At 43.2% G+C, this 144179-nt stretch overlaps 2 protein-coding genes across 3 annotated transcripts; one reads left to right on the top strand and one right to left on the bottom strand.

Annotated features, from left to right (window-relative positions):
* The first annotated feature begins 24533 nt into the window (after positions 1 to 24533).
* Positions 24534 to 112710, top strand: FBXO11 (F-box protein 11). The gene is made up of 23 exons (XM_055122308.1): positions 24534 to 24915; positions 88126 to 88253; positions 88383 to 88464; positions 89293 to 89437; positions 91238 to 91367; positions 92143 to 92226; positions 92305 to 92437; positions 95582 to 95688; positions 95784 to 95895; positions 95982 to 96088; positions 96173 to 96310; positions 99520 to 99737; positions 101253 to 101338; positions 103240 to 103334; positions 105927 to 106049; positions 106140 to 106225; positions 107386 to 107462; positions 107553 to 107696; positions 110209 to 110319; positions 110815 to 110922; positions 111180 to 111288; positions 111755 to 111853; positions 111942 to 112710. Exons 1-23 carry the CDS (start codon positions 24651 to 24653, stop codon positions 112069 to 112071), a joined length of 2817 nt encoding a protein of 938 aa, XP_054978283.1. The 5' UTR covers positions 24534 to 24650; the 3' UTR covers positions 112072 to 112710.
* A 521-nt stretch (positions 112711 to 113231) lies between these two features.
* MSH6 (mutS homolog 6) lies at positions 113232 to 128533 on the bottom strand. 2 transcript variants are annotated; one of them, XM_055122306.1, is made up of 10 exons: positions 128228 to 128533; positions 121552 to 121760; positions 120052 to 120272; positions 116590 to 119125; positions 115434 to 115699; positions 114527 to 114644; positions 114310 to 114399; positions 113793 to 113947; positions 113501 to 113700; positions 113232 to 113395 (listed from the first exon to the last, which is right to left on the bottom strand). In XM_055122306.1, exons 1-10 carry the CDS (start codon positions 128434 to 128436, stop codon positions 113314 to 113316), a joined length of 4086 nt encoding a protein of 1361 aa, XP_054978281.1. In that variant the 5' UTR covers positions 128437 to 128533; the 3' UTR covers positions 113232 to 113313. The 2 variants fall into 2 exon arrangements, with proteins under 2 accessions (XP_054978281.1, XP_054978282.1); XM_055122307.1 differs by having other exon boundaries at positions 120106 to 120272; positions 128228 to 128532.
* Positions 128534 to 144179: the final 15646 nt, after the last annotated feature.

The following is a 144179-nucleotide window of genomic DNA, read 5'->3' as shown; positions in this document are numbered from 1 at the left end:
TACATCTCTTATATGTTATGATATACATATCACAGTGTATTCTTATCAAACTATACAAACATCTTCTGAGTAACCAGAGCAATAGTACGGCAGGTAAGGCACTTCCTTGCATGTGGCTGACCCAGGTTTGATCCCTATATCCCACATGGTCTCCCGAGGGACCTCTGAGTGCAAAGCTCGGAGTAAGCCCTGAGCTCCAACAGGTGTGGCCCCAAAACAAAACAAAATCTTCTGAGATAATCGCTGTTAGTATTTCCCTCGGTTCTGTTTCATCCAACATGCCACTGTCTGTGAGCTGCTACCTAAAACTAAGGGTGCTAAGCCCTGGGCAGAGAGAAAAGGATTTCACTAAATGCTTGAAGTCGGGGATCTCTATGAGTTGAGAACAGAGGCACTAAGTACTGAGAAACTAACTAAACAGAAGAACCAGCGAGAAATCTGGCATACATGATTAAAAGAGGATTATCTTAGTTTTCTTGCTAATGTTTGTTACTCTGGATGCTGTCTACGCACTAAGAAGTAAGCGTCCCCAAACTCCCTGACTTTTAAAGGATATTCCCAAAGTTGGTGCCGAAGTTGTACTTACTGTCTTCTGAGTGGGTTTAAGAATATAATCCTCACCTTTCAGAAGATTTATTCTGTATTACTCAACTCAACCTTTGCCTGGAAGGAGATAAATCTCTAGCTCCTGAAACATTGGTCAATAAATATATACTTGTCCCAGGTGGACTTAACAGATATGAACAGCATATGGCTTTTTTTTTCATTTATTGACCCATATTTATTTTATTTTTTTAATCCAAGGATTTAAAAGAATGAAAAATGTTGGGCTGTAACTTGTCCACCTGTCAAATCTCCTTAGTTCAGAAATGAAAGAGTCTGTATAGTGTACCTCATAATACAACAAGAAGCCCTGCGTAGGGAAACTGAGGTTCAACTTTTCACTGTACCACTAAGTGCATAATTTTAGGTAAGTCACTCAACCTCTCTAGACCGCCATTTCTCATCCCAAATAGTTCTATTGATTGCATAGGTTATTGTGACAACACAAAATAAGTCATAAATGTGGAAAGACTTCAAAAAAAAGTAACATACCAAAAAAACAAAAACAAAAAAAGGGTCTTTTTTCTCTATAGACTGTACTTTACTTATTGTTTCACATAATTATCTTGCCTAAATTAAATCTAACTGCTTTGAGAGCATTACATGACATCTTCATTGTGAAACCAGAGTGCCTTTGAGGTCAGATTTGATGTATTAATCAAGATGATTTTTTTTTGGGTCAGATCCAGGAAACATGATCCACAATCTTTTAATTACACCAGAGAATGTTATTGCTTTTGTCAGCATTGAGCCATGTCTTCAAGGAACAGGTTGATAGATATTTAACAAATTTGTATACATTTCTGTTTGTGTTTTACAGAATAGGGACACTTTGATGTACAAGACTCAGAGCAGGGAAGCTTCCTGCCTCAGTGTCACAGCAAACAAATCATAAACTACAGATCAATGTATTCAGGTAGAGTTTCTCCTCTCTGGAGAAGCCCCTGTTCTGTCTTGCACACATATATCCTCTTTCTCCCCCTTAAACCCCTAAGTAAATTTCTTTCAATAAAAAAATTTTCCCTCACTAAATAAAAAATGTTATTAAGGCATATGATAACAATACCTTAGAATAGGTATGTGTTACCCAGGGGAGGGTTTGGAGGCCATACTCAGCTGCGTGTGGGAACTATCCCCATCTCGGTGCTTGGAGGTCACTCCTGGCAGTTCAGGGAACACTGCACTGTCAGGCTTTCCACATGAAAAGCAGTGGCTTAGCCCTTGAGCTAACTCTTCAGTCCTGGGGAAAATATTTTGTTTTAAACTTTCATGCTAACCATGATTGTTTGGTCAATAGACTGTTGCTTGCTATTAATGATGGAGCAAATCCAGGTTACCTGTCTTCCTTTTTACTCCGAACTTTGATTGTTAATGTTATGATTTAGAGGCGAGCCCCAGTGGTATCAAGAGCTTACTCCTATCTCTGCACTCAGGGGTCACTCCTGGTAGAGGTTGGGGAACACATGGGGGGATAGGAGTCAAACCCAGCACGGTCAACCAGATGAAAAGCAAGCATTTTACCCACTGTACTATCTCTCAGCACCCCCCCTCTAAACTTTTTAGATGCTTTTTAAAGTTTTCAAGAAATTTTTGTAAATAAACATATTTTTTAAATACAAAGATACTTCCTGTAACAAAAATTATATTCAAATAAGATAAAAGAAAAATTGGAACAAGGAAACAAAATGTACATTTTGAAGACATTTAAATAAAAATATGTATGCAATACTTATTACTTTGCACAAGATACAGAGACATATTCTATTTTCTGAGCACCTATCTTAAAATATGGTTTCCTGTGAATGAAGATTTGAGCTAGTTGAACCATTGATTTTTCTTTATCTTTTCTCCATGATCCCATAGCTCATCGATATCTCTTTATTGAAAAAACTTTAAAAAAAACTAAACACTGCATGATCGATATATGTAGTGATTAATGACTGATTAAAAAAAAAGTGATGGACCAGAGTAATAGTACATCGAGTAGGGCACCTGCCTAGCACACCGCCAATCCAGGTTTGGTCCCCAACATCCCATATGGTCTCCCAAGCACTGCCAGGAGTAAGTCCTCAGAGCCAGGAGTAACCCCTGAGCACCACCAGGTGTGACCCAGGAACCAAAAATAAATAAATAAATGCTAGTGGTAAAATTTATGTGACAAAATAATTTTATAACATGTTTATGATGAGAATCATTACAATCTCATTAAAATGTTTGAAATTTATGTGTGAAATTAAAGGTTAATTTCTAAATATTATCGTTTTAGAAATTGTATTGATAATTCCAGTTGCTACTGAATCATTACAATAAAATTTTCCAATCTATTGAAACAAAATTTTTAAAACATCTAATATTAAGAAGTCACTTTTCTTTTTTTTTCTCTTTTCTACTTTTGGGTCACACCCAGCAATGCTCAGGGTTACTCCTGACTCTGCACTCAGGAATTACTCCTGGCAGTGCTTGGGGGACTGTATGGGATGCTGGGCATTGAACCCAGATCGGCTGCATGCAAGGCAAACACCCTACCCACTGTACTATCGTCCCAGCCCCCAGAAATTACTTTTTATGTGAAATAGTAATAAGGTTGATTTTTAAGGGATTCTTTTTTCTAGAGATGATTTTTGGTGTGTTAATGGATCAAATTAACAAGTCTCACAATGGAGATGTTACTGGTGCCTACTCGAGCAAATCGATGAGCAATGGGATGACAGTGACAGTGACAGTGACAGTGGATCAAATTATGTGATACCTAAGGTTTGCTTTTATGTGATTTAAAATAACTATAGAGAGGCTGGAGCAACAGCACAGTGGGTAGGGTGTTTGTCTTGCACGTGGCCAACCCGGGTTCGATTCCCAGCATCTCATATGGTCCCCTGAGCACTGCCAGGGGTGATTCCTGAGTGCAGAGCCAGGAGTAACACTTGTGCATCGCTGGGTGTGACCCAAAAAGCAAAAATAAATAAATAAATAAATAAAATAACTAGAGAATTGAGGTGCATAGATAAGCAATATTGACCAAAAGTCAATAACTAGTGTAAATGAATGAGAAGAACATGGTGTTCTTTAATCTTTATATCTAAAATGACAAAAAAAAATCAGAGGGCTGGAGAGATAGCTATCCCATGATTTCCTTGGAGTGTGGCCCCCTGAACCAAGAGCCAGGAGCACTCGGCAAGCAAGATCAGGTGTCAACCATCCAACCCCCACACCCAGAAAACACGTTGATTTAAGAAAAACTTATTGTTTTCTTAAAGTGTTATTGGGGGCCAGAGTGATAGTCCAGAGGGCAGGGCGTTTGCCTTGCACATGGTCCAGGTTCAGTCCCCGGCATCCCTTATGGTTCCTGGAGCACCACCGTAAGTAATTTCTGAGGGCAGTTCCAGAAGTAACCCCTGAGCATTGCTGGGTGTGGCCCAAACAAACAAAAGAACAAAAAGAGAAGCTATATTATGCTATTAGCGTCAATATGATCAAATTATATGGGTTATAACAATAAAATAAGTGATTTCCTGAAATAAGAACATGTATAGGGGCTGGAGCCATAGCACAGTGGGTAGGGCGTTTGCCTTGCACGCGGCCAACCTAGGTTCCAATCCCAGCATCCCATAGGGTCCCCTGAGCATCACCAGGAGTAATTCCTGAGTGCAGAGCCAGGAGTAACCCCTGTGCATCGCCGGGTGTGACCCAAAAAGCAAAAAAAAAAAAAGTATAAAATAAATAACATACAACTTTTTACTCTTTTCAAATATCAACCTCTCATCAACAGTATCCTCACAGGTACAATAATAATTAAGTCCCATCACTTTTGTTCTTCAGCTAACTTCCCATTAGAGAAATATGATTACTTTGTGTATCAAAATTTGCCAAAATAAAGGTATGTTTGTCAAGAAAGGTAGATAGTATGCACTTATTTAGTGATTAATAGTTTTATTTATAATCAGTAATGATTTAGATCTACTGTATTTAGCCCTGTACTTGTGCTTTTTGTTTTTTATCTGAAGCCCAAACCTCACAGTGCTCAGGGTCTCTCGAAGCTCAGTGCTCAGAGATCACTGCTGTGGTATATGAAGGCCGCATTGTGATAGAATGAAACCCAGATGCATGCATGTAAAGCAAGCACTCCTGTTAACTCACATGATTCTCCAGTCTCTATGTTTATACTTTATTAATTAATTAATTTATTTATTTATTTATTTGGCTTTTTAGATTATACCCAGAAGTGCTCAGGGCTTACTCTTGGCTCTGTAATCCGAGATTACTACAGGCGGGACTTGGGGGATCGTATGTGGTACCATGAATCAAACCTGCTGCATGCAAGGCAAACGCCCTACCAGTGTACCGTCTCTCCAGTCCCATCTCCTACTCTACCCTGGGGAAAACAAATGTTAGTTAGGAACAAGGGTGTTCTCAGGATTTCCATTTTATTCTTTTGTTTTGCCCTAACCTGAGATTCTCAGGGGTAGTTTCTGACTGTGCTTAGAGAGCTATGTTGCTGGGGATCAAACTTTGTATACCCACATGTGTACCACATGTACTCAAGCCTCTCACCTCTCTCCCTAGCCTCCATTTTATTCTTAATCGTGTTTATTTTCCCAACACCCAGTCTTTCTTAGAGGACCATATTCGTGACAGGGATCAAACCAAAGCTGGCCACATGCAAGGCAACTACCTTAACCCTTCTACTATCTCTCAAACACTTATTCTTAACTTTAACAACTAAGATTAAGTTTCAATGTGGACACCTAGAAAAATGTTTTGTTTAATCTATAATTATCTTTCCAAAATTTTTTTCTAAAATATTTTAGAGCTACTGTATAATTTTCTTGCTATCACAAATGAGGCTCAGCTGTCTCTGGATGTCTACCAGTGCAGGAGCTGCATACGGTCGTGGTCATGGTGCCTTTTGGCCCTCTCCAGAGTTCAGTGCCCAGTCTCTGCTCCTTAGCAAGTTACTATCCTTTAAGAAAAGAATTTAGGTGGTGGTTTGAAATCGCTGGTCTTCATCAATGTTTTTCTGTAGAGTTCTGTTTCTAATCTAGCCTCTTCACAAATATTACTTTTTGACAACAAATATAAAAAGTTTGAGATTCCCCCACTGATTATACTATAGACTTTTTTTTTTTGCTTTTTAGGTCACTATAGACATTTACCTTTATATTTTCTTTTTTTTTTCTTTTTGGCTCATGCCTGGCAATGCACAGGGATCACCCCTGGCTCTGCACTCAGGAATTACTCCTGGCAGTGCTCAGGGGACCACATGGGATGCTGGGAATTGAACCCAGGTTGGCACGTGCAAGGCAAATGCCCCACCCACTGTGCTATTGTTCCAGCCCTAGCTTTATATTTTCTTTGCATCAGTCCCCAAATTTAAAAAAAGGGGGGGGGGGAATGAAGCGCTAAGTTCATTGTGTGAGTAACAGTTCAGATAACCAAGTAATAATTATTTTGTCTATTGTCTATTTATATATTCCTATTCAAAAGTCTGCTTTTCTACTTGAATTAGCTCATATTAATTCAACTCTTTATATACGTTAACATTTTCTAACACTGGAAAAAGTAAAGTAATATATTAATACCACACATTTCCAATTTTAAAACACTCTTGAAGATAGGATTCACCAAAAAATATAGCAACTACATTTTTTAGGAGAAAAAAGTTGCAAAATTAATACCAATTTCAAAAACACTGATTATTTCAGTGGTTGTTGGGGGGGGCAGGGAAGGTATGTCTTAGAATTGATAAAATTGTAAGATAACCAAAAACAGTAACAAGTCTCACAATGGGGACGTTACTGGTGCCCACTTGAGCAAATTGATGAACGACGAGACCACAGTGACAGTGCAAACATATTTAAAAGACCCCTTTAGAATCAAGAAAGTCATAATTTTATGGCAGCTGTGGGGAGTGAGGGGGTCCGGCATGGGGGCTATTCTGCAGGAAAGAGCATGGCCCTCACCTTGAGTCTAGCAGCATGGCACAGAGCATAGGGACTTGGCAGGAAGGACACCAAGAATGAGGAGAAAAGTCCGTGAAAGAGCCATGGGCATGCAGAGATGTATCACATGACATCAGGGAACTAGCTCATAGCTAGCTATGTCTCTACAGATTTATTTATTTTGTTTTTTGTTTGGGGGCCACACCTGGTTATGCTCAAGGATCACTCCTGGCAGGTTCAGGGGACCATATGGGTGCCAAGAATCGAACCTTGATAATTTGTACGCAAGGCAAGTGCCTTACCCATTATACTGTATCTCTGGCCCCAAGCTATGTCTCCATATAATACTAATAACCAGAAACCTACAAGAAGTTATTAAAGTGAGCCCTCGCTTTTATAACACTTATTGTCAAAATTTACCCAACAGGCAAAGCACAAGACCTTTCATTTCGTTTGCTTGAGAAATTGGGCTGTGTATTCTACCTCATAGAACATTTAAAATTATATTTCATTTCATTCTAGGGCAATGCTAAAACATTTTTAATTCTGTGTGCTAAGAAAAGCAAAATGTTCTGCATAAATACCAGAGAAGTATAGTCATTAGGTGTTACTGTGTTTACCCAATAATTGGCTCCTTCCCTATAATGGATGAATTTGTTGCAGAATGGAAAACTACATTAAATAGAAAGCAAATTCCCTATATAAAGGTCATGTGAGCCTTTGTAACCAGGAATGAGGTATTGCAGTAAGTTTACTGAGCACCTGGTGTTTCGTTCAGACGGCTTATTCCACTCTGCAAATGCCAGTAACGAGCTTTTGTAAGTTGAATTATTAAAATGGTCACTTTCATGTAATATTCTCATCCCTATTCTCTGACTTGGAAAAGAAAAACAACAATAACATTAAAATTATGGGCATTAAATAAGAAAAGTAGCGATTATATAAGCAAATAAATATCCTTTAACAGTTTGGGAATAGAAATAGTGTTTGGAGAATAGAGAAGGCAAAAAGACATTTCTCGGTAGTTTAGATTCTGTCTTCACCAAGGTCAGAGTGTTTACAAAATATCATAAGCATATCTTTGAATTGCTAATTACCTGCTTCTTTTTAGGTAGAGAAGCACTGTAGCACTGCCACTATCACTGTCATCCTGTTGCTCATTGATTTGCTCAAGAGGGCACCAATAACATCTCCATTGTGAGACTTGTTCTTACTGTTTTTGGCATATCAAATATGCCATGGGGGGCTTGCCAGGCTCTGCCTTGAGGGCGGGATACTCTCAGTAGCTTGCCAGGCTCTCCAAGAGGGTAGAGAAAAAAACTTTAAATCTTTAAAATTTAATCTAATATATATAGGGCTTTAATCTAATCTAATCTATCTGGGGATTGATGGGGTGGCCAACACCAGCAGTGCCCAGAGGATTCTCCTGGCTGGGTGCTTGGGATTTCTCCTGGAGACACTCTGGGTACCATTCCGTACTGGGGATCAAACCCAGGTCTCCCTTGAAAAACATGTACCCGAACTATTAAGCTATGTCTCCAGGACTGTCGGTGTATTTCTTATATTTTCTTTCTTTGGCGAGGGTGGTCACACTCAGCTTTGCTCAGGGTTTATTCTGGGCTCTGCACTCAGGAATCACTCCTGGTTGGGCTCAGGTGACCATATGGAATGCCAGGGATCGAACTCTGGTCTGGTCAGCTGTGTGCAAGGCCAGCGCTCTACCCATTGTGCTATCTCTTAAGCCCTGTCAATGTATTTCTTAAGTCCTGGCAAGAGGGTATCATGTGGTAACTGAAATAACAGTCTCCCTCTTTCAAACTCTTAAAGCACTGTGCTGGCTCCTGAACTGAAGATAACTCCGTTAGTTACTGCCCCCAGAATCTGATGTGGTGCTAGAGATGGTGAGAGACCATCGAGGAGAACTGAGACCAGATAAGCAAGCAAATCTGAAGGCTGGGGAGTACCAATTACTGTCAGGCAGGACCAGAGTTATTTAAGTCGACCTGTGCTATGTTGTTGGGTGTGGAAGGTGGGATTGCAGTGGTGTATGAAGGCTTTCTTGGGGGAATAAAAGAGGTGAAAGTTTGTTTGCTTGTTTTTCAGAGCCTCATATTGCAAGGCAAGTCTCTAAGGTTGAGCTATATCTCAAGTCCAGAACATAACAAAATTTTTGGTGAAGTAAAATAGTTATATTTAGAGAAATTTACTTAGAGAAATACGAGCGGGCAGGGAGGGGGGATGGAGCCAAGCGCACACATCTCAGGTTGAGATGTGGGCCAATTTCCAGGGTGGAGAATGAGCCTAAATTTCTAACCAATATGTATCAAGTAGCCAGATGGTGTTCAGCAGAGGAATGTGGGGGAGCCCTCTCCGCAGAAAGGACAGAAAGAAAATTGGCAAGAAATTGGCAAGTCATTAGAAGGCCTTTGAATCAAAAAGAGAACCAGGAGTTGTGTGTCATGAAGCTGCAGTGAAGGCACAAGGGCAGAATGAGGGGCTGGAGCGATAGCATAGCGGGTAGGGCGTTTGCCTTGCATGCGACTGACCCAGGTTCAATTCCGAGCATCCCGTATGGTCCCCTGAGCACTGCCAGGGGTAATTCCTGAGTGCATGAACCAGGAGTAACCCCTGTGCATCGCCAGGTGTGACCCAAAAAGAAAAAAAAAAGAGCAGAATGAGGTTTGATCTTTTGTTTGTTGGGGCCACACCCAAGAATAACCCTCAGAGGGTTATTCTCAGCTTGTGGGCAGGGTCATTCCTGATGCTGCTGGACCATGGACTGAGTAACCCCAGGATCAAACCCAGATCTCAGATATGCAAGGCAAGTGCTCTGCCAGTGACACTGCCAGCCCTTCAAAATCAGGTTTCCATCCTGTCTTTCTCCCGCCAGCTCTGTCCAGCGAGTGTTCTCCCTGTAAGCCCTTGCCATCTGACCCAAGGCGCAGCTCCTAGCCCCGCTCCAGCAGAGAACAGGCCACAGCTAACCTCACCCTCTGGGGCTGGCACTTTGGCACGTCCGTGTCTTTCCTCTCCTCTTTAAAATCTTTGTCTTACCTTTATTTTTTCTGTTAATTTTGCAATCACACTCGGTGGAGCGCAGTAGCTTCTCTTCTCTGTGCTCGGGGGTCACTCTCGGCAGTGCTCAGGGGACCATGTAGTGCTGAGGACCAAAGCCCAGACAGCAACTTATTCCCATTACGTCCCTGCAAATGCAGTTCATCTGCAAGCTGTGCATGCTGGAGGCCCGGGTTTGGTCCTCAGCCCCATGCGGTTCCCAGAATAGTGGGGATAGCACTGAGCAATGAGGGTTGAGGGTTGTGGCCCCCCCACCCCATTTCTTTTTTAAAAATTCCAATTCAGTGTATCTTGTTGCTTGATTGGAAGGTGCTCCAAATATTTAACACTTAGTTTAACTTTATACTTTGTGATCTTTGCTAGAAAGAATATACTTGCTAAAAAAAAAAAAAAACTCTCTTGGTCTTTGGTTTTTTTTTTTAATGGTCTTCATAGAAACGACCAAGAGTCAAGGATTGAGGGTTAAAGAAGCCCATTATAATGAAAACAGCTATAAAAGCAGATTTTTGTTGGCTTCCTCCTCTGTGTATTAGACCTAGCTTCTCTCCTCCATGGTACTGTGACTTTCTTTTCATGTTTTTTTTTCTTTTTGGGTCACACCCAACGATGTTCAGAGATTACTCCTCGCTCTGCACTCAGAAATTACTCCTGGTGGTGCTCGGGGAACATATGGGATGCCAAGGATTGAATCTGGGTCATCCGGATGTAAGGCAAATGTCCTACCCACTGTACAATGGCTTAAATTGTACAAACAATCACTTGGTATGTTCAGGGTTTGTTTATTTGGGGATCACACCCGACCATGCTCAGGGGACCATGCAGGGGTGGGAACTGAACCCAGGGGTTCCACATGCAAAGAATGTACTCCAGTCCTTTGAGCTACTTCTCCAGTCCCTGCAGTATGTAAACACAAATATGCCTGATTTGGGGGCCAAGGAGATAAGATAGTGGGAGGGCACTTGCCTTGCACACTACTGACTTGGCTTCAATCCCTGGCATCCCTTATGGTCCCCCAAGCACCACCAAGGACAACTCCTGAGTGCAGAAACCCTTGAGCATCACCTTGTGTGACCCAAAAACAAACACCACCCCCCAAACCCAAATATGCCTGATTTAAAGCCTGCTTTCTTCTACCTTATTATAGTGCCAAGTTAAATTATCAGGCAAGGAAAAGAAGAAATGTTGGCCAAAGCAGCACCTTCAGATCTACACCACGGAGCTCAGGATCTTGGGAAGAGCAGACTCAGTACACGGGAAGCCAGGAGAAACAGAAAATGACGAATCTAAGATACTGATGGGGAGAGCCCTTAGATCCAGAGGCAGGATTGGCCAGGTGACTCATCAGTGGAGATTTCCAGATTCAGTTGCCTTTGTTCACCTAATCCTAGCTTGTAGGTGAACAATCCTTCCCTGCCCATTTCCCAAAGGATTCTGACCTGAAGACTATTAACAAAGTATATATTTAAAACAAAAATACCCTCATTTTTTGTTAAGCATTCATTAAAACTAGTCACATAATAAAGTAGATCTGTATCAAGAGGCAACCACATCTTGGGGTGGGGCTCAGTTCATTAAATGAGGTCTGTAATGATTGGGGGGTGCTGTTCTTGTTAGAACAAGATGGATTCCAAGTAGTGCTCCCTAAAAAAATCATTTTTTTAAAATTACAAGCTTCTATGTGAAAAGCTACTCTCCTTTGATGAGTATCTCTTAATTGTTTACCTTTTTAACTAAGTGTTTTTAACTAGAGCTATTAGAACTCTAGAGGGTGTTTAATCAGTCAATCTGTTTGTTTTCAAAAGTCTGACTCCTTTCATTTGTGATCCCAGCTAAGTAGGAACTTGGAGAGCTTTATTTATACAGAAGTTCTCTAATTTTCCATTTACACCTGTGCACATTTCTATAGCATCAGAGGCAGATTTGCAACAGAAGAATTGAGGAAGAATTGATCTGTTGTGGCCGGGAAGATGGTTCAAATGGCTGGAACATAGAGGCTTTCCTACAAGGTCCTTCTCTGGCTATGTAGTGCAAATAAGTACTCACCTCTGGGGCTGGAGAGAGAATACAGAGTGGCAGGCACTTGCCTGGCATGCATCTCCCTCTGCCGTGATTCTCCTTCGAATCCCCAGCTCCACATATGGTCCTCTGAGCACTGCCCAGGACCATTCCTCAGCACAGAGACAAGATTAGAACCTGAGCATCTCCAGGTGTGGCCCCAACAAACCAAATAATAAAAAGCCCTAATGCTTTCTTAATAATTATGTTACATGCAAATGTAAGAGCTGACCTTAATCCTTAATGATTCACTATACGCTGAAGGGAAATATCACAGGAGCAGGAGTCCTTTATAAAGACAAGAGGTCTGACATATGTGTTGTACATCTGAGACACACCACTCTTCTCTCTCTGGAGCTGCATCCAAAGAGTGTCTAGCAGAGGTGTGACCATCTGTTTTGCTATAGATACCTGGGAATGGGGTTCAATGCAAGGGACAAAGCATACAATGCTGCTTGAGCCCTGTGGTGCTGGGGACCACCAGATCATGTTTAGAGTTTCTCAGGGGGCTCCATCACCACACCCAGCAATGCTTGGGATCTTTCAGAGCTATACCTGGTGTGTGTAGTATTAGGGATAGGACCTGGGGGTTGGGAACATGCAAAACATGTTCCTCTGGATTAAAGGTCTTGCCTTGTATGTGACCAGTCCCAGTTTGATGCCTAGTATTGCCTATGCTCCCCTCTGGAGCACTGCTGGGAGAGATCTCCCTGTGCTCCCCCCCAAAAAAAAAATCTCCAACTAGCATCTGAATATCCAGATTTTCAAACAACAAGACCCAAATCAGGTTGGACTCTATTTTCTTTAATTTTTTTATTTTATAAGGTGGTTCACAATATTTGATTACAGTTAGTATTCAAACACCATTACACCTTCCCACCACCATATTTGGGATATTTCCATCCCAAGCCCCAAGCCCTGTCCCAAAGCACAACTGAAATAATATATTTTGTATTGTCTGTTTTGGAAACAGGTTAGATTCTTTTAAAAAATTAACTTAAAGAACCATGATTTACAAAGTTTTTTAAAAAGAAGAAAGAACAAACATAAGAACAAACATGTTCCTCTGTACTATTCCTTTGGCCCTGGCAATATCGTTTGTATGTGGGGGGTAGGGGTGCAGTTTAAAAGTCTATTTTTAAGTTTTAGTTTTTACTTTAACATAGAAAAAAAATTCTCCTTTAAAAATGGGTGTGGGAGTGCGAGAGATACCACAGGGATTAAGATGCTGCCTTGTATGTGGCCAACCCTAGTTCAACCCTTGGTGCCACTGGTTCTCTTGAGCACCATCAGGTGAGACCTAGAGGCCCCCAAATACCGGGGGGGGGGCAGATAATCTTTGGAACCATAGGGCCTGAGTAGCACCAAATCCTCAGGTCCTTGCATTGAACCTTTGGCGAGATTGGCTAAGATTTTCTATGAAGGGTCCCGGGGTCTCTTGAGCACTGTTTGGGACCCCTCCAAATATAGCCTTGGTGTAGTATGTGTTTAATAGAATCTGTGCTCCATCCCACAGAATCATAGTCTTCCCTCATGATGAATATCCCCCAGAAGAATGGTACGAATATTACAGTTAACACATCATTTTCATCCCAATTGATGGGCCAGAGTGATAGGATAGCAGCAAATTGACAATTTGGACTTTGCTTCTACTGTTGAACATTTTATAGGTTAAAACAAATATATTGTGATATCCCTACACTCACCTTTATAACAGGATAGTTTCATTGCCTTAAAAGTTTGTATTGTTTGTTCATTCCTCTCTGCTTCCTAATTTCTGATAACCAGTTATCCTATTTCCAAAGTTTTACAGAACACTATTCTAGAATGTTTTAGTTAGTATCACATGATTGATAGCCGTTTCTGATTATCTGCCTTAGAAATAAGTATTGAAGTTTCCTCCATGTCTTCCTACCACTTCAGACATTTATACTTTAGTGCTGAATAATATTCCATTTTCTGGTCATACCAGTTTATACATTCACCTACAAAAAACCATCTTTGTTGCTTCCAAGTTAAATCACATATCAAAGGAACTGTTATAAATCTGTGTGCAGGCTTTTATGTAGACATATATGTTTAACACTTCAGGGTAAATACCAAGAAATGCAACTACTAGATCACTTGGTGAGCATGTGTTTGCTTTTAAAACTTTCAAACTATTTTCAAAGTGCTTTTGGAATCTGCACTTCTACCAGCAATGAATATGTTTTGCTCCACCTCTTTGCTAGTATTCAGTGTTGTACTTTTCTCACATTTAGCCACACTAATGGTGTGTTACGGGTCTGCTTCTTCTTTTCAGTTTTTATCCTTCTCCCCCTCTATACCCTCATGGCCCTTTATTCCTTTCAGAATGAACCGTGAATTTGAGCGTTGTGCAGTAGGTGGCACAAACTAAGCAACAGTAGCAGACAGAAAAATAGAGAAGATTGAGAAAAAATTGGTTCAAGTCCTGTGGCGCCCTATGGTGATTCAATAAAGGAATTGAAGAAGCTGGCACTCCTTCAAACCAGTATTCTCAAGCAACTGAAGGCAGAGAAAAATATATAGCTTCCTATGGTTAAAATAATTGATTGTGTATATGAATATAACAATATTTATTTATATATTTTTTCTTTTTATTAAATAACTATGATTTACCAAGTTATTGATAGATGGGTTTTAGGCTTATTATATTTCAACGCCAATCCCACCACTAGTGTCAACTTCCCTTGACCAAAGTTCCCATATTCCCTCCCCACCCCCAACTCCCACACATCTCCACTTGTCAACTTCCCCACCTGCCAACTTGACAGGCACATTACAAAGTTTCAGTGGTTGTGGCTAAGATCTCATGTTTCCAGTGTTGCTGAGTCTGTGTGAACATAACAATATTTCTTTCCATTTTTGTTTGTTTGGGGGCCATACCCAGCAATGCTCAGGGATTATTTCTGGCTCTACTCAGGAATTATTCCTGGTGGTAGTTGGGGAACCACATGAGAGGCCAGAGCTTGAACCTGTGTTGGCAGCACGCAAGGCAAGTGCCCTCTGCACTGTACTATCTCTCCAGCTCTGACAACACTTCCATTATCTTTCATTGCAGCTAACATCACCTGTAACTTAAACAGCAAATTACTGACCAAACTTAAATTAGAGCTTAAAAATAAAATCTTTTTCAAAATATACTTAAGTTCTTTAGTTCTTTCTAGTCTATATGTCACAAACTGGCTCTATCTTTTCTGGTTCTTATTCTTTATTTCTTAGCAATTTCTGAGTAGACATGTTCATGACTTCAAACCATAGAAGACTGGGGTAGGGCACTTGCCTTGGGTTCAATCTCCCGCACTCCCTGTGATTCCAAGCCTGTCAGGAGTGATTCCTGAGTACAGAGCCAGCAGTTAGCCCTAAGCACTGCCAGGTGTGCCCAAAAACCAATAAAATAAAAGGAAATATAAAATGTTGGAGAGGGCCTTCCATGCTTAGTCTTCCAGGCACCACTAGGTATAGCTCGGGAACCTCCAGGCACCAACCAAGTAGGGCCCTGGGGGCACCCAGGACTATTTTTTGAGCACCCCCCCTCCATTACCCAATGCAGAAAACAACTGCGTGAGAATTTGGGATAGAATTCCAAAGTCAAGCCCTGCTCGTGCCTCTTCTGACTGGCCTCCCTAAGGAAGCATACATGCTCAAACATAGGTCCAGCGAGGGCCCAGAGGGAGGCCCTGTAACTCTGGGCTCTACAGGCAGCAAACACTCAAACTGAAAGTGAGGCCACGGGGTCTTAAGTGAGGCCCTTGCTTGTCCTATCTCAAACATATATCCTGTAATTCCTTAGGAGCATCAAGAGAAGGAACATTAAGGAGGACCCAATTCAGAAAGAGAGGAGTTTTGTTTGTTTGTTTATATTTTTATTGAATCACCATGAAATAGTTACAAGCTTTCATGTTTGGGTTACAATCACACAATGATCAAACACCCATCCCTCCACCAGTGCACATTCCCCACCACCAATATCTCCGGTATACCCCCCCTTTCCCACCCTCCCCCTGCCTCCATGGTGCTAGAAAGAGAGGTTTTAACAAAGCCCAATTCCATTTATCCGGCCAAGTGTCAGGACGGTGTTAGCCTGCCAGACCCATGGAGCTGGGAACAGAGAAGGAAGAAGATTAGATTTCCTACCAGATGGAGCCACACCCATTCCTAGCCCCTACCCCTAATTTAGAGCCTACCTCCTGAGACTATAAAACAGCCTGCTGCTTCCAGAGGTAGGAAGTGAGGTATTGGGTAATAAAGCCTAAAAGAAATAAGTATCTTTCAATACCATGGTCTCTCCCTCAATGTTCTCAGAGGCTCTGACCAGAACAATCACTTCCTACCATCTCTCTACTTATTAGATCTCATACAGAGAAATAAGTTAAGACAGGCAGATGCTCAGGTGGGAGGTTCCTTCTTCATAAACTCTGACAAAAAATCATGGTGATTCAATAAAAAATAAATTGAAAGAAAAAGTTATCAGGTCCCAGAGGGGGGAAATGCAGGAAAAAAGCCAGAGTGATAGTACAGTGTCAAGGTGCTTGACACCTGGCCAACCCAGGTTCAATTCCTGGCACTAAACGGCATCCCAGATGGTCCCCTGAGCACACCAGAAGTGACCCCTCGGCACGGATCCAGGAGTAAGTCCTAGACACCACTGGTGCGGCCCCAAAACAAAGCAAGGTGAATCCCAAAAGTATAAAGAACAGCTCAACATTATTTAGCTGTGTGTATGGATGTGAGTGAGAGTGTGACTGTGAGTGTGTGTGTATGTGTGTGTGTGTGTGTGTTTGTGTGTGTGTGGTGCTGGAGATCAAAACCAGACTGCACACATATAAGAAAAGTGCTCTACAGCTGAGTTACATCCCCACTCCCCACAGGGCCTATTATTTATTCTCTATTTAACAAGTAAACTTAATAGTTAAGCCTTTGTTCAGCTAGAATTGTCAAACTAGGAGATATTAACACTTCTCTTAATTATTACCACTGCTTCTTACTATCATTTCCAAAAACCAATGAAATGCACAGTTAGCTAATCTTCCTAAGAATTTTTATAATGGGTCATAACAGGTCATTAATCAATTTAACTTCAGCGCAGTATTATCCCCAGGCCAAATATGCACTCCCTAGTTTATTTCCCATCTGAAATCATGCCCAGTCATAGTGTCCAAAATTGGTCAAGAGCGATTACTTTTAGAAGTCCAAATAAAACAACAAAGAATGGCTGAAAATGGAATAATATGAAGTGTTTCCCATTATTGAGTTACCCAAGAAACTCCAGTCCAAGATAAATTACTCTTCCTCCTCTGAAAAGAACTACAAAGACCTTCAAGTCCAAATGACTCTTGTTCCCAATTTCCGATCTCCTTGGTCCCTAAAGGGATTCTCCCTCAAATGCCTTGAGGTTTGGATTCCTCAGAATCCAAAATCCTCAGAATCTGGGCCATAGAACCTCAAATCTTCTTTCATTTCAGAGTGGTATGGCACCTTTGGCACCCACAAAATTGAAGAAATCTACCCAATCTTTTGTGGCACATAAGTGTAGAAGCAGATATAGCTTCTGCAAACAGAAGTTAGCAGGTCTCCGTGGGATGAAGACATGTTTAGCATGCAGAACTCCCCAGGTTTGATCCTGGGCACCAAATGCTAACCCAGCACTGAGTGCTTCTGGGAGGAGCCTCCAAACACTGATCTAGGGTGAGTCATTGTCTGGGGGCCGGGTGTCACAGACAAACCCCCCAAATATTGCAAACGTAATACTGTGTCTAGAACTCAAGTGTCCGACCCTGATTGCTCTCAGCGACACAGCCAACTCAGTGTTACCTGAGGAGAGGGGAATGGTCTATGGTGAATGTGAGATTGAGAACATCTCCGGCTTTCACCTGGACAGGATGTCTGCCAGAACATGTCAGTTTTGCCTTGCTTTCTCGTTTTTTTTTTTTATTTGCTGCTCCTTCTTCCCATTCGTGTTGTTTTCACCAGGAGCTTCGCCTAGCTGGAGTGCTCCCAGGGGACTGCATGATGGAGTTGCTGTACTCCCACACTTGACCACAGTGCTCACTCAGGTCTGTGCTCCTTTAATTCTGTTGCTCCCACACTTGCTGGCACTTACACTCATAGTGAGGCACACGTGTTAGGATTGTGGGGTTCTTTTGGAGGGATTCTTCAGTGCTCACACAAGTGCTCACACATCTTTTTAGTTGTGGTGCTCACTGGGGGTGGGGGTGGCTCCTCACTCCTACTCCCTTCAGGGGTGCTTACACATACCTAGTAGTGCTATGGGTGAAAATCACTGTGTCAGCAAGGACCATGGATGGTCAGGCTCAAACAGCAGAGCAGCGGGCTTATGTACAGGGCATGTGAGATGGTGGGATCGAACACTGATGACCATGCACTTGTCAGGCAGCTGCTCCACGCATTCTTCAGTCCTCATATCTTAGTTTCCTAACTGCTTCATGTGAATATAAATTCAGTTGGGAGAAATTTCCCAGAGAGAGATTAAATGTAGGAGGACACGGTTGTTTTAAATAAGAATATAACTGATTTCCTATACATCTTCCTCCATTTTCACCCTCCCCCGCAAACCCAATTTTTCTAGGGACTCACATTTCTTCCATTCAGTTGGTCACATCTGAAGCCAGAGAAGTAAATCTTCCTGGCCTAAGAAAAAACTCCTGCCAGAGATGAACTCAGGAGTGAGTTTAGGGCCCAATTAGGCAGAAAGAGATTTATAGTGAGAGTTTACAGCAGTAGCATCTCCACACCTCCCAATTTTCCTTCCTTCTCTTGCAATCCTTCTCATGTCTTGAACACTTTATTTCCCTATTCAGTGTTTCTGGCTTGAAAGGTTTGTGCTAAATTGAACCTGGTCCCTGTTAAGATTTCCTTTACCAGTGGTGTTCACAGCACCCACATTTGTAATAGTCAAGCTTACAGTCTATGTACAGTCTTGAAGCTGTTCTCTGGGGTACATGTCCCTCTTCAGAAGAATCCCAAGGCTCTGAAATCTTCATGACACAGATGCTACCATCACTTCCTGCTTCAGAACTCCTTAGGTCTCTTAATCCAGCTCGCAGGACCCTCCTTCCTAGAATATATCTGAGCTGCATTATCTCACTCAACAGATTCCTGACTCGGAAACTTCTACTGATGTTGCCAAAGACCATAATCTCAAGCTCACAGAAAGGCCTACTATGTGCTCTCATGTGCATATCCCCTACAGCCTGGGTTCCAGATTCTACCATTCCTGCCCAGTTTTCAGATTCTGCCATTCCTGCATAACTTGTCTTGCTTCACATATTACTTCCTGCATTTCTTTTTCAACTTCTGCTGTGTTTCTTTCTAACTACTTCTCTCAAGAAGATCTTGATAAATTTTAGGGTTTTTTTTTTTTTAATCTGCTCCAGTCCTTAAATGGGACCAATTCTTCCATTAATACAGATAAGTCTCAAACTCATGGTGTTGCTGTTCTACTTCTCCTTTTGTCTCTCTTTCTCCTTTCTCTCTCCCACCCCTTGGGCACTTGTTCCCTGACATTCTTTCCAAGGTTCCCATAAGTGGAAAAATGCACGAGTGTTCAGAATGTGTCCTAAGGTTTTCAATTTAAATACTGGATGGAGATAAGTAATTTCATTTCGCTTTTTGGGCCATGCCCACTGGTGCACAGGGCTTACTACTGTCTCCACTCAGGATCATTCTTGGTGATACTTGGGGAACCAAACGGGGTGCTGGGGATTGAACCCAAATAGACCACGCACAAGGCAAGCACTTTAACGTTTTTCCAGCCCCCAAATGGGGAAATTTTGCACAGGGGAGATCCTATCAGTTTCAAGTTATATCTGATATCCCACTATTACTGTTCTGCTCTGGGGGTGCCCTTATCTTTAAACACATTTTCTAATACCATTCATTTTCTAGACCATTTTCCAATGTTCTTTCATATTTGTCTACTAGAAGGACCTGCATATAATGTCTGTGTAATCTGAAAAAATGAGGAAACCCAGAACTAACGCTTCTACCACTACCACCTGTAACGGTGAACCATGCCCTGCCAAGGACTAAGCACTGTTCTAAGCATAATGCAGCTATTACTTCACCAAATCTCTATAGTAATCCCATGAAATCAGAGGCCTTTTCACTCCCATTTGACATATTCAGAGACAGAAGAACAGAGATTATTCACCCAAGGTGAGATTCTTTCACATCTGCCCACACTGTCACCTGCCAGTCCTTCCACAAAAATAGCACTTTTATTGTTTTCCCTAATCTTCTCTCAATGCCTGGAAAGTGGATTCTGCTTGTATAAAACAAAAATAAAGATTTATGACAGTCTATCACAGCCCATCCTAAATCTTGAGCTTAATTAATTTCTCTTAATAGTGCTCTATCTCTATTATTCCACAGGGAAGATATTACATTTAGATTCTATAACTCTTTAAAGATAACCTCTGTTATGATTATCATTGGGTTGCCTGCTTACCAGGTCTTCCCACATGTACATTAAATTTAAATCCTTAGTTCCAAGTTAATTTTCACTGCCTGATACAAGATTATCTGAGCATGTTCTAAAGAATGAATTTTTGTAGCTTAGTAAGATAAGTCATTCATACTCTAACAAGGATATTTTAAACAGAGCTAGTTATTCCTTCAGGAAAACCATATTGAGATCAAACTAATTTCCTAAATGACATAAAAGGAATAGAGCAGCTTTGAGGTGTCTTATGTAACTGATGGTGTGCTGATGGCTTGGGACTAAAATGACTGAATGATAGAGAAAAAGAAAGCTGAATCTTTGAAATGGCACAAATAATCTTTTTAAAAATCACAATAAATATCGCTTGCCACAGACTACGATGATGAAAGAGCCTATTTTTTTTCAAAACTCCTATTGTGATAGGTTTTATAAACAAATAATTTTAAGTACACTAACCTGTTAGGCACCAGTAATTAGTTGAGAAAAACAAACACAAGCATACTGGCAGAGAGAGCACCCCCTAAGGGAATTCAGTCCTCTGAAATTATGCTAAATGTATACTGGAATTATTTAGGGAGACTCTTATTCCAACTAACCCCCCCACTACATTTTTATCTGCTTTTTACTCATACATAATTTCTATGATAGCAAATTGACGGGACTGTTTGCTAACACAGGGGGATCTGGGATAGATAAAACCATCTGGAATATTCTAGGCTTTCGATGGAAGAATTAAGAGCCTATAATAACCTATGAATAAAAAAGGCTTTGGACTGCCAGGCAAATAACTTCACGCTAAGCCCTTAGGAGATTTGGTTTAGTTCCTTCACCCCTCTGAACTTGTTTCCCAATCTGCCAGACTATAGAAATGAGAATTAAATGATTTCTAAGTTCCATTCTAACAACTCTCAAGTTCCACAATTTTTTTTGAACCCTTTTTTTTTCCACAAAGAAAACTCTAATTTAATCCCATAAGATAAACTGAAAATATGCAGGAACTAGTGATAATGAAGATAGAGTAACAATTTAAACCATCTCTTAATAGCTGTACTATTATTGTTAGTTTCTTTCATGCACTCCATCGCCTTCATGGTTAAGAAAGAGAACAGAACCCGAGCTTCTATCATAAGAACGAAAAAGGCAATAGTGCATAATACAAGGTCCTGACAAACAAAAAGTAAAAAGTCCAAGGGGTGGCTACTTAGCTTAGTAGTAGAGGACTTTCCTACTTTTCTTTCTCCAGGGTCTGTAAGGCCCTCATTTTGATCTCTGGAACTGCAAAAAACAAAACAAACCCTCCTGTGGTCCTGAGGGTTGATGGACCAAACGGGGATAAGGAACTGGATACTTCCTGTTGCTTCTCAGGGTGGAAATTGGAATGGGAGGTATGTCTTTCAAATAGACATAAGACAATGCAAGAAAATTGGAGATGGTGATTTTTTCCCCTGGGGTACATAAGTGAGAAGCTGAATCCTCTAGGAACTCTGCTCTGAAGCTTGACAGCATGTTGAATCTGATGTAAAGATACTGTAACACTGGTGGAGGAAGAGGATTAAACCAATGAACCTGAAGTAGGGTTCTCAGCTCATCAAGGCCTATGTGTAGTAATTAGGAAACCCAGGAGTTCCCATTTGTTTCAGTGAAAAGCCGCAAATGAACTTGCACACTTGGGGTCAGTATGAAGGGTGCAGAGCAGAAGGCAAAGGACCAGGTATTAACTTCAGCAAAGAATTACAGGACATCTCACAAGGCCAGCAATGACCACCTACTTTACTTCTAAAACTATTGGTTGCGCTTTCAGACCACTTGATGCTTGGGGCCCTTCCCTATTGCCACATAAGCTTCGCATTCCCGAGAGTGCAAAAATCCTACAAGTCCTGGTGTCAAATTGAAAACCCGCACCAAAATACCAGAATTCCAAAACCGTGCGGCTGCTATTGCGGCCATGCGACATCATATGCTCTTCATTATCAGCAATAGAAAACAAATTATCTAATAATGCCTTTTCAGTAGGTCTGACTGTTGGGGGAAATTTTCAAATAATAATAGTGGACTTTCTGTCGAAAATGGAATGTAATCAAAGTAAAGAGAAAGTAAAGTGAAAATCATCTGTCACACAGGCAGGGTGGGGGTGCGAGGGGGGTATACTGGGGTTCTTGGTGGTGGAACATGTGCACTGGTGGGTGGGTGTTTGATCATTATATGACTGAGACTTAATCCTGAAAGCTTTGTAACTGTTCTCATGGTGATTCAATTTTAAAAAAAAAGGGAGAGTGAAAAATAAAGCTTTACCTCCTCATAAAAAAGGAAACCGCACTTCTTTCTCAGGACAATTCAGTCTATCAGAGAATTGTCATCTATTGCCTTTGTTATAACAAAGCAATTCACTGTCATATGCCAGAAAATTGTAATAAACAGAAATCTGGAAGACTGGAAATGTATGTGGCAATCCTTGGGCCCCATATATACCTTGGAATGAAAAGGTAGGGAAACAAAATTTGAAAGATGCAGCAGTTACACATATGTGAGATAATGTAAGAACTTGAGGCTTAAAATGACAGAAAATGAAATCTTTGTCACCTAAATCTATGTAAGGAATTATCTGAAGTCTGCTACACAAAGACAAACTCTGGCCACGATTTTGCTTTTAAATTTTATTGGCATTCCCCTAGCACCTTACATAAGTAACGCTTACAGGAGGGAAACCAGTAAGTGCTGTTAGGCAATAAAGGAAACGTCTAGAAAAATCAAAATGATGGTCCCACTTCGAAAAATGTGTAGTGACTAGTTTCCCTCCCCCTTTGCATGGTCTCAAACCGAAGTCCATTCAAGAGGGGAGTGTATGCTGACACCTAGAGAGGTAATTTGCCTGCACTCCACAGGGGCCCCGGGCCCCGCACCACCCAGCCCTACTTCGCCCAGCTCTGCCGGAGCATCTTTCAAGCCTACAACAACCGACTAGATTCGAAGTTGAAACCAGCCAACGGCCTGAAAATCAAGTTTCCCCGAAAGAACCAGGTAAACTGCCCCGTTCTACACCGACCGGAGGGGCAAGCGGGCCGAGGATGGGAAGGTCCTTTCTTCCCGAGGCCCCCAGCAGCCTGCCGCCGAACCGTGCTTGCTGCCGGGCCCAGGCACAGACTCAAGAGTATTCCTCCGGGGGCTCTTTCTCTCCGAGTTTGTGACTTCTTTACAAAAAAAGGCATACGTATAGACAGCTATGATTGCGGTATGTCCTATCCGTAATCCACGAGCCAGCCCCACTCTTTATTCCCCGACCCCTGATCACTCCGTCTTCCTCTGCGAGAAAGCGGCCCGCCCCGCGCTGCCAGCGCCAACGGCCCGGTGGGCGGAACGGCGGCGGGTCGCGGGCGGCGACTCCGGCCCGGCCCGGCCTCTCGAGCGCGCCCTGCAGCCCGGACTCGGAACCGGCCGGCACCGAGAGCCCGGCGCCCTCGCTCCGCTCCCCTCCCGGTTAAAACGTCGGGGGAAGGCGGCGGCGGGGGTGGGAGCAACGGCGAGGCAGAGGCTGCATCACGTCTCCCCATTACATCAGCAGCCCCCGCCCTTCCCTCGCGCACCTCCCCTCCGAGGAGAGTCGCTACGCACCAGCACTCCCCGCGCCCACCCCCTCCCGCTCCATTATATGCCCCGATAGCTCCCCATTACCGCCCGCCCCGCCGCGGCGGGGGAGGGAGGGAGCCCGAGAGGAAGCGGGGCGCCGACGGCCGGGGCTTCGGGGGAGGGCCGCGCGCCCATTGGCCCGGGGGCCAAGCGGGCGCCTCCCATTGGCCGGCCGGCCGGAATCCCCGCCCCCCGCCGCCCCGCCCCTCCCCCTCCCCCGCAGCCCGCGGCCCTCCCCCGCGCCCCCGGCCAGCCCCGCGGCGGGGAGGGACCCACTGGGAGAGCGGAGGCTCCGGCGGTGTCAATGGCTCCTCCTGCCACGGAGCAGCAGCGGCGGCGGCGGCGGCGACAGCGCTGAGAGGCGGGGAGGAAAGGCTCCTTTAAGGAGGAGGCACGACGACGCCTCTTCCCCCTATCTCCTCCCTTCAGACTCATTTCCCCTGCGCGGAGGAGAGGAGGGGGGCGGCGAGAGGAGGCCGAAGAAAGAGAAAAAAATTCCTCTCCGAAGCCTCGCTCCGGGGGCGCGGGGGGGAGGCCGCGGGAAGAGAAAGAAGGGCCGGGCGCCCCCGCTCCCTCCCGCCCGCCGCCGCCCGCCGCCGCGCCGCGCCCGCCCGCGCCCTGCCCGCGCCGGAGCCGCCCGGGAGTCGGCGGGCCCGGGCTCGGCCTCGGCAGCGCCCGGCGGGCGGACGCCCTTTCTTTCTTCCTCCCGCCCGGCCCCGCGCGGCCGCCCCGCCCGGCGGCCTCGGCCTTGGCGGCGCGTCAGGCGCGCCCGGCCGGCCTCGCCCGGGCCCCGGCGCCCTCGGCGGCCCTCGCTCGCGGCGCGCGCGCGCGTGTGTCCCTCCGCCGCCGCCGCCGCCACCTCAGCCCGGCAAATGAACTCCGTCCGAGCCGCCAACCGGAGACCCAGGCGAGTGTCGCGGCCGCGCCCGGTGCAGCCCCCGCAGCAGCAGCAGCAGCCCCCGCAGCAGCCGCCGCAGCAGCCCCAGCAGCCCCCGCCGCAGCCGCCGCCGCCGCAGCCGCCCCAGCAGCCGCCGCCGCCGCCGCCGCAGCAGCAGCCGCCGCAGCAGCAGCAGCCGCCGCCGCCGCCACCGCCGCCTCCGCCGCCGCCCCAGGAGCGGAACAACGCCGGCGAGCGGGGTAAGCCGGGGGGCGCCGGGAAGGGCCGCGCCGCCCCCGCCGCCCAGGCCGCGCTTTGTTCGGAGCCGCGCCGGGCCCCGCGGCCGCCGGGGGAGGGCGCGACCCCCCCGGCCCGGGAACTTGTTTTCCGCCGCGCCCCGCGAGCCGCCCCCCGCCCGGGCCGGCGGGGCTGGGGGGGTCCGCGGGGCCCGCGGGCGGGGTGGGGGGCCGGGGGCCGCCGGCGCCCGCCCCCCGCCCCCCTGCGCGCGTCACGGGGTCCGGGGGCGCCGCGGCGTCGGCCGCGCACTCGGCCCGGAGTTGCCGAGCCCCCGGGAAGGGCCCGCTTCCCTCGGAATCGATCGCTCTAGAACCCATCGGCCATTTCCAGCCCCCCCTCGCCCGCGCGCGCCGGGTGCAGTTACCCGCGCGCCCCCCGAGCGAGCCCCGCGCCGCCGCTCCCGGGTGGGCCCGGACGCCCCTTCCGCGGAGCCGGCCGGGGGGAGGGGCCACGCGCGCGCGCGTGAGTGTGTGTGTGTGTGTGTGAATGTGTGTGTGTGTGTGTGTGTGTGTGTGTGAGCGTGTCAGCGGGGTGCAGTGTCCGGGCCTAGCAAGATGTGTCACTCGGACCCGCCGTGCGCACCCGGCCGCCACCATTGTCTGAGGCCCAGGCCCCGACAGAAATGAGGCTGCGGGGAGGGCGGCCGGCCAGGTGGGGCCGCGGGGGCATCTCGCCGGGGCTGTCAGCGGGTGTCCGCGGAGCCCGGTCGGTGCGTGCTCGGGTCGCACGGCTGTCCGTTCGGGGTCGCCTCGTGGTGCACCGGCCCCGCGCCTGGCCCGGGCAGGCGGAGAGCGCCTTTGGGGGGTCCCGCCGCCCCTCCCCCGGCCGGGGTGTCCCGGCCGCCCGCCCGCGCCCCCGGCCCGGCCCCGACGGTGTGACGCGCCGGCCCGGTCCTTTTGTACATCGCAATCGCGTCGTTTCATCATTTCCTTCCCATTTGCATACCGGGTGGCCGCGCGTCCCTGTGAAATGACACCCGAGTCCCCACCGCCGGCTCGGGCAGGGGAGCGGACGTTGCCGCTGGAGAAACGGCGCTGGAACGCCTTGAAACTGAAATTCGGGTTTATTAAGATTTCTGTTGCCAGGAGTAAGGATTTTCGAGTTGTTCTGGTTTGTCCCCGTTATCCTTTCAACCAGACTTCATTTTCAGCCAGATTCGCATATTTTAAATGTTTATTTTGGGCCTCCTTTTCACTATGTGCAATTTTCAAATTTGGCTGAGGTACTTTTCATCGTGGACATTTTTTCTTCTTTTGTTAAATTATAAGCTACTAAAGTCTTTCTTTTGAAGTCAGTGACTTCTTTGTTGGCAGTTTCATGCCAGTGTCATCTAACCTTGATGTCCCTACACTGAAAAAAGATGTTCATGAACCAAAATTCCACTATGCATGTACCTTAGCAAATGGTAAATCAGGTTCATTGTAGGATCGTTGCTTTGCTGCAGCTGGTAGAAACTGTCCTGGAGATCATGTGTTGGCACAGAGGGGAAAGAACTTGCTGATTAGCCTTCAGGGACAGTGCCATGGTTTTTCAAGAAGGCAAATAAATGAGTTCAAAATGAGTAAAACAGTAAGATAGTTAAAAGACTAAAATAATCTAGAATTTGTTAGCTTTCTGTGACTGTCATTTTTGAAACCAGATGTTTGACTATAACTTAAAATGTATATACAAGTTAGTCAAGAATAATTCTCTATTTTAAAAGTTTTGTGTAGCCTGCAGTGTCACAATTCTAGTTGGATAGAGACGTTTTGTTGTTTATGAATGTGCTAGATTTCATTAGACTTCATAATTTTGACAAGAAAATTGAGTGACGTATTTTGTGTGTATTTTACTTATTTTTTTAATGGGTGTGTAAGTTGTATTTGAGTCTTTGATAGAGTTATATAGTAACCAGTCAGACAGCTTTCCAAGTAGAGAATTGAAGTGAAAATCAACTTTTTTTTTAAGACAAGTGAGCTCCATCTATACTTGAAAATACATCTTTTAATATAAGAAATTGATTTTAGATTTTTAATGTTAATAAAATAGTTATAAGTTAGTACTTTCTGAAGCAGAAATTCTTCCAGAACTGGTTTTTATGTTGCTTCATCATCCAGAGGTTAATTGATCCAAAACTTATTTAACATATCCTTCTCTCTGACTGCACCTTCACACACCCCCCTTCATTACATTCCCTGACACCCCTCCCGCTCCCTCCAGCCCCCCCCCCCAGTGGAGAGGTCCCAGTTTGGAGGGAAAACTTCATGAGTTATAGAATGAAATCTTGTGTGTGTTTTGTTTTTGAACCACACCCAAGCAGTGCTGGGGGCGGCTCCTGGCTTTGTGTTGGGTGGGGGCTGGTTACTGGGTCTATCCAGGCTGTGGGCAGGCCAAGCATGGTCTAGATCCTTAGAATGAAACCCTAGGAGGAATTTTTAACGTTTTCCTTGAGGGTAATTTTCTTGTACCCCTACCCTGGGAAATAATTGGCCTAGGTATTTTTCTGAACTGTTGTCTTCATTTTGCTATCTGAAATGGTCCTCAGGCTTGGTCTTTTGAGTTTGAGATTTCATATACCCCTTTAAGCTAGTAGAAAATAATTTGTGTTTCACTTAGGAATACTCATAATATATATTTCAGGTTCCTTGAAACTGAAAGTAGTGCAGTTGAAATTTTTGTATGTTTTGTTTTAAACTGCTAAAAGTTTAGTGTTTGCAACTTGTTTTGCTAAATTTATCTTTATATTTGGTAGTTTTCTAAGGGAAGTATGAGAAGAGTTTATAAAAAGTCTAAGGAAGGGCTTTGTATTCTGAGCAGTTTGTTTTTAGTTGTTAAATTGATTTGAATAAGTAATAAATGCATAATTTAAAGTTCAAAAGTGCCTTCCCAACACGTTTCATAGACTAGATTCTTCTTTCTGAAATAATTCACTTAAGACTAGACCTTCACTTATGTTTTAATAAAAGATGAGAATTTGACTTCTGAAAAAATCTTGATGTGGAGGATTTTGAGAACAGGTATGTTTTTGTTCTAGTTATTGGAAAATTCTTGGGACCGTTTTGACTTGCTGAAATATCAACTAATCATGTATAGTTCAGTAAATTTAACAAATGCATTATATTAAGGCTTTTATGATTAATTTATAACTGAAATAATAGTTAAGAGTAAAAATGTAACCAAGCTCTTTAATCCTATATTTGTGGGGTAAAAATATCACCTGTGACCTTGTAATTACAGATTTGTAACTGAATTTCTTGAAGTACTACAATGCATTTAGTAGTTTATAAAATATAGCTGTTAGCCCTACATATATATATAGTACACAGCTATAGTGTTCTAGTTGTGTTTACAAATTATATTTTCTGTGACATTGTTTTAGTTTATGATATGTTACCTTAGGTTCCTAATATTGACAGAATAAGAAACATTAACAGCCTTCCTAAGGTTGTCTGGAGGAGTTCAGGACAAGGAACTCGGTTTTCCCTGTTTGAGGAATGAAGTACTCTGGGGCACTGCTCTCCCATCTGGTGGCCTAACCTTGACAGTATTCACATCCCACAAAAGGAGCGAAAATCTTGCACCCTAGTGTTTAGTTCCTGTTTTGCCAAAGTTTAAGGCATATTTGAGGGGTAGAAATTGCTTCAGTGACAATGCTGATATTAAAGTTCTATTTATAATATGTAAAGGTTGCCCCTATTGAATTCTGCCTTTGTTTTTATTTACTGGAAATTCTGGCCAGCTTGAGGATAGGACCCAGCTTGGAGATTTATCTAGAAAGACAAGAATCTTTAGTGAATCTGTTAGTGAGGACCCCTGGGCTTAGATTTGGCAGAATTCTAATGAGTATTTTCTCAGGTTCTTTGAAAATAAGAAAAATGAGTTATAGTCACTTAAGTTTTCTTGTTTCCAGACATTTATTTCTTACTAAAATGTTGCTTGGACTGGACTGATAGCATAGCAGGTAGGGCATTTGCCTTGCACTCGGTTGACCCAGGTTCGATTCCTCCATCCCTCTCAGAGAGCCCAGCAAGCTGCCGAGAGTATCCCGTCCGTACAGCAGAGCCTGGCAAGCTACCCATGGTATATTCGATATGCCAAAAACAGTAACAAGTTTCACAATGGAGACATTACTGGTGCCCACTCGAGCAAATCGGTGAACAACGGGACGACAGTGTGACAGTGAATACGTTACTATTTTATCTCGTCCCAGTGGTTTCTGAAGGAATATTCTGTGTAAACCTACTTTTTCATTTCTCAGTCCTTTGAATTGCATTTTGTCTTCCAAAGAAATCTGGTTAATGTGTGAAATTGGTAGCAAGAAAGCCTTATTTTGCAGTTTTCATCCTCTGAAAAAATAGGATTACAAACAAGAGTGTGTCAGGGATGAGGTCGTTTAATCATAAGATGAAGAGAGCTCAGAGTTAGAGGTACCCAGCCATTGGTTCTTTCTCCATTCCTCTCCCTCTCTTCTTTCTATGTTTTCTCTTTTTTTCTATGACTAATCAAGAAATGTGATTTAAAAAGGGTGGTCCGTGTGGAGGCCTTGGCAAGAAATGTCCCAGGAAAGACCACTGCTCTCTGCGTGTGTTCTCTTTGCTAATGTGTGTGTTGAGGGGGAGAGGCGGGAGTTTTGTAACCACTCAGAATCTTATTCATTATCTTTTATGTTTGTTTTACTCCTGGTTTTGTGCTATTATCTTTTATCTTTTTTTGTTTGTTTTACTCCTGGCCTGGCTTTGAACTCTCAGGGATTACTTACTCCTGGTAGGGCTCAGGGAACTATATGCGGTGCTAGGGATCAAATACAGGTCCACCATGTGCAAGGCAAGTGCCTTACTCCCCAGTGCTATAGATAGCTCAGGCCTCCCCATATGCATTATCTTTAAAATGTGAATAACATTATGATATAGTTGTCTGGAAAAGAGAGCATACCTCACACATGCTCTTTAACTGGTAGATTTTCTTTTAATGTTAAAAATGATACTAAGGAATGGAATCACCTGCATATAAAATGAAACACCAATGGGCTGAAGAGAGAGCTGAATGGGTTGAGTACATACTTTTGCATTTGTATGTACTCATGTTAGATCACTGGATCAGGATCTCAAGAACAGAGACAGTAGCCGTCCCTCACACCCCTTCCTCCAACAAACATACAAACAAACCCCAAAACTATTTAACACAAAAGATAAAATGTGCATATATCCTTAAACAATTTCTGGTATACTCCAGTGTGATCTAGTTGACATTGTTAGAACAGGGAATGGTTTGTAATTACAAATTAGTAATTCTGTATTTGATGATTTGAAATATTCTTCGAAGAAAGAAGGAAATAGGAGAAACTGGTATTTGGAATGATAATAAAATTGACAATTTCAGCTTTTGTAGTTCTAACTTAACCTTCTTAGCAGTTCTATAAGATGGCTGTTACATCTCGGTGAAAAATGCATAAGTAGCAAATAATTTTGAAATCCATATTGCCCAGGTCTTTCCATAAACAAAGAGAGAAACCATGATACATTAGTAGTGTTTGTCACTTCGAGAGAAGGGTATAACCTACTCACTGCCACGCAGTTATCTACTACCATTTTCCAATGAGAGTGATACCATAGTTTGATTCAGTTGATTGTCAAATCATCTGGTTTCATATTCTAAGTAACTTTCTGATCATTCATTTGCCTCTCCTGTACATTTGTCCTAGAAAGGATTGCACTGATTGGCCAGTCTTTTTTTTTTTTTTGTTTAGCTTGTTTATGAAGTCACTACAAACGCATTATACAAAGAAGGGTAGATTTTCTTTGAATTACTCATAAGTTAGGAATAAAAGGTGTTAAGTCATTTTAGCTCATGGCTAGAGACGATATGTCAGGAAGGAAAAAATGTGACTAAATGAGACTTCAATAGTAATTTGACTGGTTTATGTACTAAATAGTATTTCCTCACCATAGCTTGGTGTATTCATGCATAGCCTCAGTGTTTTAAATACACATTTCTTTGGTTAACGTAAGAAATGTGCTTAAACTTAGTCCTTAGAAAACAAATAAACCGTCATCCTTTACATAATTTAATTGAAGTCAAATATTGAAAATATTTACTTTAGAAACAATGCATTATGTTTTAAATTTAAAATAGCTTAAATGAGACAATATATTAAAAGCAAATGCAGGTTTTGTATAGTAGTTGCTCACTCTCCCAATTTCTAAAAATTATTGCCAAAAATTTTGCCCTTCTAAAAAGTGGTAAATTGACTTACTTTAAAAGAAAAACTTAACATCAAAAAAGAAAAAAAAATTACTACATGGTATTACCTGATTGCTTAGCCCTTAAAAACACAGGTGACTAACCTTAAAAAGTATTAATCTGAGGCCGGAGTGATAGCACAGCAGGTAGGGCATTTGCCTTGCACGAGACTAACTGGGGCTTGATCCCTGGCATCACATATGGTCCCGCAAGCACTGCCAGGAGTGGTTCCTGAGTACAGAGCCAGGCGCAACCCCTGAGCATCGCTGGGTGTGAGCCAAAAGGCAAAAAAAAAAAAAAATTAATCTCATAAAAAGAGATGTCATCTTTTGTGAAGAGGTCTTACTTTCCTCTTTTCTCAAACCTTAGGAATGGAACAAGGATCTGTTTTTTAAAATTATTTTTTGGTAACATTGATAATTTTTTTGTGATTACCCCCCCATGTACAATACTCATTCCCAGTGGTTTCATCAAATGGTGTCAAAATTTTTCAGCTGTCCCAAGTTTTTGTTTAGTGTGGAATATACTAGCTAATAATCTGGGTTCATCTTTTTTTTTGTTTGTGTGTTTGTTTTTGGGTCACATCCTGTGATGCTCAGGGGTTACTCCTGGCTCTGTATTCAAGAATTATTCCTGTCGGTGTTCCAGGGGACCTTATGGGATGCCGGGGAGAGAACCTGTGTTGGCGGCGTGCAAGGGAAACGCCCTCCCCACTGCGCCAGAGCTCCAGCCCGGGATTCAGCTTTCAAATTCTGTGCTGGTTTGCTTGGGCTTGAATTTTTATTTGTATGCTTTGGGGTTTTAGATAAGAGAATTCCTAAATTATTTGCATATTTATTTTTATCTCTCCCATTCCTTTCTGTGATGTTGCAGTGACCAAGGGTTGCACATACACCTGACTGTGGCGCTTTTGCATATTTTTAGCCTGATGCTCTCCAGAGGTCACACAGCTTAGGGTATTTGCCCCTTTGGCTACAATGTTACACATTTGCTGTGAAGGGTGCACCCTTAGTTGAAGTGTGCCAATTTGGGTTATAGTGCTAACTAACTAGGGTTGCTGTGGTATTCATTTAAGTCCTCACCAGGGATTGTACTTCTGGCAGTTGTAATAGTATGTCTTCAGTTGTGGTACGTGCTGAAAGTTGTGCCTCTTTTGTTATGGTGCTTTTACACAGTTGGCTGTGGTATAGTTGGAAATTGCTTGCAGTATTGGGATCACAGAACAGCAAAGTTGTCAGGCCTAAATGTAGTGCTTCCAGGATTGTGCAGGGTATGTGTGCAGTATCAAAGATTTGAGCTTGTGTCCATAAGCTTGAAAGACAGGTGCTTTAAACCCTAGTTTCTTGTTTTTGCTTTGATGCCTGAAGGGAACCACACAGTCTCAGGGATTGAATCTGGACCTCCTGCATGCAGAGATGCGCTCCAGCTCTTTCACTATCTACTCGGCTCAGCCCAGCCTTTTAATCTGTGGGCATGAACCCACTTGGGATCACCTAACTGAATGTGAGAGTCATGAAAAAATTGGCGATGGTAAAATTTTCTGGATGCACAATGACCAAAAGTTAATTCAAAATTGAATGCATAATGAATCCCAGGTGTTTCTAGCAGTGCTTGCCTATGTTGCTTTTTTTTTTTTTTTTTTTTGCTTTTTGGGTCACACCCGGTGATGCACAGGGGTTACTCATGGCTTTGCACTCAGGAATTACTCCTGGCGGTGCTCAGGGGATCATATGGGATGCTGGGATTCGAACCCAGGTCAGCCGTGTGCAAGGCAAACGCCCTACCCGCTATGCTATCGCTCCAGCCCCTATGTTGCATTTCTTAGGCAAAAGGGGATCATGTGTGAAAAAGTGTCTAGTAAGACCTCCCTAAGCTATTATGCTATTACTCTGGGCCAAGAATTCTTTTTTATAGTCGCAGAATCAAAGATTGGAAGAATTGAAGAAATGGTTGTTGGTGAAGGCATTAATTTGAAAATCCAGTATTTTTGGGATATTGGTCATGTGCTAGAAGAAATGGTGAATTATTTCAGTAGAAAGCTTGACTGTATTGAAAGTACTCACAGAACAAGTTGCATAATCCTAAGAAATGCTTAGCATTAAATTTTTTTAAGTCCTCTCTCCTCCTTCCCATCATTATTGTTGATGATAATGTTGCAGTGACAGGGGTTGCACATATACCTAACTGGTATTTGCACCTTTTTAGCTGTGGTGCTCATAAATGGCCATAGTGCTCCCTGGGGCTTGCACTTCATTAGTGCTGATGCTTGTATTTCCACTGGAGTTCACACTCTTAGTTACGCACACAGGTCATGGTTATGCTTGGCATGGGATGCTGCATTGCTTACACATTTGTCAGGAGTTGGGTTTACTGTCCATGGTACTCACATCTATTTAGTTGTAGTTCTCATTGGGGGTCTCAGACCCTTTTTGTGGTACTCAAGCACATCTGACTGCAGTGTGCCTGGAAATTGCTTGCAGTGTTGGGATCACAGCGGAGTTGCCAGTATTGTACTTTGTGAGTGTGGGGTGCCGGGGGGGGGGGCGGGGGGGGTGAAAGGATGACCACATTAGAAGGCAAATGGCCTGCTTTTGTGGGGCTTTGTTGTTGCTATTGTGGGACTCACTCCCTGCCATCAGAGTGTTCCTTTTGTGCTGGGGTTGTGTGAGGAGGTGGGATGTGGGAGTGGAGGGTGGGAGATTGTGCCATGCCAAACACAGTACATGTAAGGCATGTCCTCTATCACCAAGCCATATTTCCAGCCTGAAAATGTGTGTTTTTAATAAACTGACCTAGGGCTGGAGTGATAGCATAGCGGGTAGGGCGTTTGCCTTGCACGAGGCCGACCCGGGTTCAAATCCCAGCATCCCATATGGTCCCCTGAGCACCGCCAGGAGTAATTCCTGAGTGCAGAGCCAGGAGTAGCCCCTGTGCATCACCAGGTGTGACCCAAATAAATAAATAAATAAATAAATAAATAAATAAATAAATAAATAAATAAATAAACTGACCTAAAACTTTGCATTGTTAGCTGCAGTAAAAGAGGAGAAATACCAGTTTGGAAAAGGATTAAGGGTAGAGGGGAGGATGTGTTTAGAGACAAAAAGCGGAGGGTTGAGGTTGTGGTGGAAGGTATTTGCAAGGAATCACATGTTTTGGGTTTTGTTTTGGTGGGGTGTGTGTGGCAGGTGTACTCTAAGCAGTACTTGGAGGCCAGTCGCCTGGGGACAGCAGATTGGAGGATCTTGAATTTAAGGCCTTGCAGGTGCAAGTACTCTTCCATTGGAGCCACATTCCTGGTTGTGAGAGGGGGGTTTTCTGAAGGGAAGGGGAGTTTGTTTAGTTTTTAGATCGCACTGGCAGTGCTCAAGGTTCACACTTAGGGATGACTTATGGTGTTGCTTTGGAAACCCCAGGGGTGCTGGAGATTGACCCCTTGGTGGGCTGTCTGCAAGGTAAATGCCCAGATTCCGTTTGTTTTTCTTAATCTACTTTTGAGCCTAGCTTTTAAAAAAAAAGTTTACTCTTTTTTAATAGTTCATTTGTTTGAGGGCGATTGGGCAGGGAGGGCTGAGGGGGCGGGGATCATACTTAGCAGTGCTCAGGACTTAGTCCCAGCACTGCTGCATTATTCCTAGTGATGCTCAAGGTGCCCTATGTGGTGTCAGGGACAGAACCTGTCCAAGGCAAGCATACTACCCTCCCTGTACTCTTTCTCTCTAGAATTAAGGTTCTAATTAAAGTGTATACCAGTGTTGTAACCATTGATGTGCAGCATGGTGACTTCTCACAGAGGTAAACATATTGTATAACCAATAATACCTGCATCAAGAAGTAAAACTAGGGGCTGGAGCAATAGCACAACGGGTAGGGCATTTGCCTTGCACGCGGCCGACCCAGGTTCGATTCCCAGCATCCCATATGGTCCCCTGAGCACCGCCAGGAGTAATTCCTGAGTGCAGAGCCAGGAGTAACCCCTGTGCATTGCCAGGTGTGACCCAAAAAGCAAAAAAAAAAAAAAAAAAGTAAAACTATTATTCCTAAAGTGCCTTTCAATCACTCTTCTCAATTCTGTGTCTTTCTATGTGGATTAATTTTACCTGGTTTTGAATTTGCTGTAAAAACCCAGCATGTCTGGTTTCTTTCACTTAGTTCTTTTCCTCTTTGTGATTTAATTTGTTGTTCCTTGTAGCAATAGTTAATTTTTGTTGCTTTTTATTGCTACATTGTATGAATGTATTATCCATTTTACTGTTGCTCTTTTTAACCCTAGTTGGCTGTTAAGAATAGTGCTGCTTGTGGGCATTTTATTTTAGTGTGCCTGTGTGTGCGCATATGTGTATATGTATATACCTGCACTTTCTCATTTGTCAGCAAATAATAGTACTATTTTTTCCCAAAAGCAAATTTCCATTTACAAGCAATGGAAGAGGAAGCAACTCTTAAGCCATGTATGGATATGGTTTCTCACAACTGAGTTAAACAGTTTATTTAAAATACTAGTATTATTTATAATAGCCAGAATCTGTAAAAAACCTGAGTGCCCGAGAGCAGATGACTGGTTAAAGAAACTGTACATCTACACAGTGGAATACTATGCAGCTATTAGAAAAGGTGAAGTCATGAAATTTGCATATAAGTGCAAATATACTTAGAGAGTATCGTGTTAAGTGAAATGAGTCAGAAAGCGAGGGACAAACATAGAATGACTGCACTCATACTTAATACCTGTATTGCAAACCATAACCCCCAACCAAAAAGGAGGGGGGGGGGAGAGAGAGAGAGAGAGAGAGACTGCCACAGAGGTGGGGGATGGATACTGGGAGCAGGAGGAATGGGTACTCGACTATTATATGACTGAAATGTGATCACGAAACTAAGTCTGTATTATTCCTCACGGTATTTCATTTAAAAAATTAAAAAATAAAAATACAGAATTACAAGGTATACAAATACAAGATATACGGAAGGCAGAGTGCTAAGACAGAAAATCGAGTGTTTGATTAAAAAACCTCTTTCAATGATGGCCAGAGCTTTCAGCTCTTAGGTGCGCATAGGGTTGAGTGTAGACAAAGCTTTTAATCCTGAGACTAAAACACAAATCAGATAAAGTTGATTAGGATATGCCCAAGACTTCAAGTATGACAATTAATGAGAAATTTTCACATTACCCTTCCAGCCTATCAAAACTCTTAAGATAAAGGATTCAATTTCTTGCATATAAAGTTAAATTATTCTTATCTGAAGAGATTGAAAATGGGGGGGGAGCAATAAATACTAGTTTGTGGGGACAGAGATAGTATGTGGGCAGGGTATTTGCCCTGCATGTGGCTGCCTTACATTTGATCCCCCACATTCCATATGGCTCCCCAAGACCCATCATGAGTGACCCCGAAGTGAAGAGCCAGGAATGAGCCCTGAGCATCATGGCTGTGACCCAAAACAAAACAAAAAAATTAGTGTTTTGTGTTTGAATGGTACAGGGAATTAAACTAAGGGCTTTAGTATGTAAGGCATGCACATCACATCTTCTGCCCCCAAATACGAATTTTTTTCTTATATTTTTGTGGGAGGAGAGGCCTATGTGGGACTTACTTCTGGCCCTGCGGTCACAGATCAGTCCTGGTGAGGCTTGGACAAACATATGCGGTGCTGAGGGTTCCATCCCAAGTTGGCAAGTGTTTTACTCCCCATTATCTCTTTAGTTCCCTCAGTAAGTACTTTAAAATTATGAAACTTTTACAGAAAATTGGAGCACATTTTGCTTATATAGAGTTGTTTTTCTAGAAGCCAAGGAAATAGCTCAAAGGATTGACGTGCATGCTTTGCATTCTGGAGTCCCACATTGGCACTGCATGGTTCCCAGGCACCCTCCGGGAGTTCTTCCCTCCCCAAGTACTATGTGCAATGAGTAACTCCTGACCACTGCAGAGTTTGATCCCAAAACAAATATTTCCGATACTTTTTTTGAAGTCTGACCTTATTTTTCCATTCTTGATAAAGGAAGAAGGTGTAGAAATGTGCTTTTGCCAGCATCACGAATCCTTCAAGTAAAAGATTGTGCTAACGTGCTAGTGGTTATTAGCTGAGTGCTCTGTATGATACATATACCCCTGGAAATCACTTAAATAACAATTTGCATGAAATTGATGCAGCGGACTATATGGGATGCAGGTCCATCCATATATTTCATATAGTTTGGGCTTTTTTTGGGGGGTTGGGGGGCTCTTTGGGTCGCACCCGATGATGCTCAGAGCTTGCTCCTAACTCTGCTCTCAGGAATTACTCCTAGCAGTGCTCAGGGGACCATATAGGATGCTGGGGATCAAACCCAAGTCAGCCATGTGCAAGGCAAATACCCTCCCTGCTATGCTATCTCTCCAGCCTTAATTTTTTTTCCCATATAGTCTTAATTACCAAAGAAGTAAGATTTCATTCTTTGATGCCTGCTCTGTGAACAACAAGGTTCGTGGGGTTGTTCTTCCTTATCCACAACATGCATTTAGATTTTCACTTTTCCATTTTTCTTTGCTCCTTTTTTGTGGGGTGAGGGTAGGGGAGCAAGAAAGGGCTGGGTTCTGACACCCAAGGACAGTAGATACAAGGGCCAGGAGAATTGCCCCATAGCTGGAAGACTGCTTCATGAGCGGAGGGGAGAAGGCAGATGGAATAGAGAAGGATCACTAAGAAAATGATGGCTGGAGGAACCAGTGGGATGGGAGATGTGTGCCGAAAGTAGATAATGGAACAAACATGATGACCTCTCAGTGTCTGCGTTGCAAGCCATAATGCCCAAGAGTAGATAGAGAGTATGGGGAATATTGTCTGCCATGGAGGCAGGGGGAGGGTGGGAAAGGGGGGGTATACTGGTGATACTGGTAGTGGGGAATGTGCACTGGTGGAGGGATGGATGTTTGATCATTGTGAGATTGTAACCCAAACATGAAACCTTGTAACTATCTCATGGTGATTCAATAAAATATTTTTTTTTTTTTTTTTAAAGAAAAGGGCTGGATTCTACACCTAGTGGTGCTCAGGGACTTCACCTAGTGGTGATTGGGTCTTTTGTTTTAAACATGTAACCAACATTCAATTGATGTTGCTGTTAAGTTTGGGGATAAAGAAGCCTCAGTCTCAGTCTCAGCTAGAGGGTAGGCATACAGTGATTTTAAACTCTTTACCAGTATAAGTCAATGACGTATTAGTAAGAAGAGGTAAAGGTACTTCTTGCCTTTACGAAAATAAAGTTGAACTAGAGACTGAATTTAAGTAACATTTGAGGGTGTGTTGCAGGTAAGCATATCCGTATGATATTCCATTGTCTTCTGATCTGAAATATCTTTTTATGTAGCATTTCATTCAATGTTTTGTTATTTGCTGAGATGAAAAAGATTTCTGGCTGGGACCACTGCATAGAGTTTGTGGTCTTCTCATGTCTGCTTGTTTTTTTCTGGGTATTTCCATATCTCAAAGATGAGTTGAGTCGATGTGTCTGAGTTGTCCCAGTCTTTGTGAGTATGGATGTGTCTGTCTTTACATATAAAGCAAGCTTGATTTCCATCCGGTCTGGGTTTCTCCACGACAAGCAGAATTACCAGGTTAGGCTCTGGTCATTCATGCCCTAAAACTGGAAAATAAGGAAACACAAGTTACTCCCTAGTTTCAGGTGTTTGGGGGCTTTTTAAAAAAAACTTGATGTCAGTAGCATGTCAATAACACAATATGGGGCTGGAGAGATAGTACAGCAGCTAAGGCACTTCCTGTCCGTGCAGCTGACTCAGGTTCAATCCCTGGCACCCATATGGTCCAGAGCCCATCAGGAGTGATGTCCAAGCAGAGCCAGGAGTTACCCCTGAGCAGTGCTGGAAGCAGCCTCAAAACAAAAGCCCTGCAGTTTGGGGCTGGAGAGGTAGTACAGTTGGTAGGGTGTTTGCCTTTCATGCAGCTGACCTGGGTCAGTTCCTGGCACTCCAGATGGTCTCCTGAGCGCCCCCAGGAGTCAGCCCCCGAGCACTGCCAGGTTTGTTGCCTCGAAACAGAGCAACACAACAGAAAAACCCCGTGATGTTTTGTGCCCATTGGAACTAAGTACATTTTATCAAATTGCTTGTGGTCAACATTATTTTTAGGACTTACTGTACATTTTAATATTGCATACATGTATATCTATATAATTTACTTTTTCTTGTTTTGTTTTTGGCCCATACCCAGCTCAGGGATCCTGCAGTGCTATGGATCAAACCCAGGCCTTCTGTATGCAAAGTGTGTACTTCTCCTTTTGAGCACTCTCTCCACCAGTGGAATTTCATCTGTAACATCCTTAGGCTATTTGCAAGACAAGAGTCAAGTAGAGTATTTTCTAAGAGAAGCTACAAATGTGATAGTTGGTTATGAACTAACTACTAGCTCTGGTGTATGTTTTCTGCCTCTTAACCTTAACTTAAATTAAATCACACTTGTGCCACACTTAGAAAAGTTGTATTCCAAAAAGTTAGCTTACATTATATGGCGTGTTTAACTTAAGAGATGATGAATGAAACGTATGCCTACTGAAATAAATTACTACAGAGTTGGAATCACTCATCTTGTTTTCATGGTATTTTTCATTATATTGTTTTGCCCTTATATTCATAAGGCCTCCCCAAAGATCATAGTTAAATTTAGATTATATGATGCTACAATTTAAGCTCCTTAATTACAGAGATAAAACACTTTGTGGTTTTTGATGCCCTCTGTAATCTCACATGCTTCTCAGGGTGTCTTTGTGGATTTTTCTGATAGTCTCATAGTATCTCTAGTGCTACATCTCACACGGAACCTGTCCTTTATTTCTGAGTTACTTGATTTTTTTTTAACCTCTTAACTGAAATCTTTAGAGATGAAAAACTGAGCTGCGAAATCTTGATATAGTGAACTTGATTTTTGGAGGGCTAGAAAACGTCACATGCCATGCATTTATAGATAAATGTCTATACATGCCTTGAACACAGATATATAGTGAAAGTAGAATTTTAAACTCTTGGCTTTGAAAACATCGATGATAGTGTCTTGGCATGGTGTTACTAAAGTGAATTTTGTTATTCTCAAATATTTTTGTTTTTTAAAGTAAGGTTTTTTTCTTTATATTAAATCTAATTGTGATATAAACTCGTACTGATACAATGACATAGTCCCCACCATAGATCATTTTTAAAAAATAAGATAATTTAAAATTTGAGTAAAAATTAATTTTTGGTGCTATAAATTTAAGTTCTTAATTACAGCATTTTTGTGTCCATGGATCTTTACCTTCATCATTTATAGGCATGCAGTGATCCAGTTTTGATTCCTGGAACTACACATGGTCTCTGAGACAGGGCCCTGCCCCCTTCCTTCCTTCCACCGGGTGTGGGGAGGGGATCCCTGAGAGCAGAGCCAGGAATAAGCTGTGAAAAAAGATTTTTAGTTTTTGGTGTGGCCCCCCCAAAAAAAAAATAAATAAGAAAAGATACTTGGAACTTTGAGGTTTCTATCATTCTAGGGTATCTTCGTAACTGTAGATTATGGTAGCAAATAGATAAATTAATATTTAATTGTATGCTTGGCTAATGGTGGAAGATAGACATTCAGTGTGCGAATTAGAAAACCATGTATTATCAATTACAACAGGTGGCTATTCTCTATTCTGCATCCTGATGATATGAACACTTGTCTGTTGCATAATTTTATGTGGGGGATATTTTCATTTCAAAAATGGGAGTTAGGGGCTGGAATGATAGTACAGCAGGTAGGGCGTTTACCTTGCTCAAGGCCAACCTGGGTTCGATTCCCAGCATCCCATATGGTCCCCTGAGCACGGCCAGGGATAATTCCTGAGTGCAGAGCCAGGAAAAACCCCTGTGCGTCGCCGAGTGTGACCCAAAGAGAAAAAAAGGGGGGGGGGGAGTTAGCTCTGAAGAAATTAGTATCTAATCATTTTAATGGATTAAAGCATATTACAAGGGGAAGTTCTGTAAATCTTGTCAAAAATCCAACCCTCCTTTTCTAAGATAATATATTCTGAGAAGTTTTGTATTGTGGGGCACCTAATTGTATTTGGGAATAAACAGGAGCCTGACAACGGGTTTTTTAAAAAATACAGGCTTTTAAAACACAAATTTAGTTAATAAATTTGGAATTGACTCAAACCAATTTTTTGATCATTTAATACACTAAACCTGGAGACGTGAAGCATTTTCCTGTTAGGCAATATACGAAAAGCCTTCATTGAGAGAAGTGAACTAATGGGGTTTTTGTTTTTTTTATGGTTTGGGGGCCACGGTAGTGTTGCTTGGAGTTGTTCCTAGTGTTACTTTGGGGTGTTTGTGGGTGGGAGGACATTACTTGGTGTTGAGGATTGGACCCAGGTTACTGCATTCATAGCATGTGCCCCAGCCTGTTGGTGCTATATTCCAGTCATCCTTTTGTGTTTAAAGTAGGGGCTATTGATATGGTGTAGTCATTCTGTGTAGATTTCAGCTACTATGTAGCAATAGTTTATAAACAGCTTATAGATGTAACAAGTATTTCTGTAGGAGCTGGAGGAAGAGTATAGGGTTAAGATACATGCTTGTTTGTGGCCTATCCAGGCCTGTTTCCCTGCAGTACATGGTGTACTCTGGAGGGCCTGAGCACCACCAGTAACCGCTAACCTGACTGGCGGAGATTTGCTTGGAGGAGCCTCCAGGCTACCTGAGCACCATTTGGAATACCCAAACAAAATATTGAAGTATTTCTCCAAAACTTGGCATTGTTAGTTGAAGAGGGAACTAGATCAATGCAATCAGATTCAAATAAAGCTTCTTTCCATTTATGAAATGAACATGATATTTTATGTTTAGATGTGGGGGGTTGGGGGAGCTTTTGAGGGAGGGTGGGTGTGCTCAGGGCTTACTCCCGGCTCTTTGCTCAAATCCAGGTCAGCCACAAAACAAGACAAGTGCACTGCTTGCTGTACTATCACTCCGGCCCTCCATAGAGGATATTTTTATTTATTTGGTATTTTTGTACCACACCTTGGGGTGCTTAGGACTTAACTTCTGTTTGTGCTCAGGGATAACTCCTAGCATTGTTTGTGGGGGCCCTATGGAGTGCCGGAGATTGAACCTGGGTTGTTGCATGCAAGGCGAGGACCTAACCTGGTGTGCTATCTCTCTAACCTCTCTAGGGGATGTAAAAAATTTTTTTTCTAGTATATAAAAACTGTAAAATGTAAAAATAGTGTAGCTTGCAAGTAGACATTTAATAAGTTTCTTTCTTTTTGAACCCAGGTTGGTTCTTAAAAATTACTAATTTTGGTTACTCTGCATATTGTACATTTTTTTAAAAGATGAGGTTATATTCCTAAAAATTAATAAAAGTCATATTACATTGAATAGTCTTTTTTTTCTAATGTCTTTATAGAACTAAAAGCAAGTTCAGAGATGTTTAAGGCACTTGGCCTTTTGCGCACTTCTGATTCTGGTTTGATTCCCTTTACTGCATATGGTCCTCTGTACCACCAGAAGTGAACCCTTAGCACAGAGCCAGGGGTAAACTCTGAGCACCACGGGTTATAACTCCAAGACAAACAAAAGAAGTAATAACAGAAAGAAAATGAGTAGCTGCTTAGATACGTCCACCTAGAGGGTGCCTGAATGATAGTACAGTGGGTGGGGCTCTTTCTTGCCTGCATGCAGCTGACCAGGATTTCATCCCCACTATCCCTTGGGCCCCTGAGCCCTGTCAGGAATGATCCTCGTGTGCAGAGCCAGGAGTAAACCTTGAGCACCATTGGGTGTGGACCCAAAACAAAAAACAAATATACCCCCAAAACTGTCCAGGGGGCCTGAGCAATAGTATGCAAGTCTTTGCCTTGCAGGCAACAGACCCAGGTTCGATATCCCCCTTCTCCCCACCCCCTGCTCCCCATCCCAAATGGTCCCCAGAGTGCCAGATGTGGCTCCAAAGGGCAAGAAGAAAAGAAATCTTCAACTAGCACTAAGTGTAATGGAAAGTAATACGACCACGGTTGAATGAATCATTCTAATGTGCTTGCAAATAAAAGTGCATGATACTGTACGTGGCAGTTAAAACTTTGTATAAAAGTATATATTAAAAAAGAATTACAAGGCCAGGGAGGTGGTTCAGAGGGCTGAAACAGGACCAGAGCAATAGTACAGCATGTAGGGTGTTTGTCTTGCATGCAGCTGACCTGGGTTTGATTCCCAGCAACTGATATGGTCCCCCAAGCATTGTTGGGTATGACCCAAAAAGGGGCAAGGGTAGTGTAGCAAATGCTTTGCAAGTGGGACCCTTGGTTTGATGCTTGGTGCAAATGGTTCCCAGGACCACAGGGAGTGACCCCTGAGCACAGGAGTAGCCTCTGCACTGGAGATGTGGTCCAACAACTAGAAAATAAGGATGTTTCAATTGAGGAAAAGGAAAAGAAAGGGATTCTTGGTAAGAATTTACGGCCAGACAAAGGACAAGGAAGACTTACCAGGACAGATTTTTTTAGTATCATATCATCTTTCTGTTAATATCTCAGTTTACTTTGTATAGCCATTTTTTTTGTATTTTTTTTCTAAAATAGGAAATTGAAAGTTTGGCATGTTCTGTACTTTTAGACTTGATACCGAAGGAGTAATCAGAATTCTTTAACCCAGGATTTGAAGTCTTCTGTATTTTGACTGCCTGTTTTTTCTTTCAGTATTCTTTTTTGTTTGTGGTTTGAGCTTAATCCTGGCTTGTGCTCAGGGGTCATGCTTGGCATTGCTCAGGGGACTGTAGAAGGGGCCAGGGATCACCTGAGTCCATTACATGCAAGGCCAGCACTTAACTGCTAGCCTGTCTTTCTAGTTCCCCTTTCAGTATTTTCTTGGACACATTCATGTACAAATTCATAAAAGCTTCATATACTTTGTTCTTTCATGTTTTCATATGTTATACAAGTTTTAAAGTAAAATGGTTGGCTTTAGTACTTAGTCTCTTCGTTTTGTGCTCATATGATACCCTTGGCAGCTGTCCATATGCAGCATAGTTGCTGTCATTTGTAGCTGTTCAGGTTCAGTCTTTGGGCTCAGTGTCTGAACAATAATTAGTAGATCTCTTACAGCATTTTATATGGTAAGCTCATCTTGACTGATATCCTTGTCTATAATACTATTTGACACTTAAGTTTCTGAAAACTCAACAGAATGTATTTCCCTTAGTAAGTGATGCCTAAAGTCAGTGAGTGGGTCTTAATACACAAAAGTAATGTGTGATTTATATTAAGTATAACCAAAAAATGTTTTAAAGGTTAAGTGGTTATTAGCTATCTTAATGTCTATGGAAAAATGACTCAGTGAGGTTCTGGGGCTTTTTCAGTTTTTGGTTTTTGGACCACACCTGATAACTCAGGACTTATTCTGGCTCTGCCCTTGGGTAACTCCTGGCAGTGCTCAGGGAGCCATACGGAGTGCTGGGGATCAAACCTGGGTTGGGTTGGCTGCGTGGAAGGCAAACACCCTACCCACTGTACTACCCACTCTAGTGCCGCCCCCCCCCCCCATGAGTTTTAGTTACAGTCTCTTACTGCAGCCCCACAATATAGATAACTGACCCATTTTATAGACGATGAAACAAATTTGGGGAAATTAAAAAATGCACAAGAACTAGTAAACAACAACCGTAGTGTTAGAATCTGTCTTCTTGATTTAGTAGCCTGAATAAGGTTGAATAAACTATTAGTAACTGTTTACTTTGAGTAAATTTTTTTGTTCTGTGCTGTGTTTTGTTTTAACCCTGCTGGCGATGGAAGACTTAAGTTACACGAGGGAAAAGCCCTTAAGATGGATGCTCTGAATTTCAGCCTGTAGAATTCCTCACCTCTCAAAGTTCAATAATGATAGATCAAACATGCAGGGTTTGGGGATGAATGTAGCATCATAGTTCCTCAACTTTGCCTTCTAAAATTCATTGAAAAGGAAAGGAAGAAAAATAAGAAAATGTCTCTGCTTCTTCGATAAATTGAAAGATAGAATATGTAGGCTTCAAATTATATTTACAGTCCATCAAAAGCATCTGTTGGGACAGAAGCTTTAGCTCAGATACACAGGTTGCTGGCTGAAGAAATTGAAATGGCTGAGTGCGGTCGCTTTGTATGCAGGAGGCCGAAGTCCAGGCCCCTGATGTGCTTCTCCCTGAGCACGTGCAGGTATGGCACAGAAACACAAAAACATGTGTACATGTACGTGTATACTTACAGACAGAATTTAGGAAATACTATTTAATTGAGTCCTTAAAGAAACTACTTGAAGTATAAAACGTAGCCACCCAAGAGACACATCTGAGGTAAAGACTGGTGGTAAGATCATAGACACAGGGATGTATCCTATAAGACTAAGGTAAATGTGGAGACCAGACACTAGTAAACTGGTCAAGTTATTTAAAGCAATAGAAGTATAAACATTAACACTTCTAGGGATTCCCTAAAGACTGGGTGTGGGGAGAGAAAATAATTTTAGCATTTAATATTAAGGAGCTAAAATGATAGAAGTCTAGGAAAAGTCTGAATCAGATGACCACTAATACAAAAGAATACAAAACTTAAAAATAAAGAACTACAGGTCTATCAAAACTAAGACATCTATGGGCTGAAATGATAGTACAGTGGGTATGCTGCTTGCCTTGCACTTTACTAACCTGGGTTTGGTTTCCAGAACCCTGTATGGTCCCCCAAGTTGTGCCAGGAGTGATCCTTGAGCACTCCAGGATGTGTCCTCCTACCACCTCCATAAAAAAAAAAAATGATATCTAGTGAAAGAATATTCATTGGCACTCACAGTTGTATACTTTTTGTTGTAACAAGCAATGCGAGGTCAGTATGTCTGTAATTTACCTATACTAACACCAGGCTTTCTTGTCTGTTTTTGTTTTTAGGTGACACCCAGCAGTGCTCAGGTGTTACTCCTGACTCCGTGCTCAGAGATCATAGTGATCACTATCTGGGGTGCTGGGGACTAAACCTGGGTCAGCCCCGTTCAAGGCAAAGGCTTTACCCACTATACTATTGCTGTGGTTCTAATATCAGACTTCTAAAAAAATTATTTTTACTATAACATCATAATTTAAGGTTGTCCATAATACAGTTGTTCAGGCATTCAGTGTTCCAGCACTAACCCCACCACCAGTGTGATCTTCCCTCCACCAGTATCCCCAGTTGCCCACCCACCCCCTTAGCCCTGCCCCCATGGCAGGTACAGACATACCTCACATTGCTTGTTACAACAAAAAGGCAAATAGAATTGGCAAAATATAGATCAGTAAAAGGCAGTTGATCATTGTTATGTCCCACACGGTGTCATTGTCTGAATGTGTATTGAATGTATAATGAACTGGTTGGCGCTAGTTGAGCCTTTTGTCTTACTGTTTTCTTTCATGGAGCTTGGTGTAATACCAGACTGTGTGTGTGTGTGTGTGTGTGTGTGTGTGTGTGTGTGTGTGTGTGTGAGAGAGAGAGAGAGAGAGAGAGAGAGAGAGAGAGAGAGAGAATAATGTTTGTTGAATGAAATTGTCTTACAAAGACACAAGAGGAGAGAAAGAATTACCTGTTTAAGAGAGAACATAAGCGTCTCCAGAGTGAGAAAAAACAAGCAAGTGAATATGTGTTTGAGGGGAGAACACAGGCATGACAAACCAGTGCAAGACATTTTTAATACCAAATTTAATTCACCTATTAAAGCTTAGCATTCAGATTCTTTTCTTACAGTGTAAGGTTCTGTTTCTGATCCTTGCCAAACGCTTTCTCCCCTACAAAAGGATTTCCAATTACATTCACTGCAAAGCTAGTCTTTATAAATCCTAAAGAAGGTAAGCACTTAAAACAAAACGATTGTAAGAGGTTAACATTCTATTTAATTTCACTTTTTTTTCAGGGTGCTATACCCAGCAGTTCTCAGAAATTACTCCCAGTTCTGTGCTCTCTGATCAGTCCTGGTGGTGCTTAGGGCACCGTGCTGTGGTAGGGATTGAATGCAATCTCTTTTATGCAAACCATGTCTATTAAGCCTTTAATATATCTCTCTAGCTTGGAAGGTTAACATTTTAAAAGTTGCGTAAAGATTTAGAAATGAAGAGAATTTACATTGTCATAATTTTAACATAAAAAGTGGAGACATAGAAAGATTGCACTTTCCCAGACATAGAATTTACATTGCCATAATTTATGTTAAAATAATAATTTATGTTAAAATAATAATTTGTTAAAATAATTGTCATAATTTTAACATAAAAAGTGGAGACATAGAAAGATTGCCTCATTTGTGGAATATAAAGAAACAGAATGGGAGACTTACACCCAAGAATAGTAGAGATGAATACCAGGAGGATTGCTCTACGGCTTGGAAGCCAGCCTCCCATACAGGCGGAAAAGGCAGCTCAGATAGAGAAGGGAACACCAAGTATGGGGTGCTTGGAGGGCCTGCTCGGGAGGGGAGATGAGTGAGGAAAGTAGACTACAGACCGAATGATGGCAATTCAGTACCTCTGTTGCAAACCACAACACCCATAAGGAGAGACAGCAAAAGAGAATTCCCTGATACAGAGGTGGGGCTGGGGGGTGGTGGGAGAGACACCGGGACCATTGGTGGTGGAGAATTGGCACTGGTGGAGGGATGGATACTCGATCATTGCATGACTGAAACGTAAGCATGAAAGTTTGTAAGTCTGTAACTACCCCCACAGTGATTCATTAAAAAAAAATAAATTTTTTTTTTAAAAAAAGTGGAGTCTCCAATGAGACGGGAGAGATAGTACAGGAGTTAAAGCGTTTACACACAGCAGACGGTGGTGTGATCCCCAGCACCATTTATGGTCCCCTGAGTACTAAGGGTGAACCCTGAGCAGAGTCAGGAATAAGCCCTGAGCACCACAAGATGTAGCCAAACCGCCCTTCACCCTCCCCCAAAGGAAAAAAAGACAGATTAATTCCATGAACAGCTAGATAGCTATCTGAAAGAAGTTGGATCTATATTTCTCACATACCAAATCAATAGATGAAAAATAAAGCGACAAAAATAGAAGAAAATATTCAAAAGTTTTTCATGATCTTGTATGAGAAAACCTTTTAAACTGACTTCAGAATTCATAAAATAATAGATAAACTTTTATTTCATTAAGACAATCTGGATACAGTAACAACAAGTGTTAGGATGTGGAGGGAAAAGAATTGTTCTTATGCATTGTTGTTGGAAATGTAAATTAGTGTGCTAATTTTGGAAAACACTGGAGTTTTCTCAAGAAGTGATGGTAGTATTACCATGTGATGCTGCAGTTTCACTTTTGGATATTGAAAAATAGCGAAAATAATGAAAGTATATCCATCTTGTTTATTGTAGCATTACTTATAATATCTAGACTACAGAAGCCACTGGAGTGTGCCCACCCATAGGTGATTGGATAAATACATACTTTTGTATAACTAAGTACCATTCAGTTTTTAAAAAGTGGAACTTTTTTACACAGGCAGGGGGCGGGTAGGGGTGTGGAGGGACGGGGTGGAGCTATACTGTGATTCTTGGTGGTGGAATATGTGCACTGGTGAAGGGATGGGTGTTCGAGCATTGTATAACTGAGACTTAAACCTGAAAACTTTGTAACTTTCCACATGGTGACTCAATAAAAAAAATTTTAAAAAAAGAAAAAAAAGTGGAACTTTTGCCATTTGCAATAAAATGAAAGACTGAGGGAATTACATGAAGTGAAATAAGGCACATTCACCTGTGCAGAGTAGAGATTAAAATTGATGAGAGGTGTGGGTATGGAGAAAAGGGGGTATAAAAATAAACAGTCTGAATAAAGAAAATTGATTAATACTATATATAGACTACTATTTGATCTTAGGCATAAAGTCCTGTCATATGGTGAATCATGAATAAACTTTGAGAATTCAAACAATTCAATAAATAAACATTCAAACAATGAATGAAATGAGCTATCACGAGAAATGTAAATACTGCATTTTTTTTTCCTACGCTATCTCTGAAAATGTCAGTTTCTTAGAAACGGTGCTGGGGATGGAGGGTGGAGGAGGGGAACCGTGTGGTTCCAGGAATCTAACACAGGGCCTCCTACGTGTAAGGCAAGTGCTCTGCTACTGAGTCACATTCTGACCACCAAACCTGGTCAGTTATTTTTTATAATTTTAAAATTTTTATTGTTTTAGGTAACAGGTTACAATAATATAAACATTTACGGTTTTGATGTGCAAAGTTACTGCAACTTCACCATCAAAGTGCTCAAGATTCTTTACTGATTGTCCTTATGTAACCTCTAGTCCATCTGTTCCTTCTTCATTTCCCTCTCCCCAACTGTTTGGTGATCTCAGTTTTATAATCCAAAGCCAAGGGCTGGATCATTCCATATCTTGTTGTCAAATAGTATTTTTAAACTTCTCAAGGAGATTTTTTAAAGTAACAAAAGATATAAAAGAAAATCAGAATAAAATGTAAGTTAACACATGGATTTAATAGGAAAATGCTTAGTGGGAGACTAACACCCAAGAGTTGTAGAGAGAAGGACCAGGAGGTCTGCCCCACAGCTTGGAAACTGGCCTCACATGCTAGGGGAAAAGCCAGCTCAGATAGAGAAGGGAACACCAAGTAGAGGATGTCGGGAGGACCCAGTTGGGTTGGAAGATGCGAGCTGAAAGTAGACTATAGACCGAACATGATAGCCACTCAATACCTCTATTGCAAACTACAACACCCAGGAGTGGTGGGGGATGGGGTGGGGGTGGTGAGAGGGATACTGGGATCATTGGTGGAGGTAAATGGGCACCGGTGGAGGGATGGGTAAACGATCACTGTATGAGTATGAGTAAAATGCAAACACAAAAGTTCATAAGTTTGTAACTGTACATCACAGTCATTCTCTAATAAAAAATTTTTTAAAAAAAGAAAAATGCTAGGGCTGGAGAGATAGCACAGCGGGTAGGGCGTTTGCCTTGCACGCGGCCGACCCGGGTTCAAATCCCAGCATCCCATATGGTCCCCTGAGCACGGCCAGGGGTAATTCCTGAGTGCAGAGCCAGGAGTAACCCCTGTGCATCGCCAGGTGTGACCCAAAAAGCAAAAAAAAAAAAAAAAAAAAAAAAAAGAAAGAAAAATGCTAGAAATCTTCAAGCTCCAAATATAAAATGTAGTAAATTGAACAAAATCAGTAAAATAGTGCCTTGGAATGGAAGATTGAAAAAATTTATGTTGACAGTAGTAAGAGTACAATAAACATTTTAAGAGGCTAGTCTTAGGGATTTAAATTAACATTGGGTCAGGTATATAGTTCAGTGGTAGACCACTTGCTTTGCATGTGAGCTTTGGGTTAAAAAATAAAATATGTTCAAAGAAATTTTGGCATAGATTAAAATAGTAGAAAATAGTATTTCAGTCAGTTTTTTCAGAATTAAGTGGAACCCACATTCCGTACTGAAACTAAGTTCTATGCTGAAATGTCTCCTGTGACATTACTGAAAATTGTTTATTAGCAGGATGATAAAAACGACATTATGAGAGCTAATTAGTGAAATTTCAGAACAGTAAAAATAAAAAAGTTCTGAGGTTGGAGCAATAGTACATCGGGTAGGGTGATAGCTGACCTGGGTTCAATTGCTGGCATGCCATTTGATCTCCCAAGTCCACCAGGAGTAAGCTGTGAGCACTGTTGGGTGTGGCCCCAAAACACAATAAAACAAAAATGTTCTTTAAAATAGTGAAAAAGCCAAAGTCCCTATTCCAAAGTACTGGTTATATGAGGTCCAAAGTGCTAACATATATAAAGCTAAGAATGCATCACTTATAAAATCTTAATATAAGGCCAGTAGGGCCAGGGCCAAAGAATAGTATGGTGGGTAAGGTGCTTTCCTTGTACTTGGCTGCCCTGGATTCAGTCCCCAGCACCATATATGGGCCCCTGAGGACTGCCATCTGTGGCCTAAAGACTCAAACAAAAGTATAAGACAAGAGGCCAGATAGATGATTCACTGAGCTGGAGTACGTGCTCCACGTGCAGGAGACCAGTGTCCCCTCAGCACTGCGAGGGGCAACCCTTGAGTGCTGACCCAGAAGTAGCCCTCAGGCATTACCAGATGTGACCCCGAAAAAGAAAACTTGATTTAAGAACCAAAGAATGTATTTAGGTAAAAATAATAGTTGATATGAAAGGGATGAACATATACAAAATGTTTCATGGGATTCCTCCTATAATCCAGGAGCTTTCCTACCATTGCCCCCTTTTTTGCCTCCTTCTAGTCTCTTTTTTTTTTTCCTTCTAGTCTCTTAAATAGAAAAAAGTACATAAGTGAAGAATTTCACTTATGTACAAGAATTCAAGGTCCTATGATAAGTGTTTTATAAATTCAGTTTTGGGGTTTTTTGTTTGTTTTGTTTTTTGGGTTTTTCTTTTTTTTTTCTTTCTTCCTTTTTTTTTTCTTTTTGGGTCACAACCGGCAATGCTCAGGGGTTACTCCTAGCCCTGCACTCAGGAATTACTCCTGGCGGTCCTTGGGCGACCATATGGGATGCTGGGAATCAAACCCGAGTCAGCCTCGTGCAAAGGAACCGCCCTACCCACTGTGCTATCGCTCCAGCCCCCTAAATTCGGTTTTTATGTTTAGAAAGCTATGTTAAATGTTTTTTTTTGCTATTGAAAATTATTTGTAAAATTACTTTAGATTTATATACTTATTTATTTATTTAGCTTCTTGGGTAACACCCGGCGTTGCACAGGGGTTACTCCTGGCTCATGCACTCAGGAATTTCTCCTGGCAGTACTCAGGAAACCATATGGGATGCTGGGAATTCGAACCCAGGTTGGCCGTGTGCAAGTCGAACGTCCTACCGCTGTGCTATGAACTCAGGGTCTCAAATATACAAAACATGCACTCCATCCCTTTGAGCACTCTTTCTAAAATCACTGTATCACTGTACCACTGTCATCCCATTGATCGTTGATTTGCTCAAGCAGGCCCAGTAACGTCTCCATTCGTCCTAGTCCTGAGATTTTAGCAGCCTCTCTTTACTCGTCCTTCCCAATGGTGCCACACTAGAGGCTCTTTCAGGGTCAGGAGAATGAGAACCATCATTGTTACTGTATTTGGCATATGAATACTAGATGGGGGAACTTGCCAGGCTCTCCCATACGAGCAGGAAACTCTTGGGTAGCTTGCCAGGTTCTCCGAGAGGGAGAACTAGGCTATAAGATGTCCGGAAGCTTGGTTTTATAGTCTCTGGATGTTGGCCATTGATGAGATTACATGGCGTCAGGAGCAGTTTCTGGGTGTGACTGCCTCGCTACTGGAAAATGGGGAATATGGGCAGAAGAGGCCCAGTCCCGATCTGAGCAGGCTTGGAGATCTCAACCCCGGGTCCCACACACCTGGGTTTCTCTGCTGGTTCCTTCATGTGTGAGGCTCGTCTAAGCGTGTTGAGTGCCTTTGAGCGTGGCTGTGGCTGGGTTCCGGAGGTCTTCAGCTGCCGAGGCTCTGCTCGGAGCGGGGAGGGAGACTCAACTCTGGATTTGGTTGCTGCTAGAGACTTGACATAGTAAAGAAAATCCAAGTGGTGGTCTTAGTTGTCTCTTGAATGCAGGGGTCAAGGAAGTCAGAGGCTCATTGGGGAGGTCTTGAGCCCCAAGTGCAGAGGACAGGAGCAAAAAATATAAAGCCCAACAGACCCCAATGTTGAAACCGAATATGAAAGCATTAGGAATTTTCTTAGGAAAAGCAGCATGAAAGTAGATATAAGTGACTTCAAGAGCAGTTCAGAAAGGTGAGGAAAAGACACAAACAGACCATTTTCACCAAAAGCAAAGTGAAAGCTCAAATAAGGGAGAATTTTGATCATTCTGAATGGGCAGTGAATATTGGTAACTGAACCTGATGTTGGTGGGCCCCACGGGTGGCTTGGGTGAAGCCGGGGGGAGAAAGACGGTCATTTTCTCCCCGTCTGCCTCTGGCACCTGGGACCCAGGGTTTCTGGGTTCTTGTCTCGCCTCGCAGAAAGGAATTTCAGGAGCAGACAAGCAGTGAAGCAAATAGATTTTATTTGGAGGGTGTTTTGAGGGGGCGGGGAAGAGTAATGCGCTCAAGAGAGAATGCGGGCTTCTCCAAGAGAGCCCCCACACACATCCCAGCGTTAGATAGAAGAGCACGAAAGTCCACATCTCAAGAAGGGAGATGTGGGCGACACATGTGCTCAGGCACCACATGTCCCCGGCCTGCCAGTGCGAGCAGCACAAAGGCTCGGGCAGCATAATATATTTACTTTAATGGAGTCCATTAAATCCAAGTGGTAAATTGTTTATTGAGGTTTAAAGTATGAGTGGGAAAAAATAGAGGAGTTTGGGAAGAATGAAAAGTAAATGCAGGAGAAGGATTGGAGAGAAAGCTCAGTGGTCAAACTGGGACCCAGATATGAACCCTGGTACATCCCCCTGCACCACTGGGTATCTCCTAAGAAGCTCTTAAGCACTGCCAGGGTTTCCCGGGGGCCCCCAGCATTGCTAGCTGAACCATATTACTGTACCTCGAGAATTGACCCATCAGGCCCAGTTAGCCAATTCCCTGAGCATCACTAGTAGTAATTCTTAAGGCAGAGCCAGCATTAACCCCCCCCCCCCCCCCCCCAGCAACCCCGAGGTGTGGTCTCCAAACAAAACAAAACCAAAAAAAGGTGGACAACAGGGATGTGACTCACTGGTAAAGTTCCTCATGTGCTGCATGCATGAAACCTAGGTTCAGTCCTTGACAATGAAAAAACAAAAAAGAGGAAGGATGACAAACTCAAAACAAGTAGAAATTTTGACACAGTTATTTAATTAAAATGTACGCCAAATTAACTGCTAATAAGTGATAAACCTTAACACACAGAACACAAGAGAAGGAAGATGAAGGGATGAGAATGTGAATAGAATCTTTCTCTTTGTTTCATCTTACATGTTAACAGCAAAATAACTTAAAAGGCATAATCATCTACACTCCCTCTAAAAAGGAGGAAAAGAGATAAAATGTAGCAACACATTAGGAACAGAAATGAATAGGTGTTAACCAGCCAATATAACCACTAAAGTTTGATACTAAAGCTGCAGGTCTGGGAGAACTACAAGCTAAAAACCATGCCCTCTGTCTTCTCCCCCTAACCACAGCTACTAGAGGCACAGTCCTTGTGAAGCCTTAGGTTAGGGGCTGGTAAATCCCAGACCACTAATCTTAAGAATTTAAAAGGAGCTTTAGACTCCTTCCTGCATCTTGTGCAGTAGTTATTTTCTTCACAGTCAAGGCAAAAAGCTCTGACTTTTAATTGTGTGGAAAGAGAATGCATGAGATTCAGGTGAGGGTGATAATGTTTAAATTAAAAATACTGATTAAATGGAAAGTCTGTGTAATGTAATATTGAAACCTAGTGCCGTTACCGATTCCTTGATACATGTGGTATGTTCCTTCCAGGGAAAAGATTAAAAAACGACTCTGGTAAAACTAACCTGTCTAAAACTAAAACCATAGACTTAACCATTACTTACACTAAAACATTTTATGTTCCTGGGGCTGGAGCAATAGTACAGTGGATGGGGTGTTTGCCTTGCACGTGGGCAACCTGGGATGCATCTGGTCCCCCGAACACCGCTAGGAGTAACTCCTGAGTTCAGAGTCAGGAGAAACCCCTGAGCATTGCCGGGTGTGGCCCAAAAAGCAAAAAAAAAAAACCCTTTTATGTTCCTATTTTATTACTCTTCAGCAGAGGTTTTCAAACTCTTTGATTTGAGAACTCCCTAGCAACTCTTGAAATGTGAGATATAGGGCTAGAGAGATAGTATAAGGAAATTGCCTTTCATGAGATTCAGTTGCTAACAATGCATGTAGTCCCCTGAGTGCCACCAGGATTGATCGTCTAGCAGAGTCAAGAGTAAGCCCTGAGCACCACTGGGTGTGCTCCTACTCCCGAAAAAAAAGATGAAGGTGGGTTATATTCTTCATTATAAATTGAAATTCTAAATTTTAGTTAGACTTTTGAAAACAAACTCTTATTAACATAATATACTTGCATGGAAATAATGTTTGACATTTTCATAAGTCTCATGTCCAGCTTAATAAAAAAAAGTGGCTGGATTTTATATCTGCTTCTGCATGTGTTCTTTTATGTTATCTTAGATCATATGTATGACTTTTGGATAACACTGTGCTTGTTTAAAAAATGACTGAAACATATTATGTATTGATGTTAATAATGAAATGTCTTCACCTTAATGTCTCCTGAAAATGTGCTCTGTGTTGACTCCCAAGATTTCCCAGATCACACTTCAAGACAGCTACTTTCCACTAAAACCTACCAATTAACCCCAAACCGAATTTCTAAACAGCATTTGGTGCTTTATTCTGATATATCTAAATGAATAGCTGGCAATTACTAGATAATTAAGAAAAACAAGACTTGAAAGATGGAAATCAAAGCAGAATGATAGAAACAATTGACTTGGAAGAAGAAGCAGAAATGGTATAGGGAAGACAGCAGTAATAGCCACAGAAGAGAGTAGCTATCCTGTTTGTGAAATCAGAACTGAAGGTTAAATAAGGATTATTGAGGTGGGAAAGAGTACAGAAGGTGAAGTGTTTGCCTTGATGCAGCTGCAGCACCTGTAACCCAGGTTCATGCCTGAGTACAGAGCCAGAAATAGCCTCTAACCACTGCAAAGGGTAGCCTATCCCCCTCCCCCTCCTCACCCCCCAAAAAAAGTTTTGTCATAAAGCAAAAATAAAGTTTAAATTGTAAAATTATAGGAGATAGGAAATTTGAAAAATAGCTCCATAAAATAATAAGGTAATGTTGGTAGGGCCAGAGAGAATGCAGTGGTGAGGCACTTGTCTTGCACACAGCCAACCTGAGAGATCCCTGGCATCCCCGATGACCCAAGAGTAAGCCCTGAGTGTAGCCAGGTGTGGATTAAAACCTGAAAATAAAAATTAAAAAAAATAACGTCGATAGGTTGGTTTTATAACATGAGTTACAAACTCTTACATTAGAACATGAAAGAACTGAATTCAGAAGTTAAAAAACACAAAAGTGGAGTGAATTTGTTTAAATTAAAATTAAGTTGCTCTCTGAGGTACTGGGTTTTATGTGTCTCACACATGCATGGTCTCTGTGCACTGAAGAGACATCATAATAAAATGGAAGAAGACCTTTGTAAAATATAAATACCTACAAGGGTTTACTATCTTGAAAATTCAAAGAATCCATGAAAATCTAAAGAAACATAGCTATCCCCTTGTAAACTATAAATGTTCGAAACAGACAATTTTTACAGGAAATAACCTCAAAACTAATAACCCTGTTAAAAATGCTAGAAATCATTAGTTGTCAGGAAAATATAAATTCAAACAAATAATTTATATTCACTTGGACTAGTGGTTTTCAATCTCTGGTGCACAGAGTACTGCCAGTCCCTAAGTACAAAAAGGTCAAAAGCCACAATTTTAAACAAAACAAGAAACCATGACTATTAGTTATAGAATGTGTTAGTTCACAACAGATTGCCTGCAAAAAATTAAAACAGCAGACACTTACCGTCTCACAGATGTGCTGAGGATTAGTAATCTGGTGGCAGTTGGGGAGCCCAAGATCTCTCAGCTCAAGATCTTTTAGGAGGTTATAGTCAGTCAAACTCAAATTATTTTGTTGAACTAGGGCTTCAGTCAATCAAAGGTTTGACTGAGACTGGAGTATCTGCCCTTGTTACGGCTTTACTCACTCACATAGCTGTTGGCATGATGCCTTGCCTCATTGTTTGCACGTCTTACTCTCTACTGCATAACCCTATCCACAGGACCACTTGAGTGGGTCCTCACATTGTTCTTAATTATACAGTATTGTTGACTAAATGTTGTGTCCCCCACCCACCAAAGTTTGTAGCTTAAAATCTAATCTCTAGTAGGCTGTTTGGGGGAGGTAATTATATCAAGAGAATGAAGCCCTCATCATAAACAGGTTAAAGGGCCTATAAGTTGATAGCTTATTGTTAACTGAAGGGACACAAGAGTTCGGCCATCTCTATCCTGAAAGAGGCCCCTCACCAGAACCTACTAATGTTGGCATTCTGATCTTGGACTTGGAGCCAGCAAACTGAGAAATTTATCATTTTTAGAAGCCATTGAGTTGATAGTATTTTGTAAGAACAGCTTAAACTAAGACATACAGCATTTGGCTTCCCCCAGAATAAATGATCTAACTGGTAACAAATATGAAGCTATTATATGTTTCATGACACTCCCCCCAACCCCTCCCCCCCTTACATCTTACCACTTTATCCATTAGCAGCAAGTTGCTAAATCCAGCCAGCACTTAAAGATAAGGGAATTCATGAAGGAAGCTGTGTCGAAGAATTAGTGGACTTCCTAAAACTATAGACTGCACCAATTGTGAGGATTATTCTGGCAATATTTAAGTATACTAGTTATATGTGGCCCAGTAATTTTATCCCTCATATATTTATCTTGCTTTATTTTAAGAATTTTATAGGAATTATGTGTCCGGGGATATTATCACCTGTACAAGCAAGAAGTTGAAGGTGAGCTAGATATTTCACACATGAATATAGATATATAAAGTTCATGAATCCAGGATTTCCTTTAAAAAATCACAGACTGGCTTTGGGATAAATAACAAATTTATCTTCTCACAGTTCTGGAGGCTAGTGGGCTTAAAATCAGGGTGTCGGCAGACCTTACTCCAAGACTCAGGCCATGATGTGAGCTGTTATTCTTGGAATTGGCTCCTTCAGTGAGCCAAATAGCCAAACTATTACTGTAGAATAGTTTCCTGCTCATTCCCAAATTGAAAGTGACTTTCAATCCTTGGCTTAGATCTTTATCACTCCAATATTAGCTTTTATCAACATGGAAATTTTCTCTTATAAGATCAGTCATATTCTCAATCCTAAAAGCCCTGTAACTGTTCTCACAGTGACTTAATTAAAAAATAAATAAATTTTCTGGGGCTGGAGAGATAGCACAGCAGGTAGGGCGTTTGCCTTGCACGCGGCCGACCCAGGTTCAAATCCCAGCATCCCATATGGTCCCCTGAGCACGGCCAGGGGTAATTCCTGAGTGCAGAGCCAGGAGTAACCCCTGTGCATCGCCAGGTGTGACCCAAAAAGCAAAATAAATAAATAAATAAATAAATAAATAAATAAATAAATAAATGAATGAATTTTTAAAATAAATAAATAAAGGTAAAAAAAAGATCAGTCATATTGAGGAAGGCCCACCATAACCTTTTTTTTCCAACTTGAGATAACAGTGATTTACAAGAGTTTAAATGTTTAGAAGTTTTAGAGGTTTAATTTTACCACACCCACTGCAAAAGTACAAATATTCCTACACCATTGTCCGAAGAGTCCTTCCATGCCCAGTGCTTGGTAATCTGATCTCTTTTTTACTTTTTTGTTTTGTTTTGAGGCCACACCTTTGTTGTGCTTCTGAGTCATTCTTAGGATTGCTCCTGACCACATGCAGTACTGGGGTTTAATACTGAGAATTGAACCAGGATTGGCTGCATGCAAGTGCCTTAACCCTGTACTCTCCAGCCCCAGCCCCAAATAAACTCTTTTCTTAATGACCTCACCTTAACTTGATTACATCTGCAAAGCACTGTTTTCAAATAAAGTTCTATTGTTAGGTACTAGAGTGTACTGAGTGTATTCACCCCATGGGCACATGGAAGATTATGTAGTAGTTAGAACTGATGAGATGTACGCATGTACCTACCACACAGTGAAACAGAATGTGCTTGGATGGTAATATTTCCATAAATGCAAGTATAGAGTTCTCCAGAAAAATTAAAACAATAGGTTACAAATATCTATCTAGATGAATTTTTATTAATCTAATCAATGTATATGTAGTATATAGAAGATGTGAGATTTTCAGATTATGGATTCTGGGAAGTGAAAATTTGTGGTGTGGGCTGCTAGGCTGTTGATTAAATGAAGTGATTGTGTGGCTTAGTCAAGGCCTGCAGCTTAAACACCCTGGAGAGCCTGTGTGCATGTGAAGTTCAAAGACAGTTTTCTGGTAAGTTCCCTCTTGCTTTGGGAGACTATTGAGTGTCAAGTACAGGAATCGTGGGCATTTGGGGCCCATATTTTTTCAGATAATGAATATTAGGACTTACTCATGATCCATCATTTTCAGAGATTTGAGAAGTTATTCATTCTAATAGTCATACCATTACTTGACAAAATTAGGACCTTAACTACCTGAACTAATTCACCACCTTCCCACCTTCTTCTCTCTCTCTTCCCCCCCCCCCCCCACTCTCTGGGGAGGAGGGCTACAATTGGTGATGCTCAGGGCTTATCCTGACTCAGCAGTTACTCGGGAATTACTCCTGGCAGTCCTCAGGGACCGTGGGATGCCCAGGATAGGGCCCAGATGGGCCGAATGCAAGCAAACACCCTGTCCACTGTACTATTGCTGCAGCCCCAGTTCATCAGATTCTTACAGATACTATGACACCAAGGGAATCATATCAAATGCTTTCAGTAAGTAAGAAATTGATACACAAATCTATATCTGTATTATTGGGCAGAGTAAGTCCGAAGGTTGCTCAGACTCAAGGAATAGATAAATAGGCTTCTTTTGATGGCAGAGTTTGTAAATAGGTGATGATTTTGACCAACACAGGCTTTCTAGTGGGTTTGTACTTAGGCACCACTTTTTGGCAGGGCTCAAGAGACCGTATGTAGTGCCAGGGATAGATCCGGGTTCGAGTCTTACCTAAGGTACTTTCTTCCCAGTCCTATCAGTCTGTCAGTATATCTAATCTAGTCAGTCTATCAATAAAGGAGCAAGTCTGTTCTTCACAGCAGAGAATATAAAGGGTGTGGTTATTTTTGTGCCGCATTATTTTAATAAGAATCTTTTACTGCCTCTTAGTCTAATTTTATTTCTTATAATAGAATACACAGACTAGGAAACTTATAAATATTAAATTAGTACATAAGGTGTGAGATCAGGGCATTGGTAGATGTCCTGTGTGGCGCTGGCTACCTCTCAGTTACTACACGGCTAGGCAAGTCAGTTTACTATAGTAGGCAGCCCAGGGCAGTGAGTCATCAGTGACGCCGGTGAATAAAGTTCTGTATTTCCAGAGGGTTTGCCCAATTCTTCACTCCTTACCCCTTCTCCTCTTAGATGTGTCTTTGCTGTGAGCATGTCAGTGCTCCAGCCATAGTCATTTGTTCAGAATGGACATGTTACAAGTCAATTTGTGCCTTTCTGTGTACACTCTTCCAGTTGGAGCTAGAGAGAAAGACTCTTGGGGCCCCAAGTTAGGGTTTGTTAGGTTTTCTACCCTGAACTCTCTGGGTATGGGGCCCTGCCTCACAGAGGAAATTGACGGTAGGATGGAATAGACCTATATACAAGACGAAGATGGGGTAAGCACTGGGAAGGAATGTTCTGCAAATGGGAAATTTATGGGTACTAATGATCCTTGGGCTAGATCGATAGGACAGAGGTAGGGCGTTTGCCTTGATCGCGACCGACCCAGGTTCAATTCCTCTGTCCCTCTCGGAGAGCCCGGCAAGCTACTGAGAGTATCCCGTCTACATGGCAGAGCCTGGCAAGCTACCTGTGGTGTGTTTGATATGCCAAAAACGGTAACAAGTCTCACAGTGGAGGCGTTACTGGTGTCCGCTGGAGCAGATTGATGAACGGTGGGACAACAGTGCTACATAAACATATTTTACTAAAGACATAATACAGAACTAGAACAGACAGTGCTAGCCCAAATACAAAACTCGCCCTCACCTGCTTCCCCAATACCCAAACTAAGGGTAGGATCCACATTGATATATACCAAGAATGCCCTTCCCGGGGCTGGAGAGATAGCACAGTGGGTAGGGCGTTTGCCTTGCATGCAGCCGACCCGGGTTCAAATCCCAGCATCCCATATGGTCCCCTGAGCACGGCCAGGGGTGATTCCTGAGTGCAGAGCCAGGAGTAACCCCTGTGCATCGCCAGGTGTGACCCAAAAAGCAAAAAAAAAAAAAATAAATAAATAAAACATTCAAAATCTCTCAATATTTATTAAAAAAAAAAAAAAAAAAAAAGAATGCCCTTCCCACCCTCTTCTGTCTCCCCCTCTCCCCTTCTCCTGTCGCCTGCCAAACCTGACTGCGCTCAGAGAACAGTATGTGGTGTGGAGCTCAAACCTACTTCTGCTGCTTGCAAGACAAGATCCTTGTATTATTACATCTCCAGCTCCAAGAATGGACTTTATTTACTTTAATTTTGGTTTGGGGTTCACACCCAGGAGTGCTCAGGGCTTACTCTTGGTGGCTCTTGGCGGACTCCATGGGTGCTGGGAATCTAACCTGGATTGTGTGCAAGACAGGCACCCCACTTGCTATATTATCTCTCCCACCCCAAGAATGCACTTTAATACTGGTCACACCACTGACCTCAATTCAAAACTTTGAAAACAAACAACTTTCTTTTAAAAATGTAACCTTTTTTGTTTTGTTTTGGGCCACACCCATCTGCACTTAAGAAATCATTTTGGGAGAACCATAGATGGTGCTGAATATTGAACACAGGCCAGCTGCATGCAAGGCGAGCACCTTACCTGCTGTGTTGCCTCTCCAGCCCCACATACTTTAAATTCATCCTAGTGTTAGTTTCTCATGCCATAATCAGGAAACACTGTGCCTTTACTTTCTGTATTAAATTTTTTTAGTTCTCACATTTTCTGACTCCCTCTGTCATTGAACTGCCATGAGGTTTTGGCCAGAATTGTGAATGAAAGTGAGTGTGTTATTTTCATGCCGGTCATTTAATCACCAGTATGAGACCTTTCAGAACTTCTTCTCGCTGTTGCTAGTAGCAATGTTCCAAACTGACTGATCCATAAGTATCTGAATTGTAGAGGGAAACAATTATACCTATCGGGACTCTTTTACTAAATTGAAGCCTGTTTTGTGCTGGAGGTTTTTTGATTTGTTTGGTACAACATTAAGCTAACTTAAGCCTTATTGATACTGCTATGCTGTACCAATAAAGCTGGGGGAATTGGGTTGTTAATTAAAGGCAGCTATGCTAAACAAATCTGTAATTTGCAGCTATTTCGAGATTGGTTTTGTCTTCAGGTTATCTCTTAAAGTTCTGTGTCAAAGACCTTAATTCTTAGAAATTGCAACTCTGAGAGTACATAGAAGGTATTCTAGATGCCACACGGCACTGTGCAGAGTCATCTCAGTGTTATGTACATAAAAATACATGAAAGTGGGGCTGGAGCGATAGCACAGAGGGTAGGGCGTTTGCCTTGCACGTTGCTGACCCAGGTTCAATTCCCAGCATCCCATATGGTCTCCTGAGCACCTCTAGAAGTAATTCCTGAGTGCAGAGCCAGGAGTACACCCCTGGCATCTCTGGGTGTGACCCCCAAAAAAGCAAAAAAAACCACTTGAAAATAATTAAAACTTAATGTAGAGAATCCTGGTTAATATCAAAGGAGTGTAGGTGTATGTTTGTTTTTTTATGAGTGGCTTGGAAATATTGTAGGTATTTGTAACAATGCATGTTTGTATTGTTTGTTAAAATTTTTTTAAAAGTATTTGAATTACCTAATATATATTGTTTTTCCATCTTAAAATATTATTTTGACTGTCCTTCCACAAAAGCTTTTACTGACTCTTAGCTGACATTTTTGTTTTTGTTTTGCTTCTTCATTTTAAATAGTAGGGTGTTTGTTGTTGTTGCTTGTTCTGGCCATTTTATAATTCTGGAGACAAGACTAAGTGAGGCAAAAATAATTTGGTCAGTATGATAAAACCAAATAACAGCTGGGCTCTGAATAGATTCTGTTGACTCTTGGTAGTTCATGTTCTTAACTCTTATGTCTTAATTGTATTGAAGATCCTTAATACAGCATAGACTTTTAACTATTTGGTTATTAAAATTGTTTGTTAGAATGACAGGAAACACAAGCAGTACTTTCTTTGAAAGATTGAAGATTGGCTCAGAGAAGGTATTTCTGTTGCAGAGCACTCACCTTGCATGTGTCAGGCCCTGTGTTTGATCCCCAGCACCCCAGTTTCCCCCCCCCCTTTGGGGCCATCACCCAGTGGTACTTGGAGGACCATGCTGTGTTAGAGGATCAAACCAGGTCCAGCCCTTTGAGCTATCTATCATCCTCGCTCTAGAAGTTTATTCTTGTGGTTAAAAATAAGCATGAGATTGGTTTGAAGGGCTTACCATGACATTACACACTAGGCTTCAATTTTATTATTCCACTGTCCTTACATATATGCTGTTTATTTTGTGATTCACAGTAATTGCTTGGGGCCAGGGAGATACTCAACAGGCTAAAGCGCATACTCTGCATGCAAGAGTCCTGAATTCAGTTTATGAACACAATTGGGTTAGGACCTTCCTCCCGCAAACTAAAATATGTATCTTTTTATATTCCAGTACTCTACTTCACAGGAAGCAGAAAGAAAGAAGAAAAAGCCCATTCCTTCCCTTTAGAAAGTGTTCAGAACTTATATGTTACACATGTTCATATACATTTGACCAGAATTAGTGCAGTGTTCAGCTGAGCAGTAAGGCAGACTGAGAAATGTACGCTTTATTTAGGATAGTCATCTATTCAGCTACAAAAAATACATAGGGTCTTGGAGAAATCGTACATAAATTAAGCTGCTTGCCTTGCATGCAGCTGACCCAGGTTCAATTCCCGGCACCATGTGTGGTCCCGGGTCATTAGGAGTGAACCTTGGGTTCACAGACCCACGAGTCAGCCAGGAGCATCTCGGGCTCCAACACTCTCCCTCCCACGGTACCCCACCCCAATCTAAGGGTCTGTCATAAAAGAATTAATGGAAATTTTGTCACAGTGATACAAAAATAATCCCCCCTTTTTTTGAGCATTTTTTGTTATTTTTTGAGCGTTTAACAGGAAACCAGAGTTTATTGTTTTGGCTTTTTGGGTTATATCCAGTGATGCACAGGGGTTACTCCTGGCTCTGCAGTCAGAAATCACTCCTGGTGGTGCTCAGGGGACCATATGGGATGCTGGGGATTGAACCCGGGTCGTTCCTGTGCACAGCAAACGTCCTCTCTGTTATCTAGCTGTCTAACTAGATATCTATCATAACTCGAGTTTACGGTTTAGACTTTTATATGTAGTAATAAACTGTTTACAAAATTAAAAAATTTTTACTCCTTTATTTGTGTTTTGTTTGTATATGTACAGAAATACCTTAAAATGTCAGGTTAGTATTTTACTTTAGGGAGTGAAGAATAGTACAGTGGGTAAGCTGCTTGTCTTGCAGCTGGCCAACCCAGGTTTGATTTCCTTGCACCCCATATGATCCCCCAAGCCTATCTGATCCCTGAGCACCTTCAAGATTGACCCAAACACATAAGTGTGTGTGTGCATTCGAGTGTGTGTGTGTGTGTGTGTGTGTGTGTGTGTGTGTTTATGTTTGTATGGCACAGTCAACCTAGACTTATCCCCAGGATGACTAAAGGACCTTGCCAGAAGGACTGGACCCTGCACACAGTCAGGATTAAACTCTGAACACAGCCTGGTATGTTCCAAACACAAAATAACTAAACGGGCTGGAGTAATAGGTAGGGCATTTGCTTAAACTCTACCAACCTGTTTTTGATCCCTGGTACCCTACGTGGTGTCTCCCAAGCACTGCCAGAAATGATTCCTGAACACAGCCAGGAGTAAATCCTGAGAACCACCAGGTGTGGCCCAAAAACAAATAATAATTAAACATACGATATTGCTGGTAAAATAAATGAGGAAAGTGTACTTGTTATAGCAAATTTAAAAGTAGAATTAAATTTGTTTTGGTTTGGATTTGGCAGCACTTGGGCTATTCCTGACTGCTTACTAGCCCCAGAGTTAGATTTTAAAACTTTGCGTTTTCGCTTTCTATTTCCCCGCTTTTGGGTCAGAATTCCTGGTAGGCATGCCATTTGCCTGTGAATGTGAGCTAATGATTTAAACTGATCTGTATAATGTTTCTAAGTCTAGCTCTTACTCAGTACTTAAACTATTGTCTTTAGTGTTGGTTTGCTTAAAGTAGTTTGTTTCCCTGACTTTCTATGCTTTCTCACGAAGTAGTGTCTATACTTGAATACCTTTTTGTTAATTCAATAAATAGGAACTTCTACTTACTGTGAATTTTGTTTAAGTATGACTATGTTCTTGAAAACTTAGAAGATTCGCATAGTCCCATGCTTTTGTAAACATGATCAAGTAAGTAGCTTTGTAAATGAAATAGATTGGGGTTAGAGAGATAGTATAGCACATCGGTCGAATACCTTGCACATGGCCAACCCAGGTTCGATCACCAACATCCCATATGGTTCCTCAATCACTACTAGGATTCCTGAGTGCAGAGCCAGGAGTAATCCCTGAGCATCACCAGGTGTGGCCAAAAAATAATAGTAATAATAAAATGAAATAGATTACAGAAAATATACCAGTTTATAAATTGATCTCTGGTTTCTTGTTATTAAAAACAAGCAAAGCCAAAAATTCAGCTTTGTTTTGTCCGTACATTCTATTTGAGTGATACTGTATTTTTTTCAGTCATTTAGTATCTTTGGGATTTATTTTGTTCTACAGTTTAGAAATCTAATCAAAACTGTGAAACTTGAAATAAAACTATACTTTTTACTGTATCACTGTCATCCCATTGTTTGTTGAGTTACTCGAGCGGGCACCAGTAACGTCTCTGTTACACTCAGCCCTGAGATTTTAGCAGCCTCTCCTTACTCGTCTTTCCCAATGATTGGAGGCTTTTTCAGAGTCAGAGGAATGAGACCTTTTGTTACTGTTATTGGCATATCGAATACACCACGTGTACCTTGCCAGGCTCTGCCATGCGGGCGGGATACTCTCAGTAGCTTGCCGGGCTCTCCGAGAGGGATGAAGCAATCAAACCCGGGTTGGCCGCATGCAAGGCAAACGCTGTACCCTCTGTGCTATCGCTCCAGTTAATGATTTTAGTTTTCAGTTAATGATTTTAATTTTGGGTTCATGGAAGATATAAAACTCAACTGTCCTGAAATATCTATAAGAACACTTTTGTGGGGGGCTATATTACGATAAGAAAGATGGTAAATCTCAGGCAAATTTGTACTGAAAAGATTTGACCAGAACTTTGTTTGGACCAGAAAAGTTAGTTCAAATTTTTCATTTATATGTTAATATATGAAAGTGTACTATATTATGTAAGTATTCCAATCCTGTTTTTATTCTTGCCAGTTTTCTTTTTCTTTTTTTTGGGGGGTCACACCCGGCGATGCACAGGGGTTACTCTTGGCTCATGCACTCAGGAATTTCTCCTGGCGGAGCTCGGGGGGCCATATGGGATTCTGGGAATCGAACCTGGGTTGGCCGCATGCAAGGCAAATACCCTCCCCACCGTGCTATCTCTCCAGCCCTTCTTGCAGGTTTTTATTTCTCTCCACAGCCTGTTTTATTTCCTCTCCTTAGCCCATCAGCACAAAATATCAGTACAAATTAACTTTTCCTAATCCATACATCATATAAGTAAATTATGCCTGCACAGCAGAGCCTAGCAAGCTACCCGTGGCGTATTGGATATGCCAAAAACAGTAACAAGTCTCACAAAGATAGATGTTACTAGTGCCCGCTCGAACAAATCAATGAGCAACGGGATGACAGTGACAGTGATTGATATTTTACAGTTGTCTCCCAGACCTCAATTTATTTTCCTTTTTACATTTACAATAAAACATTATATAATAAATTCTGAGGAAAATAACTTTTAAATTATCTATAATTCTTACCGATTCCTTTAGTGCCGTTATATTATATGAATGTTTATGCGAATTCTCATAATTTTGTACATCCTAGTTCTTTTTATTTTTTTATTTTAAAATTTTTTAATCGAATCACAGTGAGATACACAATTACAAGGTTGTTCATAATTGGGTCTCAGTTACATAATGTTCCAATAAGTATTCCTTCACCAGAACACATTTCCCAACACCAGTGTCCCCAGTCTCCCTCCCCCTGTACTCCCTCACCTCTCTCCCTCTTCCTTTCCCTCCTCTTCCCCCTCGCTCTCTCCCTCCCTCCCCTCCCTTCCTCCCTCTCTCACTCCCCCTTCCTCTCCCTCTCTCTCTATTTTGTGTAAATGTATATATAATTTAAGTATTCAGTAAAAACAGGGCCTGGAGAGATAGTAAAGCAGGGTCAGGTGCTTGCCTTGCACATGGTCAACTGGGTTCAATCCCTGGCACCCCGTATGTCCCCTGAGCACCGCCAGAAGTGATTACTGAGTGTAGAGCAAGGAGTGATCCCTGAGAATTGCCAGGTGTGTCCCCAAAATAATATTTTTAAATAAAACCAAAATTATTTTCAGTTAGCTCAGGTTTCAGTTAATCACTTTATGTGATTCAAAATTATATTTTGGCGCCATCTGCTGTTCTGTAGTGTGCTATTTCATCTACTTCAATAAAACTTGTAGGTAAATTTGAATAGGTGTATATTTTTCTGTAATTTTCTGTAATATGAAGCACAAAAATATCGGGGAACTTTTAAAATCTGCTAGAGCTGCCTTACAATTCCTATACTTACAGCTGCCAAAGCTATTTCTAGTAATGGTGGTAAAAAAAATGAGCTTGCTTGAAAATTATTTATGTGCCCTTATGTCTTCTATATTTGCATTATCATTCAATACCTTTAAGCTTCTGAAGATTTCTTTCTCCAGCTTCTATTTTTCTGTGGAAATCCCCAAGTGATATAAGTAACTGAACTTATTTTGCTTCTATACTTCCTTTATGAACACCTAAATTTTCATCTTTTAGTCTGCCCACCCATAATTTACCTTTAAATGCCCCATTTTCTGTACATTCTATGAAATCTTTTCTAGTGATTCTGAAATGACAGTATTTTTGTTTTCATGGCTTTTAAATATTAAAGTTAATTTTTTACATTAGTCTCACATGATCTAATACTATGGAATGTTTTCTTTCAATCTATGTTCACAAATAGTTGAATAGAATTACCTTTTTGCTCATGTATGCCTTTTCTCTCCAAGCAAGTAGCATGTTCCTTGTTTCCTGGGGAAATTTTTATGTACTGATTTGTAATAGGTAATAAATCTGCATATAATATTAGATATGAAAACTTTGAAATCTAATGATTTCAAATAATTAAAAGAATTGTGTGCAGAGTAGAGGTAAATGGATACTGGTTTTCCAAGCCCTGCCAGGAGAGATCCCTGAGCATAAGCCAGGATAAGCCCTGAGCATTGCTGGTGTGACACCCTCCCCCATCCCTCAAAGAGCCAGCAACTGAGAAAAAAAAGATAAATAGGTTCTGAGGAATGAACTTTTGAGTAAAATGTATTAATTTCTGTGCATTAATACTCTTTTTTTGTCTGCTCAGAGCTTATCCTATCTTAGTCAACTTAAACTTTGTTGATTTCTGCTATAATGTTGTGCTTATGGGTATTCTGTTTACCTTTTTGGTTTGCTTTTGGGTTTTGAACCACACTTGCCTATGTGTAGGGCTTCGGTCAGGGCTTGGGGACCATCTGGGTGGTGTCAGTTTCCCCTAAAGTACTTTGTTGTTGTTTTGTTGAGGGGGCCACATACAGTATTGTACATCTACTGTACTCAGGTCCTCTTTCTGGCGATCACTTATGGTGGGGCTCTGGGAACCATAGGTGGTGCTGGGGATTGAGCCCAGGTTATCTGCAAGGTCAGTACCCTGTACTCTCGCCCCTATCCTAGTCCAATTTAAATTCATGCATTTTGATTTGTGGGTCACACCCAGCACACTCAGCTGTACACAGAGGGTGCTTCTTGGGAGTTGAGCCTGGTGAGGCTTGGGAGACTTGAACCCAGGCTTCCCTCATAAACTGTCCCTTTGAGCTGTCTCCTCAGCTCTAAATCACATATTTGAAGCTTAATTTTAAATTTTCTCATCTGAGCATAATATCTAGCCTTTCCTTTCTAGGGTTCCTTGACTGCTAGTTCTTTCAACTCTGAGTTTTATCAAGATTGTAAATTTATTATATTGTAAATGAAATATTCCCTCGGTGATTTTTATGTAAGTTGATTATAGAAGTTGAAAAACAGTGTTTATCTTCTGAGTATGTCAACCAAGTATATGATATATTCTGTTTCTCTACTACCCAATATCCCTAGAGCACTCAAAAGAGATTGTCCCTGGGACTTGGGACACCTGCTTGACTCTCAGACTAATAAAATACAATTGAGAGCCTAGAGATAAAACCTCGGAAGTATGGAAAGTTAATTGATGATAAATGAGCTAGGTGTGTGAAGTGGAGCAAGAGACACCTCTTCAGCAAATGGTGCTGGGAAAACTAGTTAGCCACATGCCAAAAAAAATCAGTCAGGACTCCTGTCTCACATCATGTAGCACTGTCGAAGTAGCACTGTCATCCCGTTGTTCATTGATTTGCTCGAGCAGGCACCAGTAACGTCTGCATTGTGAGACTTGTTACTGTTTTTGGCATATCGAATATGCCACGGGGAGCTTGCCAGCCTCTGCCATGCAGATAGAATACTCTCAGTAGCTTGCCGGGCTCTCCGAGAGGGACGGAGGAATCGAACCCGGGTCGGCCACATGCAAAGCAAATGCCCTACCCATTGTGCTGTTGCTCCAGTCCAAAGAAAACGGAAGTAAATATAAATGGGACTGCACCAAATGAAAAAGTTTCTGTCCTGTTAAAGAAGTATAGCTAATGGGGCTGGAGCAATAGCACAGCAGGTAGGGTATTTACCTTGCACGGGCCGACCGGCTTCAATTCCCGGCATCCCATCTGGACCCCTGAAAAGGCCAGGAGTAATTCCTGAGTGCAGAGCCAGGAGTAACCCCTGTGCATTACCGGGTGTGACCCAAAAAGCAAAAGACAAAAAATAGTACAGCTAAAATTAAGGACGACACCTTATGGAATAGGAGAAAATAATCACACATCATACGTTTAACAAAGGACTAATATCCAGGTTATATAAAACACAAAATTCAACACAAAAACAAACAGACCTGTCAGAATGGGGAGAGGACCTAAATGGACATTTCCCCAAAGAAGACAGACTGGTGGCCAACCAGGCATCTGAAAGTGTTCATCATCACTGAAAATGCAATTCCAAATGATAATGAGATATCACCTCACACTGGTGAGAATGAACTATCTTCTGGTTTCTCAGACTGGATCACAATTCCATATGGGGTTATGTAATTGACTAGGTAGAGGTCGTGAAAAATCTTAAAAATTGAAAAAAAATGTCTATGACTTACTAGTAATTGCTTTACACATCTGGAGCTGCATTTAGATTTCGTTTTTTTTTTTAAATAAAAATTTTCTTTTATTAAATCACCGTGTGGAAGATTACAATGCTTTCAGGCTTAGGTCTCAGTTATACAATGCTGAAACAACCATCCCTTCACCAGTGCCCATATACCACCACCCAAAAAAAAAAAAAACCCACACAGTACACCTCCCATCCCGCCCCCCCCCCCACCTTGTAACTGATAAGTTTCATTTTACATTCTGTTTACTTTGGTTACATTCAATATTTCAACACAAACCTCACTATTGTTGTTAGGAGTACCCCACTAGATTCAGACCTACTGTGAAGACAAATAAGGTCTTCACAGTTTTTGAATTTCTGTACTTTAACACTAAGTCCAGGGAGATTTCTTCCAGATATTGGATCGTTGCAGGCTTGAAAACCCAATCTGTGGTCGTCTTAATATGGCGGACACTGCGCCCTTCATCCCTGGAGAGAGAGAGAGAGAGAGAGAGAGAGAGAGAGAGAGAGAGAGAGAGAGAGAGAGAGAGAGAGAGAGAGAGAGAAATACCTTTCCCCTCCTGGGCGGGCAAGGGGCCAAGGCTTAGTTCTCAGGCTGGAGACATTCTGCGAGGAGTTGTCCATGCCGAAAGAGTTTTTGCTGGGTCTGGATTCACGCTTGTGCAGCTTCGGAGAGGCCACACACGCGTGCGGCCCCCGGGATCACATCTCGGCGGTGGGAGGGGCCGGTGCCTCCCAGCTTCCCAAGAGCACCCTCGTGTCCTTTTGCTGCAGTTTTTGTCGTAAATCCCATCTGTGGTCGTCTTAATATGACGGACACCGCGCCCTTCATCCCTGGAGAGAAAGAGGCGAGAGAGAGAAATACCTTTCCCTCCTGGGCGGGCAAGGGGCGAGGCTTAGTTCTCAGGCTGGAGACATTCTGCGAGGAGTTGCCCATGCCGAAAGAGGTTTTGCTGGGTCTGGATTCATGCTTGTGCAGCTTCGGAGAGGCCGCACACGCGTGCGGCCCCCGGGATCACATCTCGGCGGTGGCTGCATTTAGATTTCTTGGGTGGAAAGGGATTGCAGGTGGGAAAAGTTTAGGAAATTCGGGACTACAGCACAAAGTTTTCAACCAGCCAGTACAAATGAGATGGGGATGTGGTTTTAAAAATTTTTTTTAAAAAAGAACCCTCATTTACTGTTGGTGGGACTGTGGTCTTTTCAGCCAACCTCTGTGAGAAACAGTATGGAGACTTGTCAAAACTTTAAAGTTGAACTTCTATATGATCCAGTAATTCCACTACCCTAAGACTCAAAAACATTAATTTAAAAAGATACTGGGGCACCTGTGTTCATTACTGGGCTGTTTACAGTAGCCAAGATTAGGAACAATAGTCTGTTATTTTTCACTGTATCACTGTCATCCCGTTGCTCATGGATTTGTTCGAGCAGGCACCAGTAACGTCTCTCATTGAGAGACTTATTGTTACTGTTTTTGGCATATCCAATACTCCCGGGTAGCTTGCCAGGCTCTGCCGCTCTTGCCAGGCTCTCCGAGAGGGGCGGAGGAATCGAACTCGGGTGGCCTCGTGAAAGGCAAATGCCCAACCACTATGCTATCGCTCCAGCCCTCTGTTGTTTTTAAAAAGATGAAATCAGTTTTGTTGCAACTTGGATAGAACTGAAAAGTATTATGCTAGGTGAAATGAGTCAGGCTGACTGATTTCACATGTGGAATATAAAGAAAGAAAATAAGGGAATCCTATCAGTGTCTCTGGCACCTAATATGGTCTCCCACGTACCATGAGAAGTGATCACTGAACATAGAGGCAGGTGCAAGACCTGAACCAAATGTGGTTCAAGGAATAAAACAAAATTAAATTAAACTGTATAAAGGAATTGGAAATTTTAAACAATAAACTATAGCATACAGGGAAAAAAAAAGAAAAGAAGGAAATCCACAGTGATCAGTGAGGACAAGCCCTCTTGGACTGTGGGATGGCTCAAAGGGCTGGTGTACGCCTAGCCTGCACATCGCCCAGGCTCCATCCCAGAACTGCACAGTCTCCCAGCACCACCAGGTATAGCCAGGCTGGGCCCTAGCACTGCTGAAGGGGCAGGGGAGAAACATCCAGACAGAAGACAGTGAAAACAGACCCCGAGATGCTGGATTGGAGTTAGGGGAATGAGAAGGAGGGAAGGGACCTGGAGACAGTGGTGGAAGAATGTCAGGTGGGTGTGGTGCCAGTAACATTTTCAGCCTAAAACAGTAAAACTAGCATAAATCATCACAGCTCAATTAAAGGAAGAAGCAGAAATACCTGCCTTGGTACTAATGTGTGACACTAAGTTCAAGTCCCCGTGTTACCACCTGGGCAAACATGATCCTGGCAGCTCTGTAACCAGGAGTGAGCATTCAAAAAGGGCCTGACCTCTGAAACCAAACCAGCAAACAAACAAAAAAAAAAATACTGGGGCAATAGTACAGCATGGGGGCACTTGTCTTGCATGCCAGCCCAGGTTTGATCCCCAGCATCCCATATGATCGCTCATGCACCATCAGAGGTAATTCCTGAGCACAGAGCCAGGAGTAACCCCTGAGCATTGCCAAGAACCAAACCGAAACAAAACAGAAAAGGGTCTAATGCTTGACAAGCCGGACAAAGGAAATGCAAACCCACCCCCACCCCAAGCAGTGGTCACTACTATCATAAGTTGCATGCCACAGCTGAAGAGAATAACCTGTTAGGGAGTGTGTATAAAAACCACAGCTACAGTAGTGCTAACTTTGTTAACACTGCAGCAGGCTGAGCTCACAACCTGATATGCAACCTCAGGTCGTAATAGTGTCACTCAAAATCTCCAGGTTCTCACAGAGCCAGGAATGGGCAACCTCCCCCCATCCCTCTGTTCTTCCAGAAGCCTGGCAGTCACCATTAATTGCCTCTGGTGCCATATAAGCTCATTACCCGGCAATGATCCAGAGACACATAAATAAATCTCACAAGAGAGTAGCAAGCTGCAGAGATGTTCCCGGACCCCAACATCACCATTCAGTTAAAAATTTAACTCCAGTTGTATCACCCCTTCAAAATTCTAGAATTCCTGAAGCACATGTGGCTAAATGCAGCTGCACAACATCTCATATTCTACATCAGGAGTAGCACTCCACATTGGATGGGATGTAAAGTAGAAGGCAACCAATCTCAATAAGAAAATACTAGTGGGGGCTGGAGCTATAGTACAGCGGGCAGGGCGTTTGCCTTTCTCAAGGCCAACCTGGGTTCAGTCCCCAGCATCCCATACAGTCTCCCAGGAGTAATTCCTGAGCGCAGAGCCAGAAGTAATCTCTAAGCATTACTGGGTATGACCCAAAAAGCAAAAAAAAAAAAAAAAAAGGTAAGAAAATACTAGTACACAAGGCTTAACCTGTCCACATGTTAGTAATCTCTCATACAAGGACCTTAATAGCTCCAGGGTGAGATACGACAATCTTCAGACACTTTCTTCTAAGAAAATCTTTTTTGATCATTCTCTAGCAAATTAATCATAACAAGTAATACAAAATAAATCATTCGTAGTCTATTGGGACAGGCTTGGTGGTGTTGGGAAAATTGAAAATACCAAAAGGTGATATTGGAGATAAATTTTTAAGAGTCTCCATAGATCTGGAAATTTCTTTTTTCTGAAAAAATTCTGTCTTCACTGTTGTTTGATGATTTGATGACTCAGTTTTTTTGGGGGGGAGGTCACATCCAGTGAGTGATGCTGGGGGTTACTCCTGGCTCACGCGCTCAGAAATTGCTCCTGGTGTTGCTTGGGGACTATATGGATGCTGGGAATCGAACCCAAGTCGGCCGCGTGCAAGGCAAATGCCCTACCTGCTATACTATTGCTCCAGTCTTCGATGACTCAACTTTTGTTGATGTACTGTGAATGTCATTGTTTTCAGATTCATGTATTACTGTTATCATTTTTTTAATTGCATGTCCAGAAGTAGGAATATACTCAGTACTTTTTATTTATTCACGGGATGGGCAGACCATACCCGGCAGTGCTCTACTCTCAGCTCTCTTTTGGCAGTGCTCAAGGGAGATGTGCAGTGTCCGGATTCTAACCAGTGTCAGTTACATGCATGCAAGGCAAGCACTTTAACTTCAGTACTAGCTCTCTAGACCATGCTAAGTAATTTAAACATTAGATTGCTTACAATATAGTGACTTCTGATTTTGTTTTTTGTTTTACTTAGATTGAAAATTAGTATCTAGTGGGGAAAAAAGTAGTATGTATTAGTAAAAAATTAGTAGCTTAGCAGTGTATAGTGTGGAAACAGCAGGAAACAGTAATTGAGCCATAGTGTTTGGGGACTTTTTTGTCAGTTTTTACTGTCACCACCCTAATTTCTTTTCTTTTTTTTTTTTTTTTTTTTTTTTTTTTTTTGCTTTTTGGGTCACACCCAGCGATGCACAGGGGTTACTCCTGGTTCTACACTCAGGAATTACTCCTGGCGGTGCTCAGGGGACCATATGGGATGCTGGGATTCGAACCCGGGTCGGCCACGTGCAAGGCAAACGCCCTTCCCACTGTGCTATCGCTCCAGCCCCCCTAATTTCTTGTAGACACACTCCAGATTCCTTCAGCAAATGGTTTGATAAGTCAAACACTAATAGAAATTTTCTCCTTTTTAAAAAACAAAATAAAGACTAAGTCCTTTTCCTTGGCATTCAAGCACTTTGGTAGGGGGGTTGGCTACTGAGTTTTTCTCAGGGGCTAGGATGGAAGGAGTCGGACCATGTCCAGCTGTGCTAAGGGCTTACTCCTTCTTAATTTTCTTATTTTTTTTCGCTTTTGGGCACACACCTGACGATTATCAAGGGGTTGCTTCTGTCTCTGCGCTCAGGATTTACTCCTGGTGGTGCTCAGGGGATCGAACCCAGATAGGCTGCATGCAGGGCAAACACCCTCTCCACTGTACTATCGCTCCAGCCCCCATAAGGGTTCACTCCTGGCAGAGGCCCTCAAAAGTGCTGGGGATTGAACCCGGGCTGCCTGCACGTAAGGCAGGCCCCTTACATATTGTACTTAATCTCTGGACCATGGTCCTAGTGGTCCCTGGCCCAGCAGTAGTAGCATTTTGAAAGTTGTTACTATAAATGCTTAGTTCTTAAACTTCTTTTCTTACTTAGCACTACTAGTGATGGAGTCCAGCTTTGTTTTAACAAGATGTCCATGTGGTTATGACACTTGGTAATGATCGAGAATCACTGTTCTAGCCCATCACTCATTTAATAAGCAAAGCATTGAGATATAGAAAGTCTGACTTGTCCAGATCCATACAGCTGGGTAGACGTGATTAGACAAATTGCAACTAGAAAGCAATCTAAGATGGGGGCTGGAGCGATAGCACAGCAGGTAGGGTGTTTGCCTTGCACGCAGCCAAACTGGGTTCGATTCCCAGCATCCCATATAGTCCCCCGAGTACCTCCAGGAGTAATTCCTGAGTACATGAACCAGGAGTAACCCTGAGCAATGCCGGGTGTAACCCAAAAAGAAAAAAAACAAAAGAAAGCAATCTAAGATGGAAGGCTTTTAGAGAACATGGGACTTGACTAAACACTGACCTGCTATAACCATAAGTAAGTGGAGAAAAGAGAAATTTTAAGCAGAATGATCACAGCGAAAGCACAGGGATATAACTGTAAAGGTGACATGTGTTAATCACTGTATCACTGTTGTACCATTGCTCATCAATTTGCTCGAGCGGGTGCCTGTAATGTCTCATTCGACCCTGTCGCGTTCAGGGTCAGAGGAATGAGGCCCATTATTGTTACTGTTTTTGGCATATTGAATACGCCAGCCAGACTCTGCCTTTCGAGATTCTGCATCACACGCTTCCGGAAGCTTTGTTTTATAGTCTCTGGATCTTGGCTGTTGATGAGATTACATGGTGCCGGGGGCGGTCTGTGGGTGTGGCTGCCAAGCTACTGGAAAACGGGGGACCTGGGTGGAGGAGGCCCAGTCCCGATCTGAGCAGGCTTGGAGTTCTCTGCCAAGGGTCCCACATACCTGGGTTCTTCTGTCAGTTCCTTCATGCGTAAGGCTTGTCTGAGCATATGGAGAGTGGCCTTGAGCATGGCTGTGGCTGGGTTCTGGAGGTTTTCAGCTGCTAGGGTTCAGCTCGGGGCAGGGAGGGAAACTCAACCTGCCCCCCCCCCCCCCGGGGTCCCTGATGAAGACAGCCTGGTGCAGGGGCAGGAGGTGCCGTATATATACATAATACATATTAATGTATCCTGGAAGCAACAGATATGGTAGACCAATCAATGATCAGTATATTTTCTGTATAGAAACAGTATATATAAAATAATAATCATGATGCCTGACAACAGTGATAAAAATAGCTATCACTTGTCATCCCATTGCTCATCAGTTTGCTCAAGCGGGCACCAGTAATGTCTCCATTTGTCCCTGTCGTGTGCTAGTGTAGTCCAGTGGCATCTGCTCGCTTCAGGAACACGAAGAGCCCAAACTGTTCGTTCAGGGTCTTGATGAAGAAGTCTGACCATCTCGTAGGTGGGCGGCATGGAATCCAGTCAGTAATGGCTCTTGTCCAGTGGTCGTCTCCAAATCACATTACATGTCCAGCCCATCTGATTTTCAATGCCTTGGCAAACGAGGCAGAGTCCCTTATCCTCAATTGTCGATGGAGGTCAGAACTCCGGATTCCTTCTCTCACTTGAGTAAAACGAGATAGATACTCCAAGCATAGCTCTTTCAATTCCACTTTGGGAGGCCTGAATGGCGTTCTCATCCTGTTTTTGTAGGGCCCAGCTCTCTGAGGCGTATGTTAGTGCAAGAACGGTGGAGTCGAAAAGATGTGCCCAGAGCCGGAGGTTCTTCATCCTTTTAACAACTTCTTTGACACTCTTGAAGGCGTTCCACGCTGCTCTCTTCCTGGTGCCAGTTCATTCCTCATGTTGAGTTCTCGACTTAGGTACACATAGCTGTTGCATTCAGAGATGTTCTTTCTGTTGAGAGCAAATGGAACATGAGAGACTAGTTCGTTTTTCATGAACCTTGTCTTGGTGAGATTCAGCTGCACTCTGACCTTTCCACACTCAAGGTCGAAGTCGGCCAGCATTTTGCCACTTGGCTAATGTTTGTGTTATTAGAACAGTCTCATCAGCGAAGCGGTGGTGGTGTAGTTGCCAACTGTCTATCTTTACTCCCAGTCCTTCCCATTCAGGTCGTTACGTGTGACATTCTTGAGGGTGGCACTGAAGAGTTTCGGTGAAATGGTATCACCCTGCCGAACCCATCTCTTTACGTCAGTGATCACGTCCTGTAGAATGGTGAGATCCTGGTGGTGAATCCGTAATACAGCTCGCAGAGGATCTTGATGTACTGAGTTTGAACGCTCTGTTGGGCTAGGGCTTCGATGACCGCTTCAGTCTCAACAGAATCGAAGGCCTTCTTTAAGTCAAGACCAAGCAGCATCTTGAACTCTCGCGAAACCTCAATGAGTTTGGTCACTGTGTGGATATGGTCGATTGTGCTGAATCCTTTTCGGAACCTGGCTCGCTCGCATGGTTGTCCATCGTCTAGTGTTCTGGCAATCCTATTCAGGATGACTCAAGTGTCCGTGTCAAAGATGACAGACAACAGGCAGATCACGCAATAGTTGCTGATGTCGTGGATATCTCCCTTCTTGTACAACAGGACAGTCTTGCTGGTTTTTCATTGGGATGGAACCTTGCATTCAGACAGGTAGCGTGTAAAGAGCTAAGCCAGTATATTGACGAGTACTGGCAGCAGATTCTTCAGGTGTTCAGGTCTGTCTGACCTTGTCTGGACCGGGTGCTGTATGCTTCTTTACCGACTAAATGGCGTGTCAGATTTCGGTAGGGAGAAAGCTGGGAATGACATATCCATCCTTGCAGAATTTGGTATGTGGGCAAGTGGACATGGCTTTCAAAGAGATCCGAGTAGAAGTCGTGGATAACCTTCTCCACTGCCCTTCTGGAAGTTGTAATAGATCTATCAGGACGTCAGAGGTCTTGTAGTACATCCTGGTCTTGTAGTCGGCGAAGTACAGATGGGTGTTGTGAATATTTTTCCTGACTTCTGCTGTATCAGCCAACACTGCTGCTCTTGTCTCTTATTTATTGTTTTTAGGAGTCTATATGGGACAGAAATTAAGATTTGGCTCCTGCCTGGGGATATAGCTCAACAATAAACACTTGTCATATATGTGTGAGCCCCTGAGTTCGAGCCTTAGCACTGCAGATAAATAAATACAGGACTAGAGACATAGTACAGTAGATAAGGCATTTGCCTTGCATTTTGCCAGTCCTCAGCACCATCAACTGGAATTCTTTTTTTTTTGGGGGGGGGGGATCACACCCAGTGATGCTCAGGGGTTTCTCCTGACTCTGCACTCAGGAATTACTCCTGGCGGTGCTTGGGAGACCATAGGGGATGCCAGGGATTAAACTCAGTCCACCACGTGAAGGCAAACACTCTACCCGCTGTACTATTGCTTCAACCGCAGCAATAAATCTTAAGTGCAGAACCAGGATTAACCCCTGAGCATTGCTAGGTATGGTCCGAAAACAAACAAGACTTCTAAAAGAGTTCGTTAATCAAATACCAATCCAGTCTCCTTCAAGCTGTTTTACTTATATGAAGTTTTTGACTCTAAACATCAGTTCAGCATTGACAAAATAGGAACAATAGTATCAGCCTTATAGGATTGTGATAATGATTAAATATAATGTTGATTATACTCATTTTCATCCATGGTTAGCCCTAAGCATTGTGTATTTTACATTATTATTTGTTATTAAGGAACTATCCTAAAAACATATTGCGAGTACCATTTTTGCCACAGGAATCATTTCTACTTCATAGAGATTGGGGTTTGAGGATTTTGTTGTTTCCGATGCTCAGGGTTACTCCTGGCTCTGCACTCAGGAATTTCTCCTGGCGGTGCTCAGGGGACCAAATGGGATACCAGGGATGGAACCTGGGTCAGCCACATACAAAGCAAACACCCTACCCACTGTATTATCACTGTCCCCAATTTTTTTTTTTTTGAGTCACACGCAGCGATACTCAGGGGTTACTCCTGGCTCTGCACTCAGGAATTACTCCTGGCGGTGCTGGGGGGGACCATAAGGGATGCCAGGGCTCGAACTCATTGGCCACATGCAAGGCAAACAGCCCTACACTTTGTACTGTCGATCCATCCCCCAATTTTATTTTTTAAAAGCTTGAAAAACATTTAACATTTAAATCATTCCAAAGCATCTCAGATTTTAAAAACTTTCCCCAAAGTATGTATTCCATTTTTAGTACTCTTTTAGGGGTCAGGGGACGTGTTTGGGGCCACATTTGGCTATGCTGGGGATCAGGCCCTTCTTCCAGGGACCATGCTTTGTGGGAATGGAACCCCGGGCCTCCTGTGTGCGGAACACGTGCAGCCCATTGCACTGTCTTTCTGGCTCTCTTGCTCTTGGGATAGAGTTTCACTTACTAATGCACTCCTAGGAGTAAGTATATCCAGTAGTATTTCTGTTTAGCATGAATAATTGTTACATTGATAGACAGGGCTCAGATCCCTGTCAGTATTGTTCCAGTTCTGCTCTTGGTGCTTAAGACTGTGACTCTTCAGGCCTGAGCAGTAACCGTGTCTGGCCCCCTGAGCTCTTTGGAGTGAGCCCAGAGCCAGGAGTAAGTCCTGAGCATCATCAGGTGTGCCCTCCACCCCCCACCCCACCGCCTAAAAACAGGTAGTGTGACCTTGAGCAAGACGCTAAGGTCTTTGTCCTTGATTTCCTTGTCTCTATGATAGGAATAATATGTTTCTAAAAGATGGGGCTAGAGCAATAGCGCAGCGGGTAGAGAGTTTGCCTTGCACACAGCCGACCCAGGTTTTATTCCCAGCATCCCATATGGTCCCCCCGAGCACTGCCAGGAGTGATTCCTGAGTGCAGAGCCAGGAGTAACCCCTGTGCATTGCCAGGTGTGACCCCAAAAAGAAAAAAAAACAAAAACAAAAGCGTTAAAGCAGGGATTGTGAGCAAATAATATATAAGTAAATACGTATGGAAACCCTTGGTATAATAGTGCCTGCACATTTAAGTTTTTAGCATTAGGTACACCAGTAGTAGTATTGGTGGTGGTGGTGGTATCATCATTTGATTATAGAATACTTTTTTTTTGAGATATCCACATTACTGTTGGGGGGGAGGAAATATGTTGTTCTTTCAGTTCACCAGCCTAAAAATTATTTTTGCTACTACTTAACCAGCTTCCTAATCTTCAGCATTTTACGAAATCTTAGTAGGGCTCAGGTGTCCTGTAGGGTAAAATAGGCTGATAATCTTGTCAGTCTTCTCTCTCTCTCTCTCTCTCTCTCTCTCTCTCTCTCTCTCTCTCTCTCTCTCTCTCTCTCTCTCTCTCTCTCTCTCTCTCCCTCTCCCTCCCTCCCCCCCTCCCTCCCTCCCTCCCTCTCTCTCTCCCCCTCTCTCCCTCTCCCTCTCCCTCTCCCTCTCCCTCTCCCTCTCCCTCTCCCTTCCGAAATCCCTCCCTCCTCTCGCTTTTTGGATCACACCTCACAGTGCTTGAAATACCATATGGGATGTTGGGAATCAACCTGATTTGGCTGCCTGCGGGCAAACACCCTACCCGCTGTGCTATCACTCCAGCCCCTCAGGTAGTCTCTTAATCTGTGAAAACCCCACCAGAAATCATGAAGTCCCAGGCACTATATTCTAACTAAAAAACTAATAGTGTTCAATGATTCCACTTGCCCATTTTTTCAGTTATGTAGTTTTCTTGAATGAGATCACAGCCAAAGTTATGCAGTGGATGCATACAAGGATGGAATAGTTTTATTCGTTCTTTGAGCTTCATCTTTCGTTGTGCTAGTCTTGGCTCTTTCTCCCCCATGTAACTTATAAGGCATTTCTAAATTTCCTGTGAAAATAAGTTCATAAACATGTGGAGTTAATGAGTGCTATCTGTATATGATTTGTGTGTCCCTCTCCTATTTCCTGTAGTGCTGGGAGGTTGCAGTGTTACACATGCATTTTTCTGTGTTCTGCTTTTTTTTTTTCCCCGAATGCCTTGTGTGTGCCTTCAGTATAGCATATTACATTGCTTCAATTATTTTTTTACATGTCGAGTTCTCCTCCTAGATTCAGTTCTCTAAGTTAGTTCAGATCTTTGTAGACACAGATTGCTCAATAGATTTTAATTCACAACTTTTAGTTGATAACATGAATCTTAGATTTGTCTGTAATTTGTTTTCTTTGTCCATTTGGAGTCATGGCCATTCTGATGTTCAATGATTCATTTGATACTGTGGTCATACCAGCTTTTCCTTAAGAAGTTTTCTTGTTTCACAATCTCTGTAGTTCTTACTTTGATGAGAATTCAGAAGTATATATGTATTTGTCCGTTATGGAGAAACAGTAACCAGACACATTGATGAAAGTATATATATAATATCCTAAATAATCTGGAATTTTGTAACTACATAGAAAATACAAGTTCTGGGGAGAGCTCAAAGGACTGAAGAGCATACTTTTTGCTTGTGGCTTCTGTCCCTGACACCACATGGTTCCCTGAACACTGTTGGGTGTGGCCTCACACCCAGCAAAAAGGATAAAAAATATTAATAGAGGAAAGCCCTTTTTCACTCTTTTATGACTTTATTTCTTGAATTTCTGTGTTTAAAGTTATTTTAAATTTTAAGTAAAATAGTTGTTTCAAATTGAACATATTAAATTAAAACTTTTTTAAAAGCTTTTATCCTGAATTTCAGTTTATTTGTGGATTTTTAAAGTAATTGGGAAAGGCTGTGGTAGTTCCCAACTGTGTTAGAAACAGTTGTCAAGTGTGGTTCTTTACACTGTGAGTCTGGGAGCTGTTTCTAAACACACTGTTACTAGCAAGGTTTGCCTTAGTATCCAATCTGGTCTGTGCCTATGGGTGAGTAATGTGGAATGATAGGTTATTTGTTGGGGGAAATGTATAAATTAAATTCTATGAACTACCCTCTCTCTGATGTTAAGTTAATCTACTGTATAGACTTTAGACTCCAGCCAGTCAGTAACAGTTACTATAAATCTTAAGGGTGGCTATAAGGTGTGGAAAAAATAAGATTCTGCTAGCTTCAGAATTTAAGGTCTGTTGTTGAAATAAGTCATAATACAAATATCAGTAGCATTTAATTCATTTTTGTAGATTTTTCTTTCGTTCAGAAAATGAGCTGCTTACAAAAGGGAAGCTGCAAAATGAAGAGACCTCTTAAGCAATTACTTATTTTTTCTTAAAGTTGAGATGGGTAGGATCCAAGATATCAAAACATTAGATGGACAGATGAGGAATATTTCCAGGTTATTTCAAGTAATAAAGCCCATTAATGAATTATTCTAATTTTGTCTCATGAGCTATCTCCATCATCCTCCCTTAGTGGGAAAGCGTGACTTACTTGTACAAACCATGACTTCCTAATAGAAACATCTTAGAACATGATTTTGGAACAATTAATTTTCCAAAAAGAATGCTTATTCCCTAGAATCCTGCCATGATTTCTATTAATTGTGAGGTCTAATATATAAGGTTTGTAATTTTTAAATATTAAAATTAGAGAATTTTATATTATGTAATAGGTTTTCTTTAGTATGATGCTAACATTTTATTTTTTCAGAAAACTGTTAAGAGTTTAATGAAAAGGGGTGTGTCCAAGTAATGTAGCCACTAGCTCTATTTGACACTGTAAGCAATTGAAGTGAAGTTTATCTGATTGAGGCATGCTGTTAAAAATACATTTGTGTTTTTAAAATCATAATTTATATTCATTACATATGAAAAATGGTTAAGTTTTATATAACATAACTTTTAAGTATTTTAATTGTTTTTTAAATCTGTCTGAAAATTTTCAATCATATATGGATCACATTCTATTTCTAGTGGTAGTGGACATCTGGTTTAAAGTTTTCCTTTTTTTTTTTTTTTTAAATCCTATGGGCAAGAGAGATAGTAGGATGTTGCCTGGCATATGACCAACCTGGATTCGATCCCCAGTATCCCTTGGTCCCCCAAGTACCCGCAAGAGTAATTACTAGTGCAGAACCAGGAATAACCCCCAGTATCTCTGTATATGACCCCTTCCCTCCAAATAAAAGGTTAAAGTCCTAGTTTTAAAATATAAAGACTTGAAGTAAGCAGTTGAAAATATTGGGGTTGAAAAATTAACTAGACTCAAATGAAGTTAAATGAAGAACCAATAAAAAATATTATTAGGCTAAGTTAGATTTTTTAAAACAGGCATTATTAAGCATCAGGCAAGCCATTGCATAATGATGACTGGATTAGTTCCCTAGAAGGAAGCAGTATCTTTTTTTATTATTTATTTACACACCATGATTTAGAAACTCGTTCCTAATACAGTTGTTCCAGGCTCTTGAAGTACCAGCCCCAATCCCACCACCGAAGTGACCTTCCCCCCACCACTGTCCCCACTTTCCCAGCCATCCCCCAAGTCTGCCGCCTTAGCAGGCTGTTTCATATTGCTTGTTGGAACCAGTAGCTATAAAGGCATTATCAAGAGTACTTAAGTCAAAGAAAACGGGGTTGTTAAATCAGGATTTGCTAAACTGTTAAGTAAGTCTGAGGATTTACTAAGCTGTTAGCGCTAGTTGAGCCTTTTGTGTTACTGTTTGTTGTGTTTAGCTGGCTTCTCTGTTACCTTCCCATCTAATTTGGTGTGCTCCTGCTGGAATTTTCAGTACTGTGGAAGTTGGAAATGTCCAGAAATTTTGGGATCTGGAGAACTAGGAAGTATGTTCAGAGATTCTCAGCGGAGCTGTGGGTTTAGGCTGCAGGCAGTTGGCGTGGCAGAGCAGTGTGGCGTGGGTATGGCTACTGAAGAAGCTTTTAACGTATGTCAGATAAACACAGATGGAAAAGAATAATCTACAGATTGGGAGATTGTAGCACCTTTTCTTTGGCTATGAATGGATCAAACCTGTGTTCCCACCACCCTCAATAAAAGTGAAGGGCTGGGAAGGCAGCTTTAGAGAGTGGACTGCATGCTTAGATGCCCACACCACATAACCTCTGAGCACCATTCACCGACCACATGCTGCCAGACATGACCCAGAACCAAAGAAAAACTCGGATATTATTTGCAAACAATACACCTGATCTTTTAAAGATTTTTAAGTCTTTGCCCTAAAAACTACAAGGTAGCTAACTATTCCTTTCAAGCATATAGAAAGTGCTTTTAGAAATTAAACACATGTTAAACTGTAAAGAGATTGCTCCACAGATACCGAGGCATATCCCACTAATGATACTTCTGAACACAGAAAATGTAGTTTCATTTAAAAGTAGTTTTAAAAGTAACAGAACTTAGTTTAATTAAAAGTATGTTAGTGGGATTTTTGTTTGTTTTAATTTTTTAAGTAATTGTTGTTGTTTGTCATTGGTTTACAGTGTTAGGGAATTTCAAAGGTTTAGCTCCATACTTCATTATGTTTATATAATGCCACACCTGTCACCATAACCAAAAATTCCTCCCACTTAACTCTCTCCATCTAATTAACATCATGGTTTTGTTTTGGCTTAAACCACCTGTAGCACTATTTAAACCCCCAAGCACTATTCCTAACTTTGCTCGTAACTGACCCCGTGCAGTGCTCACGGGATTCAAACTGGGCTTGGGAGGAATCAAGGCAAGTGCCTTTACCTCTGTACTTTTTCTCCAGCCCCAACACCATAGTTTTTACTAAGCCTGGGAGTTCTGCTGTTTTGTGCCAGTTTGCTTTAATTTTAAATTGATATTTAAATGAAATAATAACTAATAAAATATTTATGGAGTATTTTATACTGCTGAGCATTTTGAATAGATCCCATTTAGATCCTTTCATCAGCCCTGTGAATTATAAGCCTAAACTTTCTCATCTATTAAAGATGAAAAAGTTTAAGCTTAAAGATATTGATTTAGGGGCTGGAGGATAAGTACGGCGGGTAGGGTATTTGCCTTGCATGCAGCCAACCTGGGTTCGATATCTGGCATCCTATATGGTTCCCCAAGCACCACCCAGAATAATTCCTGAGTGTGGAGCCAGAAGTAACCCCCTAAGAACAGCTGGGTGTGTGTGACCCAAAAAAGAAAAAAAAAAAAACAGGCTTGCTCTGGATAAGCCTGTGTTGTAACACGGGTGTCCGAACGCACTTCACCTTGCTCACAGACACCTGGCTTTGCACTCCCTTCAGAGAGACCACACACAGTTACAGTACCAGGCGTAACTGTGGAGGGACCACAGTATATGTGGGCAGCAACAGACATCAAACTTCTTGCTTTAAGCTTGCAAAATAGCTGCTTTTTTGCCCGTGGAATCTTCCCGAGGCTTTTTGTTTGGGTTTTGTTTTGTAAACTATAGTTGATGTTGTGTCATTTGGAAATAATGTCATGCTGTTTTTCTATTCCTGATATTAGGAATTAGTAATACTTAATAATTAAAACCATGAACTTTCTGGAAATCTATATATAAAGGAATCTATTTTTAGAAAAAGTATAATCTTCCCTTTTTCTAATACTTGGTTATCTTTTCTAATACTTGGTATCTTGTGGCTTAGTTTACATTAAAGTAAGAAGAAATGTTTTATTATTTCCCAGTTTTCAAAGTGGATTGTATTTTACTGGCATCCACCAAAGCAGCCTTTTCAGTTAGAAACTTGTTAAATACATTTCAGGGCCAGAGAGACTGTTCTGCAGGCTGTTAGTTTGGAATAACCACATCATAATCTATTGTACCCTAGTTTACTTACAAAGCCTTATTGATGAATGTCTTGTTACCCTGTAGTTTAATAAATAGTACTACAAGCAGTACATATTTACGCACATGTAAATATAACCACCATCAATTTCTAGAAATAAAATCTCTAATGGTTTATTTCCAAAATTTTTCCTTAGAATACGTTTTTTTCATGTTTTTTATGCTTCTAGTGTGTGATCAAACTTTTTATCTCTGATAACCTGCTACTTGCGAAGCATCTCATTGTCTTGGCATTTCATGTATATTTTCTTAATTCTGAGTTGTCTGTGTCCTTGTTTTAGTTGTCTATTAAATTGTTGGTTTTTTCCATAATGATTTAGGCCCTCAGGTAAAAAAGTGAGCCTTTGTGGGGTCAAGCGGGTAGGACAGTTTGACTTGCACGTGGCCGACCCGGGTTCGATTCCCAGCATCCCATAAGGTCCCCTGAGCAGCGCCAGGAGTAATTCCTGAGTGCAGAGCCAGGAGTAACCCCTGTGCATTGCCAGGTGTGACCCAAAAAGCAAAAAAACAAAAAGGGCGGGGGGAGCCTTCGTGCTTTACCTAACTGGGTTAAATTTTTGGACTTGTTTAATGGTGGTCATTTTCCAAGAAGAATTTAAAATGCCTCAAATTATTTCTGTAAAACAGTATTTAGTGTGCTTTCTTTTTTCTGGGGGGAGGGTTGTGGGAACCACACCTGACTCTGCTCGTGCTTTACTCCTGGGTCTTTGCTCAGAGATAACTCCGGGCATGCTGGGGTGATGGGATTGAAGCTGAGACAGTTGCATGGAGGGAGGCCTTGCCACTGTATTCTCTCTCTCTCTCTCTCTCTCTCTCTCTCTCTCTCTCTCTCTCTCTCTCTCTCTCTCCCTCTCTCCCTCTCCCTCTCTCCCTCTCTCCCTCTCTCTCTCTCTCCCTCTCTCCCTCTCTCCCTCTCTCCCTCCTCCATCTACTAATCAAATTCACGGCCTGCCGGTACCACTGTGGGTCATGAACTGCAAGTTGGACCTCAGTCAAATTCCTTTTTTTGGTCTGCGCAACAACAAACAGGATCCAATACACTGCATTCAAGTGTCTGCGATCCCCACTTTGTCACAGCAAAGAGAAGGGAAAATATCAGCCAATTTCTGTTAACCTTTTGTTGTTGTTGTTGATCTGTTGTCTAATCTTTAGATCCCCATTCCAATGTCACTCATTCCTAATAGCATTCTTATTTGGGGAGGAGAGTGGTTAAGGGAGCACTCCCAGAGGTATTCAGCTGCAGTATGGACTTGATGGTTCAGGGCTACCCGGGTCACACTTGGTTGTGCTGATGGCAGAGAGTATGCACTGCCAGGGAGCAAACAGTTGTTTCATCATCACATTTGCTTTCATGCTTAGGGCACTGAAGTTCATCTCAGGAACCAAGCACACTAGTATTCTAACCTTGACTTTCCATGTTTGAAGCATACACTTCAGCCCTTTGAGCAATATAGCATGACTGTACACATACCCCATATATATAGAAAGCGCACACACATACACACACACATGGTCTATTTTCAGGTTTACTTTGAAGTAAGAAATGAAGTAGAAGTCTAACAATTCTATTTTAGTTATCCAAGAAGTCAAGTTATTTGGGATTACTGTTCATACTTTTTTACAAGACTGTTGTATCTTATCTCATATTAACCCTCTAAAATTCATAGAAGTATATTAAAAGTTTAAAATTATATCTAGGGAGCATTCTTTTAAATGGCCACTATTTTTTATGCTGCTTTTGTTTGTAACAGATGATGAGGTACCTGCAGATATGGTTGCAGAAGAATCAGGTCCTGGTGCACAAAATAGTCCATATCAACTTCGTAGAAAGACTCTCTTGCCGAAAAGAACAGCGTGCCCTACAAAGAGCAGTATGGAGGTGAGTCAAAGCTAACAGCTTCTCTTTAGTGAGAGCATTTTTTAGAGAGGGAAAACGAATCAATTTTTTTTTATTTACAAATAATGTACGATAAAAATAGTTTCTTGACTTTTTTTTTCTTTTTTGAAGGGTGCTTCAACTTCAACTACAGAAAACTTTGGTCATCGTGCAAAACGTGCACGAGTATCTGGAAAATCACAGGATCTATCAGGTAATTTACAGTGGAAAGATAAAGGAAGAGCATCATGTAAATTCTTTAGTTGTGTGAAGTATCCAAAAGTTAGAATTGTCAGGGCTAGAGCGATAGCACAGCGGGTAGGGCATTTGCCATGCACGTGGCCGACCCGGGTTCGATTCCCAGCACCCCATATGGTCCCCTGAGTGCAGAGCCAGGAATAACCCTTGTGCATCGCCAGGTGTGAACCAAAAAGCAAAAAAAAAACAAAAACAAAAAAACCCCACAAGCGTTGGAATTGTTATATTTATAATTGAAAAATGATTATTAATAAACATGAGTCTTGACCACTCCCTCTTTGACTGTAGCACTGTCGTCCCATTGTTCATCAATTTGCTCGAGCGGGCACCAGTAACCTCTCCATTGTGAGACTTGTTACTGTTTTTGGCATATCGAATACGCCACGGGTAGCTTGCCAGGCTCTGCCATGCAGGAGAGATACTCTCAGTAAGCTTGCCGGGCTCTCCAAGAGGGATGGAGGAATCGAACCCCGGGTCAGCCGCGTGCAAGGCAGACACCTTACCCGCTGCGCTACTGCTCCAATCCTTTGACTATAAGTATTACATAAATAAACTTTTTATATATTAATTTTAACCATGTCTGAAATGGTACAGGAGAGCTGAAAGAGAAAGTATTACATTAAGATAAAAAGTGTCTTTTATGAAAGCGACATGCTAATAAAATGTTCGTTATTAAACAAAATTTATTCAGCAGGTTAAAAGTATATTATGCTCTTTAAATATTGAGAAAGTCCTTGCTGGGATGATAAAGAGTGTTTATATTTTATTATTAATCTCTTTATAGCAGCGCCTGCTGAACAATACCTTCAGGAGAAACTGCCAGATGAAGTGGTTCTAAAAATCTTTTCTTACTTGCTGGAACAGGATCTTTGTAGAGCAGCTTGTGTGTGTAAACGTTTCAGTGAACTTGCTAATGATCCAATTTTATGGTAAGTGAAAATATATTCCTTTTCTAGAGAGGTATTATTTGCTGCCCAAAATGCTAAAGGTGATAGGGAAATTGAAGTGTTATTTGATAATTACAATTAAATAGACATAACAGAATTAGAGTGTTGATAAATTCTAAGCTGTTTATCACAAATACGGATTTGTAAGTCCAGGCAATATTTAGTTATTAGTTCATATCAACTATATGATTATAGGAAATGCTTTTATTAAATTGCTTTGTAAAAGTTAAATTTGGTAATTTAGTGAAAATACAGATTTTGTACATTGTTTTTATTTATTTTGTTCGGTTTGGAGCCACACCCGTAAAAAATCCAGGTCTTCCCACTGGAAATCTGTGTGCACTGCAAACGCCCTACGTGCTATACTCTCTCTCCAGACCCTGTCACTATATCACTGTATCACTGTCATCCCGTTGTACATCGATTTACTCAAGCGGGCACCAGTAATATCTCTATTCCTCCCAGCCCTGAGAATTTAGCAGCCTCTCCTTGTCTTTACCAACGATTGGAGGCTCTTTCAGAGTCAGGGGAATGAGACCTATCGTTACTGTTTTTGGCATATCGAATACGCCCATGGGGAGCTTGCCAGGCTCTGCTGTGCAGGCGGGATACTCTCGGTAACTTGCCGGGCTCTCCAAGAGGTATGTACATAATATCTGTTACAAAAAAAAAAAAAAAAAAACACAGACATACGGATATCTCCAGACCCTAGAGAGAAAAATCTCTTATGTTGTTGTTTTAATCTTTCGTATTTTGGGGGGGTCACACCCTGTGATGCTCGTTACTCACAGGGGTCTCTTCTGGCTCTGCTCTCAGGAATTAACCCTGGTGGTGCTTGGGGGATTGTATGGGATGCCACGATTGGACCCGGGTCATGCATTACTTTTAGGAAAAGAATTTGATAGCTGTGTTCATGAACCTTAAAATTGCTGCTTGATTTCTGAAAAAAAGTTTTGACTTACATACATATCTTTCATAATAGCATGTTGGGTGCTGAGGAATGAGAAATAATTTTAAGTGTCCCACAATAAGGGGGTAGACTAAGCAGTGAAGTGTCTGCTTGGATGTTGTAATATATCATTAACAGTCTTTTTCCCCAGAGATTTTAATAAAGGAAATGCTCTATTTTTAAGATTTTAAGAACAGTGCTAAGGAGAGAACTCAGTGGGCCCAGTCCAGAATTTGTACACCTGGGTTGATTACTGCACATCGTGGTCTTCTGAGCTCTACTCAGATGACCCAAATCCCCCACAAAAAATGAAAAGAACATACGAAATTTTATATACTATGTAGTCACAACTGAAATAAACACAACTATCCAATAAGGATCGAAAGGAAATAAAATAATATTTTATGCTGTTCAAAATAATGAACAAAAGAGAAACGATTTTATTTTGTACAAGAAATACCAGTAGTTAATATCACTCACTCTGTTTCTAAGATTTGGTTATATTTCATAGGATTCGTATGAACTGAAGTTATGAGAAGAGTTAAGTTCTAAGTATTTCATCATTAGTCTTCTTATTAAATAATCCTTCTATGATTCCATGATAGTAAAAGTGGTGTTTCTCCTGACAAAAAATCTATATTTGAAGATTTGACATTTTTATTCTATTGGACCTACTGGACTATATGGACTATATGTCATATGTAGTTGAATTGTTTAAGCCCAAAATATTTGCATCTAATAGTCTTATTTTTTATATTCTTGAAAGTTTTTTGAAGACTATTTTTTTTATATTTTAAAGAAGATTTTATGAGGAAATCTTTATTTTTCTCCAGGAAACGATTATACATGGAAGTATTTGAATATACGCGCCCTATGATGCATCCTGAACCTGGAAAATTCTACCAGATTAATCCAGAAGAATATGAACATCCAAATCCTTGGAAAGAAAGTTTCCAACAATTGGTATGAAGTTTATAGAGAAAATTACTGGTCTACAGTTTTGTTTTTATAATTAAAAGTTCCTTTCAAGCTTGGTTAGATAGACAATAAGGCGTTTGCTTTGCACGTGGCTGACCCAGGTTTGATTCCCAACACCCATTTGGTCCTCTGAGCCCTACCAGGAGTAAGCCCCAAGCACTGCCTGGTGTGGCCTACAAAAGCAGAGTTCCATTAAGATACATCAAAATAGGGGCTGGAGCAATAGCACAGCGGGTAGGGCATTTGCCTTGCACTCGGCCAACCCAGGTTCGAATCCCAGCATCCCATATGGTTCCCTGAGCACCGCCAGGGATAATTCCTGAGTGCAGAGCCAGGAGTAACCCCTGTGAATTGCCAGGTGTGACCCAAAAAGCAGAAAAAAAGATACATCAAAATAGAGTTTAAGATACAGATGTGCCTTGGTGGAGGAGGCTTGCCTTGGCATCTGTGAATCTCAGCACTGCAAAAGTAAACCAGTGACATTTTACCAGCCAACAAAGTCATCCATTTGCTACACTACAATTATTTTATAAATACGCCCCAAAATAATGGTAATGACAAGAATGAAAACTTGGCCTTTCTCATTGAATATTAATGAGTCATAACTCTCCCACATTTTACATTGCAGTTTGCAAGTATGCAACAGTATGTTGGAATAATTAATAGTTTTGATATTAAGGAAAAATATTCATACTGTACTAAACTTGAGAATGTTTATATCACTAATCAGTGGTTTGATTTTTGGTTTTTGATATTTTAGTATAAAGGTGCACATGTAAAACCAGGATTTGCTGAACATTTCTACAGTAACCCTGCAAGATATAAAGGAAGAGAAAATATGCTGGTACGTTTGATTTGTAATTTTTACTGGACTTAAAATAGGAGTCTTTCAATTCTATACTGACTTGTTTTTTCTCTCTAGTATTATGATACAATTGAAGATGCCCTTGGTGGAGTACAAGAAGCTCATTTTGATGGTCTTATCTTTGTTCATTCTGGAATATATACTGATGAATGGATATATATTGAATCTCCAATCACCATGATTGGTGCAGGTATTTTTAAAAGTATTGTCATTGGAATTTTATGATCTTATTCTTATTTACGTGTGTTTTTTTAAATGCTAGTGATTTAAAAATCTAATCAATATCTTGATTCTGTCTCGGAAGGAAAGTAGTCAAATGTTATACATATTTAATATGGTGAAAATTGAAGCATGGCAGTTCTAAAATTATAGATAAATTTTCATATCATTTTCTGAGTTTTTTTTTCTTTTAGTGCCAAGGAATCAAACCCAGGGCCCGACATAGATGAGACATAGGTTCTTACTGTCAAGCCACCTCCCCAGCTCCTGTGTTTCTTTTTTTTTTATTGTATTGTATTGTATTTTGGGGGGGGGGCTGATTTATTTGTATTTTTAGGACCACACCAGGCAGTGCTCAGCTTAGTCCTGGCTCTGTGCTTAGGAATAATCCTGCCAGGACTGAGGGACACCCAGCTTGGCAATGTGCACGGCTGGCACCCTGCCCTCTGTGCTGTCTCTGACTCTGTGCCCTTGTACTTCTTAGTATCGGTACATGGTCCAGCTTCTTTAAGCTATTTGTTTTGTCTTTCGTTAGAAATAAGATTCTAATGTTTTTGCCAGGGATGTAGCAAACTCTGTGGTAGATCTCTTGCCTTGCACATGTGAAGCCCTAGGTTTGATACCAGCAGGAAAATCAAACAAAAAAGATTTGATTTTTTTTTTTTTGCAGGATTATTGTTTATTGGGGTTGAGGGTTCCCCCAAGCAGTGTTCTTGACACTATCTGAATGAAAGAAATGAAGGAATATCGTCAGCCACCCCTGTGATACTCATCCAGCCGGGCCAGACAGCTCAGTGCTAGGGTCTGAGAATCCAGGAGTGCTTCGGGCCATGCTGTCCAAGATCACCAGGGCTTCCCTCAGTACTCGGGGAGCCACGTGGTTCCAGGGCTCAAACAAAATAGGCATCTCTGTCCAGGCAGAGCCATCTCCCTGGCTCCTATGTCTGTGGTTTCTTTGTTTTGTTTTGTTTTTTTGAATTTTGTGTTTTGTTTTGTTTTGTTTTTGGCGGGAATGCAGTGCCCAGTGCTGCTCAGGACTTATTCCTAGGTCCTAACTCAGGAATCACTCCTGGCAGTGCTCAGGGGACCATGTCTGATGCTGGTATTCAAACCGGGGCCGGCCACATGCAGAGCAAGCACCCTACCTGCTATCCTGTCACTCCAGCCTCTGTCGTGTTGCTATGTTTTTAATAAAGCAGGTATATTTTTAAAATATTCTTTGTGCAAGTTAGAGATATGGCTTCATGTGGTGGGCCTGTGTTTGACCCCCGGCACCACAGGATCCCACCAGACAGCTTTTGGTGGTTCTGATGTCCTCAGGCGGAGTACGGAACTGTCAGGCCTTCACCTTGTGACCAAACATTAGTCTGCATTCGCCCACACGGCCCTCATAGCTGTCTCTGGCTGTGGCCCTGATGAACAAAAATTAAATAATAAATTTAGGGTGTAATTTTAAATTTCTTTTTATAGTCAGGTTTTTAAAATAATGAATTATTTGTTGAGCATGAGCTCGTTTTTTGAAAGTTTGTCCTCTTAATGTGGAGTTAGAGTACAGCAGGTGGGGCATTTGCCTTGCATGTTGTTGATCCAGGTTCTGTCCCTGGCATACAGCGTGATCCCTGAGCCCCACCAGGAGTAATTCTTGAGTACAGAGCTAGAAGTAACCCCTGGGGATCACAAAGTGGGCCTCCCTCCCCACCAAAAAAAAAAAGAGAAGAATTGTCCTTCTGGTATTAGACATTGATAATGCTGGGGCCAGGGAGGTAAGTAGTACATGCAGATAAGACACTTGCCTTGCATGCAGCTGTACTGGGTTCGATCCCCGGCACCCCATATGCCTGGCCAGAAGTAATCCCCAAGCCCTGCCAGGTATGGCCAAAAAATATATAATAATAGCTACTTATTAACAGTTTATATGTGAACATATAAATTCTTGCCTCTCTTTTTATTTATTGCCTTTCTTTCTCACCCTAAAGAAAGAGGTGGGCAAGATACGAAAATTTGTCTAGTAATTCTCATTACTTTCCAGATCAAAAAAATAAGAGTTTTCTCTTTCCTCATCCTCACCATCTTCTTTACCAGAGCCCCTTTTGCTGCTGGACCCTCAGTTTACAAAAGAAACCATTTTTAATATGCCTTTGAATTTGATACTGATATTGAATACTATTTGTAGTTGAGTATTCTCAAATAAGATCCACAGTAAATGTAGGTAGTTAAATATACCATTAAATGTGACTTAACATTCATTGTGCCATTGAAACGGTTTTTTGAATAATTAGTTCTTATCTACTCAAAACTTGTTTTTCATGTTCCCTCCTCTAAATACCCAACTTGAAAAAAAAGACAAGGGGCTCTGCTGGACCAGAAAGATGCCTCAAGGGACTGGAGCACAGCTTTACATTCTGGAGCCTTAGGGTTGTTCCTGTCACACTGCATTTCCCCATGGTTCCCAGGGAAGTTCAGGGAGTGATCCCCAAGCTTCACTGGATGTGATCCACCCAAAAGCATTGATGGGAGCATTCTATTACTAGTTCTATAGTACAGTATTATCATTTTTTTCTTTTTTTTTTTTGCTTTTTGGGTCACACCAGCAATGCACCAGGGTCACTACTGGCTCTGCACTCAGGAATTATCCCTGGCAGTGCTCAGGAGACCATATGGGATGCTGGGAATCAAACCCGGGTCAGCCTCGTGCAAGGCAAATGCCCTACCTGCTGTGCTATCACTCCAGCCCCCAGAACAGTATTTTTTGATGATTAAACCTTTTTTTTTTTTTTTAAATGCTGGGGTTGTAACTTAGTGGAAGAATAACAGATTCCTGGCATGTGTGAGATCTGGAAACTTTCACCATCCCAAGTAAAAATTCTTAATTTCTATCCATATTTTTTTTTTCTTTTTGGGTCACACCCAGCGATGCTCAGGGGTTACTTCTGGCTCTGCACTCAGGAATTACTCCTGGCGGTGCTTGGGGGACCATATGGGATGCCGGGGATCGAACCCGGGTCAGCTGCGTGCAAGGCAAACACCCTACCTGCTGTGCTATCGCTCCGGCCCCTCTATCCATCTTTCTAATGAAGGTAATATACTTACTATGTTCTCAAATGTTCGTCTACAGCACCTGGAAAAGTAGCAGACAAAGTTATAATTGAAAACACTAGAGATTCAACCTTCGTTTTTATGGAAGGTTCTGAGGATGCTTATGTTGGATATATGACAATAAGGGTAAGAAATTTTGATATTGAAGATGTATATGTTAAAATCATTACGATCGTAAGGGAAAGGTTGTTTCTTTCAAAAAAAAATTTTCTACTTTCCAGTTTAACCCTGATGACAAATCTGCCCAGCACCATAATGCACACCACTGCTTAGAGATTACAGTGAATTGTAGCCCTATTATTGATCACTGTATCATCCGGAGTACATGTACAGGTTAGTATTCCCTAAACGTCTGAGTACCAAATAGCTCCCTGTGCTTTTGCCCAGTAGGCCTCTAAGATGCGCTGTTTGTCTTCCAGTCGGCTCTGCCGTGTGCGTCAGTGGCCAAGGAGCGTGCCCCACCATCAAGCACTGTAACATCAGCGACTGTGAGAACGTTGGACTCTACATAACAGATCATGCACAGGTACTTGACATTTTTGTGTTGCATGGTTTTTTTTTAGAAAATATTTTTTGAATTTCTACTAATATTTGTTTCTGTTAATTATAGGGAATATATGAGGATAATGAAATTTCCAATAATGCTTTAGCTGGGATTTGGGTTAAAAATCATGGAAATCCAATTATTAGACGGAATCATATTCATCATGGTCGTGACGTCGGTGTGTTCACATTTGATCATGGCATGGTAAGAATATTTTCAACAACAAAAAAATTTAATTCATATGAGTTTAATTTCAGATAGTTTCAGCATTATATTATCATCATATTACCTCAATAGGCGCTGCTGGGCGGGTAAGCCGAGCGCCGTCCCCCATCCCCTTGGTGAGGGAGGTGGCCTTAAGTGGTGCAGGAGGCAAAAAAATATATATGTATATATATTTTTTTCTCTCAATAACAAATTACAGAGTACACTTTGAGAAACGTAGTTTTATTTATTAATTTGGTATCACTTTATTCCTGTTACATTAATGTTGACAGGCAACACTTATTAATAAGAGAAATAGAGGGGTTGGAGGCATAGTACAGTAGATAAGGAATTTGCCTTGCCTGCAATCCACCCAGGTTTGATCTCTAGCACTGCCTGTGATTCCCCTCCCCCCCGGGAGTAAGCCCTGAGAAATAGGAAAAAACGATGTAGATACAACTTTTAAAGTGCTTTTATATCTCCGATTCTTTGGGTAGAGGGGAGGTTGAGTCTGACATTCTACTTGATTACCATAAGTTATCTAGTACATTCTACATTTTACTAAGGCCTTGTATTGCCTTTTTGGGTTTTCAAGAGTACTCCCGATTTATAAGCAAGATAGTTGCATAAGGAATGTGAAAGAGCAGTAAGGGGCCTGAGCAGAAGAAATGAACTTGATTCTCTGGTGTTTTGTAAGTTTTATGGCTTGGGCCCTTGCACTTGCTCCTGAGACTGAAGTGAGACAGACTCATGCCAACTCAAGGAACAAATCTGTCTTAAATACTGTGAGGTGAACAAACTTCAGACTGAAATTAGATCATGTCATTTATTTTTAGTTTAGAATTTTATTTATTTTTTTATTTCCAAATTTTTCTCCTTAGGATTTAGGGTGTCTTTTTTGGGGGGATGGTGGGGGTTAGTTCATTCCATTATATTACTGTAAGCCTGATTTGAAATCACTTCAAATGCTAGTGAACTGCTTTCCAAATAGACCGCTAGTCCAAAAGCTAAGTGTCATCAGTGGTGAATTTTTCTCCCTTGAACATATGTGGACTCTGGGCAATTGAGTTTCATCAATTAAATAACTCTAGTTATTAAGATCTTGCCTCGAAGGTAAGGCCTGATGAAAGGTCCTGTTGATTTTCTCAGTGTCGCAGTAATTTCTCCCTTCTACTTACATTGCTGTTGTTGCTAGATTATTAGCAAGACAGGATCCAAAGCATTGCCCCTATGTCTCCATATTTCAGATCTAAGGTGATTGGAATTATGTGACGGGAGTGGGGTTAGTTCCTTACCAATGGGACTATACTCCTTACCTTCAGACTTTTGTCTCCTACCAATGCATACAGACATATAGATTGTAATTGACATTATTATTATTCTAATCCCTGCTTTAAAAATGGTAATGACGCTGTAGGAGTGCAGTTGCATTGCAGATATAAAACAGCTATGTAGAGCCTTGCAGTTAGTGTTATCTCAATAAAAGAATAATCTGACTCACTATCCATACCTTGCATAGAAAGCAAGGGATTCCAATTTCTAGCTGCTTCAGAAAACAGTCTCTCAACATGGAATTTCTGTTATGTATTGAATGATTTTTCGTCAATATTCAGATGTTGAATCCTAACTTCTAATCTTTGGATGAGTAGTCTAATTTTCTATGACTGCTATCTTATGAAATAGGAGATTTGGGCAGTGGCTATCCACAGGGGAAGATAAAGGCAACCATCTGTAGCCAATAAATTAGGTCACTGTTTCAAAATGTTATTGAACATCTATTCAAATTATCTTTTCATTTAATACCTAATTTTTATTAAGGTAACTTTCAGATCCTCTTATATACTGGCAGGGGTCGGCTGCAAGCAAAGCAAGAGCCTTAGCTCCTATACTATTATTCTTCCCTCCTATACTTACCTCCTATCCTATCTAGCCTCTTAAGTTTGCTTCTTTGGTACTTAGTTTTGTCATAGTAATTTATATGTATATAATTGTACAGGCATTTATTTCATACAAAATCAAAGGAGAAAAAACTGTTCTATTTAAAGATTTGTGGGTTTTTGGTTTGTTCTTACATAATCTAACCATTTTAGGAAAAACAAGAGTAAACTTCAGGTGAAAGAGTTTACACTATAGTTTTTTTGCATTTTCTGAAAATGAAACCTAAAAACTACTTTGAATTTAACTCTCCACGTTCCCGACGTCCCCCTCCCCACCCTCCCACTTGTCCTTCTCTTTGTTTTTTTTTGTTGTTGTTGTGATGACTTGGGACACACACTTGACTGTGATGCGCCAGAGATTGTACACACTGGGTTGTAGGTCTGGACAGTCCATGTCAGTGCAGTGCATGGATCAGACTCCAGCCTTCTAAATGCCACCCAGAGGAGGCTGGTCACAGGGCCTTGTCCCCGGGCTCTCAGAGGTCCATTTTACCTGCCTGTCCATGTTCTGGAGCAGGCACCATCAACCTTTTCATACCGGCAGTTCAGAGCCAGCCTTGCCTACCAGTCCACAGACCAGCACTTACAGCCATGGCAGTAGACCAGTGGTTTCAGTCTTTTTACACTTGGGGTTGAGCTCTGGTCTGCAGGCCAGTGGTTGAAGAACACTGTTTAGATTATCGTTTTTATCTACACTCAATTTGGCGAAAAGCTCAGGAAAGCCTGCTGTGATCTGCTTGTCTGTGTATACTGATCCTGAGCTCACTCCAGGCCTTTCTCTGCAGGAACTTGATCAGGGTGAAGTAGGTGTACAGACATACAGATAGAACACAGTTCTAGTAGGTATACAGACATACAGATAGAACACAGTTCATGGAAAATACTGAAAGAAAATACTTAGTACCAAGGGAAATTGAGTGAAAGAGCACATTTAATTTTTTGAAAAGAGATAGACAAGGGATGGGGTGAAATAACTTTTTTTTAACTTTTTCTATTGAATCACTGTGAGATAGACCCTTACAAAGCTGTTCATGATTGGAATTAAGTCTTACAGTGTTCCAACACCCATCCCTCCACCAGTGTACATTTCCCAGCACCAGTGTCCCCAGGTTCCCTCCCATCACCTCCTAGACTGATTTAGAGGATTTGTATTTCTTTTGTCTCATTAAAACATGTTTCCTTCTGTGTTTGTTAATTGAAATTAAAGCATCTTTTCAAATGTCAGTTTTGGAAAGTTGCCTTACCTTTAGGCTTAATTTCTGTTTCTCTTAGGGTTACTTTGAAAGTTGCAACATACACAGAAACAGGATAGCAGGCTTTGAAGTAAAAGCCTATGCTAACCCCACAGTGGTCCGCTGTGAAATTCATCATGGACAAACTGGAGGAATATATGTCCATGAAAAAGGAAGAGGACAATTCATAGAGAATAAAATCTATGCAAACAACTTTGCAGGTGTATGGATTACCTCAAATAGTGACCCAACAATAAGGTATTTATAATATTAGATGGAAATTACCTTGTTTTATAAGTCAAGTTATAAGCCACATAGCTTTAACTCTTAATTTTTTTTTTCTAAACATCTGACTGCTTTGAAGTGTGTGTATTTTTACTTATAAGCAAAAGTCTAATGGTTGTAGTTATACAGCAGTGTCTGATTGTCAGATAAATGATTCTATTAAGAAATGCTTATTTGGGGGCCGGAGCTATAGCACACAGCAGGTAGGGTATTTGCCTTGCACACGGCTCACCAGGCTTTATTCCCAGCATCCCATATGGTCCCCCAAGCACGACCAAGAGTGATGCCTGAACGCGGAGCCAGGAGTTGGCTCTAAGCATCACTGTGGGGCAAGGCAGTGCTGCACAGGGTATGCAGTCTGGGTGTCAACCTGGGCTCCTGCATAACAAAGGACTTTGGCCCTTAACATGAAATATAAAAGTTTTGCGTTGAATAAACACTGCTGTGGTGTTTACTTTTTATTTATTTTTTGACCACACTTGTCTATCCTCAGGGATTACTCCTGACTCTGCAGTCAGGAATCACTCCTGGTGGTGATCAGGGCCCATGTGGGATACCACAGAGATCGAACCCAGGTCAGCCACACACAAAGCAAATGCCTTACTATGCTATCACTCCGGCCCCTGTGGTGTTCATTTTCGGATGTCCTTTTTAAATTTTTAATGATCTAGACCAGCTGTTTTCGACCTTCTTACATCTCAGGACTGGCACAGTCCTTGGACTGGTGATTGGAGTAGGGTATGGAATAGTGCACAGTTACTTATCCTGTGTTGATTAAATTACATAGGGATATGGCTTTTGGAATTGGAATGTCCTTGTCTTTCTTTTGGAGGGCAGGGGTGGGGGGAAGAATAGCAATAATTCAGTAAACTTAATTATCTCAGATTCTTGGACAGGAAAACCCAAACATCCAAACCTGAAACTGCCCTTTTTCTTCAGTGGTTCCTGTTGCCTCCTCTGGCGACAGTGAAAGAGCAGGCAGATCCCATCTAAGGGTATCAAGATGGAGCTGTTACGTTTATTTGGGGAGGGGCTACCCTGTCTGCTCTGCTATTATGCTAGCCCAGAGCTATTACAGTTCAATCAAATCAGACTTTGCAATTTTGTTTGCTCTCTCTGGCTTCATGAAAGTAGCGTGATAGTAGGAGTGATAGTACAGTAGGTAGGGGACTTGCCTTTCACACAGCCAACCTGGGTTCTATTTCTGGCATCCTGTATGATCCCCTGAGCAGTGTCGGGTGTGGCCCAAAAGCAGGGTGGGGTTGTTGAAGAAGTAGATTCTGGAATATACAGCTTGCCACCAGTGTTCAATAGATGTTTCTAGAATCAACTAAAAAAATGTTTTCAATGTTTTTGTTATTTCTAAGGTAATACATTTAAGAGGGCTGTTTTGTTTCGAATACTTGTGGGTGTTCCAGAGCTTGGTGTATTATAAATTAGAAATAATCTAATTTGATTCCTCATTTTAATCATTTTACATATTTATAGGGGAAATTCTATATTTAATGGAAATCAAGGGGGAGTTTACATCTTTGGTGATGGACGAGGCCTTATTGAAGGAAATGACATTTATGGTAAGCACATCATTTTGTTCTATAAAACTTTTGAGTGTGTGGGGGCTGGAGCGATAGCACAGCGGGTAAGACATTTGCTTTGAATGCGGCCAACCTGGGTTCAATTCCCAGCATCCCATATGGTCTCCTGAGCACCGCCAGGAGTAATTCCTGAGTGCAGAGCCAGGAATGACCCCTGAGCATCGCCGGGTGTGACCCAAAAAAGCTAAAAACAAAAACAGCCAAAAAAATTTTTGAGTGTGACCTGTCTTTGAAAGATTATTCCAGGGACTGGAGCAATAGTACAACAGATACGGTGCTTGGCTTGCTTTATGGTCAACCTGGGTTCAATCCCCAGTGTCCCAAATGGTCCCCTGAGCACCGCCAGGAGTAATTCCTGAATGCAGAGCCAGAAGTATCCCTTGAGCACTGCCAGAGGTGGCCAAAACCACAGCCCTCCCCACCCCCCAAAAAAAGACTATTGCGTATTGATTCATCTAACATATATCTATTATATATCAAGCACTATGACAAATGCCAGGGATGTTAAGACCATACTTGTATGAAGAAGTATTTGCAAATATTTCTTATATTCATTTTATTGTTTAATAATTATTATTTCTGTGTTTAAATTCTTTGTGATAGTTCATTGTACCTTGGTAAAACTAAAAAGGGAAAATGCTCCTCATTAAAATATTTGAGGGACCGGACCAATAGTACAGCAGGTGGTGTGCTTGCCTTGCATGCCGCTGACTGGGGTTTGATTCCCCCAAATACCACGAGAAGTGATTCTTGAGTGCCCACCCAAGGGGAACCCCTGACCACTTGCCAGGTGTGGCCCAAAAACAAAACAAAACTTTTTGAGATATTGAATCAGTGAATAGTGACTGAGATGTCTGTGTGCCAAACTAAGATACTGATGTTTTCTAGGGTAGCACGTGGGATAATAGGTAGCAAAGCATGCTCCATGCCCCTGCTGAGCACTTTACCTCAATTAAGTCATACAATATTCACATCAACTTTTTGAATTACACACTTCTGCGTATCCCCATTTATGGTCAGGAGATAGCAAGAATTTCTGGAATTCAAAACTCACCAAGTGGGGCTGGAGCAATAGCACAGCGGGTAGGGCGTTTGCCTTGCACGCGGCCGACCCAGGTTCAAATCCCAGCATCCCATATGGTTCCCTGAACACCGCCAGGGGTGATTCCTGAGTGCAGAGCCAGGAATAACCCCTGTGCATCGCCGGGTGTGACCTAAAAAAAAGCAAAAAAAAAAAAAACTCACCAAGTGGTCTGCTCCTAGCTAGTATATATTGCCTGTTACCCTTCCTTATCTTTTCATGCCTTAGTTCTGTTTATATCACTGTATTACTGTCATCCCGTTGCTCACCGATTTGCTCGAGCGGGCACCAATAATTCTCCATTGTGAGACTTGTTACTATTTTTGGCATATCCGGTATGCCACGGGGAGCTTGCCAGGCTGTGCCATGTGGGCCGGATAATCTCGGTAGCTTGCCGGGCTCTCCGAGAGGGACAGAGGAATCAAACCCAAGTTGGCCGCGTGTAAGACAAACACCCTACCTGCTGTGCTATGACTCCAGCCCCTGTTTTATATGTAGTACACAATTACACCTCTATTAAATCTCTAAAGAATTTTACTATATTGGGCTGGAGTGATAGCACAGTGGGTAGGGCGCTTGCCTTGCACGCGGCCGACCCGGGTTCGATTCCCAGCATCCCATATGGTCCCCTGAGTACCGCCAGGGGTAATTCCTAAGTGCAGAGCCAGGAGTGACCCCTGTGCATCGCTGGGTATGACCCAAAATGCAAAAGAAAAAAAAAGAATTTTACTGTATAATGTAAATTTCTGTGTTTCACTAAACTCCATATGTTGACTTTGTTATTTTCATTTTCAAATAGGCAATGCATTAGCAGGAATTCAGATTAGGACAAACAGTTGTCCAATCGTTCGACATAACAAAATTCACGATGGCCAGCATGGTGGAATTTATGTGGTAAGTTAATGAATACAATTTTAAAATCTCATTTATCAAAACCAGAGGAGAAAAGAGTGGAGACAGTCATGTTTAGCTTTAGGTAGGCCATGTTCAGTTTTTAGAGGAGTATGAATTTGCGATTACCTTTAATATTTAGAAATTAAAAAGAATCTTGTTCCGGGGCTGGAGAGATAGCACAGCGGGTAGGGCGTTTGCCTTGCACGCGGCCGACCCGGGTTCAAATCCCAGCATCCCATATGGTCCCCTGAGCACGGCCAGGGGTGATTCCTGAGTGCATAGCCAGGAGTAACCCCTGTGCATCGCCAGGTGTGACCCAAAAAGCAAAAAAAAAAAAAAAGAATCTTGTTCCCTCTGCTGGTGTGTGAATGGCTTTTTGTTGTTTTGTGTTTTTTTTGGGGGGCCCACATCTGCCATACATGGGACTTATTCCTGGCTCCACGTTTCAGGATCACTCCTCAGGGAACATGTATGGTGCCAGGAGAAGCTGGATCAGCCGCATGAAAGGCAAACACCCTACCCACTGACTGTCACTCTAGTCCATAATTTTCTATAGTGTGTATGTTGTAAATAAAATTTAATCAGCAGCTGACTAAATTCAGGCATAGTACCTTTTTATTAAAATCTTCAATTGGGGGGCTGGAGCGATAGCACAGCGGGTAGGGCATTTGCCTTGCACGTGGCCAACCCAGGTTCGAATTCTAGCATCCCATATGGTCCCCTGAGCACCACCAGGGGTGATTCCTGAGTGCATGAGCCAGGAGTGACCCCTGTGCATCGCCAGGTGTGACCCAAAAAGCAAAAAAAAAAAAATCTTCAATTGGTAGTATGAGCTAAATTTCAGCAACTATCATTCTCAGCAACTGTCAATCTGTTGTATTTGTTACACTGGAATCTTGCCATTATGACTACTTGTATGGGTCTTTGAAATCCTCTAGCTGTGTTAACTGAAGTATCACTGACAGTAACACTAAACTTGAAAAGGTAAAATTTATTTATTTATTTGCTTTTTGGATCACACCGGCGATGCTTAGGAGTTACTCCTGGCTCTGCACTCGGGAATTACTCCTGGCAGTATTTCGGAAAAGGCCAGTTTTCAATTTGAATTTCTATAGAAATATAATTAAACTGTAAGCCTATATATTGATCCTATGTTTGTATATTAAAACCACCATAACTAACTATAGTGAGAAAACATTGAAATGGGGCCAGGACAGTAGTACAGTGGGTTGGGCGTTTGCCTTGCACACGCTGACCAATATGGTTCCCAGCATGCCATCAAGTCCCCTGATTACCGACAGGAGTAATTCCTGAGCACACAGCCAGGAGTAAACATTGAGCGTCGCTGGGTGTGACCCAAAAAGCCAAAACAAAGAAAATGTTGAGTTTCAGAAAGGTCCTTGTTTAATGCAAATGGTTAGCTGATTTTTATTTACATGTCTGAAATTTCCATGTTTTCAACCTGCTAAAAATAAAAATATTTAGCAACTTAAACAACCTTACACTTTAAAGGGTTTGATCAGTAATACATTTTAGATAACTTACTAAATAAGGGATCTTCAATAAGTTATTTTGCTAAAGAAAATAGATTGCTGCAACTCTTACTGTAATAGATTTGAAAGGACAAAATCAGGAGTTGGGTTAGTTTAGTGAAGTATTTGCCTTCACGTTACCAACTGGGGTTTGACCCCCAGCATCCATAAGGTCCCCCGAGCCCCACCAGGAGTAATTTCTGTGCAGAGCCAGGAGAGTTATCTCTGAACATGGCCAGGCGTGGCCCCAAAACACATAGAGAACAGTATAAAAATTTGGGGGCTGGAGTGATAGCATAACGGGTAGGACATTTGCCTTGCACGCAGCCGACCCGGGTTCAATTCCTAGCATCTCATTTGGTCCCCTGAGCACCGCCAGGAGTTAATTCCTGAGTGCAAAGCCAGGAGTAACCCCTGCGCATCATCGGGTGTGACCCAAAAAGCCAAAAAAAAAAAAAAATGAGCAACACTAACAAAGAAAAATTTTGTTTAATTTTTTGGGTAGTGGGTAGCTTGGAGCAGAGGCAGCTCGACAGATGGTGTGCATCTTTTGGGGGAGGGGGGGTTTGATCCCCAGTACCACGTTTCCCAGTGCAGAGCCAGTAGTCGCCCCTGGTATCACTGGCTATGGCCCAAAAACCAAATAAAACAACAACCCCAGAAGCTTTGGAAGATTAATACATTATGTAGATGCTACTAGGAAAATGGCATTACTTTACGCAGGGGAGACTCCCACCCTGCGATGCTCAGGGCTTACTCCTGGCTCTGCCCTGAGGAATCACTCCTGGCAGTACTCAGGGACCATATGGGATGCCAGGGATCGAACACTGGTCAGCCACATGCAAGGCAAGCACTCTACCCCATGTACAGTCTCTCCAGCCCCAATCATCACTGTTTAAATCTAGATTTGAAAATTGAGGTTTTGTCTCTGGGGTGGTCCTCCACAGTGGAGCCCAGGGGTCAGACCAGGGCCCAGCATGGCAGCTCCTTAGACTCTCTTCCCGTGGATGGGTGTGGGTGTGTACAGGAGACAAATGTAATCAATGTAACTTTCATTTAGCATGAGAAAGGACAAGGCGTGATAGAAGAGAATGAAGTCTATAGTAACACTCTGGCTGGGGTCTGGGTGACAACTGGCAGCACTCCAGTCCTGAGAAGAAATAGGATACACAGTGGCAAGCAGGTAAGATGAACTCAGACTGTTGCACAAAAAATAAATAGATTGTTTTGTAAGCACTTGTTTATCTTGAAAAAAACTGTTTTTTAATTTTAGGTTGGAGTTTATTTTTATGACAATGGACATGGAGTGCTAGAGGACAATGATATCTATAATCATATGTATTCAGGGGTTCAAATAAGGTAAGTGTTTCCACTCTTGAGTTTTGGGGAGTTATTCAGAGTACATGGAAGATATAGAAGAAATCTTGTTATTTAGTAGTCTTTCTGATTCTGTGGATGTGTGTGTGAGAGAGAACTTTGCAGCATGTGCAGCTCATTGTTCTGTCAGTACATTGTGACTGGCGTGCTCCATCATAATTGGAAATTAAAAGATTATACATTTTTTAATTGTGAGGGGCCTTCCTGGCATCCCATATGGTCCCCCAAGCACGCCCAGGAGTAATTACTGAGCCCCTGCAGGGTATGGCCCAAACCCCCACACCTCAAAAAAAAAAAAAAATATGAAGGAGCCAGAAATACAGCTCAGCGGTTTAGCACATCCTCTGGTACCAAGATAGAAAAAAAAAAACTAAAAAAAAGTATAGTTGTCAATGCTATTCTGCTTGCCATGGGTATCTGCTGTGCAGGCAAGATACTCTCGGTAGCTTGCCAGGCTCTTCTCTGAGAGGGGTGGAGGAATCAAACTCGGGTCAGCTGTGTGCAAGGCAAACGCCCTACCTACTGTGCTATCACTTCAGCCCCTTAGAACTGTAACCTTATTTAATTTCCTCAGTTTAGCTATTAGATTGGATAGCAATAATGATAATCAGTAGCTAACTATGCCCTGTTAGAGAATTTAGCAAAATTAAACTAGTGCAAGGGTTTTTGTTTTGTTTTGTTTTGGGGGGTGTTGGTTTTGGTTTTGGAGTTGTTTGTTGGTTTTTTGTTTTTTTTTTGGCGGGGGTGGGGGGGGGAGCAGGGTTCTGGTTTCATTCTGGTCTTTGGGCCATTCCCAGCAGTGCTCTAGGATTCATGCAGTGCCATAGGAACTGTAACCTTTGGAACCATCTCTCTGGCCCTTAAACAAGCTGTGTTTTTGTGTTGTTTTGGGGGGTAGGGCTTGAACCCAGGACTTCACATGTGCATGATAGGTACTCTGCCAGAGCTACACCTCCAAACCTAAACCAGTTTCTTTATTGACGAAGTTCTTTGAACATCTTGAAGTATATCATTAATTTTTGCTAATATTGAGGTGGAGTTTCCCGTGAAGGGGTGGTTAATAGGGATATCGGAGTCAAATAGCCCTCATCTAATGCCGTGAGAGAGAGCATTTGAAATGGTATTCTCTGTTTTATCTATAGGACTGGAAGCAACCCCAAAATTAGACGCAATAAAATCTGGGGAGGACAGAATGGTGGAATTCTAGTTTATAATTCTGGTATGTTGATTGTCATTCAGCTTTTTCTTAACACTAATGGTGTTTAGAAATATACTTTCTAAATAACAGCCTAAATGTTTGCATTTATAGGTCTAGGCTGTATAGAAGACAATGAAATATTTGACAATGCAATGGCTGGAGTGTGGATTAAGACAGACAGTAATCCTACACTAAGAAGAAATAAAATCCATGATGGAAGAGATGGTGGCATCTGTATATTTAATGGGGGTCGAGGTATTGTTGTTAAATTTGCACTAGTGAAAACCCCAGTTTTACACTATTCTATATCTTTAATGATCAAGAGTATTTCCAGTTAATATGTTACAAGTGCACAAATCTTAGTCTTTTCTCATATCAGGTCCTGAGATGCTTAGAAGATTGGTGTCTAGAATTAGTGGAGACGTGTTTTCAGAAATTTTCCTTTTGTAGTCATCTTGAGTGTCTCACTTGTTAAGGTTTTTTAAGGTAGCATAATTTGTTTACATTCTCTCTGAACCTTTTATTACTCAGAACAGTGATATGAGTATAATAAACTTCAAAGTCAATTTGTAGAAGTAGGTGTGAGAAGTTAATCTGTAAATATGTGAAAAATGTCTGTAGTAAACAAGTATTGCTTTGTACCTGTTTACAACTGTGTTTGTTGGCCAATGGAACTAATGAAACCAAGTGTGCCTGGTTTGGTATCCATCGAGGTCCACTGACTTTGCACTGAGGCAAAAGTTCCAATCACTGCCCCTTGCAGCTACATGTTGTTCATAGAGAGTAGGGGGAGTATAGTGAAGGAAAATTCATCACCATTCCTAAAAAATCAGTAACCCAACGTTGTACGTATCTTCATGGAAGAATAGCTAGCTTACTCAGACATACCAAGATTTCACAGAAAATTACTCCAACCAAATCGTGATTGTATTGGTAGGCTCAAAAAGTTTATAATTGCATACGAAAGTGGCATCTGCTTGTTTTTACAAGGTAAAATAAACACTACAGAATGGTTGGTTTATTTGTAAGGTCTAGAGAGAAGGTTCATGGGTAAAATCACTTTTTTTTTTCTTTTTGGGTCACACCCGGCATTGTACAGGGGTTACTCGTGGCTCATGCACTCAGGAATTACTCTTGGAAGTGCTCGGGGGACCATATGGGATGCTGGGAATCGAACCCGGGTTGGCCGCGTGCAAGGCAAATGCCCTACCCGCTGTGCTGTCACTCCAGCCACAGTAAAATAACTCTTAAAAGTCGAGAATGCACTGGTAAATCGTGGGTGGCCGTTGAGGGAACTGGCCATTTTTGGTATTAAAAGCACAAATACTCCATTTTTTTAATTTTGTGTATTAGTTGGGCACCCTTTTACCAACCATGTGATAGATACCAAGCATAAAATGAATAACATAGTATTATGTCCAGAAAGTTTTTAGATTTTTAGTACAGTGGAGTGGCATATTATAAACAAAGGTTAAACGAAACAGAGTGGCTTTGTAAGGCAAGAATTACTGAAAGTTGAGTATAGAGAAGAAACAGAATTTTGTATATGCAGTAGGGAGTTTGGACTGGATCTTATCAGCACTGGGAAGTTATAGTGGACATACAAAAAATTGGAGTCAGTGACTTGGAATAGTTTGTCCAAGGAGATAGCGAATTTAAAGCCTGTTAAATACCACAGATAGGACAAGTGTGTACAGAAAACATCCTCAGGGAGCAAAGAAACTCTAGTTCTGAACTAGTTCTAGTTTGCTGTACGTGAGTAGGTTTTGTTGAAGGAATATTAGCTAATGCTTAGTGTTTCATACTTTTACATGTGATCCATGCTGTTATGCCCATTTTTCAGACTAGTAAACTAATATGCTTCTCAAAATTAGAATCAGTATTTGAAGACATCAAGTACTCAGCTCACTCTTATTCAGTGTTACACTGCCAGAAGAAAGAAAATTTGATAAAGGGAAATTAAAAACCTACCAAAGAAAGAGTGCAAAATGTTGCTGGAAAGAAAATGATAGAAACTGAAGGCATCCAAGATAGTACAGGAGAATAAGCAGTATGTGAGGGAGGAGGGGAGTATTTCAGATTATGTGCACTGGGGGTCAAACTTAGGGCCTGGTGTATGAAATGCATATGCTCTACCATTTACTTGCATCCTCAGCTCAGAACAAGTTAATTTTGTACTGAACTGTTTTGGGGGATTAACAGTTAATTCTGAAAGCAGCTTTTGTTTGGGGGCCCAGGGGGCATACAACGACACAGTGCTATGTTTTGAACCCAGGTCTCCCTCCCACATGCAGAGCATGTGTCCCAGCCCCCTGAAAGGAACATGATAGGGTTTTGTGGGTATCTTTGGAGGTGGGAGTGGGATGTAGCAGAAGACTGGATAAAGGAATGTTAGTGATCAGAAATTTCAGAGCTTGAACTGAAACATTGCTGGGTTAAAGATTTATTTCAAAAGAATTACATTTTAATTCAGTACTGTCCACTGAGGATCAGGTAGTGTTGATTGCACTGGGGATGCAGTGATGAGTACTGGATCCCAGTTTTCCTTTAGAATGGTTATCTGCCATTTGGAGCAATTTTTGGTTAAATTCTACTCTTAAGCACTTCAGGGTAACTAATAAAGTTTCTTTTTGGCTAAAAAAAGTAATCCTGTGGATTTGACAATGTAGTTAATACGAAAAATAAAAGAAAAACTAAATACCACCCAAAAGGCTACTAAACTTCATTATATGCATTAGCTTTAATCTTAGGAAATATTTTATTATAGGTCTTCTTGAAGAAAATGATATTTTCAGGAATGCTCAAGCAGGTGTTCTCATCAGTACTAATAGTCATCCAGTCTTAAGGAAAAACAGAATATTTGATGGATTTGCTGCAGGTTTGTATTTTCTTGTTACCTGTAGTTTGTTGTCTGTACATTAAGTGTTGATTTGTAGTATATTTTCTTTTGCAATTCGTGCTGCAGAAGTGACAAGTTAAAATACTGCTTTGCTATTCATAATTATAAACACTGGGATAGGCTTGTAGTTCATTGGGAGTTCAAATAATTGTAACTTTTTGCCAGTTCAAAGCATTAATTCCAAGTAACAATCTCCTGATTTCAACATGCACACAAGCTGCTACCTACACATACTTTGGGCAATTATTTAAATGTTATTAATGGACTTACAAGCCGTATTATGGCATTTACAAGTATATTGAACTTACTGTCAACAATATAAAGTTTTAGGCCAGTGATTGAAAATTTGTATTCTAATTTTTGTTAAGAGAATTACTGTACTTTATAAGTAATTTACTATACTTGCTATAGTTCAGGCTTCTCTGAAGGAATTATATAAAGTGATGCATCTGCTTTTTGTACATTTTACTTCAGGTATTGAAATTACAAATCATGCAACTGCAACACTAGAAGGCAATCAGATTTTTAACAACCGGTTTGGAGGCTTATTTTTAGCATCTGGTGTTAATGTGACAATGAAAGGTATGTTGGCATTTGTGTTGCCTGTGTATGAAATATGGCATGAAGATTATCAGAAGCCACTGTTGATAACTTGATGCACTCTTGTCATTTCAAGTCAACAACTCGAGGACTCTTGTAGGGAGCATCTTACGAAGAAGCATCATCTCAATTTTGGCATTTTGGGCATTTTTTAAAAACATTACAGATAAAGCCCTCTGTCACAGTGAACCTGCTTTTTACTGTGTCCTCTAGAATTTTACTTATTTCTTCTATTACAGATAACAAAATAATGAACAATCAAGATGCCATAGAAAAGGCTGTTAGTAGAGGCCAATGTTTATATAAAATATCAAGTTATACCAGCTATCCCATGCATGATTTCTACAGGTATACTTCTAAATTATTTGACTTTTGGAAGGGGGAAATTATTTGCTTACTTTTTCTAAAGTGGCTAAAAATTAAAACCCAGCATTTTTATCTTATATCCTTATAAGTTGTTTCTTTCTGAAAAAGATATAATTGCCACAGTAAATATTGGTATCAAGTGGAAATGTAGGGTGTTCTCATTGTTTTCCTAGATTTTTTTTTGCACTACCTTTTCCAATTTTGATAAATTTTTCAGCTGCCTTTCTGTAACTTATAGATCAGTCATTTTCCTTAGAAGGCACAACAAATTTATTCCACTGAGACTCCTCTTCAGAATTAACCAAGGCTACAGCCATCAATTTTGCTTTGGGTCCTTTTTTTTTTTTCCCTCTGTAAGCCTAAGGTTATAGGGTAAAAACATAGCAAAATATAGTATGTTGAATCAATAGCATGTTCTAGAAAAATAATACAAGCTTTTGCTTTTTAGATGTCACACTTGTAACACCACAGATCGAAATGCCATATGTGTGAACTGCATTAAGAAGTGCCATCAGGGACATGATGTAGAGTTTATTAGACATGATAGGTATGTAGCACACTTGCTTGCTGTACTACCCTATTCCACCCCATCCCACCCTCACTTTCCTAATTTTTGGGTTTTCATTTTGCTTTAGGTTTTTCTGTGACTGTGGTGCTGGAACATTGTCTAACCCTTGTACATTAGCTGGTGAGCCTACACATGATACAGATACACTATATGACTCTGCTCCACCTATAGAATCTAATACATTGCAGCACAACTGAATTCCTTCCCTAAAGAAAAAGTCCTGCCATTCTAACATCATAACTTAAAACATTTTTTTGGAAGAAGATTTAAAATTTGCCCATGCTACAGGAAGAGACTGTATTAAAAATGGATATACAAGGTCAGTTGACACTATGAAGCTCAAGCTACCAAAAAGAAAGTGGCAATATATTGACTCAGGATCTCAAAGCTGGGTGTTTTAGCATTACTGTGTAAAGACTTTTGAAGGGACAGAAGTGAAGAAAATAAGCTGCAATTTTGTACAGATACCAACTTCTGAAAAAAAAAAGCTGGTGTTTTTACAACTAGCATTGAATGCAGTCCAGTTTGCAGTAGTACTCTTCAATAGACAAGCAGCTTTGTTGCTGCCTTACGGACATGGGTACCAATTGCTTTTGTAATATGGTAAAAATGTGAGCTAGCACTTCTGCTTTTTTTTATTTTTTAACATGTATTCAGATTGAGAAATATGATTTTAATGCTTTAATCTCATGTAGTTTGTTTTTAATTTCAAGCAAATCTTATTGTACTTGAATGTGCCCTGTTTTGTTAGCACACCTAGACTTGCTGTAAACTGTACTCATGTCCCAGTATGTACGTTCTTTCTATGAAAGAGAAAACACTAATCTTAAATTATATCCAGCAATGTTTCTGGTATCCTTTAAGAAAAAGTTAAGACTATTATTTCCTTCCCTTCCCTGTGCAGCATTCAAAATCACCCCTAGAGAAAGTGAGTGTTTTAATGAGACTTCCTAGGAAGGGATACACTGTAAAACAAAAAGTATTCTTGTAACTCAGTTTTTGTGAAAGGTAAAAACTACTATGTTTTAAAGTACACTTTAGAAAGTCTCTTCAAAACAGTCCTGTATTTGAACTCTGTTCATAGTTTTTTTTTGAACAGTTTAGACAAACTGCTGGAAATTAAAAGTTTCCTGCATTAAGCTGAGACAAGTATATATACAGCCCTATACAGTTTCATAGCTCCCCACCCCACCCCCATTTATGTGTATTGGTGACAGTGGGTATAAACAGCCTGAAAGTGTATGCATGTACCATAACATCTAGACTTAATATATTGTGGAGTATTCAATAACCATTATGTAGAAGGTAGATAAGAATTAAAAGGGTTTAATTTCCTAGAAAGAAAATGGAAAAATGGTCATTTTTAAAAAATAAAGTTTATTAGATCATAATGTTGTCTGAATTTACCACCTTTGTCAAGTCAAAGCTTCCAATGTAGATTATAACTCCTCAATCAAAGTCAGCAACTTATGAATAGCTTCAGCATCTACAGTCGACCTTTCACTAACCAGGCAGACTTCCCTTAAAATTTAAAAAAGAAAAGAAAAAATATTTTTAATTTACTTTCTTTACAGTGCATGTCCCCTTCCCCTTAAAATTTCAGCTACATGGTAAAATTAAAATTACCGAAATAATCGCAGTGACTGAGTCATCTTCTCAAATTCTCTTGCTTTTCTATGTCCCTTTTGAATAACCTCCTCTGGAAGATTAGCCAGTCTTGCTGCATTAAAGCCATAGCTTTTAGGACAGGCTCCTTTAATGAATTTATATAGGAAGGTAATCGTCTCCTGGCTGGGATCTTCACATTCATTCTCTACCATGCATGCCTTAAAGAAAAGACATTAAAAAATACCTTTGATACATTTATTTTAGCAGTGTACACCTGACTTGATTCTTTAAAAAAAAAAACCGCATTTACCATGTGTCCTAGGCGCACCGCAACATTCTGAGAATAATCTCCAACTAATGAATGGTAGTGGGTAGAAAACAATGTGCGACACTTTATATTCTCAGCAAGTTCTTTAACAACTGCGTTTGCTATTGCTGTACCATCAAACGTTGCAGTGCCTCTTCCTAGAAGTAAAATATGCATAAATTATACAGTGTGCCTTATAACACTAAAGAGTATGAACTTCACAAAGAAATCTCCTTCCTCCCTCACGCCCAAAAAAACAAAGGCTAGGACATCAATAATTTTTTAAATAGGCCATGCTTATTTAGAAAGCAATCCCTCTGGTTCTCAGAAATTCTCTTCAAATATTTAAGGCCCAAGAGTAACAGACTAGTGTGTTTCGTGAGCACTACAGGGTGAGGCCCCAAAAGGGGTGGGGAGTCTATGGATAACAGTACAACATTGTCTAATCTTAGCTCAGAAATAGTCAGTGAGGCTGGAGAGAGTACAAGTGGGTAGAGCGCCTTTTACTTGAATGCCTTACCTAATTCATCCACAAGCACCAAAGAATGTGATGTTGCATGTCTAAGTATACTGGCTGTTTCACTCAATTCAACAAAGAACGTACTTTCACCTGAAACAAAGATATGAATGGGTGGCTTTATCTTTTGATCATTATTTGATTATCTCACCAACTGATTATTAGCATAGATTTTAAATGGTTGTGTGCAAAAGAAGCAGTTAGGTAGGGAAAGTCTCACCTGACATTATTCTGTCTGAGGCACCAAGTCTGGTGAAAATTCTGTCAATAGGTGTCAGCCTGCATACTTCAGCAGGCACGTAACAACCCAGCTGGGCCATCACGGCTAACAGGCCAGCCTGTGAAGGAGAAGAGAAAGGTCTTTTATGGTATTGAAGGAAATAGAAAAATATTTAACATGTCTTTGACATTTTTTTTAATCCTAAATAGAAAAGTGAGGCAAGATTCTAGGATCTAAATGAACCTAAAACTATAGTAATTCTCAATCCTAGACAACAAACTTGACCAAAATTGTGTATCTAGGATTGAGAATGACTATACTATAGTAGTATATCATGCTGCTTGCTCTAAGTATGTATCTGGTTGACCAAAATATGCCTTTGGCAAAGAATCTGTCAAGTTTGGCAACCTAAAAGGTTCATATTAGCATAGTGACTGACCAACCAACCTCTGGTAAGACTAATACACTTACTGTCTCTGCCATAAAGCAGCTCTGGCTATTTCATTTGTTTCCAGAGTTCTTTTGTAAGAAGAATTCTACATGAGAAGCTAGTTAAACACATGCAACTTTTGTGAAATTTCAATTATGGTAAATCTGCTTTCAGAAGAAATGAAACCTCAGTTGAGTAAAAAGATGCCACAGGAGTTAAGGCACTTTGCCTTCGTGTATCTGAATCTGGTTCATATCTCTGGCATCACATACAGTCCCAGAGAACCATAGGGATGTCCAAAACATAAGGAAATTCCCTATCAGGCACACATCTGTCCCATAAGGTAAACATGTTCAGCTTTAATTAGAAGCTTCTTACATGATATTTAAGTTAATGCGCTAACTGAAATAGCTAGCCAAGTAAACACAGTCACTCTTGAGGTGTTGGGATTAAACAAAACCTTAAAGTTGAGTTTACCTGTCTCATAAGTGTAGATTTGCCTCCCATGTTCGGTCCAGTAACAAGCACACAAAAAGCTTTGCCACTTCCATCCTCTTCCTCACAACCTATTAGAATGTCATTAGGAATGAAATCATCTCCAAAAAATGTCTTTGTAATGCAGGGATGGCGCGCTCCTCTGAGTTCTAAGAAGGGGGATGCGTGTTCTTCTGGCAATAGAATCACCGGGCGAGACATAGGACCATCAGCCCCATGGCTGTGGTTAGCTAGGCACAGTAAAACATCTGTTAAGAAAAAAAAAGTAAAAGGCTGTATGAGTTTTGAGGTACACACAGACCTAGATGCTTTAAAAGTCCCCCCCCCCGCCCAAAAAAAAAAGTCTCCCAAAAATGTTTTGGTGAAGGTGACACACTCAGCTTGGTTTTTGGAGATGACAGTTAAGATGGCACGAGTTAGTGGCAATATTATCTCTACATTATACATGTTCTGTGTTACTGCACTTGTAGTGAAATTGAGAAATAATTTCAATCTTAGCCCAACAGTCTCTCCTACCACCCTAACTACATTGTATATACATGTGGACAGAGAAATACTTAAGGGGAAGCTAAAAAATATTAGTCCTTATGAGAAGCCAAATATACGGATGACAGAGACACTGACTGGGGGGAGGGGATTTGGAAAGAAAACATTCAGTTTGAACACCTGTGCTTAGGGAAAAATTAAAACTGCTCAAATAACTTGTAAGTTGGCTTAAGGCATGAGTGGACTAAACACAGCTGGGTGGGTGTGGCCCAAAAATTAACTAAACTGCCAAAAGCCACCTTCAAGCACCAGGCTAGGGGTAGCCCCAAAGTTGCCAGTGGGATGTGAGATCAATTCAGCAGACAGGGTGCTTGTCTATCCACAGCTTGCCCATAGCACCGTATGTGGCCCCCCAACCACTACCAGAGGGAGTGATCACAGAGCCAGGTGTACCCCAAAAACAAGTTTCCAGTAAATAACCTTATACAAGCAACCTAGTCATCCTGCAGTTATATGGAAAGTCACATACACTTACCAAAATATATTACTTGTGTTTATGGCTATGCAGCAGTGGGCCTCCCCCAGAGGATTTATATCCTAACGTACAACTGGAACACAGGTCAAACCAACCAAAGTTTATTGAAATTCTTACCCAGTACAGCAATGCACTCCACAGCCGACTGCCAATCCTTATAATTTTTGTCAAAGTTGTAGAATAGTCTCCGCATGCAGTCCTTCAGTGACACATCCCTGCGTTCTTCAGCATTTATCAGATTAGCCAATTTCTTCTCAATGGTTTTTGTCCAGTATCGTTTACAGCCCTTCTTGGTAGACTTCAACTCATACTCTTCTGGCAAATTACGGTTGGCAAAATTCTCTGGAATTTCTAACTGGTAGCGATTCCTACCAATCCCCCAGTAGACTATAGACCGACAGCCAATTCGACTACGTTGTTTCTCCAAGTATTCCAGGAGACTCTGTTCATTTTCTCTAATATCAGCAAGGGCTTGATCATAATCAGCATCAAACCCTGCTTTGGGAGTAATGAGCCCGGTCCTTCGAGCCTTTTCATGGTCAAAAGCTGTATCCCATCGATTCAGTTCTCTAGTCAAATCAGGAAATCGGCCTTTGGGGTTTTTGGTCTGCAGAGTGATGATTTGTTTAAGAATTTTAGACTTAAAGTCATCAACAGTATCCTCCATGATCCCTACAATTTTACATACTATTTTGAATCCTTCCAGAGCAGAAAGAAAATCAATAATCTTTTTTTTGCTGTATGTTGTTTCCTCGTACATTACAGCCCTGCTATCAGGGTGATTCTGGCTCTTTAGGGGAGACCCAACATTATGAATTTTACTCAGGAGCCTTTCAAGGTCTGGAAGCTTCTTGAGAAGGTCGACAATCTCAGAGACTTTGTCAGGCACATCCATGAGATCCTCTATTGCATCCAGACGATCATTGATTGCATAAGGGCTACAAAGTGGGGCACACAGCCACTGCTTTAAGAGACGCTTCCCAAAAGGAGTATGGCAAGTATCAATCTTTTCTAACAGAGTCCCTTCAGTAGAACCATTTGTTCCATTCAGGAAAATCTCTAAGTTACTTAATGTCACAGCATCTAGCACCATTCGTTGATTGGTTTTAGCAAAGAGAGCACCAGGTTTGGTAGCACTAATCACGTCAGAATCCAGGGGAATATATTCTTCAAAATTAGCCATTGATAAAAGTTCCTGATCAATAAGGCATTTTTTGAGGTAGAACACACAACCACCTAGAGCAGAAAGGGCCAATTCACTCTTCTCTCCTGGTGTCAGCCCAATAACATCAGATTCTGAAGTCATACCTTTAAGCACCTCAGGTAACATCACCCCACTATCCTTGTCTAGCTTTTCTGTAAAATACCCTTCTTCAAGTAGAGTTCTGAGTGTTTTGGCTGCATCCCAAAACTGGGAGCCTGGTAGCAGACCTTCCTGAAGAGAAGAGGACAGCAGAACCTTGAGAAGCGTCTTGGTGTCCGCGGAGAGGTTTCCTTTCTCAAACAAGACCTGGACTGGAGGATAGTGTGCAACCAGAGTCCTAAGCCGGGAGCAGTGGCGATCGTCTGAAAACTGACCTACGAAGAACTTTCCCAGGGAGGCATCAACAAAACACACGCCATACACTCGACTGTGACCAGAAGAATCTTCCTCTTTTTCTTTGATACTGAGAAGATACTTACTGTAGTTCTCAGACGGATCCCCTTCTAGGACACTGTATGTCTGTGTCCCCTTGGTAATAATCCTGCAGATCTCTCTCCTCACCACTCTATCATGCTTAGATATGTGTGCCATCTTTCGGCATCGGGCCTCCATCATTTCTGGGGTTTCAGTCTGTTCCACTCGTGCAACTTTATAGCCCTTCTGCACTAAGGAATCTGAATACCGACCAAATGCAATTTCAGGAAAGCCAGAATGGGCCCAGTTGCCTTTCATGAACACCAGCCCCAGTTCATTGACTCCAATGAGAGCATCCATATGGTAGAGCTCATAGAACTTTCCCACCTTATAAAATATGACGAGATCAAAATTCTGAGACTTTATCTGCCACCACTTTCTCATCCCAGGAGTACAAGAATTGAGGAAATCCTCAGGCACATACAGAGTGGACGCATCAAAATCGGGGTGGTCAGGTCGCCTCCTGTGCACGTCTCTTCTCTTGTCCCCCTTAAGCCATTCCAAAGTTTCATGATACCAGAGAGAGCGACTGTCATCACATACTCCACCAGCAGGGGCTTGGGATTCAGAATTATGAGGGGCAGAGAAACCACTCAAAGTACTCTTTGTTTCAGGTGAAAGACCAGGGGCTCGCTTGGCAGCTAAGGGAATTTCCTTCTTTGAGCTCTTCCTTTTGATAGAGCCATTTCCAGTCCCTGTTCTCTTCCGCTTTGGAGCAGCTTTGATTGGGCTGCCCAGGCCTTCACTGTCACTGTCCCCTGCCCCACTGCTCACTTCATCACTGCTGCCTTCCTCCTTAGCATCTGGCTTGAATTCCACATCAGAACCCCCGATGTCACTCTCTGAGTCGGATAGAACCCTTAGCTTTTTCACTTGGCGGCTACTTCTCCTAGATCCTCGCACCTTGGGCAGTACTTCCTCATCACTCTCAATTCCATTATCTTCACTTTTATCTGATGCATAGGCTGCACCTACCTGGCAGGCAAAGAAGGAGCATTTTTTAAAAAAGCAAAATTTGGGAAAATTTAATCTGTGCAATATCTCAGTATATAGAGAAAAAAATCCACCTCCAGAGGAAACGTTCTCTCATATGTAAATTTTCATTTCATATAGTATGGAAACTTGAGGGTTCTATTCTTGCATGCATGACTCATGAGTTTGATCCCTGGAACCGCCACCACCCCAACCCCACTCTCCAAAAATGTCTGCTACCTTCCCCCCAGGGTCACGTTACTGCCATTTCATAAATCCTTTAGTTGAAGAGAGCAAATGTATCCATACTTAACCATATCCATACAGCTGGCTCTCCCACAACCAGCTGGACCCTCCTGGGAAAAGCACATTCACTTGTGGTTCTCTGTCATCTATCCAGTCTCTAACCCTAATTAAGCTGACGTTTCTATCAGATACAAGCTAAATCTCAAAAATGAGATTAAAAACTTAATCTTAAAATACCTACCAACTTCCTCGATTACTAAATTGAGAATAATGATCACCTTAAATGAAATTATTTGTTCATGTAACAGAATGACCTTATCTGAAACCAAGACTGTACTTCAAGGTTACTTAACCTCAGATTATTTAGGATTATTATCAATGCAAAATTCAACAAAAAGAATTAAAACCATTAATATGGAAAATTTTCAAGACTCAGTGATCACACCCTTCCTCATTTAGATGCCTACTACAGTAGTATTACCAATGTATTAGTTGTTATTACTACCTAGTTCTCGACTTGTCAACAACCATTATCTATAGCAGGCTGGAAGATTTAAATCCAAGGTAGAAGAGCATGTTTAAAGCCCTAGATTTAAGGGGGGCCGGGGGTGTTAAGAAGCTGTCAAGATTGAATTATAAGTACATATGTTAAAATAAGAATCAGTTTGATTAATAAACCTCACCCCCTCCCTTGCGTTTTCATCTCTCAAAAAAGAAGTGTTTGCAACAGGCCACACCTCCATCTCTTCTTCCTCTGGTTCAGAGGGCTCATCACATATTGCCAGTTCAAGCCTCTTAGTCTTGTCTTTAGCCAAAGCTTCATCTGCACGTTGCATTGCTCTGAGTATTTCAGGCTTTGCACTATAAAAATGCCCTCCTTTCTGGGCTTCCTTCGAGTTTGAACCTAAAAAAAAAAATTACATATTACATATATGCGCATATATATGTATGTATGTATGGGGGGAAGAGTTCATCCTTCAACACTTGCTCCAATACACAATAAAGTATATATAATATTATGTAACAATGAAAGCCTTGATGTGGGAAGGAATTGCAAGGAAAACGTAGTGAAACTGAAATTACCTACTTTATGTCATTGGAGTTGCCGTAAATGTTAATCAGAACTACTTAGTGTCTCTTACTGACCTAAGACTGGGCAGGGGCATACGTATTGTACCAGGGATCTAACTAGGGCCAGCTGCAAGCAATTCAAGCTCCTTAACCCCTGTATTATCTCTCTGGTACCTCACTTTTAAGTAGGAATAAAAAAGCTACTTTGGGGGCTGGAGCAATAGCACAGCGGGTAGGGCGGTTCCCTTGCACTCGGCCAACCTGGGTTCAATTCCCAGCATCCGATATGGTCCCCTGAGCACCACCTGGAGTAATTGAGTGCATGAGCCAGGAGTAACCCCTGTGCATCCCCAGGTGTGACCCAAAAAGAAAAAAAAGTTACTTTGGTTGACCAACATAACACAGCAAACTAATGAAGGTAGAAGCAAATTTCCTCATTCTCTTTCCATCCACTAAAGCTGCACATCAGATTTCCAGACTTTGTCCAGCGGGTCCTGCCCAGCCAGCAGGTTCTAACTAAGAAGCACAATTCCCAGGGTTGTCTGCAAAACCAAGCCTGTAGTGATTGTAAAGCACGGAGCTTAACAACATCCCAGAACTTACAGTGACTGAACAGAATGGCAGAGAACTCGTTCACCATGGAGGGTACTGGCACTTGCGACACCCTGAGGGCAGACTGCTGGCCTCTGTGGTAAATAATGCAGGACTGAGGAGATGAAAGTCAAGATTCTCCACTTAAGACGCCTGAGTAGCCCTTATAGACATATCTCCCAGAGGCCAGGAGCACACACCTGCCCTCCTCTGAACGGCTTTCAGATCCATGCCATGGGTACACTGTTCAAGCCTTTTCATGATAGAATCTGGTATTTTGGGCCAAATTTTAAGATCCAATCAGAAAGATTTTATTTTCCCCTTTAAAGGAATGATACTGTTTCAGTTACTTCCAAGAACAAAAATCTCAATTCCATGTCACACAACAATGCTGCAATTCAATTTCATTGGAGATTTAAGGCTTAGCTCATTCATAAGCACGTATTCTACATTCTCACTGCTCCTCCCCCGCCCCCTCCCTCCTCTTTGTCGCTCTCCTTCTCCCTCCTGTCCCCTCTTACCTGTATATGGTTTTAACATCCTTTTGCTAACCCAGCCCCTGGTTGGACTGTCGTCAAAAAACTGAACATGAATTCGGATGGACTTAGACTTCTTCCCTTTCTCGCGGATGAACGTTCCATCAAAGGGGTGGTTGTAAACCAGGCAGGGCCACCAGGGGTAACCCTCCATCTTGGCCCAGACCAAATCACCAGGTGTGAAGTCACAAGAACTGTTGCCAAAAAGGAAATAGGCAGCTTGGTTAGTATTTGGTTCAGCTACAATTACCTTCAAGTAGGCATTTCCAAACAAGGTGTCACTAAGATGCCTTTACAATCTCCAGACACTGGCTAGAGAGTGCATGAGTTAAGGCACCTGCCTAGCACGCAGCTAATCCTGGTGGGATCCCCAGTACCTCGTGGCTCAAAAACAGAACACGAAACATACACACATTAAAGTATTCAGGCACTAACATTCAAGCATTAAAATAAATCCCAAAAAGCAAAAAAAAATAAATAAATAAGAAGAAAAATAAAATAAAATAAATCCCAGAGTGACTATTTTAAGTCAGACTTTCAAGTCATTTCTAAGACAAGCTTATTATGTTAGGATTAACTCAAAATGGTTTTTAGTGGGCCGGATAAGGAATACAGGGGACTAAGGCACTTGTCTTACATATGGCCAACCCCAGTTTGGTCCCTTAGCAAAACCAGTTGTGGCCCATAACCCACTCCCACAAAAAATAAAATAAACAAGGTTTCTGGTATTAAAGCAAGAAATTTCTCAGTCATTCAAGATAATACAGTGGCACGTGCCTCATGCTGCTGGCCCAGGTTCAATCACCAGCACAATATATGGTCCCCTGGGCCCCACCAGGAATGATCTCTGAGCAGAGCAGAGGCAGATAGAATCCCTGAACACTGCCAGGTGTGGCCCCAAAACCCCTCACCCCCACACACACACAAAAAAAAACAACCTCTCTCAGGCTCAGGTGATGGCTCAGCACATGCCTGCAAACATGAAGCAGGGCCGGTTTCTACCTACATGCGCCGAGTGCAATCGTGGCAGCTCGGCAGTCAAGCACGACAGCTACAAGCTCTGATCCCTGACAAGCATCAGAACCAAACTGCCACACCTCAACATCAACAGGAAAAGGGAGAAGGAAAAAAAAAAGGTAAAACGGTCCTTTAACAAGCAGCAACAGCACTGGATGAGGAATATGAACTAAACGTCTGGAAGGCATGCTTTGCATACAGGAGCCCCAGCACCACATGGCCCCTCAGGGTCCCCAGGAGTGAGCACTGAGCCAGGAGGAGCCCCTACACACCACTACAGAGTGCGGCCTACAGCACCACCAATGCAGAGCCCAGGGGTGTGGTGCAGCAACAGAGCAGATGCTCTGCATGGGTGAAAATGAGTCTGACCCTGGCACTGCCTTGCCCTGCGCTGCCAGGAGCAACCCCTCACACCACAACATGCAACAGACACCATACTGAGTCCTGGGGCCAGAGCCACAGTACAGCAGGCAAGGCGCTGGCCTCGCACCCACCTGGACTGGCTGGACTGATGCCTCCCACGCATCCTACAGGGCCCCTTTTGCCTGCCAGGAATAACAACCTCAGAGCAGAGCCCTCCCAGTTGCCAGGTGTGGCCCAAAGCACTGTGTGTGTGTGTGTGTGTGTGTGTGAGAGAGAGAGAGAGAAAGAGAGAATAAACTAGTTAACAATCTCTTCAGTACAGTCCACAACTGATAAATTCTGCCCCAGGACCATAGCAGCGTTCCCTGAGCGTGACACAAGCACATGACAAGAAAACCCAGGTGCTTCAGTGTGGCCACCCCACTCAGATCCAATCACATAAAATATCACAATCATCCTTTCTTCAGTGAGGGAGATAATTCAAAGGGCAGACCACATGCTTTGCAAACAAAGGGCCTAGGTACTTCTCAGTATGGTCTCCAGGGGCCGACATCACTGGGTGTGACACACACGCAGGCACAGAAAAAACTAGGGGGCTGGATCTATAGTACAGCAGGTAGGGCTTTTGCCTCGCACAGAGCGGACCCTCGTACTAATATACTCCATGATTAACAGGTCACAAACACCCAAACCCACTCAGTCTTCAGTTCTTAGGTATCCCTGCTGGCAAGAAACTGCCCTTGCGGTTAAGTGGTCAGGGCCTGGCACAAAGTCCCTAACAAACTAGTATTAGAAACCGCAAGCTTTTAAGTCCTTAACACAGAGCCTGGGGCCAGAGAGTCAGCGCAGCAGGTAGCGTCTGTGCCTAGCATGCTGCAGGCCAGGATTTGATGCCATATGGTCCTCTGACGCCATCAGAAGTGATCCTTGAGCCCAGAGCCAGGAGCAACCTCTGAGCACCACCAGGTGTGACCCCCCAAAAAAAGACAAAGGAGGAGGGGGCGTGTGGATGTTGTCGTGTGCTAACTTTCCACAAAAGCACATAGCTGCTTTCCAAGAGATGGAGACGAATGAAGTTTTGGCGTGTACATCCACCCCATCAATGGGTGGATTCAATGCAATTTTTCCCCTGCAAACTCAAATTATTTAATATCTCTAGATGAGCCCCAAAGCTGAATAGTGTGAAGTAAGATATTTTAGAGTGTCCTTAATTTGTAAAACTATAATAACTGCCTGTGTGAACATCTGTGAAAGGTAAGGATAACTATGCTCCTTGCCAGTTAGAAAGTGCTCGACCAAACACAACAATTGACAGTGGTCACAAATTCTCAAGACTACAGTTAAATACCTCAACAAAAAGTCATCTTGGTGGCACAGGTGACGTTCAAAGTAGCATGACATAGCAACCCCAATGGAACAGAACTATTTGTTGCCTGCTCTGCAATAACAAAGATCTGTGCCCGTAAAAGGCCCAGGTTACATGCCCCGCACCACATGCTTCCACCAGCTCCCACCTCGAGCCCCCCCACACACACAGAGCTGGGAGTGGCCCCTACCACCACTGATGGTGGTCCCCCAAAATAAAGATCAGTCTCAGAGGCCAGAGGGATCACGCAGTGGGTGAAAGGTGTTTGCATGTGACAGCCCAGGTTTGATCCCGAGCACCTGTAATCATGCAGCTAGTACAGGGGTGTGGGGCTGGAGCACATGGTGCAGCAGGTAGAGTACAAGGCCAATCCAGGACTGATCCCTGAGCACAGAGCCAGGAATAAGACCTGTGCGCTGCCAGGTGTCTACCCTTCCCCCACCCTAGTGGAAAAAAAATTTTTTAAATAAACTTTAATGATGATGAAACTTCGTATTATTAAAAACCCAAGTTAGGGGGCTAGAGCGATAGCACAGCAAGTAGGCTGTTTGCCTTGCACGCGGCCGACCCGGGCTCAATTCCCAGCATCGATGGGTGTGACCCAAAAAGCAGAAAAAAAAAAAAGAAGCCAAACTCTAAGTATTTGTACCCAGCTCTCAAGATGCACCAGTGGAGAACTCTCCTACCCCTAAGCCTCAGGACCAAATCAGTTATTCCAGTGACCACCATTCAATCCATCTGCCCATAAATCCTGCATTTTTTTTTCTTTTTGGGTCACACCTGGCGATGCACAGGGGTTACTCCTGGCTCTTCACTCAGGAATTACTCCTGGCAGTGTTCAGGGGACCATATGGGATGCTAGGAATCGAACCCGGGTCAGCCGCGTGCAAGGTAAACGCCCTACCCGCTGTGCTATTGCTCCAGCCCCTAAATCCTGCATTCTTTAGTTAGTTATGAACTGGCCGTAACCTGAAAGGTAAGGGTTACCATTAAATTATCAAATTGGATTAGTATTTTTAAAAGAAGCCTAAAAGAAACCAGAGGTCTTGGAGAAAAGCCAAGAAGAGAGGAATTGAGAACAGTGGACAAAATAGACACCCACCAGACATCTGGCAAAAGAACAGAGACACAAAACCCTCACAACACTCTACAGAAAAACAACTATGAGGAGGCAGCTGAAAGGAAGCTTTCACAAAGTTACAAGAATGGCCAAAAGGCAAAGAAGTGTTAATCACCAGTATTAGGAAAATGCAAATCACTGTTTCAATGAACTAGCAGACCACTGAGAATGGCATTTATCGGGCAGGCCAGAAACAAGCTCCTGGTAAAAAGAGCCCTTTACAATTAGTGGGACTGTGGTTTGAATGGCCTGTGAAAAATAGTACAGACTTCTCAAAACATCAAAACAGAACTTACATATGACCCAGTGATTTTACTCCTGGATATCTACCCCACCCCAAGAACACAAAAAGCAGTAATTCCAAAAGATGCATACATAACTATGTTTACTGCAATGCTAATTACAATCACCAATTGCCCAACAGGAGTGGGCAAAAAAAAAAAAAATTACATATACAGTAGATTACTCAGCTACAAGACAAGATGAAATCTTGCAATTTGCTATAACTTGAATGGAATTGGAGACTCATGTTGGTCTGAAAAGGAAAAATACCAGATGGTCTCACTGATAGGTGAAATACAAAGAACAGACCATGGTCACTAAAAACAAAGGCTCTAAGAATGAAGCTGGGCGCTAGCCTCAGCAGCACATATACTAAAAGAACTGAGTAGGGGGCAGGAGAGAAAGCAGTGCTGATAAGGGTGATTGCCTTGCACACAGCCGACCCAGGGTCCATGCCCAGAACTGCATATGGTTCCCCCTCCCCCTCAGGAGCACAAGGAATGACCCCTGCGCTTAGATCTAGGAGTAAGTCATGAGCATAGGTGCCTGTGCCACCCCTCTTGGGGAGAGGCACAAGACAGACCTAGGACAGTAGTGGCAGGATACTGGAATTCAGGTGGAGGGTGTGAGCACACTGTGTGCCTACAACAGTCTCAATGTCCCTCATGACAACTAGAGTGAAGCTGCAATCCAGAGTGCAGGTACAGGGAGGAAGGCGCTGGCCCAGCGCTCAGTCAACTCCAATTAGACTCCCCTCACCAGGCCCCTCCCCTCAAAAAAAAAAAAAAAAAGGAAAAGAAAAAGATTTGTAAGCAGGGATGTAGCTTTGTGGAAGGACACCCACTGCACGTGAGGCCCTAGACTTGATCCACAGGCACCCAGAACGAATTCAGAAGGCAAACCTCAAGCCTCAAAGGCCTTCCCTGGAAGATCAAAGCACAGGGGTGAAGGGCAGTGCCTTGCCCGACCAGCCCCAGTTCAGCCCAGATATAAAGCGGCCGCCGCCCCCCAGCCCCCAGCATTTTACCATCTGGACCGGAGTCACTGATGTTAAGGGGCAGATGAAAGTCTCCTAGGGAACAAGGGAAAATCTCTGGGTAGAGGGGTAAAGAGGCTCCAGTGAAATGGACCCTAACATGTGCTCATCTGCATGTGAACTAATGAAGGTACCGGGGACACAGGAAGGGCTTTCATCTGCAGGGCTGGTTCCGGGAAGCAGACCACCCCTGGGGCTCATTCCCATGAGAATGGGCTGGGGAAACCATCTGCATTCCTCTCCCCAGGTCGATTTCCTGTAGCCCGCCCTTCCTTCCCTGGAAGCCCGGGGCAAAGCCCCTAAGCATCTCCGCTTCCCGGGGCTGTTCAGGAGCCCAAGAGGCTGCGCTTTAGGAGCTGGGTTTTCGGTGTAACTGCAGGACTACAAACAAGCGTTTCTGGGTGCCATTCTCGGGGAAAGACTCCCACCAAACTCCCACAGCCACGTCCAGTAGTGACCAGCAACTCTTCTAGGAGAGAGCTGGGGCCGGGCAGCGGCTGGCGGTCTGGAAGGGCGCCTGCAGGCCCGCCGACCCCTGAGGCAACCCAGCCTGGGGTCCCGGAGCACAGAGCCAGGAGCAAACGCAGCCAGAGCCGGCGCGGCCCGGGGACAGGAGACAAGGCAGGCCTGGGCCGGGTCCCCGCCGTGCCTGGGGGGAGCCCCAGAACCACCCGTGGCCCGGAACCCAACCCAGAGGGCCTGGGACCCGAGAGCAGCACCGGTGCCGACGAGGCTGCACGCCCGGGACCAAACGGCCCGGCGGCCGGCGGGAGTGACCGGGCGCGCCGCTCGGCTCCCACCCGGTACGCTGGGCCTGGCAATAATGAAACAACTGGGCCGGAGAGGCAGCCCGAGGTCCCAACGCACGTCCCCTGCACCGCGCCTGCACGACCTGCCCCGCTGCCCCGAGACCCGCCACCGCCTCCGCCACCGTCTTCACCACGCCCCCCCCCCACCCCGACACAGTGAACGCACCCCTGCGGCCCGCCCGCCGCATCCCTCGGACCCGCGCACGCAGCGCCCTCCCGCAGGCCCGCACGGCTCCCCGCGCGCCCCGGCTCGCGCTCGCTGGCTGAGGTCGCGGGCTCACGGCTTTGGACCACTCTGAGGGGCCGACGGCGGGGACCGGGGGGGGGGGGGGCCTGGCGACCCGCACGTGGGCCAATGAGGCGCTCGGAGCGCAACGGGCACGCCCCTCCCCAGCCTCCTGGGCCCCGGGTTCCGGCCCGAGAGCGGTCCCGGTCCCGGTCCCGGTCCCGGCGTCCTGCGGCACCCCCGCCCCTCGGAGACCCGAGGGCTTCCGGCCCCCCCGCCTCTGCGGCCCCTCCCCGCCGGGGACCCGGCGACCCCGGCCTGCAGCCCCCCACCCGCCGGGGACCCGGCGACCCGGCCTGCAGCCCCCCACCCGCCGGGGACCCGGCGACCCGGCGACCCGGCCTGCAGCCCCCGCACCCGCCGGGGCCCCCGGCCCGCGCACCTGCGCAGCCCTCCGTTGAGGCTCCCGGGGCCGGGCGGCGACACGGCCTCCCCGGCGGCCCCCCGGCCGCTCCCGCTCCCGGCCGCGTCCCCGGCGGGGGCGAGGGCGGCCGTGCGTCCCTCGCCCGAGGCCCTGCCCGCGGCTCTGGTGGCGGCGCTGAGCGGCGGCGACTTGGAGAAGAAGCTGTCCAGTGTGCTCTGGCGCGACATCGTGGCGGCCCAACCGCTGGGCCGAGCCGAGCCCCGCAGACGCGGCCTGAGCGCGCGGCGCGCTGGCGGGAAAGCCGCGGGGTCGCTCGGCCGCGGGCGCCCGGCCGCCCGGCCAATCGGGAGCCGCGGGGGGCGGGGCGGCGGAAGGGGCGGGGCCGCGCGCCGGCGCCGCCGCAGCGGTTGTGGGCGGGGCGCGCTCCTGCGGGGCTCTGGGCAGGGCTACGTGGGGCGGGCGGGGCGGGGCTGCGCGGGGCAGGCGGGGCTGGACGTGGGATGGGCGGGGCGCAAAACGGGCGGCTGCACGGGGGCCGGGAGCTTTCCAGGCTCTCCTGCGGAGACCGAGCGGAGGAAGCCTGGAGCTCGGCCTGCTGTAGGCTTGTATCTGTGCACCTTTCCAAAGCGTTGCAGAGCGCACGCGCTGGATAAGCAATAAATTAAAAATGAATACGAAGTGATGGTACCCCCCCGTTGTTGGGGTTTTTTTTTGGCTTTTTGGGTCACACATGGCGATGCTCAAGGGTTACTCCTGTCTCTGCTCCCAGGAATCACTCCTGGCGGTGCTCAGGATCCAACCCAGGTCGCCCTACCTGCCTGCTACCGCTCTGGCCTCAAGGGTGGGCCACCATCCGATCGTTTTACTTAGATTAACTCACTATATCTTAGCAATAACTAGCAGGTAAGTACTGAAGGTATCTGAACCTTTCGAACCAGGTGAGTCTTAGAATGTAGGAGTTTTCAGATTTGGGAAAGGTAACCATGAAAAAAGGCATTTGAAGACGGGGTCTGGAGATAGAGTCCGGCGGGCAGGGCACTTGGCTTGCACCGGCTGAGCCAGGTTCGATCCTCGGCACCCCATAGGGTCCTGCTAGCGCCTCAGGAGTGGCCCCTGGGTGCAGAGCCAAGACTAAGCCCTAAGATATTTCTGGTGTGGCCCAAAGCCAGATATATACTGTCAGAGAGCCATTGCTTTATCTTCATCTGGTATAGAGAAATAGATATGTGCATAATGTATATAATGGCCCGAGTTCAGCTCAGACCTAAATTCTTTGCCAAGTGCGTTTGCCTCTGCACCTTTGGTTTTCAGAGCTCAGGAGGTGGGGCACTTGCCTGAACCCACCCCTGTCATCCCATAAGGTGCCCCAACCATCGCCAGGAGTGACTCCTGAGCATTGCTGGGTGTGGCCCTGTTTCCTTGCTGGCTAGGAAACTGTTACCTCATTATTTTTCCTGGCTGGAGAGACTGAAGAACTGATGGAACAAGTAACACATCTGTAATTCATCCAAAACCAAAGAGCTAGAAAGTAAAGAAACAGGGATTTTAATCCTAAAGAATCATTTATAATGAGGCTGGAGTGATAGCACAACGGGTAGGGCGTTTGCCTTGCACGCGGCCGACCCGGGTTCAAATCCCAGCATCCCATATGGTCCCCTGAGCACCGCCAGGGATGGTTCCTGAATGCATGAGCCAGGAGTGACCCCTGTGCATTGCTGAGTGTGACCCAAAAAGCAAAAAAAAAAAAAAAAAAGAATCATTTATAAGATCTGTTAGTAATAGAGATGTTCTCCTGCCTTCAGTTAAATATCACTGTATTTTATTTCATTATCCCAGCAACCTTGGATTACATAGAACTGTATGAATGAAACTGTCAACTGCTCAACCTTTTTTCTTTTTCTTTTTGGATCACACCTGGCAATGCTCAGGGGCTACTCCTGGCTCTGCACTCAGGAATTTCTTCTGGCAGTGCTCGGGGGACCATATGGGATACCAGGATTGAACCTGGGTCAGCCTCATGCAAGGCAAACACCCTTTTCTCTGTACTTTCACTCTGGCCCATGTTCAACTTTTTTTGAAGTAGAGAAATTATGTTTTATTGGGTCCAACTCCATATGACGTCTTCTTCCTACAAACGATGGAGGCTTAGAAGAAATCAGTTACAGGCCAGAATTGGAGGGCTAGTGGTTAGAAGAGAGAAGTCTGGCCTCTGATACTGTCTACCAGCCAGTCATTGAGCCATTGCTTTATCTTTAATGAAAGTGATGTCTCTCATCTGCACTTGTATGTTCATCACAGCACTGTTTACAATAGCCAGAATGTGGAAAAAACCCGAGTGCCCGAGAACAGATGACTGGTTAAAGAAACTTTGGTACATCTATACAATGGAATACTATGCAGTTGTTAGAAAGGATGAAGTCATAAACTTTGCATATAAGTGGATCAACATGGAAAGTATCATGCTAAGTGAAATCAATCAGAAAGAGCTAGACAGACATAGAAAGATTGCACTCACCTGTGGAATATAAAACAACAGAGTAGGAGACTAATACCCAAGAGTAGTAGTTGATAATACCAGGAGGTTGGCTCCATAGATTGGAATCTGGCCTCACACGCTGGGGGAAAGTCATCCCAGATAGAGAAGGGAACACCAAGTAAAATGTGATTGGAGATCCCACGCGGGAAGGGAGATGCGTGCTGAAAGTAGACTAGAGACTGAACAGGATGACCACTCAATACCCCTATTGCAAACCACAACACCCAAAAGGAAAGAGAGATATCAAATTGGAATGCCCCGCCACAAAGGCGGGGTGGGGTGGGTGGGATGGGATTGGGGGGGTGGGAGGGGTACAGGGTTCATTGGTGGTGGAGAATGGACACTGGTGGAGGGATGGGCTCTCAAACATTGCATGAAGAAAAAACAAGCACGAAAATGTGTGAATCTGTAACTGTACCCTCACTGTGACTCACTAATTAAAAAATGAATTAATTTTTAAAAAAAGAAAGTGATGTCTCTTGGACAAATGTTGGGTCCACCATTAGAAGCCAGATTCTGAAATAAAAGATCTCAAAGAAGTTTAGACCAAGAGTTCATTAAATCTTGCAAGGGCCCAGATTGATAGTACAGTGGGTAGGGTTCTTGCCTTGCATGCACCAATCCAGCTTTGATCTCTGGCATCCCATATGGTCCCCTGAGCCCCTCCTGTAGTGATCCCTGACCATAGTACCAGGAGTAAGCCCTGAGCACCGCTGGGTGTGTCACCCCCCCCCAAAAAAAAAAAACAACCCTGAGGTTTCTAATCTGGTAAAGGTCAGACAGGTCCTACTCTAAGGACTGCTCTGCCAGTTATGGGGTTAAGTACCTTGAAAAGGCATTAACAGCAATTGTCCCGGCCCACGGGACTAGTCAACGTGGATAATCGGGAGAGGGTGCATGAGTGGAAGAAAGAGAGAGAGAGAAGAATGGGAGCAAGACAAGGCTTTGATCAAGCAAGCTCTCTCTTTATTTCTCCCAAGCTAGCTTTTTATAATTAATTACATGAGGAAGTAGGCAAAATGGGGAGTTAACAATACATGAACATTTTCAGTGACTCAGGGTGCAAGCCCTAATGGTGGGCACATGCAGTTATCTCAGGCGTTGCTCAGAAACTTAAACAATGTGTTCTAACACTTTTCTGAGAAGAGGTTAGTTTCTTAATGTATGGACATTTTTCCAAAAAAAGGTTGGGTCCTTAACTGCAGGTCAGGCTATACTGACATTTTGGCTCCTGGCATGCAGTATTTCAGCAGGTAGGTGCCTGCGTTGTACGAGGCTGACCCAGGTTCAATCCCCATTATCCGATATGGTCCCCGGAGCACTGCTGGGAGTAATTCCTGAGTGCCCACCTAGGAAGAGCACCTGAGTAGCTCTGGGTGTGGCCTCCAGACAAACAAAAAGAGATAGTCTCCTAGATCAAACAATACAGTGATGAACCTCACAAATATTAACAGTTTTATGGTTCTACTTTGCGCCTGTGGTTGGGAGACAGTTTGTGGTACTGGGGACTGATTTGAACTAGGATTGTGGTGTGGCCACAGATGCCGCATACCAGGCAGGTACTTAGCACCTGTGCTGTCTCTGGCCCTCATCCATTGATTGGGAAGTGTTGAAGTTGCTGGTTGTTCTAACCTAGAGATTGTCATTATCTTAAACATCAATGGAGGCAAAATGGCAGGGGAGTTAGACTTTATTTTTTAGTGTTCACCTTGTCTGGTTTGGGGGCCACTCAGGGCCTACTTCCACTTGCTTCTTAGAGGGTGTTCCCAGGGGTACTGGGGGACCATGTGGTGCATTGGATCCAAGCCAGATTTCCTGCTCAACCCTTTGAACTCTCTCTGATCCAAGGTACTCCTTGATCGTCCTGTAACTGCCTTCTTGTCTCCAGTATAGATCAAGGAGTTGGTTTGAACTTTCTTACCTGCATAAGGATTTTTCGGCCTGGCAATGTCACAGAACTGGGCCAGTCCAATCCTGACTACCTGGGTTTATGCAAGGTACTAAACTTTCTCCCAGCCTATCAGACCAGGGAGACGGGTCCCAAAATAAAATTTCAAGGACTGGAGAGATACTACAGAGGGTAGGGCACTTGCCTTGCAAGCAGCCAACCTGGGTTCTATCCCCGGCACCGCATATGGCGCCCCCAGCTCGGCCAGGAGTGAGCCTTGAGCATAAAGCCAGGAGTAAGCTCTGAGCCTTGCTGGATATGGCTCCATAACAAAACAAAATAATCAAAAACCAAGATGAAATTTCCGTTCTCACAATAAGTCACATGTCAGGCCTGGGATGTGGTGAAACAGTACAGGTCAGACCTTGCCCGTGCTGGAGTCTGGGGTCTGACTATTGGAATGCACAGCCCGCCCCTCCCACCGCCCCCACCCCTAGCACTACGATGGGGCCCCACTTAAAAAGTCATAGGTGCAGGGGGTAAGGCACGTGCCTTACATGTGACCCCTGGCACCCATATTATCTCCCAAGCCCCACCAGGAGTGACGCCCCAAGCAAAAGCCAGGAGTAAGCCCTATGCACTGCCAGGTGTGGCCCCAAAAAAACGTTTAAAAAAATTCAAGACCAGAGAGACAGTCCCAGGGCTAAGGCATTTACCTTGCATGTGATCAACCCTAGTTCATAGCACCAGAACCACATATGCCACATATGGTCCCCCAAATACTGCATGGGGTCTCTCCTGAGCATTGCCCTGTGACCCCAAAAAGGCAAAACAAAAAATAGGAAATGCTTTTAATTTTTTTGCTTTTAGGGTCACACCCGGCGATGCACAGGGGTCACTCCTGGCTCTGCACTCAGGAATTACCCCTGGTAGTGCTCAGGGGACCATATGGGATGTTGAAAATCGCACCTGGGTTGGCTGCGTGCAAGGCAAATGCCCTACCCGCTGTGCTATTATTCCAGCCCCTTAATGACATTTTTTAAATGTGAAAAGTGAGTGTTAGGTTTCTAACTCACCAAGGCTGATTTTATGCTTTATTTTATTTTTTGAACAGTCCTCTCTTTATGGGCCTTCAGATCATTTCCCTCCCTTTCTAATTGAATCACCATGAGAGAGACAAAGTTGTTCATAATGGGGTTCAGTCATACAATGTTCCAACACCCAACCTTTTACCAATGCATATGTCCTACCACTAGCGCCCCCACTTTTTCCAGTGCCCGCCTGCAGACGCTTCTCTCTCTCTCTCTCTCTCTCTCTCTCTCTCTCTCTCTCTCTCTCTCCCCTCCCCCCGCCCCAGCCGCCAACGGTGATTTTAAATTTCAAGGGAAACAACAACACCTGTCATCTGTCATACACCACACACTTGAGACAGGAAAGAAAAAATAACATTTCCTCTACCCTCCCTCCCTCCCTCCCTCCCTCCCTCCCTCCCTCCCTCCCTCCCTCCCTCCCTCCCTCCCTCCCTCCCTCCCTCCCTTCCTTCCTTCCTTCCTTCCTTCCTTCCTTCCTTCCTTCCTTCCTTCCTTCCTTCCTTCCTTCCTTCCTTCCTATACCACCTTCTGAGCTACTATAATGTTGAATTAGTGAAAAAACTTCATCGACAGACTGTTGGGTCAAGTAAGAGTTAAAAGTTTGTTGTTGAGCCGGAGCAATAGCATAGTGGGTAGGGTGTTTGCCTTGCATGCAGCCAAACCAGTTGATTCCCAGCATCCCATATGGTCCCCCCGAGCACCGCCAGGAGTAATTCCTGAGTGCATGAGCCAGGAGTAATCCCGGTGCAACGCCGGGTGTGACCCAAAAAGCAAAATTTTAAAAGTTTGTTATTGGTTTTTGGGGTTTGTTCATTTGTTTTTAAGAGTAAGAAGTTTGGCCCAGAGGGGTTGGAGCAATAGTACAGTGGGTAGGGCATTCTCCTTGCACACAGCCCACCAGTGTTGGGTCCCCAGCACCCCATATGGTCCCCGAAGTCTACCAGGACTAGTTCCTGAGCACAGAGCCAGGAGTAAGATCTGGGAATAGCCGGTGTGACCCAACAAACAAACAAACAAACAAACCAAACAAACAAAAGTTTGTCCCTGAGATTTCAGGTGCCCCCTGTGCTAACTCTGTGAGTATCTGATAAGTCCCTAATGAGTCACAGGAGGTGTGCCTGGCCCAAGCAAGGTAAAAGAAACGGGCTCCTCGTCCAGACCATGACTGCAGCCACGCTGCGTCCCAGCATCTGCCCGGATGTGGTGAATGCTTCGCTTTCCTGCAGAGCGCGCTTGATCCTGTATGCTCTTTAGGGGGAGGGGAGTCACACCTGGTGGTGCTCAGGGCTGACTCCTGGTGGGCTCAGAGGACCATATTGAGTTCTGGGGGTTGAACCCAGGTGGGCAAATGCCCTGCCCCCTGTAGACGGCTCCAGCTCTCTGGTATGACCTGACATATTGGAATGTAGGTTTCAAGTCTAAATGAGATCATCGTCTCTGAGTCACTTATGGTGGGTTCGGGCCGACCCCTCTGCAGAGTAAAGGGGAGTGCAAAGTCCGGGACCATGTCCCTGGAGCTTTGTGATGCTCACTGGCAGGTGGGATGGAGGGAGAAGGAGTGGGGAGAGCACTCAGAGGTGCTCGGGAACTGCTCCTGGTGGTGCTCAAACCAGCATGCAAGAGGCTGGAGCGAAAGCACAGCAGGTGGGGCGTTTGCCTTGCACACCGCCAACCCGAGTTTGATTCCCAGCATCCCATATGGTCCCCTGAGCAACACCAGGGGTAATTCCTAAGTGCAGAGCCAGGAGTAACCCCTGTGCAATGCCGGGTGTGACCCCAAAGCAAAAACAAACAAACAAACAAAAAACTAAAAGAAACTGCATGCAATGCAAGCACACATCCCCACCCTCGCACTTTCCCTCTGGCCCCTCAGGTGCTCTCTGTGCGGGGACAGTAGATCTTTGTCTTCTGCATGGTCAGGAAGCTCCCTGAGAAGTTTATGGGAGCATTATACGGAATGAGAGGATCATGGCCCCGAGCGGGTGTCCTTCTTACACGTCCCTAGCTTAAAATAATCTATATGGGGCTGGAGAGAAGGTGCTGAGCACACACTTTATGTGCAGGGGCTTCAGGCCTCAGTACTGCATGGTCCCCGAGCACCAGCGAGATGGCCCTCCAAGCACCGAGATGGGGCAAGCCCTGAACCAGGAGTCAAAATCAAGAAGTCCTTACATAAGCTGTACAGTCCTCAACGGGTGACCACAATGTCACAGCTTTGTGAAGTTGGGTTCTGGATGTCTTGAGTGATAAAAAGCAAGTATCAAGAGACAAAAATATTTGGCTGTAAGAGGTGGTATGAGACAGTGATACCAGTGAGTGAGAAGCTGTGCAGTGCCCGAACATCCCATTATGTCACACATTACTTAAAATAGTGATAGTGCAGACGGTACAGTGCTTGCCTTGCATGAGGCTGACCCAGGTTTGTTCCCCAGTATCCCATGGTCCCCCGAACCCCACCAAGAGTGATCTTTAAGCACCGAGCCAGGAGAAAGTTCTGAGCACTGCTGGATGTGACCAAAATAATTTTTTTTTTTTTATTAAATAAAGGGGTCAAAGAGATAGTACAGGGGATAAGGCACTTGCCTTACATGCAGTCTATTCTCTTTCAATCCCTAAGCACAGAGTCAGGCGTAAGCCCTGAGCACAGTTGGGTGTGGCCACAAAACCGGCTCAAATCAGGTATTATTTTGTGTTGGGAACCGCAGAGATAGGACAGTGAGGAGGGCGCTTGCCTTCACGCAGCCAACCTAGATTCAATTCTTGACATCCCATATGGTCCCCCAAGCAGGCCAGGAGTGATTTCCAAGTGAAGAACCAGGAGTATCCACTGAACACTGCTAGGTGTGGCCCCCCAAACCAAACAAAAAAGATACATTACTTTGTGTTTTTCCTTGGGTGCTTTACTTTTTCAGACTGCTATCATATTGTTGGCACATCAATGTTTATTGTATAGATATAAAACTTAATAATGAAACTGGCTACGAAACTACTGACTACAAGAATGGCAAGAGCGGTGGATTCAGACCCTGACCCAGTGGCAAATAGCACTGTGCTCAAACTGTGCCCTCAGGCGCCGTGTGTCCAAACACTGCTGAGTGGCTTATTATCACCATGGTGAGAGAATTCTTGATTCTTTCTGTACTTCCTGCTGGCCTGTGGGAAGAATAATAATGGGATGATTTCATGGGCTGATGATAAAATGAAATGGGATGGTAAAACCTCACCTTGAGAGGCGGAGCGATAGTACAGCGAGGAGGACATTTGCCTTGCATGTGGCTGACCCAGATTCAATCCCTGGTACCCCATAGGGTCCCACAAGCACCACCAGGAGTGATCCCTGAGTGCAGAGCCAGGAGAGAGTCCTGAGTATGGCCGGGGTGTCCCAAAGACAAACCAAGAGAAAGAAAGAAAGAAAGAAAGAAAGAAAGAAAGAAAGAAAGAAAGAAAGAAAGAAAGAAAGAAAGAAAGAAAGAAAGAAAGAAAGAAAGAAAGAAAGAAAGAAAGAAAGAAAGAAAGAAAGAAAGAAAGAAAGAAAGAGAAGGGGGCTGGAGCGATAGCACAGTGAGTAGGGCGTTCGCCTTGCACGCGGCCGACCTGGGTTCGATCCCCAGCATCCCATATGGTTCCCCAAGCACCGCCAGGAGTAATTCCTGAGTGCAAAGCCAGGAGTGACCCCTGAGCATCGCTGGGTGTGACCCAAAAAGCAAAAAAAAAAAAAAAAAGAAAGAGAAGGAAGAAGGAAAAGGAAAGAAAGAAAGAGAGAAAGAGAAAGAGAAGGAAGAGAAAGAAAGAAAGAAAGAAAGAAAGAAAGAAAGAAAGAAAGAAAGAAAGAAAGAAAGAAAGAAAGAAAGAAAGAAAGAGAGGAAGAGAAAGAGGAAGGAAGGAAGAGAAGAAAGAAAGAAAGAAAGAAAGAAAGAAAGAAAGAAAGAAAGAAAGAAAGAAAGAAAGAAAGAAAGAAAGAAAGGGAAGAGAAAGAGGAAGGAAGGAAGAAAGAAAGAAGAAGAAAGAAAGAAAGAAAGAAAGAAAGAAAGAAAGAAAGAAAGAAAGAAAGAAAGAAAGGGAAGAGAAAGAGGAAGAAAGAAAGAAAGAAAGAAAGAAAGAAAGAAAGAAAGAAAGAAAGAAAGAAAGAGAAAGGGAGGGAGGAAATAAGGAAGGAAGGAAGAAAGAAAAGAAAGAAAGAGAGAGAGAAAGAAAGAAAGAAAGAAAGAGAGGGAAGAGAAAGAGGAAGGAAGGAAGGAAGGAAGGAAGAAAGAAAGAAAGAAAGAAAGAAAGAAAGAAAGAAAGAAAGAAAGAAAGAGAGAGAGAAAGGGAGGAAATAAGGAAGGAAGGAAGGAAGGAAGGAAGAAAGAAAGAAAGAAAGAAAGAAAGAAAGAAAGAAAGAAAGAAAGAAAGAAAGAAAGAAAGAGAGAGAAAGAGGGAGGGAGAGAGGGAGGGAGGAAATAAGGAAGGAAGGAAGGAAGGAAGGAAGAAAGAAAGAAAGAAAGAAAGAAAGAAAGAAAGAAAGAAAGAAAGAAAGAAAGAAAGAAAGAAAGAAAGAAAGAAAGAAAGAGAGAGAAAGAGGGAGGGAGAGAGGGAGGGAGGAAATAAGGAAGGAAGGAAGGAAGGAAGGAAGGAAGGAAGGAAGGAAGGAAGGAAGGAAGGAAGGAAGGAAGGAAGGAAGGAAGGAAGGGAGGGAGGGAGGGAGGGAGGGAGGGAAGGAGGGAAGGAGGGAGGGAGGGAGAAAGGAGCTCCATCCCTGGAGTCTCAGGGGGGTCACTCCGAGCACACAGGAAAGGCCCCACCTGAAGCAAATGCAACCCCAAATAAATCCTCTCTAAATTACTCGCAATATGTAATGCTCCATGAGCAATACTCTGCTGCTCATTTGCCTAGGGTTCTCTTTTTTTTTTTTTGGTTTTTTTTTTGGGGTCACACCTGGCAATGCACACGGGTTACTCCTGGCTCTGCACTCAGGAATCGTCCCTGGCACTCCTCAGAGGACCATATGGGATTCTGGGAATCGAACCCGGGTCGGCCGCGTGCAAGGCAAACGCCCTACCAGCTGTGCTATCACTCCAGCCCTGCCTAGGGTTCTCTTGGCCACCTTGCTGGTCCTCAGGGGCACTTTCCGGCTCCGAGCTTGGGGTCACTCCCAGTGGTGTTCAAGGGACCACTGGGCCAGGTGTGGCCTCCTCTATGCAAAGTGTGTGCCCTGCCCGCTGAGCTCTCGCTCCAGTCCTACCACACTGTCCTGAGGGTGGTGACAAGCAGAAGAGAGTTTGTACCTGAGTGGGAATGACAGACACCCTTGGTCTAGCTTTCACGCGTGCGTCGGAGCCCAGGCTACTGGGACCGACAGTACACATATGTAGTGGGAATTCGAGCTTGGCCTGGACATGTGCCAGGACAGCAAGCCAACCTGTTTGGAGAATGGATGATTTACAGAGTCTGCAGGGAGGGACGGGGTGATACTGCAGCGGGTGGGGGTGGGGGGTGAGTGCTCACCAGCATCCCAACTGGTCCTCTGAGCCTCCAGGAGTGATCCCCGAGTTCGGAGCCAGGAGTCAGCCTTGAGCACTGCCAGGTGTGGCCAAACAACAACAAAAACCAAGGCCTGCAGGGAAATCAATAATGCACCCATTAAAGAAGCTTCCAGTACACCTCTCTAGCCTAAAGGTCATGTGGAGCTGAAGGCGATTGCTCCTTGGCCATGACAGGGAGTGTGCCCTGCCCTCCAGCACCCACCGACAGGCAGGGCAGAGCAGGTGGGCTGTCCTGGCTCAGGAAGAGGAGAAATGCTTGCCAGAGGTGGAGAATCAGCCTCTAAACAAAGCTTACTGAAGTAACCCTTCACAGGGCAGAGCAAGAGTATGAAGAGCAGCGGGGCGCTTGCTTGCATGCAAGCCAACACGGGTTCAATGCCCGGCACTCCCCTGGTCTCCTGAGCATGATACCTGAGCACAGAGCCAGGAGTAAGCCTTGAACACACCAGTGTGGCTTCAAACCCCCAAATAAATAAAAGAACCCTTGAGGCTTGAGCACTAGGATGGAGAATGAGCTTCTAAACGAAGCTTCCTAAAATAACCCGCACAGGGCCACAGGACTAGGACAGAGAGCAGGGGTGCCGGCCTTGCACATGCCAACCCAGGTGCAATCGCCAGTACCCCATGCAGTCCCCTGAGCCTTGCCAGGGGTGATCCCTGAGTGCCCAAGAGCACGCCCGGAGCACATCTGGGTGTGGCTCAAAGTAAGAACCACAAAAACATCCCTTAACTTTGACTAGTCTCCCACGTATCCCTCAGCCACTCCTCACAACTTATCATCCTTTCAAGCCCAAGTCTTCTTTTCTTCTTTCTTTTGATTTTGAGCCACACCCAGGGTTGCTCAGGGCTTACTCCTGGCTCTGAGCTCAAAAATCACTCTCTCTGGTGCTCGGAGGACCAGATGGGATGCTGGGGATTGAACCCAGGTTGGCTGTGTGCAAGGCCAAAGCCCTACCTGCTGTACCAAAGTCGTTTTCTCTTTAAGGAGCATATTGGGCATGGGGAGGGCCTGTGGGCGGGGTACCGCTCGGCCTGCAGGAGGCCTGGAGCCAAGACTCCCGAGCACTGTGGAGTACGGACTAAAAACCAACAGTATTAGTTAAATGGTGTTGAAACCCTGGAGTGGAGCACAGGGCCAACTTGGGTTCAACCCCTGGAACCTCACAAGGTCCACCAAGAGTGATCCCTGAACAAAAGGGCCACGGTAAGCCTTGAGCACTGCTAGGTGGGGCCCCCAAACTGTGTGCCTTTCCTCTTTTTCATTTGTCTTTTTAGTTTTACTTGCAGGCCTCCAGTCCGTAACCTGAGAGAGTAGCTGAGAGAGTAGCGGGGAGGCGACCAACACAGGCATGGCCCTTCCCAGAACTGCAGAGATGATTCGGCCACGAGGCAGAGGCCTCAGAGGCCACGGCAGTTACTTAGAAAGCTGCTGCCTGGCCAGCCTTGCTCAGTGGCTTGGCCGGCTTGAGGTGAGCCTGTTGGAAATGTGGGCAGGGGGCTCCTTTCCTCAGGATCCTGGCTGCCACCAACAGTGGCTGCTGAAGAGCAGGTTTTTCCCCTTTGGATTTGCCTCGAGGCAACGGGGGGGGGGGGGGGGGGGGGCGGGGGTGGAGGAGGGGGCTCAGCGGGAGGGATTTCAGGGCTCCTAATGCTTTTTAGGTCACGCCCGGCTCTGCACTCAGAAATTACCCCGGCAGTGCTGGAAGCCCATATGGGATGCTGGGAATCGAACCCGGGTTGGTCGCGTGCAAGGCAAACGCCCTCCCCGCTGTGCTATCGCTCCAAGTCGCTCTTTGCGGCACTTGAGCCCAGATTCCCACCATGGGTCTAGGGCAGCTGTGGCTGCGGTTTGCCGCGCGGCCACTAGGGGTCACTCGCCGACAGGCGCTCAGACTCCAGACCAGGCGACGCGGTTTTACATCCCGCCCGGGAGCCTGAAGCCGCAGGTTCAGACAGCCCAGCGCCCAGCACCCAGCACGCAGCACCCAGCACCCAGTTGGTTCCCGGGACTCCCGGTGGGGTCAGAGAGGGGCTGTTGCATAAAATCCAGGGTGTGCGACTGAACTTCAGACGTACCAGAAACAGCCATTGAGTGTTTCTGTTTCGAGTATTTGAGACTTCTTGCTTTGCTCAGGGACCACTGCTGGGATGCGCGGCGGGGGGGTGTCTATCTTGGGTTGGTCCTGTGCAAGGCAAGCGCCTTCCCCTCTGTGCTGTGGTGAGACCCCTTCAGAGCCAGGCCTTCCTTCTCGGAGCCCTCTCCTTAGAGGACAGCAGTGGCTCTTGGTCACCGGGCGATGTGAAGGGTCAACACGCCTCTTCGGGCCTCAGGAGCTACTGGTGCCAGGAGTCTCTTCACTAGCTGGCGAGGAGAAGCCGAGGAGGGCACAGCAGCTCTGCTTCGTCCCAGGCACACAGTTCCCCGGCATGGCCGAGAGTGACCGCCCGCATCAGCACCTCACCACGCGGGAAAGGCGTCACAGCGTAAGAGGCCGAAACTGGAACCCGAGCAAAAACCTAACGGCAAACCTTGCTCCTGGCCTGTGCTCCCAGATCACTCCCGGCAAACTGCAGACAAGTGAAACCCAGAGGCCAGGAAGGCCCCGCCTGGCTCATAGGAGTCAGTGGGAAATGGGGCCAGGGACGATGCAAGCAGCAGTCCCTGCCGCCCCCAAATACCACCAGCAGTGGCCCCACGCTGGGACTAGCCCTAAAGCTGCTGGGTGTGACCCAGCCCCCCCATGCCCCATAAATTAATAAAAAAGAACGAAAGAAAGAAGCAGAAAAAGGAAGTGTGTGCAGCAGCCACCTGTGCCTGCACCTGTTAACGTTTGTTTAGCTCCTCGCTGTCAGTGCCCAGATCACAGCCTGCGTGCAAGATCAGACACTGGTGGTGTTTTTGTATGGTTTTATTGGCTAGCTCGGTACAATAAAGTGGGAAGCCAGAGGGTGGGCTGAGAAAAGTGTTTCCATCTCTCAGCTTGACCCACCTCGGCCACTACTAGTGCTAGGGAACGCCCGGCTAGGTCAGGCTAGTCCTATCCTAACGGGTGTTCCCCTCCCCCACGGAAAGGACTTTCAGGAGGTGGCAAGCAAGGAGGCTTGCTTGGAAACTTGTTTAGAAAGCTGTGAGGGGAGGAAGGAAGAAGTCCGTGATCGGGACAGGACATGGGCCTTTCTAGACTGGAACAGTGAGGCAAGCACTGTTCAAGGGGGAACTCGGGATTGGCTTCCAGATTTTTGTGTGTTTTTGTTCAGCCACATCCAGCGGTGCTCAGGGCTCACTCCTGGCTCTACACTCAGGGACCCCTCCTGGCAGGGTCCATACGGGGTACTGGGGAATCGAACCAGGGTCGGCTGCAAGTAAAGCACTGTGCTATCTCTCTGGACCCCCCGAGTGGCTTTTTGAAGGAGCTATTCTACAGCTCATCCCAAACGGGTTTTTTTCACTGGAGCTTGGTTCCAACTAAAGATGTCAGGCAGTGTGATGCAAGCAAGCTCTGGCCCTTCTCCCCACAGAGTCTGAGATTGTCTGCCTAGGGTGGTCCTAGGTGAGTCCTTCTGTACATTTCCTTTCACTGTAAACTGGGGGCAGGAGGCTTTTTCCGAAGTTTTGCATACATTAATCTGGGCAAAGCCTGGCCTGCCCAGGACCTCATAGTCTTCCTGAGGGGTCCATGGAGCCTGGGACTTCTGCATCTGCGCAGTGCCTCAGTTCCTCCCACCCAAAAAAAGCGGATGATTTGCATGTCAAAGGGATGTGGTCTTTGTGTTTTGGGTCACGGACTGGAGATGCTCAGGGTTTACTCCTGGCTCTGCACTCAGGACTCACTCTGGACAGGCTCGGGGGACTGTGGGGTGCTGGGGTTTGAACATGGCTCAAACACAGGTGAGGCATGAGCCCTACCTGCTGTACTATTGCTCTGGGCCCTAGGAAGTGTCTCCTAAATTTTATTATTTTCCAAAAGCATATAACCAGGTTTTTTTCCCTACCCACCTATGGCAGTAGGCTACTAAAGCCATAGTATGACCTCCTGGGAACGGTCAGCCTATGGTCCATCAGTTTCTTTGCTCTGTCTCTTCTCTAAAAACGTCCCTTCAAATTTTCGATCTCAAGCCTCCTAACTCATCCATATTGGTGCTTCTGCATTCAAATTGATTTCCACCCAGATAAACTTTTTTGTCTTGTTTTCTTTATTTTGTTTTGGGGGCCCCACCCAGTGATGCTCAAGGGTTACTGCTGGCTCTGCACTCAGTAATTACTCTTGGTGGGGCTCAGGGAACCATATGGGATGCAGGTTATCGAACCCAAATTGACCATGTACAACGTAATGCCTTACCTGCTGTACTATCACTCCAGCTCCCCAGATAAACTCAAAATGTTTTACTATGCTTCTTCGTACCTTTCAAAAGCTTAAGGGTGTGGGGTTGGAGCAGTAGTAGAGCAGGTGAGGCACAGGGCTGCCTGAGTCTGATCCCTGAGCACAGAGTTTGGAGTGAGTTCTGAGCACCACCAAGTGTGGCTTCAGAAGAACAAAACAAAACAAAAAAAAGCTTAAGACTTTAAAACGTAGCAAGTAGGTATCATTTCCTGTTTACTAGCACTTCTGACAACAGTTTTTGGTTACCCAATACTGTAAATAATCTGTGGGGACGTTTCTTAGCACAAGGCCACTTTCCCTCCTGTTATTGGTGTGTGGTTCAGCCCACGGGCAAACAGCTCCTTCAGAAGAGAGTAATTCACTTGTTTCGTTTGGGTTTTGGGTCCACACCTGGCAGAACTCAGGGGCTGAGCTTGGCTCTGCCAGGAGTGACCTGGTGGTGCCTGGGGTCGAGCTCGGCCAGCCGCACACCAGGCCAGCACCTTACTCTGGCCCCCACGTCTCGACCCTCCATACCCCAGACATGCTTCTGCACATTGGTTATACCAATA

The sequence above is a fragment of the Sorex araneus genome, chromosome X (assembly GCF_027595985.1).
Source record: "Sorex araneus isolate mSorAra2 chromosome X, mSorAra2.pri, whole genome shotgun sequence".
In the NCBI taxonomy this organism is placed as follows: domain Eukaryota; kingdom Metazoa; phylum Chordata; class Mammalia; order Eulipotyphla; family Soricidae; genus Sorex; species Sorex araneus.
This window is presented reverse-complemented; position numbering and strand designations above follow the sequence as displayed.

Bases quoted from the DNA above. Each gene is read 5' to 3' on its own strand.
- FBXO11 (XM_055122308.1), top strand. From the start codon at position 24,651: ATGAACTCCGTCCGAGCCGCCAACCGGAGACCCAGGCGAGTGTCGCGG. The intron at 92,438-95,581 runs GTATTTTTAAAA...GTTCGTCTACAG, and splicing joins AATCACCATGATTGGTGCAG to CACCTGGAAAAGTAGCAGAC. The intron at 96,089-96,172 runs GTACTTGACATT...TGTTAATTATAG, and splicing joins ACATAACAGATCATGCACAG to GGAATATATGAGGATAATGA.
- MSH6 (XM_055122306.1), bottom strand. From the start codon at position 128,436: ATGTCGCGCCAGAGCACACTGGACAGCTTCTTCTCCAAGTCGCCGCCG. The intron at 115,700-116,589 runs GTAAGAATTTCA...TTTTCTTAACAG, and splicing joins GGAGTGCATTGCTGTACTGG to ATGTTTTACTGTGCCTAGCT. The intron at 113,948-114,309 runs GTAAGGCATTCA...TTTTACTTCTAG, and splicing joins GGTGCTTGTGGATGAATTAG to GAAGAGGCACTGCAACGTTT.